Source organism: Rhinolophus ferrumequinum, chromosome 14 (genome assembly GCF_004115265.2).
Source record: "Rhinolophus ferrumequinum isolate MPI-CBG mRhiFer1 chromosome 14, mRhiFer1_v1.p, whole genome shotgun sequence".
NCBI classification, from domain to species: Eukaryota; Metazoa; Chordata; class Mammalia; order Chiroptera; family Rhinolophidae; genus Rhinolophus; species Rhinolophus ferrumequinum.
This window is the reverse complement of record NC_046297.1, coordinates 67,365,564-67,508,758: the sequence shown is the minus strand read 5'-3', so window position 1 is coordinate 67,508,758 and position 143,195 is coordinate 67,365,564. Positions and strand designations below refer to the sequence as shown.

The following is a 143,195-nucleotide window of genomic DNA, read 5'->3' as shown; positions in this document are numbered from 1 at the left end:
TATCAAGAAGAGATACTTTTTAAAAAGGTTTTTATTAAAAATATAGGTAACATACGATATTATATGAGTTTCGGGGTACACCATAGTTATTCAACTTTTTATACCTAAAGAAGTGATCACCACAATAAGCCCAGCAATCATGTGACACTGTACCAGCTATCACAATATTATTGACTGTGTGCCACATGCTGTATGTTAGTCCCCGTGACTTGTTTGCTTTATACCTGGACATTTGGACCTCTTATTGCCCTTCGCCTCCCCTCCCTTTTTAATTTTTCAATTACAATTGACATTCAGTATTATTTTATATTAATTTTAGGCGTGCAGCCTAGTGGTTAGACATTTATATAATTCAAGAAGTGATCCCCCTGAGTAGTCTAGTACTGTTACTATACGTAGTTATTGATGTATCATTGACTATATTCCCTATGCTTTAAGTTACATCCCCATGACTATTCTGTAACTACCAATTTGTACTTCTTAACTCCTTCACTCTTTTCACCTGGCACCCCAGCCCCCTCTCCTCTATCACCTTGATAAATCTAGTACCCATCTGACGCCACACATAGTTATTACAGTATTATTGACTGTATGCCTTATGCTGTACCCTACATCCCCATGACTTCTGTGTAACAACTTCTTAGTCCCTTCTCATTTTTCACCCATACTCCCAACCCCCCTTCCATCTGCCAACCATCAGAAATATTCTCTGTATCTATGAGTTTATTTCTGATTGTATATTGTGTTCTTTAGATTCCACATATAAGCAAAATCACATTGCATCTGTCTTTCTCTGTCTGGCATACTCCACTCAGCACAGTACCCTCTGGTCCATCCATGCTGCCACAGAGGGCAAGAACTCGTTCCCTTCCGTAGCTGAGAAATATTCCGTTGTATATAGGTACCACCTCCTCTTTACCCATTCTTCCATCGACAGATACCCAGGCTGCCTCCACATCTTAGCCATTGTAAACAATGCTGCAATGACCATATAGACGCACACATCCCCTTCAAGTATCGTTTTGGGTTTCTTGGGATAAATACCCAGAAGTGGGATTACGGGGTCCTTCTTTGTTTCTTGTTATAGTCTTTGTTTTAAAGTCTCTTTTGTCGGTATAAGTATAACTACAACAGGTTTTTGTTTGGTTTTGTTTTCATCTTTGTGAAATATCTTTTTCCATCTCTTTGCTTTTCATCTCTGTGTGTCTTTCCATCTGAAGTGAGTCTCTAGTAGGCAGCATATGTAAGGGTTTTGTTTTCTTATCCATTCAGCCCTCCTTTGTCTTTTGATTAGAACATATAATCTATTTACATTGAAAGTAATTGTTGATAGATATGTAGCTATTGCCATTTTATTATTCATAATTTTGACCTTTTTTTATGTCTTAAAGAAATCTCTAGCATTCTTTGTAATACTGGTTTAGTGGTGATGAACTCCTTTAGCTTTTTCTTGTTTGGGAAGCACTTTATCTGTCCTTTTGATTTTAAGTGATAGCCTTGCTGGGTAGAGTAGTCTTGGTTGTAGGTCCTGGCTTTTCATCACATTTAATATTTTGTGCCAATCCCTTCTGGCCTGCAAAGTTTCTGTTGAGAAATCATCTGACGAGCTTATGGGAGCTCCTTCATAAGCTACTAATTGCCTTTCTCTTGCTGCTTTTAGGATTCTCTCTTTGTCTTTAACCTTTGCCATTTTAATTATGTGTCTTGGTGTGGGCCTGGTGTGGGTTCATCTTATTTGTGTCTCTCTGCACTTCCTGGGCTTGTATGTTTATTTCCTTCACCAGGTTAGGAAAGTTTTCAGTCATTATTTCTTCAAATAGGTTCCCAATCTCTTCTTGCTTTCTCTCTTATCCTTCCGGTGCCCCTGTGATGCAAACGTTGTTGTGCTTGATGTTGTCCCAGAGGTCTCTTAAATTATCCTCATTTTTTTGGATTCTTTTTTCTTTTTGCTGCTACTTTGTCTCCCAGATTGCTGATTTGATCCTCTGTTTCATTTAGTCTGCTAGTGATTCCTTCTAGTGCATTTTTTCATTTCACTTATTGTATTCTTTACTTCTGACTGCTTCTTTTTTATGGTTTCTATGTTCTTTTTAATGCTTGCTATCTCTTTGTTGAAGTTCTCACTAAGTTCCTTGAACCTCCTTATAATCATTGTTTTGAACTCTCTCTCTGGTAGATTGCTTACCTTCATTTTGTCTAGTTCTTTTTCTGGAGTTTTCTCCTTTTATTTCCTCATTTTGGCTTCCTCTCTGTGTTTGTTTCTATGTATAAGGTAGATCTGCAATGTCTCTCAGTCTTGGCCGGATGGCCTTATGTAGTAGGTGTCCTGTGGAGCCCTGGCACAGTACCCCTGGTCATCTGCTCCAGGAATATCCCTTGTGTGGGTTGTGTGTGTCCTCCTGTTATAGTTGAGCCTTAATTGCTATTGGGACGTAAGTAGGTAGGATTGACCCTCAGGCTAACTGGCTGTGGGGTTTGGCCACATCCACAGCTGACAGGCTGCTATGTAGGGGACTAACCCCACTGATTGGGATTCACCCCAACAGGCTCTGGTGCCTGTTGAGACCACCCTTTGTGTGTGCCACTTGTGGGGCTAATTGAGCGGTGCTCTGTCATGGTCTGAAGCCAGCCTCAAGTATGTTGGTTCTGGGGCCTCTTGGGAGAGGCTCTGGTGTAGGCTCAGGTCACCCACTGCCTGTGACCAGCCAGGGACTACCTGGAAGGAGCTACAAAGTGATCCATGGTTTTTTGCTCCCTGTGCTAAACCTAGAGGCATGTGGGAGAGGCCACATTGTGAACCGAGGACAGCTGCCACCACTATCGGGCCTAGGATAGTTCTGCTAAAAGCTAGGACACCCCGAGTCCTGCTGTCACCTGCCTGCTGCCTTAAGGTTCAGTCACTGACAAAGCCTTGTACGGTATGCAAGTTGGGTGAAGCAGGGTCTCAGAGAGTCACTACAGTGGGAAGTGTGGTCACCAGTTTATCGTAGACTCCGATTTGGTGCCAGTGCTGAGCCTGGAGCTACTCAGCAAGTCTCAGAGCACAGTGAGGCCAGCCGCTGCCTGCCTGGGGCCTGTGGACTATGATTGTTTTCCAAGAAAGCGTGCAATGCTGGCGGGGCTGGCTGCTCATGGAGAAAGTGCCTCAGGTGTTGGGAGAATTGGGTGGGGCGGGGTCTCAATGAGTCAGCAAGGTGGAGCCTTAGAGCTCACCAGACCAATCAGATTCAGATTTGATCGTAAGCGTAGGGGGCGGGCTCAGCACACTAAAGATGGCGGCCGCCTGCTGGCTTCACGGGAGGAGGACCATGTCACAGGGAAAATGGGACTGTCCTCCAGTGCTGGCCTTGAAGCCACATACTTCAGTCTGCTTGCCGTATGCCTCTGATGCCCCTTGAGCCACCTTCCCTCTACTGGAGCCCAAGGTGAGTGCCTGCAAGCAAATGAGTCTGTGCTATGGGTGAGGGCCCTTTAAGAGGATGCCTGGGTTTCTTGCCGCCTTCCATCCCACCTGGATGGTCAGAATCCCCACTGTTTTTCACAGCCAGGTGTTGGGGCTCCTCTTCCCAGCACCAGTACTTCGGGCTGGGGTGCCAGCTGGGGGCTGGTGTCCCTCACCCCTCTGGGGGGAACGTCCATGGCTGAAGTTTCCCTCCCAACTTTCATCTGCCACACTGAGGTTTGGGACCAGCCCATTTTGTGTCTCTGCCACTCCTACAAGTCTCGTTGTGGCTTCTTTATATTTGTCGTTAAAAAACTTCTGTTCTGCTAGCTTTCAGATGGTTTTCCAGGTTGATTGTTTTGTAATTTAGTTGTGATTTTAATGTGTTCAGGGAAGGAAGCAGGCGCAGTGTTTATCTATTCAGCCACCTTGGGTCTCCTCCACAACTTCATACTTTGCATGTGGATATCAGGTATCCCCGGCATCTTTTTGTGGAAAAGAGTATTCTTTCCTCATCACATGGTCTTAGCACACTTGTTGAAAATCAGTTGACCGACAATGTGAGAATTTAATTGTGGATGCTTAATGCTGTTCCGTTGATTTACATGTCTTGATGACTGTGGATTTGTAGTGTTAAAGAAATTAAACAAGGAGTCCATTAGACTGGAATGGCACTAATGCACTGATAACCTATACATGCAAACCAAAACCTAAGGCAGAGTCAATGCATTCGAATTCACGAAAATGAAACTTCAGCACACCCAATCACAAACAGCTAAGTAGCCTTTCCTAAGGCACCTGCTCAAGCTGTAGCCAATGAAATAATTGTCTTCTGTTCTTCTATGTCTTCCCTATAACAGCGTCTCCCCGGCTCCTGTCCTTGGAGCACTCCTAACCACTCTCAGTTTAGCGCTGCCCAATTCGAATTGATGTTTGCTCAAATAAACTCACTGCAGCCTTAGTCTGGATTCTCAGAGAGACAGATGCTGAGATAGAAATTAGCATGCAGGAGGATTTTGGGGGGCAGCGGATGTTTTCAAGATCATAGCTTGGAAGGGAGAGGAAGGGAAGCAGGGTTTTAAGAGAGTGAAGTTGGGAGTTAAGAGCTCACAGGTGGGAAAGGGAGCTAGACAAGGATGGAGAAGGTTGCCACAGGGAGAAGAGATGCACCACCCCGCCCCAAGCCTGGGTGCCTTTGTCACCAATCTTCTCCCAGAAAGACCTCCTCTGATGATGCCCTCACCCTCAGTCTGGTTTAGGAGCCTTTCTGTGCTGCCATAGCAGTCTGTCCTACTTCTTCCATTGCCCCAACAGCACCAAGACCACAACCTGTTTACCTGCCACCTCTCCTCTTCCACAGTGTGAGCTTCTTGGCATAAAGGACCTTTTCTCCTGCCTCTTCAAAGTTCAATGCCTTGCGTGGTAAACATTTGAGAATGTTGATGGACTACATGAATGTGTGGACGCTGCATGCATGAATGCTCTGGTTTCAGGTGGGTCTCAGTGATGGGCAGAATATTACCAAGGACAGGAAGACACTAGAAAACATGCCACTGTGGGCAGCGACTTTTGTCTCTTTGTCCATCTTCTGTCCCCAGGGCCTAGAATAGCAACTAGAACAAATTGTGCACTCAGTAGGTATTCACTGAATGAATGGCAGCAGGCTACCTTCTCCCTCTCTGCTAGATGACTTCCTAAATGAGAATTTCAGCAGTGCTCCCGTCACTGGGTAGTCTTCCTTCCTTGCATGTGTGAAAAGCTCCCAACCACTTCCAGGAAAGAGCTTGGAACCGCAGCCTTTTCTGAAGCCTTTTCAGGGCTTCATCCAGACCAGAATCTGGTTCTCACAGTATCAATCATATTTGTAACACTTCTAGATTCTGTCTGCAATTCCCACGGAAATGGACCTCGAAATGGAATTCCTGTTGAAGCGCCTCCCCCTTTATCTGAGTTTGACAAATGCAGGCTGACTTGAGCCCATTCCCAAGGCATAGGTCCTGGGAACCACTGGTACTGGGGGTGGTGTGTGGGGGCAACAGACATGAGACGTGGTGGGAAGAGGGAATGGAGTGAGTGACTGACCATCCATGAACGCAATGTAGTGGGTACTAGTGTAAAAGATTAAACTCCCGAATTCTTAATTAATCTAGCTCAAACTTTTTGTAAGCCAAAGCAAGCTCTATGCCTGGACTTTTCAGTTATTTGAGCCAATATACTTCTTATTTTTCAAGCCAGGTGAGAGTTGCATTTTCCATTTCTTGCAACTCCAAGAGGCTCTCTCCAAAGGCAGGAAGATGGTTCTAAATGGAATGAGACCGACTGGTGTTGTTTGTTGTCTTATTGTTGTCTTTGCCCTTGTCTTACTCTTCAAGATGCAAACCCTGGGAGATTACTCAATAGGTCTAGTTTCAGGCCCGAGTCCACCCTTTGCAGGGAGGGAGGGGTCGGCACCACAATGTACAGCCCCCCCAAATGCGAAAGTGTTTTCTAAAAAGGAATTAAGTTTGCTGTTAGCCGAAGTGGCAGTCAATAATAATAATAATAATAATAATAATAATAATAATAATAAAACACAATAAAGAGGAGTATTTGGGTTCCAATTCCTGACCCTTCCAAACTGTCCGCCGGAATAACTTGCAACTAGTCTTTGCCTCCCTCCCAGCTGGACACAGAGGTGCCTTCATTCACATATTTGCTGACTCTTCCTGTGCACCCAGGGTCTGCTTCATAGCTAAGCCCGTTTCCAGCAACATCCTCCCACCCATTCCTGCCAGGCCAAGCACATTCCTTTGTCCCAGGAATGTGCCTGTTATTGCTGCCCCATCCATCAGTCAAGGTGACAACAACCATGGCTTCAAGCAACAACCAGTCTCATGAAATCCCAGAGGAGAGGTTGATGGAGCACAGTGTGGCCTTGTGTCCATTGTTTCTAAGCTCAAGGCTCGTTGTCCCTGTAGATCCGGGTTTCTGTGGATGCTCCAGCACGTGCAAGGGTATCCCAACGCCCTGCTCTCTAACAATATCCACCTTCCACTTCCTAAGTCCCAGGCCTTGACCTGGGCCGGGTAACACTGAGAACAGTATTGAGGGTTCTTCATCTAAGTGGTGGCTCTGCCTTGTGCCCTTTGGGCTCTCAGTGTCCTGCATGCCACCTTTCTCCCTGAATCCTTATGCCCGTAGGACTCTGCAGGGAGAGACCTGAGCCTGGTGCAGACCTCAGAGTATTGTGAAGCCTCCAGACAGTCCCTTTCTCATGGGCTTCGCTTTATCTGCCCAGCTAACTCTCCAGGGCAGGGGACCCCCTCCAGGTCCCCCAACAAGCACCCGTTCTGCCCTGCTGGCACACTCCCAGGGACAAGGGGACTCGTTCACGGGCAGCCTGTTCTGCCCCTCATCAGAGACCTCTAAGGCCTCAGCCTCCACAGGTGGGGACTGAGCAGAGCTCAGCACAGTGCTGTTCCTATTTCCCTGATGACCGCCCACTCACGAACGCTCCGAGGATCTGGGTAACACCGCCACATGGCAGGCAAATCCTCTGATATTGCACCTATGATCTGTCTAAGCCAGGTCTCTCCCGTCTATTATAAAGGCGATGCAGTTTTCAAGCCCGAATCTGGTTTTACACTGATCCCTGTGAAATCCCAGGGAGATTTTTGTTCAGGGAATTTATTGGTTTGTTTTCTTTTCTTTGGGGCTGTATATCGATGCGAGAGAAATGACTTGGGATCTCTAAAGGAAAGGTCCACTTCACATCCATCGTGTTCCATATTGCAGGAGTAGAAGGGAGGACGCTGGAGTCAGATCCGTATCTACCTCTGGGTTTCAGTTTACTAGCTGTGTGACCTTGGGAAGGTTTCTTACACATTCTGAGCCACAGTTCCTTCCACTCAAAATGGGGATGGTAAAAAATCCACTTGCTTTGTGAATGCTCCAAGGATTCAGTAAGTGAAAACATGGGGTGTAAAGGACTTCACACGTTACCTGGCTCTGCGCAAGTACCAGGCAGAAGGCTGTTATTACCCCACGAGCAAATTCCTGGAGAGGATTTTAGGTGCTTTGCACTTCCGGGTGCCACTGCCCTGGTCACCACACTAGCATGGTTTCCCTAAGGAAACTGAGCAGGATAAAGGCTATTCCAAGGATAAAAGCAGGATAAAGGATATTCCAAGAAGCTTGGACCCTGGATCTTCCAAGACTGAGTCCAAAAGCGTGTTGAGAGGATTACCTGGTTTCATGTTTGGGGAAAGAATGGTCTGGTCATGGGGTGTAGACACACCTAAAGATGAAGAGGTTTGGGACTTGAAGTGTGAGCTGTCTGGACTGTATCTTGCACCAAGTGGAATAGCACCCCCATTTCAGCATGGCCTCTTGCTCTGGAGGCGGTGTGGCCGTGAGGAGAGAGGTTGGCCTTTGGACCCGAATCTCAGCTCTGCCGCCACACTCAGGTTCTTCTCCCGCCTGGAGCAGTGGCTGCTACTCCTCAACCTGACTCTTCCTAGATGAGCTCTGTTTTTCTCTCTTTTTATTTTTCTTATTATTGTTTATTATTAATTTCAGGTGTACAAAGCAACGTAATGATTAGACATTTACACCCCTCACAAAGTGATAACCCCACCAAGTCTACCACCCATCTGACACTGTACTAATACCATCGGTTTACTAATGGTATTACCATTACTAATACTAATACCATTAGCTATTCTAATACCATCGGTTTATTCCCTATGCTGAGCTTTACATCTTGTGACCATATATACCGGGGGTGCCAAAAAATGTATCTAAGTGGACACGTTGGCCAGCATTGCTCCAGCAATTGTTCGCCATCATCAGAAGTTTCTGGACGCTGATGGCAACCACTCTAAGCACCTCTTGTCATTGCAGAAGTCAAATGGGACTTGTATTCCTCTTTTGTAATTGGTATATATTGAGTTATTATAGTTTTAATAGTTGTTTTTTTTTTCCTTTCTTAAAATGTGTATACATGTTTTTGGCCATATATATATACACACACACAATATTGACATTCAGTATCATTATAGGTGTACTCCACAGTGGTGAGGCATTTATATAACCTATGAAGTGACCCCCCCTGATAAGTCCAGTACCCATGTGACACCCTACATAGTCTTTACAATATTATTAGTTATAGTCCCTATACTATAGTTCACGTTCCCCGACCAATTTGTACTTTCTAATCCCTTCTCCTTCTCCCCCATCCTCGAACCCCCTCTCCTCTGGCAACTGTCAGTTTTTTCTTTGTAGCTAGGAGTCTATTTCCGTTTTGTTTGCTTGTTTATTCTGGTCTTTAGATTTCACATATAAGTGAGATTTTATGGTATTTGTCTTTCTCCATCTGACTTATTTTACGTAATATAATATCTTCTAGGTCTATCCATTTTGTTGCAAATGGTAAGATTTTATTCTTTTTTATGGCAGAATAGTACTCCATTGTGTAAATGTACCACGTTTCTTTATCCAATCATCTATTGGTGGGCATTTTGGTTGTTTCTGTATCTTGGCTATTGTGAATACGGCTGCAGTAAACATAGGGGTGCATTTTTTTTTCAAATTAGTGTTTTAGATTTCTTGGATAAATACCCAGGAGTGGAATTGCTGGTAGTTCTATTGGTAGTTCTATTTTTAACTAATAAAACTAATATGGTAGTTCTATTTTTAACTTTTTGAAGAACCTTCGTACTGTTTTCCATAGTGGCTGCACCAATTTGCAATCCCACCGACAGTGCACAAGGGTTCCCTTTTCTCCACATCCGTGCCAGCACTTGTTGTTTGTTGATTTACTGATGATAGCCATTCTGACAGGTGTGAGTTGATAACTTACTGTAGTTTTTATTTACATTTCTCTGATGATTAGTGACATTGAGCATCTTGTCATACGTCTATTAGCCATCTGTATGTCCTCTTTGGAGAAATGCCAATTCAGGCCCTCTGTCCTTTTTTTAATTGGATTTTGTTTTGTTTTGTTTTTGTTTTTTCGGTCTTAATTTGTAAGAGTTTTTTTAAATAAATTTTGGATATTAACCACTTCTCAGATATATCATTGACAAATATCTCCTCCCATTCAGTGGACGGTCATTTTGTTTTGGTTATGGTTTCCTTGGCTGTGAAAAAAAGTTTTCCTCTCTTTTTAAAATTCAGTTCTCCCAGAAACTCGCGGCGGCCCCCCACGCAGGCTTAGGGGTTGTTTTTTTCTGCTGTCCCCAAACTACCTGTGTGCTGCCACCAGCCTCACGGAACTGAAAGGGCCTATTCAGTGTCCTTCTCGCCGACCACCTGTGAGCACCTGGAGGGAAGGCACAGAAGCTCATTCATCTTTGTCTCCAGTGCCCGGAAGGATGCCTGGCACCGTGATGGGAACCATAAATACTTGCTGAATTAATTAATGAAAAATAAAAACCAAGGGGCGAGGTGCTAGGGACAACTGTAGTCTAGAGAAATAAGACGGGGAGCCTGGTGGGCCAGGACAAAACTTGGAAGGTGCAAGAGGCCCACCCACTGCATGCTTTGGCCTTGAGAGGGGTCAGCGCCACTGTGTGGGTCGGATCACCTCTAGCTCCCTTCCATTTCTGGCAAACTCTGTGGACGGGGCCGTTGACTAAGAGCCGGCTCTAAACCTCCCATTGTCCCTCCCAGGTCAGGGCCAGGCCCGTTCACAGCAAAGCATGTTACCTTCCCAGACAAGCCTCTAACTACCACACAGTTTAAGATAAACACGAGAGCAGTTTTTGAAACCTGTATGTGCTTCCCGACCCAGCCTGATTGCTGGCGGGTTTTCCGTCTCATTTGTTTGCCCCTGAGTGACTTGAGACGTTCATTCTGTGTCAGCAACACTTACAAGAAGTATGAAAGGAAATAAATTTGCCACAGACATTATACACCATGCCGCAGTAATTACAAACCGCTGTCCTGAAAGCAGCCTGAGGTGGTTGAAATATATGAATGCATAATGCTTAGGAGGAGGAAAAGGTAAAAAGAGGGAAAGAAGAAAGGAAGGAAGCGGGGAGAGTGGGGCAAGGTGGAAGGGGATGGAAGTAGACACATTTCTCATCCACTATCCGTGTGCCAAGCCCTGTGCCAGGCTCCGTACCAGCTTCACCTCATTTACTTCTTCTAAGATTCCTAAAAATAAAATAAAATTAAAAAAAAAGATTCCTAAGATTATCGTTAACTTCAGGTAACAGAGGAGAAAATGAGATCCAAAGCAGAGAACAGATATGCCAGATGGGAAACGTGTCGAACGGTCCTGCAGAACCTCTGAAAGGTGCCACATGCAGAGCAGGGGTTCTTAGGAAGGAAGAGTGAGGCTGGGGATGAGGATTGGCCGGGAGCCTGGAGACAGAATTAGGTCCCACCCCCCAGTGCCCTGCCTGCCCCTGAGCTGCCACAGGTGCACAGGAAGCCTCTCTTTCTGTGGAATAGTCTCTCGGGAGCACTGCTCAGAGAATTTCAGCCACCTGACCTCCACCAAGTATCGATTCTGTCTCCAAACTCAGGGGGATCGCTGGACGGGGTTTGGGCTCCTTCTCCCTGGACCACAGCCTGGAAACTTTCCCAGGCGACATGCAGGAGTATTCCTAGCGCTTACTTCATTCGTTCCCCTTCCCTCGGGGTTTGCTGTCCTATACTGCCCCTTTCCCAATGTCTGAAAATGATTTCATATATTTTGTCCAGTTGGTTTTTTGTTTGTTTGTTTGTTTGTTTGCTTTTTGTTTTTTTTTTGTTTTTTTAAGTGAGAGGATCAGTCTGGTCTCTGTTACTCCATCGTGGCTGGAAGGGGGAAAATTCTTTCCCTTAAAACTTTCAGTAGCTTCCAATGCCTTCAGAAAAAAACCTCCAACAACTTGGAATGACATGTAGGCAGCTAGGTGGTCTGGTCTCTGATTATCCTCCCAGACTCATCCCCTCTTCCCTTTCACTCCCACACATAATCATTTAAAGCTCCCAATTCGCCGTGACAATTTGCACCTTTGTGCATTGCCTGTGCCGCTCCCTCTGTTTCGAAGGAACTGTCCTCTCCACTAGTGAGCTTGAATGTCATCCTTCAAGAAGCAGCTCACGTGCCGCCTCTTCCAAGCTCCACCTACACCCCTTCCCATGTGAAGGAGGAAAGGCTTCTAAGCATACTGGTCAGACATGGGTGTTCACTGGTCAGCTGAGTAATTGGCAGGGACCCTGGGCAACATGAATGGTCCTGCATAACGCTGTTTTGGGCTTCGTCCCTCTGTGGCTGAAGAACCTGGTCTCCAAGTGTTGGGACCTGGGGTTACAGCCCTACTCTAAGTGTCCTACTCTAGGCAGACCTGCCATGTAAACTGAGCCAGGCTCTACCACCCATGTCTCAACTGCCCAGGGGCTGAAGCACATCCCGTTAATCTCATCTGTTGTCCTGTTTGCTTGGTGAGAAGGTCACATTCCATTTCATTTCTTGGCTTGACCTCTAGCCTATAAAGATAAGCCAGTGGAGAGAAGGAAATTCAATGCTTTGATGTCCCCTTGCAAAAAAAAACAAATTTATTAGCAACCCCGTGATTTGGAAGGCAGGGGGAGAAGGCTGGTTACCGAGGGAGGTTCCTTCCTGGCTCTCAGAGACTTCCTCTTCCCCAAGGACACATTTTCATTTGAAAGTTCAAAGGAGAGAAAGGAACTCAGGAAGATCACAGCTCATTCCTCACTGCAGAGTGAACTTTAGAGTGGCTGGACCGTCATCGTCAGACAAGGAATGTCCCCAAATCAGTAGGCTTCCAGGATGGAGGAGATGGGGGAATCAGGCACTCACGCTCGAACCACTCCTTGCTAGGAGTGACCGTGCGGCCCTTTGGCAGGTCCCTTCACGCATGTGTTGTTTTTCCACCCAAACAGTGGTGACTCAGACCCGATGCTCTTGGAGGCCCCATCGAGACGTAGTGTTTGCTAGGGGTTTTGTGCCCTTCCACATTCTCTGCTTACGTTTCTGTTACTCCTGGTATATGTGGGAACGGAAAATGCCTCTTCCCATTCTTCCCACAAGGAAAAGGGAATTTTTCTGACAACCTCCCAAATCACTGGGAAGAGTTAAGCCTCGGCTGACAGGGCCACGGCCTCAAGCCCTGCAGGCCCCACGTCCGGGGCTGGCTCTCTTTCCCTTTCTTCCCCCATGCAATAAGCATTATGGACAGGCCTTGTCCCATGGGGTCTTGTTTGACCTTCTTCCACTCTGGGGGCGATGTTAGGGTCTCAGGGCCTCTCTTGAGGCCTGGCCAAAGCAGATGGGTCCTAGTGGAGGGTCCTGAGGAAAGTCAGAGCATCCACGAGGGACCCAAGGCTTCACCCCTTTCTCCAACTCAGCTTTCACAGCTATTCTGGCAGTAAAGCACACAAGTTGCCTGCCCAGCTAGTCTCTGAATTGAATGGAGTCATTTCCCATTTGGCTGTTATTCTCGCGTGTGCGGTTCTCTTGGTTTGGATCTCCAGCGGGCAGGAGAAGTGTGTCCCCACCTTAACGTCCTACTAAGACAAAGGAACTCACTGTATCATCCAAAAGAAAGACGTTGAAGTGAATGCAGTAGTGAGCTTCATGCCTGTTCTCCATGGGTGCTTCTTACATTGAATGAAATAAAAACACAAACAAATGTCCAAAGCTCTTAAGGAACCCAGGGAAAAGCCGATCACCCTGCTGGCCTCAGGGTGCCTGGGAGGCATTGCGAGGGCCTGACCCTTTCCCTGACATTCACCCTGAAATGTCATTTTCCTAATGACCTTCCAAGAACAGTGACTCAGCTGAACAGCACAAGCCCGTTAGAAACATTTTGACAGCATCCTGCTTTGGAGAGCTTTGCAGTTACTAAGATGGACAAAGCCAGCCAGCGGCCCTGTCAAGTGGCCAGGGAGTTCCCACGGAGGCCATCATACAAGGGAACAGTGGAGGAGAGCTTTGGAAAAGCTGAGGACCCCAGACTGGGGCTCCCCACGCCTTTGATTAGGACGGGCCAAGTTTGTCCTCACCGCTCTCGAAAACGTGCCTTCTGCGAATCCAGGGCCTGGCGTTCCAAACAAGGAGGCTGTTCAAAGATAGATTAAAGGGTATAAAAATAGTACGAGATGTCACGGCACAGTGAGACCTGTCAGGTCCGGCCTCACAGAGGGAATCGCTGTAAGGCGATGATCAAAATGAGTCACCAGTGTCTCTGCCTGGATTGTGCTGGTGCCTCTTGAAAAAGCAAAAGTTGGAACTATTGTTTGTGTCAAAAATACTTCTGAAGAGGCTGCAGAAGTCAAAGGGTGCTGATGTGCCAAAGTCTGCAAGGAGAGGAAGGGCAGAGAAAGACAAGGGTCTGGAGCCTCGTCGTGCGGGGACAGTGGGTGAGCCAGAACAAGCATTCAGAGCAGGACGGAGTAGGGGTGATGGAGCAGGGGGATGAGTCCCGGCTCTGTCTCCAGGAGGCCCTCACTTCTGTAAATACCATAGTAGGCACTTTAAGTGTGACCCTCAGTGTACACCACAGTTCCTTGAGGGAGCTTTGTGGGCTTGAAGATGTCACTGCCCTCTCAGAACCTGTGTCCTCTTGGAAAATGCCTCCCAAAGTGGTTGAGGAGTATATTAGCTCCCTCGGCCGCCCCAACAAAGTGCCACAGAGTGGACGGCTTAGACAACAGAAACGTATTTCCTCACAGTTACAGAGGTTAGAAGTCTGACATCACGGTGTGGGCAGGATTGGTTTCTTCTGAGGGCTCCTCGGCTCGTACAAGGCCGTCTTCTCCCTGTGACCTCACGCGGTCTTCCCTCTGGGTGTGTCTGCGTCCTCATCGCCTCTTCTTACAAGGACACTGGTCATTCTGGATTAGGTTTCACCTCGTATATGACTTCATTTTACCTTCATTGTCTCTTTAAGGCCTTATCTCCAGTCACATTCTGATGCCCTGGAGGTTAGCACTTCAACCCAGCACTTTTTTGGGGTGCAGTTCAGCCCGTATCAGGAGTTTAAGTGAAACATCATGGGTAAAAACACCAAGCTCCTAAGAAGGGCTCAATGTGTAATGATTGAATGTAGAGCAAAGTCACTGGATAATCATAGTCACGATAACATTTATTGAGACCATGTGACACGGCCACTGTGATAAGCACTTTCCCTCTAAGCATTATGTCACAAAAACACTCATGACAACCCTACAGGTGAGGTAATATTCTAATCTCCGTTTGGTGAACACGGAGACTGAGGTACATACAGACCAGCACAGGGAGCCGGCCAGTGCCACACAGTAAATAGTAAAGCCAGAATCCAGAACTCCATCTGTCTGGGTCCAACACCCGGTGATCCTTGCCATTCCACTGGCTGGTTTTCTAGAATGATGAAGGGCCAACGTTAGACTCTGAAAGGTACCAGTATCAAGACCACCACCTCTCCCCAAATCTCTTTGTCGTGCTTGAGCCCCTCTGAAACATCTTGCGCACCGACCAACCTGGTCCCCTTTGCATTCTCCAGTGGCGGGGTGCTCCCTCCCTGAGGGGGCGGCCTGTCCAATTTCTGGACAACTCTATGGTTTGAAGTACTTCCTCCTCCAGGCAAATGGATTGATTTCAGATTCAAAATCAGTCCTGAGGAGACTCATCCTCGATTGTCACTTCCAGGGAAGGAATCTTTGACAAGTTCCCATTGCTTTTAGAGGTAAAATAGTCATAACTTGTTCTTCTTCAGAACTGCCAACAGCGTGAAGAGAATCAAGACTGAAGGCTGAAATTGCTTTTCTTCCTCTCGCTAACGCGGTCAGCAGGGAACAGGCCGACTGTGCAAGATCTTCAATCGGGGCTAAATTTATATTCATTCAGGTGTCACCGGACTGTGCTTTCTGCGCTTCTTTCTGATCAATGTGCTCATTAAAGGACCCAGGCTCGGCAATAGATTCACCTTAACGCTTGTCACCCTCGGGTTTCAATAACACAGGCTCTGAGATTCTAACAAGCTGCAGAAAAATGAAAAGGAAAAGAAGCTCTTTCTCTCCCTCCTTCCACAGAGTCCTGAAATTGTTTCTCTTCATCCTTTAAAAATGGTTGGGTTGACTGTATTAATTTTATTTAGGAGCTTGGAGGGGGCACATAAGGGCAGAAGGAGGTTGAAAAAAATATTTACGGACAGCAGAAGGTGTTCATGAGGGCCTTGTGTTTTGTTTCGAGCATTGGGAAATTTGAACAACATTCATGTCTATTTTTGTAACTTTTTGAGTTTGGACAATTTGTTTGAACACTTACCATAAAAGAGTGTTTGGTTAACTTTTACCTAATTATTTTCTTTTTCTCTTAAAAGAAGCATGTTTTCACTTTTGCACATCGTCTTCTAGAATCTGTCCACACGCCCCCAAATTTTCACAGTTCCAAGCATGATGTGTATGTCATTCCTTACTACCGTGTTTCTCTGAAAATAAGACCTAGCCAGACCATCAGCTTTAGTGCGTCTTTTGGAGCAAAAATTAATGTAAGACTCGGTCTTATTTTAATATAAGACTGGGTCTTATAATAATATAATATAATATAATATAATATAATATAATATATAATATAATATAATATAATACCGGGTCTTATTTTAATATAAGATTGGATCTAATCTAAATCTAATAAAATATAATACCAGGTCGTATATTAATTTTTGCTCTAAAAGACACATTAGAGCTGATGGTCCGGCTCGGCCTTATTTTCGGGGACGCACGGCATTATTTGCACTAAACAATCACAGGTTCTTCATATGTTGTTTCATTTCTAGTAGTTAGCATTGTGTTGCAGAAGAATTTCTGGAATAGAAGTTCTTAACTACTATTATATATAAGGTAACATGATTATATATAAGGTAACAAGAAATATCCCCGTGCGTGATGCTGTTCTTTTCTTCAGTTAAGCTATTTCTTTAGGTTTGAGGCCCATAGGTGCATTCACTGGATGAAAATACATAACAGTCCTACGACGTGCGAGCTACACTATGCATGCATTTCTGTCTAAACAGAGTTTAGCCATCGGCATGTCAAACTGTACCAGTTTTACCAACACCAAATGCCTAATGGATTCTACATCACAAACTTTACCCAATGGTCCACACATTTGTACATTTACTTAGGCTTTTAAGGCAAAGGCTAATCACCCTTCAAAGGCTTGATTGTCTATTTAAAGAATAGACACCGACCATATTACCTGAAATCAAACTACTGCCGTGATCTCAACTACTCACTTTGGATGTCGTGATACTTTATGCCTTTTACGAGTTCATGGCTGTGAACCCACCTATTCTTCTGCAATTAGCAGTCTGTGATGGTTAAGCCAGCTACTTAACTCAGAAATTGAATGTTTGCCAAGTGGTGGTCACTGTGCCAGTGGCTGCACTGGTCATGCTTGTTTAACAAATAGGGAAACTGAGGCACCAACTGACATATCGTCTTCTACTCAGTGGAAAAACTGATCCAGAGCTATTTCTCACCTGACATTCAATGCAGACTCTATCTTCTTCACCAGAATTGTGATTGTGCACAACTCAGTGATTAGGCTGGACAGGTGTGCAATGTTTTCACGCTACTACTCTTGGTACTGTGTTTCAACAAAGCTGGAAAAGGACCTGAAATCGTTCTTCCAGCACATAGGTAGGGAAATAATTCTATGAATTCTTTTGATTCCATTCTCAATATCACTAGCATCCCATTTTGGAGACAAGACAGCTGAAGCTTATGGGGTTTAAAAAACTAACCTAAGGCCATTGACAGCTTGTGGTGGGAGCTGCTTCGTCATCTTCCTAATTGCAAAGTCCATCGCCCTAACTTACAGTCTCAGCACTGGGCATTCAAGCCGGGCAAGCTATGGGGCACGGCTTATATAGACTCTCATATTATACCAGGAAAACCGAGGCTGAGACAGTGTGAATCTCTGGCCCTAAACTGTGCAAGTGACCCATCTCCCATTACAGCCAGGCTCCCCAAATCTTCACTCCAGATCACCAAATAATATATCATGTCCCCCCACTAGGAGGTGGGGCTTCATTCTTTTCCTCTTGGTTGTGGCCTACCCTTAGTGGCTTATTTCCAAAGAATATGGTATAGAAAGGGAAAAATAATACCTTGATATCAGAAACCCGACAGATGCGCCCTCAACCGCATGGTCAGTTCCCCCACCTGCGATAACTTAGGGGGGCATCACATACTCCCTAATATCATGCAACCAGAAGGACACTTCACCTCTGTGATACCTTCTCAAAAATCTGTAACCCCAATCTAATGAGACAAATCTAAACGGAAGGACACTCTACAAAATGCATGACCCAGTATTCTTCAAAATAGTCCAGGGCATGAAAGAAAAGGCTTAAGAAACTGTTGCAGATCAGAAGAGACTCAAAAGATGTGACAACTAAGTGTGATGTGGGATTCTGGGTTGGATCCCGAGCAGGAAAAGGACATAAGTGGAAAAATAAGGAACAACTGAATGAAGCCTGTTAAGAGTACTGGACCAATATTAACTTCTTAGTTTCGATCATATATAACTATAGTTATATAAACCTTAATTACATACGAGTATACCATAGTATATATGTCTGTTGGGAAGCTGGATGAAGAGTGCAAAGGAACGCACCATGTTATGTTTAAAATAGAATAAAAATAAACAGGTTTCCTAAGCTCAAGCTGCCTATTTCATGGGCCATCCCTTATAGCTTATGATCACTCCAAAAAGAGGGGTCCAGAAGAAAATTTGGGGACAATTTTCATTCTGAGCAATGCATAGTTATTATTCCTGCAAATATGCCATACACACACACACACACACTCACACACACACACACACACACACACTGCAAGCTGCTAAAAGTGGTTACAAACATACGATATTTTCTCTTCAGGCTGAAAGCCTGGGGTTTCATGTGGCCACTTGTTAGGGGAAAATTGTCCAGGTTTTTTGTTTTATTTTTAATTTTCTTAATAGGGACAACAATGCTGCAGCTGAACTTCTGTAGAAGGAGAATGACATTCTTTCCATTTAGGAAAAAAAAGGGAACAGTTAAAAATATACATTGGTGCATACTGTAATTATCATTCAGAAAAAACACCGGGACGGTGACATTAGCTAATGGGAGTGCAGCAGCTGCCTGCTAAGTGAAAGCCGTCCTCGACAGTGCGGAGGTGTCCGATGGTAATTACTAATTTAGTCTGTCTGATGTCAAAAGGGAATCCACTGGGCTGGGTGGGGACCTGAGGAAGCTTTTTCCTTCAGCACAGCACAGAGTCAGTCAACCCTCGAGAGTCAGTAAAGCATTTGCCGGAAAGGGGGCCATGTTATAACATGATTGTGATTTCATTCATGTAGCGTTTGCCTTTGACTCACTGAGATTTTTCCAAGGAAGAAAGCTCAATGGAAACTGAGAAGAAAATGGTCACGAAAGAGGAGACTAACCACAATCCAGACATTGCTCGGCACTCACATGTCTTCAATCCTCCAACTCCCTGGGAAGCACAGTGAGACATCTTTCATATAGGGGCCCAGAGCTGTGAAATAACACGTCAAGTTTATACCCTGAGAGTGGCAGGCACAGACTGCTTTGTCCAGCCCAGCCTTTCCCTGCACGAGAGCCCTTCTTGGGTCAGGTATCATGTTTGGCACCCTGGATGCCAAGAAGAGTGTTGAAATCATTTGTTAATTTCTGTAAGGAATTGAGATGCCTTATGGAGACTGGATAAAACTGGGTAGAAAACCAGTTGCATTTCACAAGCATCTGGTACGGAGTGAGTGGGTGCTGGAGATGTCTTGGAGCAAAGTTGCATGAAGTCCATAAGGAAAACCAAGCAGGAGATAGGATGGGGGAGGGGACAGCAGGCTGGAGGGGCAGCGCAGGCAGGATGCTTGGGAGGCAGCCAAGAGCCGGGGCAGGGATGGTCTCAGAGAGCACGCTGAGAAGCTAGGCTCTCTTGAGAGAAATTGCAAGTCGCCGATGTCTCTTGTAAGGATGTTTTGTTCAGGAAGGTCCTCTAACGGCAGGCTAGGGGTGTGATTGGATGAGGCCCATCTGCACTACCATGAGAAATGTCTTTTACTTAAAGTCAACTGATTGGAGATGTGAACCACTTCCACAAAAGACCTTGACAGCAACAACTAGATGAGGTTCAATTAAATAACTGGGTCCTATCGCCTAGCCAAGCAGACCCATAAAAACGAACAGCACAAGGATATTGATGTAAGAAACACTGAAACACGCAGAGCATTTTTATAAGTGTATATTTGAGCCAAACCGCGACACGATGGAAAGCAAGCCCTCAGATGCGCAGGTAGAATGACAGTTTGTAGTTTCCTCTGATATATCTGGATTCAGGGAGGGGACTGAGGAAGATTACATGAAGGAGGGAGAAAGCGAGGAGGAAAGTCCTATGATTGATTACAGGGTAGTTAACAAGATAATGTGCTCTCTTGAGGGTGGTTATGCCTCTGAAGGGTCTGGAAAAGAGGATTACTCTGGTATTTCAAAGGCATGTTGACCTAGATGCACAGAAACAACTGACAGGGCTGGATAAGGCAAAGATAAAACTTGTTACTAAAGAAGATATATACCTGGGGTTGACTACCCCCGGACCTGCCCGTTAGGAATTCATGATCAGATCCCCCTGTTAGGTTAGTTTTGGTCCGGGACTTGTCAGATTTATTACAGAAACCCCTTTTTCCATCCACAGAGGTCACCTTCAAAATCTATCTTACTCCATTTTGTGAGCAGTTGTATCATACAAATAACCCCATGGGTCCTGGTACTACGACTGTTTGTGCCACAAGTCCCCATTTCAATATGTATGCCTAGTGTTATAGCTGTTTTGTCCAAGACCCAAAAACAGAAGACACAAGACACACAAAACAGAAGACTAGTATCTGCAAAAAAGCATAATGAGCCGTTTCAAATTAGAATAGACTAGTTATTTAACAATGCAAAATCTCAGAGGCTTAAAACACAGAGGTTTACCTCTGTCTCATACTAGGTACCCCTCAAGGGTGGGCCAGGGAGTCCGCTCCACACTGGCTTCACTCCAGGGTGAGGCAAATGGAACAGCCCCTGTCTGATTCATATCCAGTGATTGACAGTAGGAGGAAGCATAGCAAACTGCTCACTGGCGTGTAAAACTCCCACGCAGATGTAACATTGTCACTTCTGCTCACATGTCATTGACCAAAGCCAGTCACATGGACACATTTAAAGAGGTTAGAAGTGCAATCTTACCAGAGGGCGGAGAGCTGGAAATAATTTAAAGAATATTAATTCTTACAAAACACGTTTGCAAACCTCTCCTCTAGGCCTCAGAAGAGAAAGCTCTGGAACTGTTTCCAGAGCACAAGGGGTTGTTAAAGGAACTCAAAAAGTGTCTGGAGGCTTTGTTAGTAATAAATGATAGAGATTCCTTTATTCAAGGGTCTTTGAGCTCTCAAACTGGGAGCACAGCTCCGCAAAAATTCAGAAGTGTTCTGAAGAAGAAAGCAAAGTTAGGAGTTCTTCTATTAGAAAGCACATTCTTGAGAATGGTCAGTCCTGCGTTCTTAGCCCTCGGGTTGGTCCAAGATGGTTATCAGTCAGATCCCAGGAGATGAGGATAGTGGATGTCAGGTGACCTGAATACCTGAGTCCTTCCAGGGGTCACCAGAGGGTTATCTGGAGGTCTGATGTATATCCAGGCATTGACGCAAGAGTGGAAAGTTCAAAAAGTTTAAGTTCCCACACTGGTTAGAATAAGAATAGAGTCTTTTCTTATGCCTCAATCTTCGTAATGTTAATAATTTTAGCAGCTTGGTTAAGTGACTCCATTTTATATATTCCCTACCTTCATTCTTTCCTCAGGGTGTTAAATGACCATAAATTGTATGATATATTTTTGGTGTTTTCAGGCGTAATGAATATCATTGACATTTTGGTGACTTGTGGTCTGGTCTTTACTATCTTGTTAACATTTTATTAATACAGATATATGCCTTTTAAATAGTAATGTTTTAGCCATAGAAATGTATGTCTATATATATATATATATATATATATATATATATATATATATATATATATAAATTTTCATTTATTTAATTTAATTAATATATTTAATTTAATTAATACATTAATATATTTGGTTTTGCCACACCAAAATACGCTTTTTTGGGATGTTGGTTATTTTAAGCTGGTTATTTTTTAAGAAACAAAAGACTCAGAGAGAATCATTGACCTTCCCCCTTACCTGTCTAACGGAATTTAGATAGAAAAACCTGCTTCAAGGGAGCTATCATCTTAACATAATATGAACTAAGTGTGACAGAGAGGGAGAAACCAAGCAACGTGTGTTTGTTGGATTCCCCTCTGTGTCCCATTGTTTCTGGGTGGACGGCAAGAATTTGTTTGCCGCACGTTCGCTTTTCCTCATCTACCTGTGCATTGTCTCCTTTCTCTTCTTTCTCCAGAACAGCATAACCCTCAACTGCCCAATGTGTCTTTGGTGCCATATTCTTATGGAACCCCCGTAGGTACATATGTAATAAATTTGGTCATTTTCTCTTATTAATCTGTCTCATGTCCATTTGCTTATTAGTTCAGCCAGAAAACTTAGAAGAGTAGAAGTAAAAGTGTTTTTCCTTTCCCATGCATCAAAGCACTCATCTTTTAACTCAAGGACTTCAGTATTCTAGTTGGTTTTCTTTTTCCCCCTTTAAAGCCCTATCATCTATAATCATGTATTTGCCACTTTTGAGTAAATGTATGACACATTCTTTGGTGTTGGAAAAGACTGTTGCATTTTCCATCACAGAAATTCCAGGGGCCAGTAAGTCTCTGGGAAGCATCACGGGGTGGAGATGTCCTCCTCGCGGGCAGGACCGTGGAATTGAATTTCACAGAAAATAGCAAAAAGTCACTCGTACAATTAATATCCCTGGAAACAGTTCGGGAGCTTCCTCTTCTGAGGCCTGAACGAAGGGTCCGATGGTGGAGCCTCCCTTCTGAAGGGCAAAGTGAAGACTGGAAAAGAGAGGGGGAGGATCAGAAATAATAGCCAAGTGGCTCAGCATCCAAACCAGGGGAGGGACTGATAAGAAGCTCTTCCAACGCCCCTCATGCAGCAGGAGAGGGAGCTTGAAGAGCGAGGCAGACTTGTGGGGCCATGAGGCTCCACAGTTGTCACTGGAGAAGCAGAGCTGTTCTGTGGAGCAGCTCATCCTCTGTGCTGTTAATAGGAAAGTGGCATGAGGGCTCCGGCAGGTACCTTCTGCACCCACTGACACCGGGGCCACAATGGCCGTGGGATGGTTGTGGGGGCACAAGGGCAGAATCCTGGGTGCTGCCTGGGGGGAGGGGACCTCAGCCCCAGGGTGTCACCCTGGAGTCCACCCTCACTGGAGTCATTCAGAATCATCTCCCCATCTTCTTACCTTTCCCTGAGGCCACGTCTCTAGGAAGGAGTGGAGCAGGCCTTACATCTGGCAGCCTGTGCCCTTTACCCTGGGGCTGCACCAGCCATCCTTGTTTCCTACTTATTTATCCACCGACCACACTTTCCAGAAGGTTCCCTCTGCTCATGCCTCTTCCCTTCTCCTAAAGGCCAGCCACTGTTTCTCTTCTCAGGACTATCCAGCGTATCTATTACAAGACAGCTGCTATCTTTAAACAACTATATTCTTCCATTATCCCTCAAAACAAAAGGGGGTAGGAAAATATGTAACCTTCTTAATATGTGTGTGGGCGGTGGCAGTGTCAGAGGCCCGAGGAAACCAACAACTCTGCCCATAGTGATGACTGGAGTTGGGGTCCCCTTCATGCCCCCTTCCTCGTCTTCACCCACTAAACCCTGGCAACCACCAAGCAGCAGGCCTGCTCCACTGCAAGCAATTATATTCTACCTCAGCAGACATTTTCTTGTTTCACCTTCTTGAAGTTTTCATTTCAGCAATAAATCTTTTCAAATGCCTATTGCTCCAGAAGCATTTTCAAAGAAATGAAAACCGTGATCACCAGGGTGAAGAAACAAAGGCATTTTTTTTTTTTTGGTTACAGAAATGAGGACAGTCACATCATTGCCACCCAGAAGATACACTCAGGTTGGCTCCTGACCCAGCCTTCTGTGTGTCCCTGACTTGTAGACTAAGGCACTCTCGCCACGTCTTGTGTTTGCCCACCCTCCTCTTGGGCAGAGCTCCGTCCCGTGTGCAGAACTTTTCAACTGAGCTCCATTTCCTGCTTTTTCAGATGATGGCAATAGCATCTGACCCACGGGTGGTCATGGCCATTAAAGCCACGTGGCATGCAAAGTCTTACCAGGAGGGGTCTATGCGTGATAGCGAATTCGAATCGAAATGGAACTGGAGAATGGGTGTGTTTACTTAATGAGAAGGGATGGGACAAATTCTGGGCTCCATGTGGTTCGATGCAGCCAGGGAGAGAAATCCATCCCTGCACTCAGAGTTTGCAGGAGACAGGAAGATAAACATGCCTATAACTAGTTCTAACTCACACCCAGGCAGATTTGTCTTGTCACTCCAGACACAACCAGAGCAGCTCTTGCGATGACGATAGGGTACCTTGGGAGACCCCAACGGAAGTGGTAAGGACTGTCCTAAAGGGTCCTGTTGTTGTAGCAGCTCAGACAAACAGCAGAACATGAAATGCCCTCGAGACCAACGTGCACAATTATGCAACAATAATTCCTGTTTATAGAACTGCTTCTGTGTGCCCGTGACTAGGTTCATATTCACTCTATTCAACCCGAATATGCTTTTCATTGCAGAGAAGGAGAAACTAAGCTCCTTTGCCCAACAATTGGGAAAGTGGTTGGATCCAGTGTCCCTGAAGTTCACTCCAGGTGTGGCTCATTAGCACCTTTCCCAGGTGAAGGAGTTAAAATGACTTGTCCAGAGTCATACCAGAGCTAGTTGAGTCAGGCCTACATATCAGATCATGCTGCCTCAAAAGCCTACTGATTACTTCTCACCAGCAAACCCAAGCCCGTGATGTAGTACCAGGACCCTAACACCTGGGCCAGGTACACTTCCCACAACCCAGCAGCTTGATAGTAGAAAACTGCCACCAGAAGTCAGCAAAGATGCTGGTAGCTATGCTGGAGCTCTCTTTGTGTATCAGTGGTTGGGAGTCCTGGTGTGGCTGCAGGAAGACACATGTAAGAGGTGTCTACATACTCGTAGAGAAAGGAGCCAGGACTAAAGAGACCAACTGGAGGGAGGCAGAGATCAAATCGTGGTTGACTTTGAATGCATGCCCAGGAATGCAGACTCTATTGCACCTTCGATGGGTGGGCCCGATGTTGTTCCAAGATCCTTCTAAGAGGGACGCAGGAGGCTCGCATTCAGAGAAGGTGATTTGACAAGGGAAGCAGAGGTCAGAGTGGTGTGGCCACAAACCAAGAAATGTGGGCTGCCTCTGGAAGCTAGAAAAGGAAGGAAATGGAGTCTCCCCTGGAGCCTCCAGGAGGATGCGCAGCGAGTCTCTGAGTTCCCATGAGACACTCCCTACACTACACTATAGTGAGCGGGCTGGGGGCTGGGTCTGTACTGTTGGGGAGGAAAATTTTTCATCTACTCGTCAAGGTTCTTTTGGCCGGTCTAACAATCAAATCGACATGGGACAGATTAGCAGGAGAAAAACAAGTTACAGTTTAGTATGTACACTCTCCTTCCATGGGAGAGACCCAGGAAAGCTGATTAACTTGCCAAAATGGCAGAAGCCATTACCTTAAATACTACCTTCAGCTAAAGACAAAAGAAGATGTCAGGGGCGGAGGGCCAATTATGGGGGTTACCAGGAAAAGCACATAAGCAAGGACAAGAGGGTTATGCAGCTTTAAGTCTGTGTCTTCCACATTGATCGTGACGGCAGGCCTGGTACAGTGAGGAAACTCTCTTATGAATGGAGATGTAGGGCTAATAAAAATATTTTTCCTCCCACCTTCCTGAAACACATTGGGTAGTTGGGGTTTATATGCCCTTATGGACAAAGGAGAAAGGAGGCAGAGGCCTGAGATTTCGAAGGAAGTAGGGAATTTACAGGTAGCTGAGGAAGAGTGGAACACACGTGGCAGGCAAACTCCTACTAGACAACCCAGAAACAATGGGGCATAGGGGGGTATCTAGCTACCAGCCCCGGCCTGGATCCTTCCTATCTAATGTTACGGTGAATATGTTAAGATTGCTTTCCTAGAATAGACCTTTCCATCTGAATCTCTTAGGGAAGGGGGATGGTCAGAAGTTCTTTCTAAGTCTTTTGTTTCTTAATAACCAGTTTCAAATCAATATCCCAAAAGGCACAGTTTTAGGGGTGGCAAAACTTTGGTCCCCTTCAGAGATTTCCTTTATAAATATAAATGTCCTTTTAGAAAGAGTAACTTCTACTGGGTTTTCAGAGCTTCTTGCATGTCTTCTGTTTCTTAAAAATATCAGCCCAAAATAATCAATACCCCAAAGAGATATACTTTGGGGTGGCAAACTCTGTTTCTCTTCAGTCCCCAGGCTCTCCACACTGAGCCCTCCAGCAGTGTCTTCCAGGGAGGAGTCCCGTACTCTGAGCTTGGTTCTCCAGTGGGTTAGAAATGCCCCTGAGATAAGATCACCTGCCCTTTCAAACTTCCAGCCTTCCTTCTCCCCTGTCACCAAGACAGAGCACCTACCCTCTCTTCTGAGCTTCATTCCTGACCTTTGGCCTTGTCTGAAGGGCAGGTTTGATGATCCCAACTGGGGGTTTCTACTTGCAGCTAGAAGGTGGAGGTCGGGAAAGCTGCTAGATGTCTGACTGTGTCCCAAACAGCTCTGCACCCAACAAAGAATTCACTGGCCCAAAATGTCAATCGTGTGAAGGTTGAGAAACTCTGTTCCCGAGTGTATGTATTGCTTGAGGGTGGAAATCTCAATGTATTCACTTTTAAATCCCCAGTGCGAGCTCAGGACCTGGCACAGAGTCCGAATCCAACATACTCTGCTGGTGGTGAATAACATATATGAGTGAGTGAATTCTTCCTTCCTAAAACATGGGTGACGCACAATCACCTTTATGCAGGCACCCCCTCAGGCCCACTAGTATCTCTGTAAACATATTTGCACACACATGCATGGACGCACAGCTGAGCACACACACGTCCATCTGATGCCAGAGTCCAGGGATTTGCCTGCCTCCCAACTTAGTCACCCAGTCAGCCCTTGTTCATCTGAGGATCAGAAGCCTCTTTTCTCTCTGCATTCAGAACGACCTGGGCGCAGACTCGGTGGCAAGAGGCACTAAACGCTCTCCATCGTAATTTCACTGACTAGATGCATTTTCCCCTTGTGGCTCCATTATCAAATAAGCAGTGGACCCAAAAGGAAAAAGGTTTGCAATTATACACGCAGAAGGCAACTCAACAACTAGAAAAGTGAAATGTCAATGTCGACAATGGCATGATGGCTTAGATGCATGGCAGGCAGGCCTGACCTCATTAAACAGAGTGCTGTTAGTGGGCGTTGGAAAGGGAGTAGGTGGGCTGGCAGACGTGGAGAGGGAGCGTGCCAGGCAGCCCTGCGGGCGGCATGAGCTGCAATAGGCACAGCAGGGCAGCGGGGCGAGGTGGCCATGAAGCAAAGGCACTAACTCCTTCCGTGACACTTCCTCTTCTGGGAAGCAGAGGAAGCTGAAGAAATGGGAAATGGGAAAAGGGAAGAGGAGGAGAGGGCCACAGTGGAGGTGGTACCAAGTTTTAGGTGCCAACTTCCTGGAAATTTGGAACAGAAAGAGCATGACCTGTAGTAGCCTTTGGCAGCGTGAGCCAAGTCAGGTTACAGATGGCCTCTCCCACGTCTGCCCTGGGAAATTCCACAAGGTCTTTAAGATGCTGTGCCTTGGTGGGTACCTGAGGCATCTCTTTAACATGGCATTTACTACCCTATTGATGTTTCCTGATTACTCATTTTCCTCCCTGATAGGCTGTGTACTACCCCCAAGCAAAAAGGAGGTGTCTTACTCATTTTTCTGTCTCCAGTGCCTACCTCAGTAAATGTGTAATGAATGACTAAGTAAATAAATGAGCCAATGAACAAACTTTACTCAGATGAATCTGCCTAGGGTTTGAGATGGAAGCAGCACAAAAGGTCAAGGGCCAGTTGACAGAAGAATGCGGCCAGTCGCATTCCTGAGTCAAAGAGTTTGGGTTTTATTCGAGAGGTGACAAATATTTAACTGGGGGAGACGGGAGTTCACAAATTGTTTAGTGTGTGGAAGAGAGCCCTTTGTACAAGCATATGCATTGCAACTTTAAACTTCGTAACCAACACCCTGCATTTTGTTTCAATTGGAAAAACTAGTGACCCCCCCACCCCCCCATGTTGAATATCACCTGATAGTAAATCCCTCTTCATATCCTCTTCCACCTAAGACCTAGAATTTGTCTCTGTTAACTCTGCTTTGACTTAGTATATGTGCTATGGTTCAACCACGTAATGGAACATGCATTCAGAAAATACAATTAAGAAATATACTAGGATATTCCAGTTGGTTGCCTCTGGGAGGCAGGGTCCTTTGTGTTCCCCACTTGTGTTCTTCTAGTTTTTCATTTTGTGCAGACATTCTCTAGTGCACATAGGTATTGAAGCTTTGTGGAATGCTGCCCTGCCTCCAACAATTTCTACTGGAAACTTCCACCTCATCAACCCAATAACACTGCCATGGGTGTGCAACAGGACCACAACCGCAGGCTACTGCCGATTGCTTACACGTGGACATTCGATTACAATGCGTTAGACTCAAAGCCTTTCCCATGGTTTTTTGGAAATGAAACTCAGCTGTTTCTCTCCAGGTGGCTGAAACATAAGGCATGGGAGCTTGAGAGTTGATGGCAGCTAGACAAGGCTGGAACACAGAAGAAAGAGCTGTTTTCCAAAGAGAAGCAGAGCCACGAGCAGGCAAGAAAGAGTCTTGCTGTAGTTCAGGCTCTAGCTTCCACCATTCTTGAGGGCCCAGCCTCTCCCTGTCTCCTGGTCTGGCAAACATCCCAGTCTCCCCCAGAAATCCCCCTTCTTACATCAGCTACTTCCAGTGGGTTGCTTCTGCTTGCCGGCCAACTAATTCTAATTAATAGGTTTTGTTTTACTTTTCAATCAGAAAAAGAAAAAAAAAAATCTTGAGAATATGAGTATGTAGAATTTAAATTTCCGTACACTCCTATTTCACCTCTACTTTCAGCTCTATACCTTGGCAGCTGTGACACACCCACCCAACCTTTCTTCGAGCGGTTTCCCTCAGAATGCAAGGTGGGGAGACCAGTGCTTTCTGGGCTGCTAACAGTGATTTACTCTGATGAATCTTGCCTCTATCACCTCCCTCCCCACACGGTCAGGCCAGGAGCTACCTGCAGGTACCCTGGCCAGGAATCCACCCTTAGGACGTAGAGTGGGCGGATGCTGGAGTGAGAGGGACCCGGGTCTGAATTACAGCTCCACTGTGCGCGGCCTATGGGAGTGTGTGAGTTACTGACTTCCCCACCATCAATCTTTAACATGTTGCTTGTAATGGGTATCTGCCTTCTAGAGCCTGGGGGAAGATTCAGTGACATGGTACGTGTAATCTCACTCAGCAGGGCTAATGACACACAGGAAGCCCTAGATAAATGATGGTTCACAGAGTCAACGGCGTATCTCGTCTTCTTGGTGTCTCCCTTAGGATAATGTCCCCTTTAACAAGAAGATGCTGTCTCTTAGCATGTTCTGCTCTTATATCCCCACAACCGCCATGTGTCCTTGAACGGCATAATTCAAATGCTTTATTAAGATTTTCCTGATCTTCAGCTTTCAGATCTGCTCAGGGTATAATGTGTCTATCTTTCATGACTCGACAGGAGTGTATCAGTCAGCTCAGGCTTATGCTGCAGGAACAAATGACACGCCCCCCCCCACACACACACACACACGCACAACATCTTGGTGGATTTGAACAACAAAGGTTCATTTCTCGCTCACAATGATACTCTTCTTAAGCTACAGTACGGTGCATCTCTGCTCCTTACCTGTTCATTCCAGGACCAAGGAGCAGCCTCTATCCAGGACAAATGGACTCGTGACAGAGGGAAAGGAGAGGTAGGGAAACACCTTCAAATATTCAGTCAAATTAGTACATACCAGTTCCCCTTATGTTTTATTGGCCAAAGCAAATCACATGATCAAACCTTCTGTCAATGAGAAGTATAATTTCCTTGCCTGGAGAAATTCAAGAAACTATTTTGAACAAATACCAATATTTCACTGGAGAGTACTTCACCTGGTTTCCACTCTCTGGCTGGACATGCAGGCAAACATTTGACTTTAATGTTGTAGCCTGATTCCCTCTGGCAGAGGGAGGTGGAGAGGACAGTTTGGCGTCCGCATTTGGGTTTCCTCTGGTGCTGTGTCTCTCTGGGCTCCAGCGGTCCTCACAGCCTCGTAACAACTGTATTGCATTCAGCTATCGCCAAGATGTTCACAGCAGATAAAGGGGTAGGAATCATCCAAAATCTAATTTTGTTTTTTCTCTGTGGTGATTTTTAAACACCGTTCAACTTTTCTAGAATGAGTATGTATCGGTTGAATAAGAAACTAAAACAAAAACAAAAAAACCTCTTTTTTAAAAATCCAAAGGTTAATCTGGCAGCAAAATGGAGGACTGATTCCAGTGGAGAGGTGTTGGAGGCAGGATCAGGGAGGAGGCAGGGGAGGCGGAAGCAGGGCCGTGGCCATGGGGACTGAGACGACGAGTCATGTCAAGTTGGGTTTGATAGGCCTGGTGACTCCCAGAGGTGGGAAGTGAGGCTCCTGTGAGCACCTACCTTGGGCCAGCGCCAAGAGAAGTGGAGAACTTGTGTCCTTTGTAACATTACAAGAAGAAAAGGACACCTCCCAATGAGAAGGCTAAAGGTGCCGTCCTTGGACGCAGAAAAGTCAGAAGGAGTCACCGCCTTGAACCTTCACTACCAACGCCAGTACCTTACCCAGGTTCTGCCCTGGTACATAGGCCAACGGCTAATCTTCAGGCATTGCTTTATTATTTGAAAACTGCCATTGCTTTTAGAAAACAAAGGCTTGATGGACAACTGATGGAGTCATCCCATTCATCCTTCTGTCATTATGGGAGAAAAGTGCATATTCAGACCCTCCTGACGTTACAAAGAACGCACGTTCTCAGGGCAGACAGGGTTGTCTTAAAATGGTGTGACCTTCAGCAAGTCTGTCAGTGTCTCTGAGATTTAGGCTACTTATTATATAAACAGAAACTAAAATACCTCCTTCATAGAGTTTGTAAGGATAGAAAGCAATCGTTTTTAAAAACGTATCACACGACAATGCCCAGCACATAATTAGTAATTATTATAATGATAGAGCTATACGAGTGCCACAACATCATGGCACAAACCATTTTGCAAGGCTCGGGCAAACCTCTATAATCACAATCAAAATAATAAGTGACAGCCGTCTATAATTTGTCCATCCATTCCACCATTTAATGATCAGGAATTTCTTTCTTGTCTCCAACCTAAATTTCTCCACTGCAGCTACACCCATAAACTAACACCCTGCCACGTAACAATGGCCCCGGTCTGGAATCGGTCCAGGGTCTCGGGAAGAGCATTTGTTATGGAGTCAGGCAGGTCTGCTGTACAGCAGCTTGACCCTGGGCACGCTACTAAAAATCTCTTGAGCTTCCACTTCCCTCTGCTTAAGATGTGAGCAATATTATCCACCTTAGAATCCTGTTTTGAACATTATTTTGAGAGTGATGTATGTAAAGCCTCTGGCTGGTAAGAGGTACGCTTTGAATGTGCGCTCGCTTCCATTTATTTCTAATAGATTTTACCATTTAAGGAAAATCGTGTATATATTTTTTTAAACTCAAGGGTTTTTGTTTTTTCTTTTCAGCTCATTATTTTTATCCAGAACCATTATAGTTATTAAGTGTTTTGAGCTTTTCTCTCTCAAGAGACATTTTATGGTGCCAATTAGAAGTACGAGTCTACTGAGATTAAGAAGTAATGACTAGCAAAGTGAACACTGGATTTCCCCCTCTTGACACCCAGCTTGCTGTTCCTGCAGTTTATTTCCAAATATCTAACTCTCTATGGGGAAAAATAAACAAACAAACAAAAAACAACAACAAAACCCCCCACATTTCTGGGGTAAAGGGAAGATCGTTACGATTTTCAATTTGGGGGCATCTGAAGGTCAGCGTGGGAAGGGTGATCTGTGTCAGCAGGGGAACACATTACATTAAGATCGTACAGGCCACGGAGCTACTCTTTATTAGGATAGAAATCTGATAAGATGAAACTAATAGTCACATCTTAGGGACTTGGGAAGGTGGAGCCACCGATTGGAATAACCAAAGACGGGGTCCAGTTTCACATGCATGGTTTGCCTCCATTTCATTATTACACACATAGAAGGTCCTCAGTAAATGTGTGGATTCACTGATGATTCCATGCTCAAGTGGATGAGATTGTATTTAGTTTTCCTTTCAGTTCTATTCTTTCCCACCTCTCTGGTCCCTTTTCTCTACTACCTCTTTTCCAAAGACCACAGGAATAGGAGTGAAATGACCTAATTTAATTTTTAGACCACACATACGTTTCCTATTCTCTCTGAAAACCACTTTTCTCCTCTGCAAATGGGGTAAGACATGCCTGCTCCTGAACCTCATCTGTTTCATGTTCATTACCACCTCCTTAGCTTAGGTCCATTTTCCTTTCTGGAGGAATGCAGCTGCTGCCGATCTTGTTTCCCAACCTCTGGAATTAGCATCATGGCTGTCCTCCCCCGCCCAGCCATCCATTCTCCAAGCTGTTGCTCCTGTGTTTCCAGCAATGCCATCAGACTATGCCAATCACCTTCTTATTTCTGCCTATAACAGAAGAGATTAACCTACATCCACGAGAAGGGAACCTGGGGCAAGACCTAAGGGAAGACGTGGCATCGACACACAGCTCATCATTCCTGCCGCTTCTTACTGCTTTCCCCTTACAGTTCCCATTCCAGACACGTGGCATGGTTCTCCCACACGTCTGTGGCTTTGGCACCTCTAGGTCTATGCATGCACTCTACTCTTTTCCCAGATAATTCCTACCTGTTGAAGAAGAATCAGCTTAGAAATCTACTTTTTCAAGACACCTCCCCTGCCCACCCTAGGTTTGGTTCAGGACCTGTCTTCTGTGACTCCGAAGCACTCTGCCCTTACAGGTGTCCAGGTGCTCCTGCCATTGTTGGGATTGTGAGTCTCCCACGCTGGCCTGAGCTCACTGGGACAGACCTTCCCTTTCACCTCACGGTCCCCAGTGCCTGACACAGCACATAGCAACAGTGGACATTGTTGTTCAGGAAGCAGTGGAAAAGACCTCCCTTGAAAATGATGCACGTTGTAATAGAAACACACTAGAAGATTGAATATCCCAGAATCTAAACCTGGAAGCAGACAAACTGTACAATCACTCTGGGAGGATGCTTTTAGGGTCCTTTTTTTTTTTTTTTTTTTTTTTTTTTAGTAATTACTTACTGAACGGCTAAATTTGGTAAGGTACAATTACAAAATAGCCTGACTCAGACACCGTCTGTCGTTTCTCCCTTCCCCACCCCTGAAGGACAGCTCAGGTAGAACCATAACTCTAAGGTCACTTTCAGGAATAATAATTAGAGTCCCAGAGTAATAGTTAAGCTTCCACCTCTCACCAATCAGTCAGGCTGCAGCAGGAAGAACTAGTGAGTTCTTGCACACTCCGAGCCATGCCCCCCACTCTGTCTGCTGTTTCTGGACCCTGCAGGGCTGGCCATGAAGCAGAGGGGGGATGAAAGACACAGAGGCTCAGTCTTCACACTTCACTAGCCAGCCTGTGTCTCTCTGCTCCCCAGGCACCCAAATGCTGACTCTTGTACGGGTGCCTTAAAGGTCCTCATGAGCACCCCTGCACCAAACCATGTCCTGACATTTGAGGACCCACATTCGGCTTCTGTCCTGGACAGTCCCTTGCAGCCTCTGTCTTCTGGGTTCCACGTGCTCACCAGGCGGCTCCCCGAGTGAGGTGTCACACCCTCCCACAGGGACGCTGTCTGTCCATGCCTCCTGCATCTCACCCAACGCCTCCCCCGCCCCCCTTACCCTTTCAGTCTGTCTTCCGCCCTTTAGCTCTTCCAGGTGAGAGGCTACATTGGCCTCTGTCTCCTATTTTCCCCTACGCCTGGGTCATGGAAATCCCTGGGCTCGGGAGTGGGACACCTGTGTGAGAAGCTCCTCTAAGTGGGATATTGGGGATCTAGGCCAAGATCCAGGGGTTGCTGTCACCAAGAAGCATTGTCAGATGATGCGAATGCCAGAAAACTTCAGCAACTTTATAAAAATCATCCCTGTGGCCCTAAATCTCCAACCCCCCGAATCATATTTCCTCAGCTCTGAGAGAGTCCTGAGGTGAAGAGTTTCTCAGGAGAAAGCCCTGCTGGTTTTTGCTGGGGCCTCCCCGCCCTTCCAGCTAGGTCAAAGTCAAGGTGAGAAGGCCCAGCAGGAAGGGGAAGGCACCAGGCCCAGCGCCCTTCAGCATATGTTGGGTTGGCATCCATTCTGTGGCCAGCTCTCTCCTGACAGTAAAGATGCAGGGGAATGAGATCCAGATCCCGTCCTCAAGGGACCACTGTCAAGGACGAGAGATAGACTTGCAAAAAATGGGTCTCCTTCGCTGTCTTGCAGTAGAAGATTCACTTAGACATCCAATGATGCTAAGTTGTTCATGAAAAACAAACCAACAAACACGCTTTTGTACTGTCCCACTGCCTAGAATATGTCTAACAATGCACTGTGATTGATCTATCCGAAGGCTTCCGTCTATGTTGGCTTTCCTCATCTCAAAGAAGCAGGACGTGATAATAATAACAACAGTGGTGACTCTTTATTGAGATGGCACTCGGGGCCAAATGTCACGGTAATTACATGGCATATGTCATCGTATTTCATCCTAACAGCCACCCCGTGATCTGGCTACTGGGACCATCATCCCTGTGTGTCAGATGGTGAAACCAATGGTTAGGCAAAGAGCAGTTGTCCCAGAGGAGGCCCGTGGTGGAGCCAAGACACCAGGACACCAACACACCCTGCCTGGCTCCCCCACTCTCTTCAATCAGGAGCCTGCGCAGGCTACCAAGGGGCCCTTCTGTGACACTCAGCAGAGCTCAGACTCCCCAGGAGAGCTCACGGATGCCCTGGGCTGGCAGCAGTTCCTCCAGAGGCAGAGGGAGATTTCTGTCTCCTGGATGGACATCTCACAGAGCTGTCACTCCAGAGCCGGCTCTCCAGAGCCTCCCCACCCCCAAACACACAGGGCCCACCAAAGCCAGAAGGCCCCAGGATCAGCTGTGTGCCCATCAGAACCACCCAACCCCGCATGGCGAGTCCTTCTCAGGGGCCACCTTTAGACACTTGCCGAAGTCAGACGTGTCGCCCCCCCGGAGCAAGGCCCACTATTTGTCCTTGTAAAATAAAGAGTGAAGGTCACTGCTATTCACAGCAGCATTATTTATAATAACCAAAAGGTGGAAGCAACCCAAGTCTCCAACACTGATGAAAGGATAAGCAAGGTGAGGGATACACGTACAATGGGTGGTTATTCAGCCTTAAAAAGAAAGAAATTCTGGCATGTGTTACAACCCGGATGAACCTTGAGGACATGATGCTAAGAGAAATAAGCCAGACACAAAAGGACAAATACCATGTGGTTCCACGTACAGGAGGTGACAAAGTAGTTCAATTCATAGAGACAAGAAAGTAGAATGGTGGCTGCCAGGGGCTATGGGGACTGGGGCACAAGGGGAGTTGTTGTGTAATGGGGACGGAGTTTCAGTTTGGGAAGATGAAGAAGTTCTGGAGATGATGGTGGTGAACGGACTTACTGGCACTGGACCGTACACGTAAAATGGTGAAGATGGTGAACTTTCTGTTATGTGTATTTCACCACGATGAACGTCGTTTACAAATGGAAAAAGTAGTGAAGCAGGAAGTCTCAGGGCGTCATCGGATGTATGTCCTGCAGCCCCTTTATTTTCTCTGCAAACCGCATTCAAATGTCCCTCCCCAGGTTCCAGCCCTCTTTCCACTCAAGGAAGTTCTTTGGTTTCAAAAGTCCCAGTAAATCTAAAACCATCAGTACCTCTGCTTTAAGGACAAAAGAGAGACCCAGAGGGTTTTGCCTGTCGTTGGGGATTTGCCTCTAAGTGGCTCCTAAGAAGCTCAGTGTCACCCCCTCCCCTTCACTGAGGGGCAGCAGGTGGTCACTTCCGTGTCCTCTCCACCAGACATGAGCTGCAAGTTGGCACAGGATTTCACAGAAAACCTCACAGAACCTTCACCCGCTTTGCATGGCCCCTTTGTTGAAATCATGATTTTTTTTTCCTTTTTGAGAAAAGGTATCCACAGATCTTGAGAACAATAGACGACAATTACAGTTCATTATTTCCAACTTTACTCATGAGAAGGAAAAAAATATGATATATGTGAATCAGGGCCTCAGGCCTCTGTGGGGAATCTGATAGAACCTTCTAGATGGAGGGGCCCTGTCATTGTACCACTGACTCCTCAATTCCTCAGAGACTGAAAGAAGGCAGAGACTTCAACTTTTGCCTCCCAGCAGGTCCCCGGGTGCTTTTCTTCCATAATCCTTTGGGTATGTACACCAAAAAGAGCCAACTAACAGCTTGTTCCCTGAACAAGATGGCAACTTGACTCCTTCAAAATAGCTAGTGAGTTTTCAGGGTCAATTTTATCACTAAAAGAAGAAAATCTTAATTGAAGTCCTAGGGGACATTCTTCCACAAATACAAGAGCCATGGGACCAGTTTGGAGGTTGGAATGAAGAGGGCAATAGGGACTCACTCAGGTTGTGGACACTAGAGCAATTTTCACAGGTGGGCTCTGGCTGAGTTTCAAAGGATGAATAGGCATATGGTCAAGGAAAGGGTTGGCATGGGGATAGGGCACACATCCTGAGGAAAGGTGTCCCGTAAACCAAGGCATGAGGTTTCGCTTGGAGAGTTTTGTGCAGAAAGCTCAGCAAGGGCAGTTAGTGGCTGGAGATCCAGGTGCCAGGAAAGGGGGCCTTTGTTTCTGTACACTTTTCCATGCTTGCTCAGCTTCTTAAGCACCAGCATCTCAAGCCTTCCTTTACTATCACCTGCAATTCAAAACAAACCATTCTCCCCACAGGGAGGTGAATACTCTTTCTAAACCTAAATCTATGATGATATTTTCTTGCTTAAAACCCTTCAGCAGCTCCCAGGGGCTCTCAACTATGAACCCGCTGGGGAGAACGTATCTCTTGCGTAGAACCTCTGCTGGGGGGTCCAAGGAGTCTCATAATATTAACAGTCCTTGATATTTTACCTGGGCTCCATGTGCAGAAGAGGCCCAGGGAGGGCCTTCTGCACAACCCACATTGCAACGTGCTTCAAGCAACAGCCAGGCCCGCAAGGATAAAGCCAGCTTGTGACCCGGACAGTTGTAAGGAGTTTTCTGCCTCCTCCTATTTTCTTTTTGTTTTGTTTTGTTTTTGTTTTTGTTTTTTGAGATATTCAGGATGCTTTATTTATGAAAAGATCAAGTTTATTTCTCTGGTCACTAAGGGACTCATTTTCAAATGTTGGTCCCTGAGATTGGTTAGCATCTTTTCATTAGAATGACCCTCTTTATGTGGGAGGAGCTGATCTCGTCTCCTTCTATTTTCTAGCACACATCAGAAACTGGTCATGAAAGTAGAAAGACAAAGACAGGCCCGGCCGAGAAACGGCAGAAGCCATCCACACTCCCATTTGCCCCACCCGCAGGCTGCATCCCGAAGCCCACCGGAGGTGTGGGATGGGAGAAGATTTAACCCTAAGGCAGGTGAGAGTTTGAATAATTAGATGGGATTGAGATTACATGGGATTTTTAAATCAGGCCTTAAAGTGATGCCGAAATGTCTGTTATTTTCTGTGAGCAGAAAAATTGTGAGCCTGGGAGAGTTTGCAACCAGAGTCTGAAGACAATAACCTCAACAGCCTAACATTTGAACGTTGTACTTTGATCATCATTCACACATCTTGCTTAGTCAATAGACATACACACACACACTGAACTCAACTAGGAAGATAGAAATAAATAAGACCTGAACTCCACACAGAAGACACTCACTTTCTTGGAGGAGTCCAACACACCTTTACAATACATTACGCCAATGGCCAGGAAAGACCTATGTGCTAAGTGCTGTGGGGCAAATACGGCTCCCTGTGTCAGAGATTTTCTGTCATGAAATGTTCTGAAAAACCCTGAAGCCAAATATTTCTATTTCAGTGTAAAGAGTGTAGAAAGGCCATGTGTCTTAGAGAACAAAGGAGCCTGCATTCACACACTTCTCAAGTCTCAGGACCACGCGAAATTAAAATGTCTGATCGTGGGCTAATGAACTTGCTCCCTCCTGGGGTCATTTATGTTTTCCCCAGGGTTTTAGAGACACAGTTTCCAGGAACAAAGTCAGGAAACTCAGAAGCTCCAGTTTGGAATTCTTCCAAATTCAACACCACCACCGCTCCCCAGCTGAAATGGCAGAATTCTCTTGCCGGGGGGTCCTTCAGCCTCCATTGACAACTCCTGGGGCTGCTCCTTTAGCTCTGGACAGTTCTACAGGGGAGTTGGGGGAGTTCCTCAAGAAGACATGACTGCTGGTTGACCTATGAGCTGGACCCAGACAGTCCAAGGCTCCCTACCCTTGGAATGTACTCTCTGCATCCCCACCCCACCCCCCAGTTCCAAGGACGTGGTCTTGAGAGAGTAAGGTGCTGATGTGGCCGTCTGGATGTGGTGTACATGCCTGAACCCACTTACTGCCTCTATATAAACTTTAAAGATTCTGGCAGGCCGTCGATCTACTCATCTTGCGGCCGCCGAGACAAGCCTTGTGAGGAAGTCCCCTACCTGACTGGAATTGCCACCTACCAATCTGGACTGGCTCGCCTCTTTCTTCAGTGCCCTCTTTCTCCCTGCCGTCTGTGTACGCGGCCCGTTTACAAACCCACAGAGGGAATGTTCTTCCCGAGACAAAACTGGAAGGTGTGTCTCCCTGTGGTTTCCAGTCCTTCATCCCGGTTTCCCAGGTAGCCTCATGAAGTAAATCTGCTCTTTTTCCATGGGACAGCCCCTAAGAGATTTGAGGATTCCAGCTTCAACCCTTTTCCCGCATCCCCAGCTGCCTGTTCCCTGGGTTAAATTGTGCCCGCTTTTCAACTATTATTTCAAAGCATGGTTTTGAATCTCTTTCACGCTGTTTCCTCTTGTGGACACTTCAGTTTGCCTCTCTGATGAAGTAAGCTTCCAACTGAGAGTTGAAAGAACCAACTGAGGAAGGTTCCAGGAGGAAGGGAGGCAGGTACACAGGCCCTGAGACAGTGAGATGCTCCTGTGTTCTTGGATCAGCTGCGATCATAGGTTACTGCAACACGAGAACCCAGGGGAATGTAGTTAGAAACGCAGCGGGAGAGATACGCCGAGGTAAATCTTAACTGATTTCACAATAATCCACAGCCTTTGGACCAACTGTCAGTGGTAAATCTTGATAGCTCTTACCGGTAGATAAGATACAATTCCAAGTAATTCCAAGCGACCTTGCTAGGCTTGTGTTGGAAACACATCTTTTTAAACACATCGCTATGGCTGCCGGGTGAGGGTGGATTCTAGAAGAGGTGAGAGGTGACCTGGGAAAACTACTGAGACGCTGACCACTGTGGTCTGGGAACTTTGCCCGGATGTGTGGATGCAGGGTATGGTCCCTGCAGGAGGCAGAGGTGGAGATTCTCTTTTTGTTTGTTTGTTTGCTTTGTTTGTGTCTGCTATGCCAACCTACTGGCAACATTTTTTTTTAACATTTTTTATTAGTTTCAGGTGCACAAAACAATGTAACAGTTAGACATTTATCATTTATATCCCTCACACGGTGACAACCCCCGTCCCCCATCCACTACACATTAACGGGTAACTACTTTTGTCTTGCATGTTTGCGAAATGCCAAATACTCTTCTAAGTGTTTTATGGCTTTTTGTTCTCATGACCAGCCATGAGACAACAAGGTTGTAAGGATTACCTGTACCCCTGTTACAGCTAAGGGAAGTGAGGTACATAGAAGTAACGACAGACTCCACTGGAAAAATCTGGGGGACAGCTGGGAGGAGATTTCTGGTTTCCCTCGAAGTCCCCAGGGGCACGAAACCCCTGGTACGCCCATCTGAGTTCAGTGCAGTAGGTCAACTAGGAGACTGTGGCAAAGTCATACACAGGTGGGGTGTCCGTGGCCCCAGAACTAACCCCATTCTGTCCGAGTTGAATGTTGGGAAGCCAACTTGTCAGACGAGATCGGCCAGGTGATGGGAGCCACGGATGATTCTGCAGTCCCCTGCGGCCATTGGTGTGACCCTAATCATGGAGACGATGAGACGTGTGTCCTTGGTCTCCGAGGCCAGGGAGCGCCAAAGCTCGTCCCCGGGTTCTAAACTGCCAAACAAGCCCCTGGGAGAGTTTGCGGGGCTCGTTCATTTTAGGGATGGGTGTGGAGAACGAGTTTACATGCACATGTTCTCGGAACATTCCCGTTGGACTCATCCTTGCTTACGAATATTAATTAGAGCTTCTATATGGCAGCTTGGAATTGAGTTGGGAACAAGTCGACATAGGTTAATTCAGTGGGCCAAAGAGACCATCCTTCCTTGAAGTCTCATTTGCTTCCAGGTTGGGACAGCTGGACGAGGTTGGGGGCAGCACCTAGAGATCTCAGGGTCCATTCTCCGGGGTGGGGGGGATACCCCCACAGTCTCTCTCCAGTTAGCGATGCTGGAGTCCCCCTCTCAGCTCCCAGATCTCTTTCGTTAATTGAAGGGCAGGGAGGTGAGGTAGAGTCTGAAAAGTCAGTCCTAAGGTTTCTGTTGTGGCCTTGGCTAGCTCTGAGACGTCAGGGAAGGTACCCAGCCTCTCTGAGTGTCGGGGTTCCATGTGGAAATGGGAATGAGGAGAGCAAGGTGAGGACCCCAGCAGGGAGCATGAGCCAAGGACCTTGCGTGGACTGGTCCTCGGGAAAGTCCTGTCTCAATGTGCGTAGCTCTCCAGTATGGCTCCGTCGCTGTTGCCGGGGCACACCTGCTTTGGAAATGTGCTCCCTCCTGGTTCTAATCCACAGCAGAAGGCGCAGGTGTGTCTCCAGTGCCCTGCAGCAGGGGCTCTGTGCTGTGGGGGAAAGAGGCGTTCCATCCGGTTTACAGGGAGCCTCTCCAGGAAGGAAGTGCCAGATGCCAAGGGGGGAGCCAGCGGGACACAGGGGCTGAGTGTACCTTGCCCTTTGATTTAATCCAGCAAAGGCCCAGGTGAGGAATAAAGCCGGATTCTAACCTGTGCCAGGATCTTTCACAAATGATCACATATTAGGATTCTGTGGCAGCCGCTCTCAGGGCTCCACTCACAACCCCCGGGGAAACTTTACCATTTCAAGGCACCTGGTTCCTAGTGTGCTCGCACTCGCTACAGCTCCCAACAGCGCCTGCGCGGCTTTAGCATTCCCTCGGAGGGCTGCCATGAGGCAGCGGGAGCCCATCTGGCTGGTCTGTGCAGAGAACCTGGAAACAGTCTTGAGTGGACGGATGCAGGAGTATCAGTACTCCAGCCCCCTGGGCAGGACAGCTCTGAAATAGGGCTTGCATGGTCCCCCAGACTCCCCTGCAGGGTTGAGATGAAGTCACCTTCTGTGGGACCGCACTTGACATCATAGCCTTGCTTGGCCTCCGCCAGTCCCCAGACCCACTTCCCCACAAACACAACAATGATTGTACACACTTTCACGTGAATTAGTCCAGGGTAAGCTTCTGGTGTACCCAACCTAAGACACAACCAAATTCACATCACAGCTATTTAGCACATACTCTGTTCCAGGTACTGAGTCCAGAGGGTTTTTGTTTGTTTGTTTGTTTGTTTCTTTTAAATTACATTATCCATTTAATTCTCACAATTAACTTTTTGGAGGTATTAGAGGTTAGGAAACGGGGGCTTAGAGACTTAAGCCACGTACCCCAAATCACATAGCTGGCAAGTGACAAGCTTTTCAGCCTGGGAGTCTAGGACCCTTGTATCTTCCTCTCTCACATGGGGGTGGGGAGTTGGGGTGGTACTGTGGGAGGTGGGAAGGCCGAGAAGTTTGCCAGGTCTGCTGCAACCACATAGCCAAACTTTCATCTCTTCGGTATATTGGAGTTTCCATAGAATGTTTTATTTATTTTTTATACAAAAGGCTCTGTTTGACATGAGCAAGTGAAAGACCACTGCATTGTATCTGCTCCGTGGGATAGCTATGAAAATGCAACGATGTAATGAATGTAAGTGCTTAGCACGGAGCTTGGCACACAGCATACAGCTGACAAACGTTAGCAGCCCAGATTATATATTTATAACATGCACTCACAATTTACAAGTGCTCGTTATAAATATGCCATCTATAATTTAAGGAAACAAATAATTCATATATTTTCAGTAGATGGAAATACTCTCAATGTCTCATTGTTAGACATAAATTATAGAAACATGCATATATGCATTATTTCTATGTGTATATTTAGTGTGTGCGGATACAAATGATTTGACTCTCAGCAGTGTGCCTGTGTGGTTTCTGGAATACATCTCCTTAAGAAAGGTGAAAACTAGCCTGATGCCCCCAGTCTATCCCTGCCTGAACCCTCCCCCCACTTTCACCTTCGCTGTCTGCGATCTAAGTATTTGTCAAGAAGTGCAAGGAATTTGGTTTACCATCACCAACTCATTCCAGCCCTTTGCCAGAGGTTTTCATTTTTTTGGTTTTTTTTTTTTTTTAATCAAAAGGAATTTCTAATTCACTACAGGGCTCAGTTTGCTGAAATTAATCTGTTTGAAATGCCAACCTCTCTAAATGACATGGGTTGATATCTGGTAGAGAATAAAGCAGCTACATTATCTGACTCTGGGCTTGCTCTTCAAGAAGTCACACACGCTTGGAAAGATGTCAGTATTAGAGGAGTCTGCAGAGGCCCAAGGAACGTCTGCCAAGAAAGGTGTTTGGGTCAGATATGTTTGAAAATAGAGGACCATCTCCCTGAAACTTACCCAAGGGCTTGGAATGAGCTCATTGCATTCATTCCACTGTTTCTTCAACAAATATTTAGGTAGCTGACTTTCTTTTAGGATGGAATGTCAAAAGTTGACTCCTGTATCATCCTGCCCTCAAGGAATGCCCAGACGGGTGGGGGATCAGCTAGCCCAATAATACATGGCAACATGATGACGAAAGCCATCAAGGAGACATACACAATGTGCAGGGGAAGAGAGGAGAAGGGAGAATAGGAGAGGCCCCTGGAGAGACAGCGTTCTAACTGAAACTGGTCATGACTCTGTTGCAAGGGGCTTAATCTCAATTCGCTTTGGTTTAAACAAAAGAGAGATTTCATTGGTCCAAGTAAACGTAGGTCAGAGGTAGATTCAAGTATTCGTGGACCTAGGAGTGTTAGTAGATATAAAAGCCAGTTCAAAGGACCTGAGGCAAGTTTCTCTCTACCTCTTGGCTTTGCTTTCCTCTCACCAGTGTCCCCCTTGGCCGCATTTCCCTAAGGAATGGTAAAACGGTCTCCCACAGCCAGGAGCCCACATCTTATCTGGCTCAACAATTAGCTCCTGGGCTAACTGTCATTGCTGTGGCCTGGGTCTTGGCCAATCCCTGCTTCCAACAGGGTAGAAAATGCTGCCCGGGGCAGGCTTGGGACACAAGCCCAACCCTGGCCTCAGGGCCCTTCCCAAACTACAGCCAGTGCAGAATACTCATTGTGGACCATTGTGAGCCAAGCATGGCTCTGAGAGATGAGGCTGCATCAGGACAGAAAGGGCACAACCCCCTTCCCTGGTGAGCTTGCAAATGAGGAAAACACACATGCGGCACAGGCAGTAAGTGCAAATGCAAGGGAGCAAAATGAACCAAGGAATAGGGGTGCCTGAGGAAGGGGGCATAGGTCGCTACATTAAAAAGGGTTGTTGGGAAAAGTCCCCCAGAAAAGGAGACAACACTTTGCGGAAGCTAAAGATGCTGAGGGCTGAGACAAATGAGTCGTCCCTGGGCTTTGAGGGACTGTAGCAGGGGAGGAGCCATCCCGTGGCCCTGAGGCAGGAAAGGGCTTGACAGCTTCGAGGGGCAGCAGATGTCCCCTAGCTTGACCATAGTGAGTGATTGGGGGGAAGAGCACGTCAGAGGAGGATGGGGCGTGGACAGCATGCCACACCTGAGAAGACAAAGTAAGGACTGGGGCTTTTATGTTGAGGGCAGCAGGGACCCCGCCTACGGGGAAGGTAGTGCCCGGAGGCAAATCAAGATGCTCTGATTAGAGAACTGAGGGAGGATCCCGGGGAGAGAAGACAAGAGACGCCCTGCTCCAAGCTCAGGACGGAGCGTGGATGGACGTGTGAGAAAGACTCCCTGAAGAGGGGATGGCACGGAATAAAAACAGATATCATGGCACACTCCAGGAACCAGCATCGGAGCAGACTGGGATGCTTAGAGAAAGAGACTGTCTGGGTCACAGCCACCACAAACAAGGAGGGCACAGGAGAAGGACCAAGTGTGGCCCATGCTGTGCCCCACGACTGTAGACGCACTTGACGTTCAAGAACATCTCCAGGGAGGCAGGAGAAGGCTCGCAGAACCCGTCTCTCTGCTCTTCCTTCCCAGGAAACCTGCCAATATTAAAAAGGCCACTCAGGGGGAGCGTGACACGATTTCAGGTTTAACTGAAGGACATTGTGCAAATGTGGACATTGAGAGTGAGTGGGGGGAAAAATGTCCTGGAGATGATTTAATTTCCGTCTCTGGGAAAACATGGCAAGCTACACATTATTAATGCTAGATGAAGAGTATTGCGAACAGATAACCATTTCTTTTCCGTCCCAGCAAAGGGTAGATGGCATTTCAGATTGCCTCGGCAGATGACAGTATCAGCGAACACTGGTGAAGCCCTGACGTCACCAAAGCTCTGTCCACATGTGCGTGTCGTTAGCACAAGTAGCAGAAGCTCACACGTAATAGTTTCCCTTCTCACCGAGTGTGGTCGGGGGAGGGCAGGGCATCAACGTGCCACGCACTAAGCCAAGCTCGGGTGGGGAATTGGCTTCTCCTGGATGCCAGGATGGTCTTAGAAGCCAGAAGGCACGGATCCAGCCCTCCAGGATAGAACACACATGACAATACCTTTATATTTGGGAGCATTTTGCAGATGACAAAGCACAGCACAGGGATTAAGCCACATCTGTATGACTTTGGTGTTTTGACTTTGGACTTGGTTCTTGGCTGAGTATTTTGCACTTTTTCCCTACCAGCTCTCTTGGCTTCTGCTCTTGGACTAAGAGCTGTGTTTTGCATGGACTTAACTCTCAGAATAACCAATGAAGTAGGTGTTGTCACCGTCCCTACCTTCAGATGTGGACGTTGCACTAGATCAGTTGCTTCCAGGTCGCTGCCTCAGAAAGCCATGCCTGTAACCGCACAGCTCCATGCCTGCCTCTGGAGTCAAGTGGAGTGCGCATGTGGCTTCCAGCAGAGGCATTATTTTGAATCCTCAGCACAGTGCCGGGAAGCTTTTGTCAGGAGCCCCATTCTCGGATGTGGAGTGGAGACTTGGAGGCACTCGGCCACCACTGTCATCGGAGGCCACTCACTTAGCAGGGGCCCGAAGTGGCTTCTAACCCAGGTTGGCCCCACTCAACCTGCTGAACCTTTGTGTCCCCCCGGGACTTGGCACCTGCTAAAAGCTCATCACAATACATCCTGATTCATCTTGAGTTCTCTCCCCTCCAAGAGAACCCAGCGGGTATACCCCTGAAGCTTCAGATGGGGGGCAGGGGGAATTTCGGCCCCCAAGTGGCATTGCCCTTCTTGCAGCTGAAGGGTCTTGGGAGAAACGAGGTCATGAGTATTTTCACGTCTGCTCAGGCACAGCAGCCTGACCACAATTTTAACGGGTCCGGTGTCAATCAAGGAAGTGACTTCAGGACTTTCCTGTTGGAGTAAAATCAAAAAACAAGGCTTGAACAACCAGTCAGTTCTGTGGCGACAGGGGAGTGTTCTGTGGTGCAAGGGACACAAAGCCGAAGCTCCCGGCTTCCCATCCTGGCCATGCCACCTGCTTGCTCAGCTCTGAAACTCTGCTTTCTCAACTCCAAAGTGGCACGGAGGCGGGGGACCTCAGTGAGGACAAATGGGGGCAAACGCCTAGCACTCCATCTACTCAGAGGAGGTGCTCACGAAACACGAGTGAAATGAGCTGGCTGGATCCTGAAGTCTGTTATCCATCCAGGGAACATTTTTTTCACTGTCTAGTGATAAAGGTCACTATTATCACTGTGGATAAGACAAGCAATAAACCTACTTTTTTGCTTTTATTGATTGGCCCTATTTGGAGAAGCACCTCATAAAACCAAACTCTGCACTAGCCGCATCCACCTCTTGGTCACGCCAGGTGTGTTTGTTATTGGCTTGTATCTATTGCCCTGAAATCCCACAAAGAAACCCAATTACCAAAATCCCGGAAACCACCTGAGGATTTTCCACTTCTCAATGCGCTGCTTTGGAGCCTTCAGACCCTCATCACCTGGGAGAAGGGGACGGCTGCTGCGAAGGAGGCCCAAAGAGGCCCCAAGTTGAGTGGTGGGAGCTCTGGATTGGGAGCAGGACGACCGAAGCCTGAACCCTCCCCCTTCCACTACGTGGCTATTAGACTTGGCAAAGCCAGTGTTTTCCCTCTGCGTTTCCGCAGAGGGGACAAGAGATGAGTTACAAGTGTAACACCCTCCACAGTGATTCATTAGAAGAAGAAACGCTTTCTGAACTCAGAGGAACTGACCGCGGTCTTCCAATGTTGCATCTACCATCTCATCTGATGTGTACAGCCAACCTGCGGCTGGGGGAGCCTTCTTGTCTGACAGATGATAAGAGGGGGGGAGATCAAATAGCGAGCCCAGTCACAGGGAATGAAGTAGCAGAGACAACGTGGGGGCTGGTCTGACAGGGTCCAGGGTCTTAACACTTGAACACCCTCTTGGTTCTTTCCTTCGGATGGTTTTGAAGGTCGACTTTGACAGGTTAGGAGCTGATATTTCTAAGCAAAGCTAGAATCACCAGCCCTGCAACATTAAATGCAACACATTCTGCCCTCCAAAGACAGTAAGTGTCTAGCCAGCTTAATGTCTCTGTTTCCGTCCAAGTTAAGAGGGTCTCAGGAGGCCCAGCAGGACACACCACCCTGCGCCGGCCCCACCTTCTCTCTCTCAGAGAAACGGCCCCACCTTTCTCCCAGCTACTCAGTCAGAGACCTGAGGGCCTGTCCCAAGCCTCCCTCATGCCACCCAAATCCAGTGAATGCCCTGCTGTTGCCCAACCCCATGGCTCCATTTCCACCGCCCCTGGGAGGCCCAGCTCCCTCTCTGTACTCTCATGGGCTCCGCTCACAGCAACTGCCCTGCTCCTGGCTTGCCCCTGTAGGCACATGCTCCATTATATCCATGGTATTCATTCCAAAACGTATGTCAGGTATTATCACACACCTGCTAACAGCCACCAGCAGCTCCCAAAAGCTGCAGAGTGAAGGGCCAGCTCTCAACAGAGCTTCCAAGACCTGCCATGATTTGGCCCTCCTCTCCATCTCCGACCCCATGTCAACACGCCCCCCCCCCCCCACATACACACACAGAGCAGTGCGGAGCTGCCAGTCTCTGCAGGTTTGGGGGCTTCCTGCCTCCACCCCATTCTTCCTCTTCCCTGAGGAAGAATGTGCCCACTCTCATCACACAACATGCTCCCACCTTGCCACTTGCCAGCTCCTCCTTGACCTTCAAGACTCACCTTGACGTCACCTCACAGAAGACTTCCCTGGGCCCTGGGTTGGGAGGTGCGTCCTTGTAGACTGGCAAGGATCCAGGATCGCTGCAGGCAAGGCACCTACCTCGGTGACACCGCTGCCCGTTTTTGTCTCACCCACCAGCGGTGACTTCAAATTCAGCACTGCTTTTCTAAGTGTCCTCAGGCCTTGTTACAAAGGTTTCTGGGAAGGGGCACCAGAATCTGCATTTTTAGCAGGTGACCCCTGTTTTCTTTGGAAAGCATTGCTCGAATCTAGCCCTGATTCCCCAATGAGACCAGGGTTTGGCTCAGAGTACGTTCTCAGCGGTGGGTTGTGAATACGGCAAAACTAAACCTAATTGAGTGACTTTTGAGTCACTGAAACTTTCCACTCTTGCTGTTATCAGTTCTTTGCCATCAAAAAAGATGTGTATTGTTCTCCGAGGTGTGTTTTGCTTCCAGGACACAGTCCCAGCTGGAGGGGCAATGGGGTTTATTGTGTGACTTTCTGTTGCTTGTTCCTGGTCCTTCTGGTTATTCTTGCTGTTCGAGGTTGTTCTGAGCCCACAAACATTCTCCTTATACAATCAACAGGCTGGAGGGAAGGACGGCTGCCACAGGGCCATTTTGGTCTATTTGAAAGGGCAACGCTTTCTAAAGAGTTGATTTGAGAAAGGAGAGAGCTGCTGTGTGGCCACACAGACGCCTGTGACTAATTGCTATTTGACAAGTCTGAAACTGCACGTCAAGTGGAAAATAGCTTTAATAAATGTTTGGTCCAACAAGGAAGAAGGAAACGAGCATTTATCAAGGGCCCATCTCATCAAAGACCCTCTCTGTACCAGCTTTCGGTTCTGTTCTCGACATATCGTTTCACTGAGTCCTCTTAATGTGCTCCCATTGTACAGATGAGGAAACGGAGTCTCCAAGAGGCAAATATATTGCCAAGATGATATGGTTATTACATAACATGAGCAGGTGAAAGGCTTGTTGCTCAGCTCCCCGTGCTTGCGAGCTTTCCATCGATTGTATCTGAGCTAGAGCGGGGGTCAGGGAGCCCCCCTGTGTCTAGAGCAGGGCTGCCATCCTAATTGAGGGGTGGAGGGGCCTCAGTGGACCTCTTGGGACCATGATTTCTTCCCTTGCCTGGTTGTGAGGCTGGATCTCCTGGGTGCTTTCATGAGAAGCGTCTTGTTTGGGAGACAGAAGGTGGGGTTTTCTGCTCAGCTGCTGGACTAGTCATTTGTCCCCTTTGCACTTTCCTTCCTACTTTCCAGTTGAAGTTCTCCAACTACGTTCCTTTAAAGTTCTGAATCATCACAGTGGCAGCACCCTGAGCAATGAAGTTTTATTATTCAATAGTTACACTGTTCACCTCAATCAGGGGCATTGATAAAGCTCTTTCTGTGTGCCTGCGTGAGGTTTGTGTCTTCATACCACATTCACACACGCACACACACACACACACCACATTCACACCATGTTCACACCACACAGACACACTCACACACCATTTGGCACAGGACAAAGATCATGTCACATCAAGAAAATAAAACAGATCTGTCTTCTCCTTTTCTTAGTGCGTCCCTGGGGACCACAGAGGCAGCGAGGGGCAGGAGTGGGGGGAGGGTGTTGGCGGGCAGCTTAACAGACCTGGAGGCTGCCCAGTCACCTGTTAGCTGCGTGAATTTAGGGATATCACTCCAGTTCTCTGAGCCTTAGTCTCCTCGTAGGAACAAAATAGAAAGCCATGTTCTACCCACTTGCCTTCACTGATAGTTTTGTGCAGAAAAGTGAAGCCCAGAGCCAAGATCTTAAAAGCAGGCAAGGAGATTCAGAAGGAAAAGGGTGCTCCAGACGAAGAAGGGAGAAGTCGAGATCCAACCTGGGGTGGCAGGGGCCTAGGAGTCAGGCATTCCTTAGTCAAATCCAGTTCTGTCTCCTGCTAGCTGTGTGGCCTTAGGCAAATCACTTCAACTTTGTAGGCCTCACTTTCTTCATCTGTAAAATGGGAATATTAATGTTCCATCTGACCTCAGGATCTGTAACTGTCGGTCAGCCCCCTTCCTGCCTCTGCTTCCTGCCTCACCTGCCTGGTTTCTGGTCTGCAAGGGCTTGTGAACTTGTGGTTTCCAGTCCAATAAGAGTGTCAATGCTGAGCTCAAAAAATGGTGCAACACGCTCTAGAAAATGCTAAGATGCAAAAGATAAAGTTACCAAGTATTGGGGAAGCATGGAGCAGCTGGACCTCTTTGTCACTGCAGGTAGAATCACAACAACTTTCTGTAACCAGCTGACAACATCTACAAAGATGAATGCAAATGTGCACTTTGATCCAAGAAGGGCACTCCTAGATATGTGCTAGAATATCCATAGGGACACTGTTGGTCACTGTAAATCTCCCATATCCGATCCGCTACAGACTGAAAAAGTAAATTAATTATGGAATCATTACACCGTAGGATATCACACACCATTGCGAACACAGCCTGCTCGCTACACAGAACAGTATAGATGAACCTCACAGGCGTAATGTAGGGCACAGGAAGCCAGCCACAAGAGGACATACTGCATGATCCCGTTGACGTCAAGTCCAAAAGCAGCAAAAAATGAATCTACGGTGATGGAGTTGGAAGTGGGTGTTGGAACCACGTTAGGGACAGTTAATGGAAGTGATGTGACAGGGAAACTTATGAGGGGGTTGGCCATGATGTGTTTCTCTGCCTGTTTGCTGATTCTGTGGGTGTGTGACCATGCATTCCATTCGTGAAAGTTTATTCGGTTGAATGTTACACTTATGCTGTGTGTGTTTTCTATATGTTTATACCTTATTTATTATTTAAAGAAAGAAAGAAGGGGAGAAAAAAGTGAGAAAGAGAGAGAGAGAAACATGGGGGAGGCCGGGAAGGAGGAAAAAAAACCAGAATTCATTCAAAGGAACAACAGAAGGCTGATAGCTTACCTTTCAACAGAAACAATGTGAGTCAGAAGGCAATGGAATGACATCCTCAAATTGCAGACAGAAAATAACTGCCAACTAGAATTGAATATAGGCAAGAAAAATATTTTTTCAAAAATGAAAATGACACTTTTTCAGGCAAATCAGAACAGAAAAAGGCACTAGATACCAAGTATTCTTCTGACAAGAAGAAGACAAACCCAGGAAAAACTTCAAACGTTAAAGTGAAAGAGGAACACGAGAGGGTAACTATAAATAAACGTGGACGGCACGAGCAATAATTGCAATGTTTTGTGGGTTTTAAAATATATGTCAAGTCAAAATTCAGAACACAAAAATGAAACAAATGGACAAACATGGCGCTAAGGTGGCAGCGCTGTCACCTTAGGAGAGCAGCACGTGTCCTCAGTGCGACCATGATAAGCAGCAACTGTCTCGGCTAAGAGTCATGTAGTTCCAACAACTGCTGTCTAACGGCTCTGTGCTAGGGCCTGACGGGGAGTTTGCATTTTGACTCATCTCAACCCAAGCAGGAAATCCACAGTTGAGGAAACTCTGGGTCAGAGATGGGGAGGCCCTGGACCCAGATCACACAGCTGGGACTCGAACCTGTGCCAAAGACTCTGCCTCTTGCCACTTTACTGGAAATGTTTATAACCATGCTGAGCAGTTCTGATATGTTTGGATTGGAAGATGCCATCTATACTTATCGATGGCTTTGGAGTATTGTCCCTGGGGGAGTAAATGGAATGGTTACGCTGACAATGGCAGCCTGTTAACTGGCTGAGCAAGCTGAGGCACAGAGAAGTTAAGTCATTTGCCCAAAGGCACAGAGCTAACACGTGGTAGGATGGCATCGGAATCAGGCAGTCTGGCTCCCTCTCTTGCGCCGCACCAGAGCAAAAGCACCAAAAAGCCTGTGTTCTCACCCTGCTCATGGGGACACTAGAAAGTGTCTTCTCTTCCTCATCTATCAAGTGGGATGAGGGAATGGATTACCTCTAATTGTCACCCCCAAATGCCATCAGTGGCTGTGCCACATGTGCACACACACACACACACCAACAGTGGAGTTTGTGTCCAAGTAATTATAAGAATGTAACACGATGATATCTGAAAAATGCTTAACATAGAACAAGTGCCCCAAAATATAACATCGGCAAATCGCTAACTCTGCAAATAGAATCCCTAAGAGTTACTCCTTGTCTTCCTGGGTTCATCCCATCAGCAACTACTTAGAACTCAGATTCGACACGCTTTTATTTGTGTGCCTAGAGTCGTGTGTGTTACGGCATTTCATCCTCACCTCCAATGTAGACATGAGTGCACTGACACTCAGAGAGACCAAGGCATTGCCACAGGGTCACACAGCAGAAAGAGGTGGGGTGGAAGCCCCCCCAGGTCCACCGGTGTCCGTACCCCAATTCCTCTACAGGCTCTGCCTCCCCCACTGGGGCAGCTCTCATGCCCCACTGATGCTTCCATCAGCTTTCTGATTCTGACACCTGTGGGGGAAGAAAGTTAATATAGTTCTTAATAAATCTTGCACGTTTTCCTTCCAGCAATGGAGACATGCCCGACCTGCTGTTTTCTCTTTCAACCTGCTCTTCTCATTTTCTTGTGTCATGCGGTCTTTCTGCAAGACTCTGTTTGGGCCTCCATTTAAAATTTGGTCCCTTATTGGGTAGAAATCATCACAGAATTTTCTCCAAAACTGTAGAAAGAGAGGATGCTGTTCTCTCTTTTTCAGTCTTACCAGGAAAGGGGAGACAGTGGTCTGGAAAGCCAGTACCCTGACTCTCTCACAGATTGTACTTATAGCTCAGTGTCACTTCCTCCTGTGGACACAGCTGTGTGGCTCCTGTGGGAGGCAGGGTTTCAGGTTCAGTGCAGGGTCCCTGGAGCTGGGCTGCACCAGGTGGCGTCCTGGAGCCTCTGCACCTCCATTTTTAATTCTGTAAGATGAGGGGGATAGTGTCTGATTTGTGGGATCGGTGGGACAGTTTGATGAGGTTAGCTATTCAGTTGGTGCAAAAGTAATTGCGGTTTAAAAGGTTAAAAATAATTGCAAAAACCGCAATAACTTTTGCACCAACCTAAGAGCTACCGCAGGAAGCAAGGTGTCCAGCAGAGAAAAATACTAGATGTTGTTGTTATGACTACTTTCCAGGTAATGCTTTAGGCCCTGTACGTGCATGTTGTCATTGCAGCCGATGAAATCTGAACTATCAACTTCATCCTACAAACAAGGAAACTCAAGGCTCATTTCCCGAGACCCAGGTCAGAGAGCTAGCCTAGTGTTCTCAAAGTCTAGTAGCCTGGAGGGCTTGTTAAAACACCGATTGCTGAGCCCCATGACCCAAGTTTCTGGTTCAGTAGCCCTGGGGTGGGGCCCAAGGATGTGCATTTGTAACCAATTCCCAGGTGGGGGAGGCGAAGGCAGACAGTGAAAGAGCTGGGATTTGAAGCAATTGAGCCAAGACCTTGTCAAGGAGAAGCCGTGCCTCCGTCCCTCTTGTGTCCCCCACAGCTAGCACGATGCCCGCCTTCAGCGAGCAGGGCCTGTGGGACGGCCCTGTACCTGCCATGAGGGCACCAACCTCCCACCTGCTCCACCTTAACTCCACCTCCCATCCACCGCCACTGCTGTGTTTCCTAGCGGCTTCGACGCGGCTACACCCGCCCGCAGAGGCGAGCTGGGAGGCAGATAAGCATCAGAGCTTGATCCAGGCAGACCTCCAAGATGAGAAGAAACCCTGCCGTTGGAAGGTCGCTGTGCGTCAACTGATTCTCCAAGTCCCTCGGCACCGCAGACACACACGGAGGCGACAAAATGCTGATACGCGACCCTTGGGCTGAACCGGTCCAGCGCGGGGCCTAGGCATCCTTACTTTTTAAAGCTCTCCACATGGCTTTAATGGAGAGACTGTTCGGAGGGCCACTGACTGAATCATATGCAGAAGTGAACCTTCCAAGTCCAGTGTCCTGCGCAGTGTAGACAGAGTAGAACGTGACTAACATGGAGTTGGCATAGTCAGCCATCACGCGATGGCACACAACCCCACGAGTTGGCACTCACTGGCTCTCTCTGTTTTCCGTCGCTTTTGATTTAAAAAACTGTGTTTATACCGTTGCTGGACGAATAGGAGCCTGGGCAGAATCACGGTGTGTTTGGAAATGCGCGAGGCTGGCTTCCTCATGCTCCACGCTTTGTGCTGGACCTCGACCCCCTCCAGCCCCTTCCTGGGAAGGCTAGGAGTACTCGGGGACATGGACACCTTTATGACTTAGGAGATGCAATGCCTGCCTTGGGCCAAGCCCTCTCCAGCTGATATCTGGATCTCCTCCCGCCCCTCGTCTTCTGACAGCCCATATGCCACATTCTTTCTTCTGCTCAAATTCCTCTGTGCTGTCCACTGTCACCAAATGTTTCCAACTGCAGAGGCTGCATCTCAGCCAAAACATCCATGAACTGAGCAGGGGTTGCACCTGTCGCCTTGCCCTACCCCCTCGGCTGGAGCAGAGGGCAGCCTCTGATGAGCTAAGGAAGCCGGGCAGCTGAGGACGGGAACATGGAAGCCCCCCTCCTGCCGCAAAGGATCTACTTTTTAACTCCCCACATTCCGTCCCTTCCCCCAACCCACCCGCCCCGACGTAATCACAGACCTGTGCCCACTCAGTCTCAAAGGGCTACCGCACACCAAGCAGGCTTTTTGGACGTAGGACCATCTGAATCTTCCCAGCCGTGTAGGGTGGAAAGTCCCCTCGCCCCCTGAGCCCAGCTGCCTCAAGCTGTCATCTCAAGTTGTAATTCCTGTCGCCTGGGATTATCGTGGAGCTTGTGTGTGATGGTGGATGTAATGTGCCCAGTGTGTGGCAGGTGCTCAGGAAATGCCAGTGTCCCCCTCTTGTCCACGCTCATTTATAATAATACAAGCACCAGCCCTTCACTCTGGGCCCCCTGGCCTGAGGCCTGGGGAGGGACAGGTGGTTTGGAGAAATGTGAAACCAGCTAGATCGGCTGGAGGGATGCAAATCGCCCCCCCCTACCCCTGTGCCTTCACCTTGACATTGCATCAACAAGGCAGAACAGAAGACGAGACAATTAGGAAAAAAGAATTACAGATGTCGGGCCTTTTCTTTTTTTTCCCCTTGACTTGGTAGGATTGTGTCCAAATCTTTAATCACTGCGTAACCAGCACTCCTGCTTCAGTTTCAAGTACTGATCTGATGGTGGGAAAGTGTCTCTCTCATTCATCCCTTCCTTCCTATTGATTGATTTAAGTGAGCAATTGATGGAACGTGTACAGTGTACGAGGGTAGAGGTGGGCGAACTATTTCTGTAAAGGGCCAGCCAGTGAATATTTCAGGCTTTACAGAGGGACTTTAGGGGGCTGTCACAAGGACTCAACTCTGCCACTGTAGCAGGGAAGCAGCTGTCAACTCTACGTAAACAAATGGGTGTAGCTCTGTGCCAATGAAACGTTATGTGTAAAAGCAGGTACAAGGCCGGATTTGGCCCACAGGTCACACCTGTGCTGGGACCCACGTTAGGTGCTAGGAGAACAGAGACGATCACTTTCCCCTGGAGATGCTCACAGAGAATGAAATAGGCAAATGCTGCGATCAGGCCCCTAATGCAGAGGTTTCTTTCACCAAAATAAAGGAAGATAGACGCTTTCGGGGAGGCTGAGAGAAGGCTCGACGTGGGAGATGACTTTGACCAGGTCTTGAGAAGTATAAATTCACCAGACAAAGGGCGAAGCATGTTCCATGTGGAAGGAACAGGGTAAGCAAAAGCGTGGAGGCGGGACGGAGTGCTGCAGACTCAGCTGGAGGGACCCCATCTCGGCGCCATGTTCCTGCACCCCCTACCTGTGAGCGTATTCTCTGATTGTTCTATCTGACCTACTCGTCCATGGGCGGGCTCCCATGGAATGTAAGTTCTGTGACGGCGGGAATGACCCGCAGAGTGGAGCGAGGGGTCCTCTCCCATGCTTTCCAGCCCCCCATGCCTGCTCTGACCATGGAAGCCAACATGTTGGGGGCAATTGTCTGTGCACACATCTGCCTCTTCCCCTGCCAGGAGCCACTCCAGGACAAGACCCGGGACTTCTTAATCCATGTGTCTCCCTTGTACCCAGATCCGTGCTTGGGGCTCAGTAGATATGTGCTGTTGGGTGACTCAGTGGAAGTCCTGGGGTGTAGTAAAGAAGAGGAGAGTGGGGACTAAGGCTGGAGACGTGGCGCCGTGTGTTAAAGGGAAGGTGCTGAGCTGTTGGTCTGGATGTGCCGCTGAAAACAGGACTGGGCAGAGGACGGCGATGCCGTTACCACCAAGGTCTCGGCTGATCCCTCGGGGTTGGGTGGCCCTGCAGCACTGAGCTGCACTGGGCTTGGCTTTGTGTCCCCACACAGACCAGTCATTGGATGCGGGCAGTCTGGAACTGGGAGCGTGACCTGGGGGGCGGCGGATCCCTTCGACCAAGGACCATTCCTGGGGAGGGTCTCAGCTGTGAGCGTTTATTGGTATCCTTTCGTTCATCTGATGCTTTTTTCCCCATTGAGATGAAAGTCACAGAATATAAAATTAACCAGTTGAAAGTATACAATTCAGCAGCATTTAGTACATACCATGTCCTAAAACTACCACCCCCTTCTGGTTCCAAAACATCTTCGTCACCTCAGAACGAAACCTCTTGCCCATGAAGCAGTTATTTCCTGTTCCTCCCTCCCCAGGTCCTGGCAACCACCAATCTGTGTTCTGTCTCTGTGGAGTTACCCATTCTAAATAGTTCAGACAATACGTGTCCTTTTGCATCTGGCTTCCTTCACTAAGCTTACTGCGTTCAAGGGACCTGTGGTAGCGTGTGTATCAGAGCTTCATCTCTTTTTTTTTTTTTAATTGAGGAAGGGGTACAGGACTTTATTGGTACAGGACTTTATTGGTACAGGACTTTATTGGGGAACAGTGTGTACTTCCAGGCCTTTTTTCCAAGTCAAGTTGTTGTCCTTTCAGTCTTAGTTGTGGAGGGCGCAGCTCAGCTCCAGGTCCAGCCGCCATTAGTTGCAGGGGGCGGAGCCCACCATCCCTTGTGGGAGTCGAACTGGCAACCTTGTGGTTGAGCAGATGTGCTCCAACCAACTGAGCCATCCGGGTGCTCAGCAGCAGCTCAGCTCAAGGTGCCGTGTTCGATCTTAGTTGCAGGGGGCGCTGCCCACCATCCCTTGCGGGACTCGAGGAACCGAACTGGCAACCTTGTGGTTGAGAGCCCACTGGCCCATGTGGGAATCGAACCGGCAGCCTTCGGAGTTAGGAGCACGGAGCTCCAACCGCCTGAGCCCCCGGGCCGGCCCCAGAGCTTCATCTCTTTTTATTGCTGAATAATATTCCATTGGATATTAGTGTGTTTGTTTATCCATTTACCCATTGAGGGACATTTGAGTTGTTCCCACCTTTTGGCTATTGTGAATAATGAATGCTACTATAAGCACTCATGTAAAATAATGTGTTTCAATTCTTGCTGTTAACGTTTCTGAGTAGATACCTAAGAGTAGAATGGGTGGGTCATATGCTAATCCCATGTTTAACTCTTTGAGGAACCCCCAACATGTTTTCTACAGTAGCTAAACCGTTTTACATTCCCACCAGCAATGGACAGGGTTCCAATTTCTCTATGCCCACACCAACTCTTGTGATTTTCCTTTTTAAAAATTGTTATATTCATCCTGATTGGGTGTGAAGTGGTGTCTCGTTGTGATTTTTGATGTGCGTTTCCATAATGCCTGTGGGCAGTGAGCATCTTTTCCTGTGCCTCTTCACCACTTGTTTACCTTCTTTGGAGAAATACGTATTCAAATTCCTTGCTTATTTTCTTTTTTTTTTTTTAATTAAAGTTTATTGGGGTGACAATTGTTAGTAAAGTTACACAGATTTCAGGTGTACAATTCTGTATTACGTCATCTATTGTTTGTCTTTTTCTGTGTTACACTTAAAAGTCCTTTCTATATTTTGGATTCTAGGCCTTATTAGATATCAGGTTTGCAAATATATCCCCCCATTCTGGAGGTTGTCTTCTTATTTCCTTGATAATGTCTTTTGAAGCACAGAAGTTTTTCATTTTGATGAGGTCCAGGTGCTCTGTTATCTCTTGTTGCTTGTACTTTGGAGTCATCAGGGATGATACTTAAATGCCTGTCCTCCGGCAGCAAATCGAAGTCCCCACTGTACAACACAGCAGCCTTTGCGGGGACTGGTAAACGGAGCTTGCACTGGCCATGAAATGAGCCAGGTCATGAGCGGGTAGGGGGCTGCCAGTGAAAGAAGCTGTGTAAAGAGAGTTCAAGGTCAGGGGTGGGGGCCCCTGTAGCAGTTTCTTCCCTTTGCTGGGCTCAGTGTGGGGAGGGGACCCCAGTTGTAGCTGCTGGGGGCAGGGCTGTGCAGCAGCAAAGGCTTCGAACGGGTCTGCCCTGACAGTCCAGCAACCTCTAAACAGAACCTTGGGGCCAGGAAAGTAGGGGTGATTACGTGGGGAGTCAGTGACAGCTTGTGAGAGGAGGGGAAGGACAAAGAGAGGGAGAAGGAGAGAGGGGAGCATCAGGGCTGAGGAAGAGACAAGAACAGATGATGGAAAAGAAGCTGCTTTTCCAAACTCTCAAGCACTGATTTACACACACACACACACACACACCCGCCCCCGGAGAAGTCATGAAAAACGTGATACACGGGCTCCAAGAGGGACCTTGGAGTGAGGAGTTGCCTTTGAGAATAATTTCAGACTTAGATACACCTATACACGTTATCTCATTGAATCCTCCCAGCAGCTCTATGGGATGAGTATTTGTTTTTCTCTACAAGTGAGAATACTGAGGTGCTCAGAGCCGAAATAATCTGCTGGAGGCCCCATTACAGACAAGGGACAGCCAGAGATTGGGGCTCTTGGCTCCTGATGCTTAGCCTCGGGCTCTTTCTGCTCTAGGTCACCTATAGACAAACACAAAGTGACCCTGTGTGACTCTTAGAGGTCACTGGAAGGCAGGGCCAACTGGGCATCGGACGTGGTGCGGAGAGCCTCGCTACTCAAGGTGTGGTCCCTGGACCAGCAGCATCTGCCTCCCCTGCGAGCTGGTCGCAAGCGCAGCGTCCCGGCCTCATCTGGACGTGCTGAGTCACCTTCTGTGTTTATCCACGACCCCTGGGAGACCTGTACACCCAGATCTGTTTGGGGAACATTTGTCTATGCGGTATCATTTCAGCCTCTCCAGGAGAATTTTTACTATTGGGACCAAAGACAGTAATTGCAATAGTCATCATTATTAAACATAGTATTGACCATAGGCAGCTGCAAACGTTTCAAAATATTATCTTATCATGAAAGCCTATAAACTGTTTTGCTTATCAGCCAGAATCTTTGGCAAGGCAAAACATTCTGCTCGCATGGTAAGATCAATAGCACATTTACGTGTGATAACTGGTGTGTTTATCCAGTTATCATTTACTCGTGTGACACGTATCGGACTGCCACTGTTCCTTCTACTATTCCTCGTTTATTTGTATCTCTGATTTACCTTGACCCGAGAGCACATTGAAGCTTATACAGCAACACAGCTGTTTCTCCCCGTACCCCACGGTGGCCTTGACTCTTCATCCACAGATAAGAGAACTGTGTGCCACCTCCAAGTGTCCAGGCAACTTTGGGACCCAGCACTGGCTGCGGCAGTACTGGGATGGCAGTCCTTACTGCCTTCCATTCTTGGAGGATTTTCTGGTTTTGACTAAGTAAGGTCCTTTTTAGATCTTCTTTCCCAACTTTGCCGAGCTTAGAGACTGCCAGGAGAAAAGAGGTACCTGGCTCGGAATATGTACCCGTAATACCAAACAGAACTTCCTCCTCTCCATGATGGGGGCGGGTCAGGACCCAGGAGGGGACCCAATGGGTCAGCTGTGGAAGGTACAGGTCAGGAGGGAACAGTGCCGAAAACCCAGGGCCCTAGAATCGGACAGAACTGACACCTGACCCGGCTCTGCCTCTCATTTGCTGGGTGATATTGGGTAAATGACTTACCTACTCTCAACCTCCCTGGCCTCATCTATAAAATGGGAGGATGACACTGATCTCAGGGGTTAAATTAGGTAATATAAGTGAAATCCTGGATGCCAGGCCTGTCCCGTACAGACACTCAGTGAGAGAGGGCTTGTATTGGAATTATAGAATTGTATTTTGGTTATAGAGTAAAGGCATGGAGAGATAGAGGTCACAGATGCCATGCATCTTCTAATTCCTGAAACACACACACATACACACACACACACACACACACACACACACACACACACACACACACGCTTGCATAAAATTCCGTAAAGAATAACTCGCAATCTTGAAAGGTAAATGACTGCTTCAGATACATAGAACAATAGTTAGAGCCCCGCGGATCAAATTCACCCATGGCAGATTTTTTTTTTAATGACCCACAGACTAAGAATAAATGTTACGTTTTTAAAGAAAATCGGAGAAAACGTTTGCTGACCTGAACTGTACATCAGTCCTAGGAACGGCCTCCATCTCCAGCGTACATTCTGGGTCGAGTCCCCTTCACAGACAGCCTTGTTTAGTCTTCCCAATAAACCAGGAATCTACCATCATTGCCCCATCTTACAGACGAGGAAACTGAGGCTTGAAAAGCGTAAATAATTTCACCGGGGCCACAAAACTAATGAGTGGCCGAGACTGAACTGAGTACCGCTGATCTAAACAAATTACTTTATTGTGGGCCTTCTCAATTGATTTGACAGAGTCAAAACCAAGTAAGAAAACCCCACAAATGCCCAGGGTTCACTCACCAGCCTGAAGGAGTGGGCAAAGCTACTGGAGAAATGTCCGCCCAAGGCCTCATCAGGGAGGCTAGAGTTAGCTGAGTCTGGAGAGGAAAAGGCCTGAGTGGATGCAGGAGCAAAGATGGGAGAGGCCAGGGAGCCGGCCGTCCCAGCCAGGCCAGGCCTGTGTGCGGGGACGTGAGAAGACAAACGGGCCTTGAAGTGGGCTTTGTCGACTCCTCCTTCAATTCCATTTGTCAGCAGTGGAGCACTGCTAGTTACGGTGCCAGTTGCCTTGAGAATGGAAAGGTGAGGAAGACCTATAACTTGCCCTGCAAGTCACCCTAGTGGGTGGAGGAGAACAGACTGCTGAGAGAGCGCATGTGCTCTCTGAGTTTCGGTGCATTAGAGGAAGCACAGGTGAAGACCTGCTGAGCTCGGAGCAGGGCTGAGGAACCCATAGACTTAGTCACCGGCTCGCCCTTCCTCCCTCCTTCCATCTCTCCTTCCCTTCCTTCCTTCCTTTCATCCTTCCTTCCTTCCTTCCATCCATCCTTCTTTCCCTCCTTCCCTCCCTTCTTCCCTCCCTTCCTCCCATTCTCCTTTCTTTCCTTCCTTCCTTCTCTCCTTTCCTGCCTTCCTTTCTTCCTTCTTTCCTTCCTTCCTTTCCTTCCTCTCACCGATATTTTCCAAGCACGACCCAGAACCCAGTGCCGTGCCAGGTGCAGTGGGAAACATAAGGAAGCGCAGGCCCTTTCTCTCCCTCCTGAGCTCATGACACCCTCAGGAGAAGGCCTGGAGCCTGAGTCCACAGCAGTGTGGTGAGCAGGCACAGGGCAGGTGGGAGGAGCCGGCCCAAAGGGAGGTCTCTACCAGAGCTGTCAGGCAGTCAGAAAGACGACCCACAAGGTGCCACTTGATCTGTATCTTAAAATAACACAGTCAGTGCAAGGACTCATCAAATGCACCTGTGATGAGGGACCCACAGACTCTGCAGGATGCACACTGCATATAGGGTACAAGGAAGGGATGGAATCCAGCCCGCCCACTTCCGGCCAGACTGTGTGCTCAGCTGCAGGATAACAGCTTGCCAAAGCAAGCGTGGTTTTCCTTCTCACAGGGGGGCCACCCGCTCCCCGTGCTGTGGGGCTGCACCCCCCAGTAGGTACACCTTTTTCAAACTGCGTAGACTCCATGTAAGCTAGCAATGTCCGTCCCAACTGTGAGGATGTGGAGCGAGCCAGGCCTGAGTGGTCTTGGGGACTGACGCATTTTGCCTTTAAAGGACAGGGAAAGACAAAGCCAATATCACCCCCAAGGTTTCACAGAGTGGGAGTCCCAGGCTCCAGGAGGCAGGCCAACTTGCCCAGAGCCACGTGACTTGTTAGTGGCACGATCTGGAGTAGAACGGACCCTCACATTTGGCAGCCGCCCTTCTAAACCCTGCAGCCTCCAAGGGTGTCTCTTGAGTGCAGGAATTAAGACAAGAAGAGCTGGGGTCTGGGCTGCAGGATGGTGCCCCGTCTTCATGGCTTCTTGGTAACTCACTCCCCATGGTAGGGAGTGTCTCAAAGTCTTCATACGTGGCTGTCATAGTATTGACCATGTTCAACACATGCTCGGTGGGAGAAAAATAACAACAAGAGCAGCAATAAATTGGGGCAATTTTCCAGCCAGCTTTTATTTTCCCATCGAGTGCTTGCTACCTTTCAAAGGTCTTTCTTAAACCCATAAGTTAGGCGCAACGGGTAATGTAGGTTGGGTAGAGGGGAATAAAAAAGAGAGAGATTACCTTAAGAATCCCTAGAATGGCGTGTGCCGGGAATGTCATACCATCTGATGGGGGTGGCATTTCTATATACAGGTGCATGTGCAGGTAAGAAACCACTGCGCCTTGCCCTGAAGATCCCGTCATTCTAAGTCATACCACATACAGAGAGCCGCCGTCCCATCCAGGTGTCTCCCCACGGTGGGTTGTTTACATGCCGCCTTGTCTGGTTTCCATCTCGCTGTACTCCGGCGGACAGGGGTTGATGGGTTTACAGTGGAGGGAGCTCGGCTCTGCCACTTGTCCGTAGAAGCTCAGACAGTCCCCTAGAACTGCCACTTCTTTCCCCAAAAGTGGTTCATGTTCAATTTGATTCCCTGGGATGCTCTGTAAACCACTGGTGACCACAGAAGTGGGCGCAGCAGCGTCCGGCCTGCCTCCCAGCCTCGCTCTGCATCGCTCACTGAGGTGGAGCCCATGTGCGCTGTGGACTGCACGCTGGGGTGGCTGTTGCACCAGGAGGGTGGACCCCATGTGGACAGCACCCACGCCCCACTTTTCCCCGCGCTTGTGGCCGCCTCAGCCCCAAAGCAACATGACCTTGTAGGGCACACTCATTACCGCACTCGTGTTATGAACCAGAAAATATTGTATTCAGTTGTTCACTTGTCTATTCACGGGCATTTGTCTATAAGTGCCTGCATTTATCAGAAATTATCAAGGCATGTCCCTCCTGGTTGTATGAAATGTTCCACTGCAAACCTTGATTAAGCAGTCACAGAACTATTTAAAAGTCCCAGCTGGAGGGTGGGGACAGACCCACTATTTCCATGCTGCTTGAAATGAGACTGCTTTCTTTTAAACCTGGAAAATATAACGTGTGTATGTGTGTGTGTGTGTGTGTGTTAGAGAGAGAGAGAATATGGAAGGCAAGCACCCCAAATTTCTTTTTTATTTTGGAGCCTGTTCGCTTCCTTTTTCTGCCAAGTTGTTCTTCTGGGCAAAGGATGTGGACAAATGTGGCTTCATTAAGAATGCTTCTCAAGGGACTCATTTGTGCAGGGGTTTGGAAGAACTGGCGCGATGTTTTCAGAAATGAGGGCCGGGCTGTGCATTCTTCGTGAGCTTCAGACCTTGCCTTTCCCCACTCCAGGCTCATTGCTGATGTTAATGAAATGTTGGTTGAATTGAACTGAGCAGGGAAAAGCTACAAAGCTAACCCGTCTCAACTGGGTTCCCCTGGAGATCAACCCAGCAAGCACAGATCGCCACTTGTCAAACTCCAAGTCACCAAGTCATTACCACGCTCCTGTTATGAACCAGAAAATATTCTATTCAGTTGTTCACTTGTTTATTCACTGGCATTATTCTATAAGTGCCTGCATTTATCAGAAATCGTGCTGGACTCTGGGACAGTTACAAAATAGTAAACCCAGGAGCTTCATCCTCAAGTAACTCAGGAAGAGGACAGACAGTGATAAATATAACAGTATGTTCAATCCCAAGGCACGTGCACAGTGGGAGAGGGGCATTTGGCAATGGGCACTTGGGAAGTGTCCAGATAACTTGCAAACTAATCTTCATTGAAGTTCAGAAGTTCAGAAGAGGAAAGGGAAGACAAAGCACGTGGACTAAATTCTGCTGCGTCCCTAGCATTGATATATTTCCCAGACAATGTTTGGTTGCTCTTCACAAGACCCTCATTTTGCTGTGCAAGGACACAGAGGCTCACAGACATAAAGAAGACTCAGCCAAGGCCATAGAACTAGAATGGAAACGGTCAAGGTTTGAAGAGTAACGTTCCTGGCACCAGCAAGGGGCATAAGATGCAAAGGGGTGGGTGGGGTTGGGGGCGTCCTGCCAGGAGTTCAAAGTTTATCCTACAGGCTAGATTGCAACTTGGCTGCCCAGGGGCTAAATAAGGGTCATGGTGAGTCTTAAACACAAACGAGAAGAAAATGTAGAGCATGAACTCCGGAGCCAGGTGCCTGATCCGTCATCTCAATTCTCCCTCACACCAGCTGTGCAATATGGGGCCAGTTACTCGACTTCTCTGAGCCTCATTTCTTCAATTGTAAAATAGAGATAGTCACAGCAGTTCTTCGTTGCCAGGGCTGCTGGGAGGCATGAATAAGTTCATGTGGTAGTGCACTAAGTAGTGCCTGGACCATCAGAAGCACATAATATATTTTGACAATTCTAATGGATGTACAGCACCTAACACAGTCTCTAGTACCTGAGGTACTTAATAAATGGTAATTATTCTTACCTTTTATTTGATCAAAATCACCAAATACCTCCCATGACGAATTGGCCTTTGTCACAGTGAGGTAAAGAGGAGAGTATTTGTCAGCTCCCGGAACACCATTTATACATTGGGAATAAACCTATTTTTGACTCAGAAGCTAGGGAACAAGGAGAACTCACTTTCCTGACTAGTCATGAGTTTATGTTTCCAGCTGTGTGGTCATGACAGGAGGGCTGCATAGCCATTTACAGACCACTTTTCCACCCCAGCTGTGCACATGACAACCCTCCTGGGGTCTCTGGGCCCAGGTAGTCTTGGTAGTATAGACTGAATGCCCCTGGGTCACACTTCTGACCCCTGGGAAGTAGGAGCCAGTGGACATGTTTTCCCTCCCTCCCTCCTCCCTACCCGCCCTCCAATGTGTCCCCCTCCTTCTCTGCCTGCCTCCCCTGTCACCCACCCCAGAATCTTTGCAATTCTCTCTAGTAAAGTAATAACGCAAGATTTTCCTAGCCTTTGCTCAGTGGGATTCTAAAGAAAGTAATTTCACTCTCATTAGTATTAATTAGGATAGCTAAAAGGAGGAGGAAGTGAGGAAGGAAGAGGAGGGAGTGACAGACTGGGGTGGGAGAGAGAGAGAGAGAGAGAGAGAGAGAGAGAGAGAGAGAGAGAGAGAGAGAGAGAGAGAGAGAGAATTGGCTATAGATGAATATGAAGGAAGCGTGGTGAGTATTACAGGAGTGGAGTGGAGACCAGTACAGGGTTCAGTGCACAGCCTTTATGGCCTGTGCATTTTCTGTGTTCACGAAATGTACAAATCAACAAATGACTCCCCCTGGAATTTGTATGCAGGACTCTGCGGAAGTCAGTGAGTTTCTCTGGTCCCCCACTTCGTTAGCTATAAAAGGAAAGGTCTGAATGAACCACCAAGTCTCTGAGCAGCTCTGACCCTGATACTCTAAGGGGAACCAGGCACTAACGTGAGTCCAGCACTGCTGTGGGTCAGGTGGTCTTAAGACCTTATATAGATAGTCTAAAGATTTATGTAAATTATGCCATAATGAATTCTCCCAAGAACTCTGTGGGGTTCTGGGACTCCCCTGGATTTTACAGATGAGAAAGAGAAGGCTCAGAGAGGTTAAGGAACTCATGCGTGGTTATACAGTGAGCTGTAGAGGGAAGACACAAACTTGGGTCTGCAAGACTTATGAGGCCAGACAGTCCTGCTTGAGGTCCCCTGACTAAGTATGACTGGAGAGACCTGAGCTTGGATGCTCAAGAAGGGATGAGTGGGTTGGTTGCATTCTTCGCAATATATAGATTATTTAATGGGTATCCTTCTGCATACTTGGTGGGTCATAGTAGAAAGGGTGACAATTGCCCAGTGCCCTTGAGCAGGAGTGTGAGCTGGCACGGAATGAAATGTGTGCTGTGATAGGAGAGTCTGGATAAGGAGGAAGCACACGCTCTGGGGAGAAATTACCCACTGGATGAGAATTCACTTATTTGTTTCTCTGTCTGCCAGATCATATGTTGAATCTGGCACAGGGTGGATGCCCAGCTCAGCTTGCCATGCGGCTACTTCAGCTTCCCCAACAATTTTAGATAGATGATTTTTTTGGTTTGGGGTTTTTTTGCTTGGTTGGTTGTATTTTATTTTATTTTATTTTATTTTACTATTTTATATTTTATTTTATTTTATTATTTTATTTTATTTTATATTATTTTATTTTAAGATGTTGTCTTGTGTGTTACCATAAAACTCTTCACATTTTGTTAAAGAAACTGTTGCATAAAATAAACCGGATATGATTTCTTTTCTCACTTCCATAGGAGAATAGCAATGGGAGAAATTCAGAGCCTTTGATTTCCTCTGTAGGTTTGAAAAGGGACAAGGCTGAGAGGTCGTGGGGGTGGGGGAGGGGATGGGGGCAGTGAGGCAAAAAGCCAGGCACCCACCATGTCATCTTCCTGCCTGTGTCTCATGTCTGCAGAAGTGCAAATAGTTTCCTGCAGTCCAAGCTAACAGCGTCTGCCGGGGGGGTTGCTTTGACATTGTCACACTGTCTCCAGAGAGTGGCACCGGCAGGCTTTGTTTTCACTGTGGTATCTGTCACAGGACCACATTCATTGCGCATGGTCAGAATCATTTCATCTTGATACCAAACCCTGATGTCCAAGTAATGTGCTTCTGCTTCACGTGGAAACTCAGATTAGCCCCTGGTATGGGGGCGAACCGAACCGACAGTCCATCTGTTTGGTGGAGATCACCTTATTTAAGGCATGGTACGCTTGGACTCAGCTACACAGATAGTAAGTAGAGGGGTTCATTACTCTCCTTAATGCATGATTATTTGCGTACCTCCTTAAGCTTCTCACGTTAGGCATTAAAGACCCAGCAGGGAACAAGGAAGACGGTCTCTTCTCTCTTAGAGCATCATTTAAGAGGAGATACAGAAATGGAACCAGTCCTTCCCCCAACAGCCCTTTCCCAGCTAGGATAATGTGCTAACAGCTGGGTACCAGGAGGGAAGGATGGGGTGGTCCAGGAAAGACCACATTCAGTAAATACTCAGGATCACCAGCTCTGGCTCAGGGACTAGGCTAGCAGTAGACACAAAATGATGGAGAGACATACACCCTGCCCGCAACAAGGTTACATCTGATGAGTGCAAAATGGGGCTCTGTATAAGATATGGTGGGTGGTCGGGGAAGCGATTCAACCACGTGTCTGGGGAAGTCAGGAACTGTCTCAGGAAGCACATGGTGTGAGCTGAGGCTTGAGGCAGAGCAGCCAGTGCCAGTTGGAGAAGATGACAAGAAGGGAAGGAAATGCACAAAAATATGGAGGCATGAGAGAGCATGGGCTAAATTGGATGTAGCCAGAGTCCAGTCCTTAGGAAATATAAAATATGGTGAGAAGAGGAGAGAAGAAGGAGCAGGACTTGGGACGGAGAAGCGGCCAAAAGCAGTCCAGGAAAGTCTGCATGCCACGCTGAGGAGTTGTCGCTTTCATCCCCACAGATGAGAGGGGACCACAAAGAGCACAATAAAAGGTCTCGGCCGTCCTGCGCAAGTAGCGGTAGTGTCCTTCTCTTCCTCCTTAAATGGACTCTTATTGAAAATATAGTAAAATGATGAGTTTTTCCTCTGTCTTAACAAGAAGAGACTCTTGTCAACAACACAGACCATCCTTGGATATTTGACCAGAGCTTGAGGCTGCTGTCCGGCCCGTGCTCCTGAGGGCCAGGAGGACCACAGGTGTAACTAGAGGAGGACATCAGAGCACCAAGCGGGAGGGGCCCTTAACACACTTGCATCCATTGGGTTTTCAGCTGCATCTTTGGTGGCCCATGAGCCACAGAGGTGAGCTTCAGCTGCTGTAGCAGATAAAGGGGATCCAAGGGGTCCCTTCCCTCTGCACTGAGGATATCCTTTCTTTTCTTTTTTTAATATTGGGGTTGTTTCTGCCAGCAAACAGCTCTTGCAAAGAATAGAAATACTGTAGTCCATAGTTAAATGGTATGGAGGATGAAAGAAATTCTATGAGAAAATGTGGGTTCATTCACATAATTGAAAGGAAAACCCAGCAACCGGGTAACAATAAACATATATGGAGGCCCTACTCCATTTCAGTTGCTACTCAAGAGCTTTACCTGTATTAACTTAATGTTTACAACAATACTAAAAAGGACACAATTATGATGGTGATTTTATAGATCAGGAAAGTGAGACTCAGAGAGGTTAAATAACGAACCCAAAGTCACACAGCTAGTAAGCATCAGAGCTGTGATTGGAACATACAAAATCTGGTTTCTGAATCAGTGCTTTTAACAAGTATGCTAAAAAACTGGAAGCAGGAAAGTAAAGTCTCATGCTCCAGGTAGAAGGAAATAAAGAATGCTCTCTTCGGAGAAGTGGCATCTCTTCGGAGATGGGCCTAGCTTGGGATGCCTTCCACCTTGAACCAAGGGAAACGAGGGTCCCGTGACTAATGGGCCCCCCAAACTATTTGGAATGGGGGAGAGTCATTTGCAGGAATTATCCCCAGAACCCTCTTATTTTGTATACGAATAAATAAAAATAGAAAAAAGTAATAGCTGTCAGTGTGAATTTTTATAGTTGTAATTACTATTCGGTAGCTTTTACACATAGAAAAATATTTAAGGTTGATATTTTTAAATGTACACTATAAAATTACTTAAAAATCCGTTTTTCCTTAAGTCTTTGAGTTCAACTTATAAATCTCTACAAACATGGACTGTATTTTAACAGTTGCTTTCAAGGAGCCTCTTCTTCAATGTTTAACGGAACCCAAATAACTTGAAAAGATGGGCACAGATAGCAATTCGTTAAATCCCCTCCCATGTTTAAACTGGGAGTTAACTGATATGATAAGCAACTGCCTTCCTCAGTATTCAAAACATCTAGTGATGCAATAGTTAAATTTATAACGAAGTTTAAAGGCTCTCAGGTTTTTCTAAATAGTCAAGCATGGTAAATACTCTAATATTTTCTTTAAATTTTCCAACAAAAATTTAGAGATCTAAATGAAACTACTACTCAGTTTCATTTTAAATTGGTGTTATCAGGCTAATCTGTCTCTAATATGTCAAAACCTTTTTTTATTATTATACCACGTACTTCAAATACCAGACATACGCTGATTTTCCCAATGTGATTAATTTTCCATCACTGTATAATGCTAAACTTTCCCTGGGTGGAAAAGAGTTTAGAACTAGGAGAATAAGCAAGTTTTTTTTTTTTTTTTTTTTTTGTTTTGTATTGTTTTAACATACAAGCAAGTACTGTCCTAAACTTATAAGCTTATCAACCAGAGATTTCTGGCCAGAACACAGGGTGTGAGGTGCAAGGACAATTTTTTTTTTCTTCATGACAGCTGACATGTTCAGTCTTTTTTCTAGTTACTATGGCAACAAGCAATTTCAAGTCCACACTTTGCATGTGGGATTAGTTTCTGCACTCTTACCCCTGATCTAAGTTGAATGATCTAACCCTAACCCCCTTTAACCCTGTAGTACAGACTGCTAATTGTCCCCAGATACCCATGTCCCCTTAACACACGTTCCCAGGATAAAGACTACATTTACCAGTGTCCTTTACAGCTAGGCAGCTGGGAGTGGCCTGGGGAATGAGATGCAAGCAGAAGTGGTATGGGCAATCTATAGGAGAAGTCCTTAAAGGTAAAGGGCATACTCTCCCTCCATCTGAATGCCTGGAATAAAGATGTGATGGCTGGAGCTGGAGCAGCCAAATTGGACTAGGAAGTAAAGTTAGTGATGGATAGTGTGCGTGATTGTGGAACAGCAAGGTGGATGAAGCCTGGGTTACTGGCACTGTAGAATGCCACACCAGCCTAGTCTACCAGGATTAGGGAGAAATTAATTTCTACCTGATTACTGTTATTGTGGGTTTTCAGCAGCCAGACCTAATCCTAACTGGAACAGATACTATTACCTGGCTTGCATAGATGAAATTCTGAATCCTTCCCAGTCAGCTATTTTACTGCCTGATGGAATTCCACCTTCTGCCATGTCTGGCTATAGACCAGTGTTCCAAGGAACCCTAATAACTTCAATGATTTTACCAAATTGACACCCCAAATTAGTAGCAGATGTCACATCTCTTAAAACTGAAGCCATAGCTCCCATTACGACCTCAAGGTAGATTTAGCTGCCTCCAGAATCATTAAACGCGGATCTAAATGCAAGATGTTAACATTAATTTATATTTTATGAGTTTGCAGTTCAAAATATATATGTCAACACCAAAATATTTAGTAAATCAATACGTATAAAAACAGTAATAGCTAACTTAATGTGCGCTCATTGTGCACATACCCATTTAATAATCACCTTATTTAACCTCCCCCACCTGGAGGGTTGATTTTTATCATTATCCCACTTTAGACATAAGTAAGCTGAAGCTAAATGTTGTGCCAGAGTTCATACCTGCATCTCCACAAACCACTAAGTGATAAGGGTATTCACGCACACACGCATTCTCTGTATTGTTTTAACTCTCAAAAGAGAAAAAGAAAAAAAAAGATGTTTGCAGGTTTAGTCTCAGGGAAAGTTAACCTATTAAACTACAAAAAAATGCAAAGACATTATTTCAGAGCCTCTTTTTCTTTCTCAACAACATGTCATCTTCATTCCTTTTAAACATGGAACACATATCCCAAATTTAGATATTTACACTTGGTTTCAACTGGGGGAAAAAAATAATCTGCTCTCCTTTGTGGGGAGAGGGAAATGAAACTCAAAATTTTAAGGTGACCACCATGGGCCTGCCGTTTAAAAATGAGAGAGTTACAAGACTTCCTTCCTCAGAGAGATGCCGCTGGTTTCAGAGTCCTGATACTTGGCAACTCCCAAACTGGGTAATTTTCCATTCTCACTTATAAAACATTTGCAGGAATGTTGGCAAGTATAATACACATAAGAAAGATACTTAAATTAATAATGGTCATCATTTATTGACTATTTACTGAGTATCTGACCCTGAGCTAGTAATTTTTTATATGTTAATCTTTCTCTTTAAAACGACTCTGAGAGGCAGGTACCGTGTGCCCATTCTGCAGATGAAAACTGGAAGACTCAGGAAGTGTCAGTCATCTGACAGCTGTTCCAGCACCCACATCCCAGAGTCCAGAGCACTACCCCCCGCCCCTGCACACACACCTCTGTGCTGGGCTGCCTCGTCCCACAAGCAGGACTGCAGTTCAGCTCCCTCTGTCTGTTCTTTCACTCAGTCTCCCAGGTTAAGGTGTTGGTTTTTAAACGTCATAAAACCATGATAGAAGACATTTTCCATCCCTAAAAAGGCCCACAATTTCTTTTCAAGAATGAAAGTGTGAACCTTGGGGTCTTGGACAGATTTCAAGTCCAGTAATTGCATTCTGCCTGTTTTGACTTACTCAGAGGTAAAATCATAGAAAAACATCATAGAACAAAAGGTTTCTGGTTGCCTGGACCCTTAGGAATCACCTAAGTCAGTGGTTTCAATCCCGGGAACAGTTTAGCCAAATGGCAGCCACACACAACAGTTTAAGCCATTTGTCAACACCCTCTCTTGTCCCTTCTCATGTTTCTCTTTTGAAGTAACTTTTGTAATGATAATTAATCACTGATTCTGTAATCCTGCCCAGGGCCCATCATAAAGCAAACATTCAATGAATATTTATTAACTGGATTCACGCAAATGGGTACCCAATGTGGAACCCCCGGGGCCCCATAGCACACAGTTTGAAAACATTGCTGTAATTCAACCTCCTAATTGTACAGACAAGAAAATTGATGTCAAAAGAAAAGAACTGTCAGATGTCAGGTGGCTACAATGTAGTAGAGTCAGGACTGGGGGCCAGGCCATGCTATCACAAAGACTGTCCAAGGGCCCACTGGGTTTTGTCACTGAGTGGCTGTCTGCCATACTGTCCACCCAAGCCCTGTAGCTGTATTACAGGAGGAAGTTGTCTAAAAAGGCAGATTTCTGGATCCCATCACATGTCTACTGAATTCCGATCTCTGGGCATGGCACCCAGGAGTCTATATTTAGAATAAGCCTCCTGGAATTATCCTTGTGTACACTGAAGTTTGAGAAGCAGACTCTAAATTTTCCTTGAGGTCACCAAAGGCTCAGCCAACTGTGATCATTCTCATGCTTGGGGCCAGACTGAAGAACTGCTGACCTCTGACCTGGGGCTTATCTACAGAGAGTCAAGTTCTTGAATGAATTATTCATTCCATAAGCATGACCCACAGTCCCATGTCCTCGGGGCTCTAGCCTTGTCCCTTTTTGTTTTCCACAACATCCTCAGGTAATCTATCCACACCTGGTTTCCATCACCACCTGGTGCCCGGGGATCTCCTCAGGCAACCGGATCACAGATCACGAAAACTACAACTGCCCCTGCTGTGTGGCTTTCCAAAGCAGGGCTGCAAAGTCTTTGCCACTCCACCCATCAAGAGGTGACATCCAGGTCCCCTCCCTAATGTCTGCACAGGCTTGTGACACCTCCAACAATAGAGCACAACGGATTTTGGAAGCTAGGTCATCAAAGGCATGCACTTCTATGGGTTCTCCAGGGATGCTCTCTCTCAGCCTACCCTCCCTGCCTCAGGAAGCGCAAGCCACGTGACTGTGCTCTGGTGAAAGCAACTTCAAGTCGTCAAGTCAACTCATCCCCGATCCCAGACATAGGAGTGAGAAAGCCTCATATGACTTGTTCTCAGCCACTCCAGGTACCCTCAGCTCCGGGTTTCCAGACATCGGGACACACAGACAAGCCCTCCCCATTGGGTTCCATCCAAATCCTGATCCACAGAACCCACGGTCATAATACAATGTCTATTGTTTCATGCCTCTGATTCAGAGCAATGTTGTGTTATGCAGGGTTAGTAACCAGAACCAGCTGCAACTGAATGTTCCCCAAAAAACTGAAATTTGACTTATCTCCTTTCCCCTTCCTGAGATGTGCCATATTTTGGAGATAGTAGCCATCCACTTAATGTTGTTTAGGGTTGCATTTGGATTGCAAGTACCAAAAAAACTCACTATGGTGTCTTAAAGAAATAGGGCCAAGTATTGTTGCATATTTTCTCTCACAAAGCAAAAAACCCAGGTAAGGTGCTGCTGGCCTGATTCCATTGCCTGGCAATGTCTTCAAGGATCAAAGACTTTTCTATCTTTTCACCCCCTCACTCTCATGCTGATCTTGACATCAAAGATGGCTGCTGCCTCTCCAGGTTGTGTGTGTGTGTGTGTGTGTGTGTGTGTGAGCGCACATGTGTTTTCTAGAAGGGTTGATGATGTGTACAGCACACAAGCATGGCAGGCATGGCAGGACACTCTATTTAAATATTACTTTGTGTTTTTGTCCTATATGTTCCCATGCGCCTCATTTTTGCTGTTTTTGTGTTTGGTAATTTATGACCACGGCAATAGTAAGCTACCATATCTAAGGAGACTCGACCCTGTGACAAGGATGTTTACAAGCCATGGTCCTTTATGGGTCCTGTAGCCTAGAACAGCGGAAATTTCTGAGATGTTGATTTCAAGGACATGACAATCTGTAATTTAACCAGAGCTGTGGGCTGCATCAATTCCACTGCTGGGTATTTAGCTGAAGAAAACAAAAACACTAATTTGAAAAGAATGATACACCCCTATGTTCACTGCAGCGTTATTTGCACTAGCCGAGATATGGAAGCAACCGAGGTGTCCCCTGATAGACGAATGGATAAAAAAAGGTGGTACCTAGATACAATGGCATAGTATTCCACAATAAAGAAGAATGAATCTTGCTGTTTGCGACGACATGGATGGACTTAGAGGGTATCATGCTACGTTCAATACGTCAGACTGAGAAAGACAAATAGCATATGATTTCCCTTATACAGAGAATCTAAAAACAATGAATAAACAAAACAGAAACAGACCCATAGAAAACAAGCTGATGGTTGTCAAAGGTGGGTAGGGAGGGAACAAAACATTTAAATAAATAAATAGAACTTTCTGGGTCATGTGCAGTTGGAAATAAAGAGAAGCTCCCCGGGCCTCACTTTTAAGAACTTCTTTCTAGGAGACCCAAGTATATCTCTCTGTATCTTGTTGATCCAAATGAGGATTCAATCCACTCATTCCTGAGCCAAATTCTGGCAAAGATTAGGATGGTCATGATTGACCAAGATTGCTCAGCTGGCTGGTCCGGCTGTTGGTCTAATATTTGTGAGTAGTGTGGATGGAGGGTATGGTTCTGCTGAGTGGTTCTTCTGAGGCAAAAGATCCCAAGATTCTCAGGGTTGGAAGGGGTTCAGGCATCATGTCCTACATCCTCTGTAATGCAAAATCTCCCCTATGGCTCTCCTTCCACACGTTTACACTCCAGGTGGCTCAGGCTGCCTGGGCATCCCATCACAGCTGGGTTGCTGGCCCCTGACCCTCTGAGGCCTGCGCATCAGATTCCTCTCCTAGAAAAACAAAAACCCACAGTGGATGCACAGCAGGAAGTGAAGCTGAAAGGATTGCCACCTGTGTAGAGGGGCTGGGGCCACAGACATGCAGACAACTTTGAAGGCTGGCTCCAGGACTTAACAGAGAGAGCCTATAGGCAGGGAGAGAAGAGAGCAGAGAGGGGAGGGAGGGAGGGAAAGAGAGAGCCAGGAAGACAGGCTGTCTTTCTCTTTCCAGCTTCCCACTTTCAGCTTCAGTTTGTACATCCTCACATTACCTCTTTTTATATAAGGAAAGTTGGACCAGTTCCTCACAGCCCCAAGAGCCCAAAGTAAAACACTGTCCAAAACACAAAACACCACGTGCTCAGCAGCTCTGAACTCACCTTTGACGAGCAAGGCAGCCCTCTGCTTTTCTGCACAATCACCCAGATGGCATCAGAACCCATTAGGCTCTTTCCACTCTGATGTGCCAAGAAGGGGTGGGGGCAGGGTGAAATCAATTTCCTTAATCATTATTACTGAGAGCTTTGCTGTAGCTCTGAAAACATGGCGGGAGGGGGGAGCATCAAATCAAAGTCGGGGCTCCCCAGGGTGTTCACTGTGCAGTCACCCTCAGTAATTACTATTACCAGTTGTCCTCCTGCAGCACTTGTGGGGAGACCCAGTCAGGGTGACAAGAAGGAATGCTTGGACACATGTCCCCGACACATAGCCTGCATCTAGGCTCCTCCAAAAGGTCCAGGGCCATCAGAAGTGCTGCTTTCATGGAATGTCACAATTCCAGAGAAAAAGGGAGAGGGGAAGAGGCCCTCTCTGCTACCTTGTAAGATATACATTGGAACAGAAAGGAAGTGGGTGAGGAAAATCCCCTCAGACATCTGGGAAAAGATGTGTCTGGTGTACACTTTTTCATGTAGACGAGGTGATGACTTATGCATGCGTCACCACCAGTCACTTAATAAGGAATTTCCATCTCGCTGTGGAGTCATCTGGGGGAACTGCCAAGAACCCAGGGCTGAAGCTGGGAGCGGACTTTGGCTGCAAAGCAAAACAGCTGGATGGTCTGGGGCCACTTACTTGTGCCATCTGATCCTCTCTCCAGACTCTACTAGGAAAGGAGTATAGTCTTATATTATTATAGTATTTGCTACCGTGCTTCCCCGAAAATAAGACCTAGCCGGACCATCAGCTCTAATGCGTCTTCTGGAGCAAAAATTAATATAAGACTGGGTCTTATATAACACCAGGTATAATATAAAATATAATATAATATAATATAATATAATATAATATAATATAATATAATATATAATATAATATAATATAATATAACACCGGGTCTTACAATAATTTTTGCTCCAGAAGACACATTAGAGCTGATGGTCCGGCTAGGTCTTATTTTCGGGGAAGCACGGTATTTTTTCAAAGTGCTTTCCTGTAGATTATATTATTTGATCCTTGCAATAAACAACATTTCTTTATTAATCCATCCATGGACTCTTCATTGAGCATCTACCACTAAGAGGTGTGAGAGGGGCGTTGCCGTCAGCAGGGAACAAAACTCCATGCATTCCTTGTCCACAGCAAGCTGAGTTAAATCAGAGGGCAACAGCCACCAGCTGTATAATCATGCAGATCAACAGGGTGCTGCAGGCAGCTGTCCCACTGAGGGCAGCAGACAGACCGCTCTTGTATTTCAGATGATGACTCGATGACTAGTTGCTGGATGATGTGCCCCGAGCCCCAGGTCCAGGTGCTGAGTCTGAGAGGTCCAAGCTAGAAGAGGTTGGAAGATGCTGCCTCTGGAGAGAACAGTAGTTAATGCTTCTAGAAAACGTCTCTGAGCCCCTCCTTCCATCCAGTCTCTGAGCCCCTCCTTCCATCCACAAAAGCATTTTGGGGAATGCCACGTGCCTCACATTTCAGAAGGAGCAAAGCCCACAAGGTGCTTCCAGATAGACCCCCTCTCTGGAATCAAAACACAAACCAGCAAGGTCATAAAACACCCCAAAATTTTCTCTCAGACTCATGGAGGGCAGCAAACTCACCCAGATCCTGAGCCCAAAATGCAGCTTGGCAGGACTCTTTGAAGAATGCTCATAGATCCATATGCTTTTTGTTTTATTGTTTTGTTTTGGCTTAAACTTTCCCCCTGACTGCTGTCCTCCCCTCCCCACCCCTTTTAAAATCCGTTTTTCTTCCACCTCTCTCTTCTCTGAATATCTCTCCTTGTCTCCCGCAAGTCCCAGAAGTGTTCCCCAAGACCTCTACCCCATCCTCAAGGATGGACCATCTCTGTGCTGTAGGCAGGGACCAGTACTAGCAAAGTCCACTATGGACATAGCTCACGTTTATTGAGCATTTACTCTATGCTAGGTACAGATGTCTGAATTCACTTGATCATCATGACCTTATGGGATGACCAGTTATTAGGCCGTTTCCACAGATGAGGAAATTCAACAACAGAGCTAAGTAAGCTTAGAGATTCCCTAACTAATCTAAGATCTTACATCCTTGGAGTGGCAGGGCAGTATGTCAACCAAGAAGTCTGATCCATTCACCCTGGCCTGAAGCCTTATACTGCAGTATCTCTCTGATGAAAGATGGGTTAGAGAGCTCTCTTCTCTTCCACTGCAAAAGGCTGACCACTCCACTGGAGCAATGGAAGTTGGAAGAATTAACTGACGCTTAGGCCAAAGGGCACCTCCTTTTCTCTTAGCATTCCTCAGAAAAGTTGCAAAAGAGGTAAAGTCCAGTAAGGGCATAAAACCTGTACAACCAGAATTTTTAATGCCTCTTAAATCTTGTGTCCAGCATTTAGCCACTAAGGCTGGCATTCTGCCATTGGGCAAGATATTTACAACTTCCTCACTCTCCTATAAGGAAAGGCAAAAAACCCAGAAACCTGATCTCCCAAGGGGGTCCGGTCCCAGAAGCCCCAGCACCAGGCCGCCTTGGAGCCAAACACTACCTGGGGTCCCCCCGCCTGGTGCTCACCCTGCTCCGGACCGCGCTACAACCTCCGCATCTGGAAGAAACGGTGACCGGCAGGCGGCCCGGGGTTGGAGCCTGGCCGTGGTGGCCGTTCGGTGGCTCCAAACTGGGTCGGGCTGGGCCTCACCCCGCCGCGCTTCTTCCCTCCCCCTCCTTAAATCCCACCTCGAGTCCCGCGCCCTTCATCACGTCGGCGACTCTGCACCGTCGCCAGCAGGGGGATCAGCCCCTCGCTACCTTGCACCCGACTGAGGCTCTTCAGGACGCCCCCACGTCCTCTAGGTGGGCACCCGTTGCCTCCTCCTCGGAGCTGACCCCACGAAGCCCTGGGCCACCTGAACGCTCTCCCCCAGCCTTGTCAGCTTGAAGGCGGGGGGCCTTGGAGAGAGGTATCTCGGAGCTGTTCCTGCAGCGCCCCTCTCTGGGCCGCGATCCGGTCTCGGAGCAGCCTCAGGAGTCTCCCCCGCCGGGCCTCCGCCGACCCCGCTGCGATACACGTGGCTCTGGAGCTCTATATTCGTCCTGCAGGAAGCCCCGAGCGAGCGGAAAGCCGAGCGGAGCCCGGGTGGGAGGGGGGCCGGCGGGGGGAAAGGGAGCGCGGGCCCGAGGGGCGGGCGCTGGGCGGAGGAAGGGGAGGGCCGCGCGGCCCAGGCGCCCGCCCTGCTCTGGCGTCCGGGCTCCGGCCCCGGCCGCCCGGCCTGCCCCTCCCGTTACACCCCGGGGAAGGTGTTCCCGAGACCGCTCCCAGCCTCACCCCGCCTCCCCGCTTCCCCGGCTCCAGCCTCCGCCGGCGGAGCTCCACTATGCCAGACAGTTTCGACACTTTGCAAAGACAAAGACCAGAGGGAGGAGGAAGAGGAGAGCGAGGAGGAAGAGGAGGAGGTGAGAGAAGGAAGGGGCGATGTGAGCTGGGAAGGAGGCGAGCGTTCGGGACACTCTCCGAACCTCCTCATCCCCAAAGCCCCCGAAACTCCAGCGTGTCCCCAGCCGCGGTGAGTGAGCGCGCCTAGCCGACCGCTGCCGGGGTGCGCGGGGGCTGCGACCGCGGAGTTGGGACTCAGGCAGTTTCGTGTGTGTTCTCCGAGTGGAGGGGTGATTGCCAGGACCCAGGAACAGAAGTGGTGGCGAGGGCTCGAGGAGGCTGTGACAGTGGACGTGGGACCCAAGACCCCAGGCGCTGGGAGGAAGACACACGTAGGGCGACCCCTTCCCTCGCCCCGGAGTCACCCAGGTCTTTGGGAGAGGAAGGAGGTCGAGGAGGAGGCTCCGGTTCCGCTGTCTTCAACCCTTACTGGACCAACTGCTGGGAGCCTACGCCGGGTCTCGTGCAGCGGTCCCTGGGGTGGCCCTAGTGACACTGCACCCCAGAGCCCGGCTGGAATCTCCCGTGTCTGGGCCGCGGGAGGGCGGAGCGGCCAGCGGGGCCGCGGGTGGGAGGAGCACCACTAGCGGCGGGGCTCCGGCGCTTTTGAGCCCAGCCGGGGTCGCGGAGGCCGCGGGTGATCCGGTTCAGCGGCCGCGGGGCAGTATCCGGATCCAGCCTCCAAATCCGCTGCGAGCAGGCACAGATCCGAGAGGTGGCCATCGCCTCCAGGGACGCCAGCAGCCCGCGTTTCTCGGGATACCGTGGAGAAGTTGGCACCCGTGTCGGGGCAGCTGGATGTGGCGTGGTGGGCAGTGAGGGACTGGCGTGGGCGAAGCGGAACATGGCGGGGGTGGCGCTGGTGGCAACTCGAAACTCTGAGTTCGCCCTAACCCCAAGAAGCGCCGCAGCTGCTGCAAAAGTTAGCAACTCCCGGTGTGTGACCTGCGCGGGGCAGAGGCCGCTCCTTTGGAGAGCTCAAGAGGGTAGTGAGCGGTGGTTGTGGGGCAGAGCGCCCGGCTGGGGGTACAGTTAGATTCGGAACTGGGACGGTGGCGCAACTTTCATCTCCTTTCACTAAGCTTGAGTGTGCTTGAGCGTGACCTTGAGCCAGGAATCGCTGCTGAATTTGAGTTGGGAGCTGAGGGGGCGCCCCGGCTTGGCACAAACTCCCCAGCGCGCCTTCGCCTAACCCGGTGGCTTGTCTGCAGCCCCGAGTTTCTCTTCCCTCCTACCCTAAGGTCCCTGCCAGTGCCTACCACGCACCGGGTTTGTTGGGGGCGCTCGGCGAGCGGACACGTGCGCGTCCAGAAATGTGTGAGTGAATGGGGGCTGGGCGAGTCACGGGCTTTGCGTGTCCCTCAGAGGGAGACAGCCTTGACCCTGAGGGCAGTGACCTCCTCACCGGATCGCCGCATCAGGCATTCGCCTGCCTTTCACGTGGCCACCTCCAGGGACCCCTAGCCTCTTCTGGCTTATCCCCCTCGCGGTTCCCCACGCCCCGCGGATTTGTGCGGAGTTGGTTCCCCTGGGAGACAGCGAGCGCCCACCCTCGTTCTGCAGCTGTGTGCCAGTGTGCGGACGGACTGTCGGGAGGCCGATACCTCCGGCGGGGTAAACGAAATAAGCGGGGATCGTGGTGGCCCAGTCATTTCCACCGCTCCTGGCACTTAGTAGGTTCAAAAGGTGTTGGGAATGGCCTCTGTGATGGAAGGTACTGGCAGGGGCCGAGACGTCTCCTTTTCCGCCCTATTTCAGCTATTGAATACATATTAATCTACCTAGTCGAGACCTTTCAGCTTCTAGGCGTGCCTTGAGCACCTACTACGTGCTGGGCTCAAAGCTGGGCGGTTCCTAGAAGCTGCTGGCGGAGCCGCGTGGTATTCTTTTCCCGGAGCTGCGGGAGAGCGCCCCAGAGGTTCGTAAAAGGCAAGGTGCACTGCCCCCTGCCGGTTGTTGTGGAAACTGGCGCTTGGCTTCGCGGTAGGGAAAAGGCGCCAGCTGCAGGGTGCCTAGGGTCATTCATGGCGCCTCCCTGCACCCAAACACCGTGGCGCATCAATTTTCTGAAATCCGTGGTTGGCTGAAAAGACCGACCGGAGTTCACCATTTCATGACCCCTGCCCAGATATGGGTGTGAGTTGGGAGTCCTCTAGTCTCCCATTCTCTCTCTCTGTCTCTCCCCCCTTTCTCTCTCTCCCTGACTTTGGGCATGAGATTTAACTTCTCAGAGTCTCAGTTTCCATATCTGTAAAATGGGATCATTACTATCTATACCTTACAGCTATAAGAATAAATATTATATAATTGTGCGAATGTATGTGTATATATGTATATTGGGGAAAGGAATTCCATCATGCATGTTTTTGCTGAATACACAAATGACAGAATGAGTAGGGGGTCTTCTTCCCCAGCCTGAACAATCCCACAAGCCTGGAAATGGCTGTCCCTGCATTTTGCTAGACCCGCATTTCCTCTCTAGGTTTTACTGCTGGGGCAAGGCCAGGGCCTGGTGGAGCAGGGTCTTCTCCTCCCCTCACTCTGCTGGCAGGCCTCAGCACCCAGGTCAAGTATGGGGCTCCCAGAAAAACAGGAAGAGTTGCCCAGAAGTGAGGGCAGAGGGTTTCTTTAAGGGCTGTGGGTTCTGCTCCTGGAAGCCCTGCACCAGCAAGCCAAAACTAACTTCTAAGCAGCTACTTGCTAACCTCAGGGCTCTGTGGCTGTGTTCTCACTTGGAGGTGCAGGCTGGGCACTCCCCTGGCTGGGGTCACCAGCACCCCTGCACATTGGGGACCTGCACAGATTTGGCCTTTGGGAACCTTTGGCTCCCTATGTATGGTGAGATGGGATCCTGGATCCTCAGGGTTGTATGGGGCTTTGTGCCAAATAGGTCTCTGTCTCCCCTCTCCACCAAGCAGCGGCCCTCCCCCCCACCAGGCCAGGACTTCACTTGGAAGCAGGCTGTTGGCAGCCCCCCCGGAAGGGGCTTCTCTGAGTCTCCTGGTCAGTTAACCTTATTGAGTCTTTTGCCAGGTAGCAACTGCTGACTCAAAAGAATTATATTTGGACAGGGCTTTGCCTTGTGAGATCTAAACCTCTCCCCAGCTCCCTGCCCCCCTTCCATCCCACACATACCACAAAAGCAACCAAGAAAATGAAAAATGAAATCCACCAATCATCTTAACCTTACATTACTTCCCAGTGAGGCCTATATGCATATATGCACACACACGGGACTGGGAGAAGCTGGTGGATTGGCTGGCCTGGGCACAATAAGGTTTATATACCGTGTTTCCCCGAGAATAAGACCCAGCCGGACAATCAGCTCTAATGCGTCTTTTGGAGCAAAAATTAACATAAGACCCAGTCTTATTTCACTATAATATAAGACCAGGTCTCATATTAATTTTTGCTCCAAAAGTCGCATTAGAGCTGATTGTCCGGCTGGGTCTTATTTTCAGGGAAACAGGGTTTGCATCTACTTTGTTCAGTTGTGTGACCCTGTGGACCTTCAGCACCCTCCCCTCCCCTTCCCCCACTCTTCACCTCCCCCTCCCCTGAGGATCTGAGAGCTCTCCCCTGCTCTGATTTAGGCAAAGGAGCCCAACCTTGGGCCTCAGCGAGCCCCTCAGTTCTATTGCCAGGGCTAGCACTTTGAAAATGGTCTCAGCTCCGCTTTGCTTTGCGGAATGAGAGGCTCAGAGTTCTACTGAAGAAGGACATTAAAGCCTTTCTTTCTGAAGACAGCCCCCACCTCATTTGCCTTTGCCTCCAGCTCCACCCTGCGGTGTCACCCACAGCCCTAGCCCACCCTGTGCCAATGCACCTCCCCTGTCACTCATGGAGCTTCCGCCTCCTGGAGCTCAGTCATTCTCCAGCAGTGCTCCGCACTGGATATTGAGAGCTGGCCCAGAAGTTTCAGACTCTGGGGCCTGAGACATGACAGCTAAGGTGACATTTGTGGGACTCTCAAATGATGCCTATTGTACATCAAACCATAGTGACCTCACCAGGACCTATTTTGTTCCCACTCCAAGACCTCAAAATGTCCTTAGAAATCATTTTATTCAACTCTCGTTTGAATGCAAAAATGCTGAGGCCCAGCTGGGAAATCACAGGACCTATGGTGATGAAGAGTGATCTAGAACAGTGGCTGGTTTCAAAAACTCCAAAGCCCTCTGTCCTGCCCCTTCCCCAAACCCACACTCTGTTCCACATACTTAGAAGGAAACACTCTGTTTCCTCATTGAAAGTAACATATCCTTGGGAAGCCTGGGGTTTTTGTTGTTTCTGTGGGTTTTATTGTTGGTTAAATTGTTTTGATTTCAGTTGAACCAACATTTATTAGGAACTTATTAGGTTCCAGGCACCATGCAGGGTGCTGGAAATAGAGAGCTGGAAGAACGTGCAGTCTGTCCTGTCCCTTGTCCTTCAGAGGTCACAGTGGTGCGTGCCCTGCTTGAGCAAGAGTAACAGCTTAGCTAGCATTGGTCTGTTCTGCATGGTTCTGCAGAGGTGAGGGAACTGGGGATTCCCGGGGTGAAGGGCTTTGGCCCCCGTTTCCTGCACTATGTCTTGATCTCTGGTTTGCTTCCATGGGATCCATTCTTGCTGCTCAGCCAGAGCACATGTCCCTGAACTATGAGTTCTTCTGAAGGTGGTGGGCTTCAGAGTGAGGGCGTGTACGATAGAGAATGGCTGCTTTTGCTTTAAGAAACTAAAATCCAGGGCTTTATCTTTAACGCTTGTCCTTATAGCTGATCTCAGATTTAAATAGCTGATTTGGGAGGGTGAGGTTAAAAAGCATGGCCGCCAGCGTGTGGGGAAAGGGCCCCGGTTTCAGGGGCACACGCCGCACGCTAGCTGTGTGAGCAGGGCAAGCCCTGCACCTCCGCGGGCCGGAGCTGACGTGCACGTGGGTAGTTACCCCCTGTGACTGGGGTGCTGTGAGGATTAACCGAGATCATGCATGGGAGAATTCCACTCCTGGGGCCGGGTTTCCAGAGCCTTCTGATAGTCCAGTTAAGAGTCTGTGTGCAAAAGGTAGTAAGAGGAAGTGCGGCGTGCTGGACAGACCATGCGGAAAATAGAAGAGTTGACTGAAGGTGGAAAGTTCTGGAAAGGTCATGGAAAAACACTTGAAATACAGGTTGGTTTTAGGGCTAGCAGTTTGTTAATAACCCCTCCTGGAACGAGCAAGGCCGAATGACTGGGTTGGAGTGGCAACGTGCTTTCCTCATTCCTGTGAGTTATGTACAACTTGTGAAGATTTTGTTTTTTTCCTTGGAGGACACAGAATTACCAGAGGCAAAGACACGTGGGTGGAGTACACTGGTGGAGGAGGGTGCTCAGTGCCCTGAGCCCTTTCTGTGTGACACAGGTATAACGTGTCAAAGCTGGAGGCCCCTGGAGGGGACTCAGTCTGTGGTGGTGAACCCTGGGATAAGGGTGAGACAGAGTCAGGCGGACCCAGGTAGGGAAGGCACTGGCTTAGGACTCAAAATTCCTCGGTCCCGGTCCCCATCCATTTCCACCTGCTCCCGGCTGGGGACCGTGGGCGTGTGGCTTACCTTGTTGACTCTCCATTTCCTAACTAGTAGATGGCAGTGTAAATCCCCACTCTGCCTGGAGCAGGGGAGAGTTGGGAGGAGCCTACAGGATAAAGCATTGAGTACGGTTAGTAGCCTCGACTATTTTATTAAGCGTTTAGTGTGTGGCAAGTATTTTAGACATCAACTCATTCTGGGTTCCAGTTGGAACCTTGCACACTCAAGCAGAGGGGAGAGTTTAACATAGGGAGCGTTTACAGAAATGGGAGCAGCACTTAGGGAACTCAACAAGGGGTGCTGCCATACCTGGGCCTACCCACCACCACCCAGAAGAGGCAGAAGGGGGATGGGTAAGGGGAAGGAGCAGAGCTAGAGCCTGTCAGTAGGAGCTGATAGAAGCCTCTGGAAGAGAGACACAGCCTCACTCTTCAACCTGGCAGGGAGGAAGCAGGAGGATAAACTCTACCACCTGGCTCTGTCCCGCTTGCTCTCCACGATCCCTGTGCCACCATGAGCTGAGCCCACCTGGGGTGTGGGGTAGTGGGGGGCACAAGAACCCCAAAACGCAGCAAGAAGCCAGAAGCTGGACAAGAACTCTGTTGCCCAAAGCCACACAGCTGGTGGAGGCTCCAGGTTTCACTCATTGTGTTCTGTCACCCCTAAAAAAAGTAAATGCCTCAAGAGTAAGATATTATTATTAAGACGCTTAAATTTTGTTCAACACCTTCTTAATGAGAAGCAGAATAGACTAAGTATTCAGGTTTCAGTCCGAGGTTTATCACTTATGACTCAGTGATGAAATTATTTACCTTGCTGTGTCTTGATTTCCTTATTTGTCATGGCGATGATATAATTGATATGAAAATAAACCAGCGTCACTCAACAAATGTTCTGCGAGCGTTGGTGGAAGGGTGGCTTGTGCTTCCTCACACCCCGTTTAGCCTGCTCAATGCCCAAATAATACTATTTGAGTATTATTAGCTTAAAAACATTTTTTTTCTTTCTAAAAACACCTGAGGATGTTTGGACCATTTCTTCTCTCTCTCTCTCTCTCTCTCTCTCTCTCTCTCTCTCTCTCTCTCTCTCTCTCTCTCCTTTTTTCCTCTAAAATACACAAAAGCTATCTAACCAGGTCTGTTTCTGGAGCCCTTAAGAGAATATGGCATACAAGTTAAAGATCACTTACAATAATTCAGAGAAGTTGAAAAGAAGAGAATATCAATTCCAAATTATTTGGCAGAATTAAAAAGGGGGTTGGAAAGGACTTTGGATGGTCTGCATTTTAGTGTGCAAGAAAATACTTTCTTTGAATTTCACCAGATGCCTTTTACAAATTCAAACCCAAATGGGTATCATTTCAATAGGTTTTGCTACATTAAAAAAGAAATCCATTTGAATCCACATTGAGCTAACAGTCAGGACTGGCTTAAAAACTCCCTTCAAGCATATTTATTTAGCGGAGGGCTCTTGAGAAACATACAACCAGAAAAACACAACCAAAGCAAACCTGGCTACTTCTCTAACTGAGAAAGTGGAATGACTCCAAAATTTTGTTTCATGCTCAAAAAGCCTAAAACAACTCCACATGAAAGGCGAAAATCCATCAAATTGGGCATTTACCTTTTCAGAAATAAAAGGCTCCGTGGAAAGGAAAGAAAAGAAAACACACGTACACACCACACACACACACACACACACACACACACATGACCCCTTTTCTTGGAAGACTCCACCAGAACCCAAAATAAATCCCCTGAATTTTCTTGGCGGCGTTACAGCGGCCTGCGTTCTCTCTCCCTCCCTGTAAGGTGCTGTGGCCACAATGACCTCTGAGAACTCCCAGTGGTCTGACGGCTAAGACAGCTTCTGAAACACTGACCTCTGCGTTCACAGCCATTGGCATTTGCAGTGCTGACTGTTTGGCCCTCAGGTCACTGCTCTCTGTGCTCCCCTGGGATTACTGTCCTGCCCGTTGTGCCACGAAGTGGCTGACCCAAGGTCACACTGCCTCTCTCTACCCAGATTGTCCTGGTGCCTGAAATTACCTTCGTGCGAAGTAGGTCATCCTAGGGAAAGAATAAGCCCACACTCTCACCGGCCTGGCAGCCCCTCACAAGTCTTTCTCAGCTCGTCCCTCAGAGCTCCACCACCTGCCCTTCTCACCTTGACCTGTACAGATGAGGAAGTTGAAACTCAGTGAGATGACCTGGTCAACCCCAGGACAGGTGCCTGGGAAAGGGCAGGTCTAGGCCGCTGACCCTGGGGGAGCCACCTCCCTTCACCCGGCCCACAGGGCCTCCCTGCTTGCACCCCACCCCGTCCCATGCTCCCTCTAGCTGCTGGGCTGAGTCTTAGGACAGTGACCAAGGGCATACAGCTCAGTCTCGGCATCCTAATTAGGTCCTAGAGTCAACTTAATGAGCCAAACCTTTATCATCTTAACAATGTAATGTAACAACACAATATTACAGAACACAACGCAAGGTAAGGCAAGAGCACATCACACCACACATCACATAACAACACAACATAACACCACACGGAATAAAGGGAACACATCATTATGCAACACAACAGAACATAACCACCACAGCTCGTGTAAACCAGGTACGGACGAGCCAGCCCTTTGGTTCAGTGTTAATATCAGGAGTCCAGATATAGGGGAGGGGCCAAGGTGAGACCAGGTAGGCAGCTCAAGAAAGGAGCTGTCAACAAATAACTCATTTAGTTAGGTAATTTCCTGCTTTTTAGTTTATTTTGCATGTAAATTTTCTCACAGGTGTGGGAGTCCAGGTGGGAATCTACTAGTACAGGGAGTCAAAGTCAAGGAGCAAAGGCATGAACAGGATTCATAAGAGGAAGGAGACGGAAGAGAAGCCCTACTGATTGCAGGCAGTCTGGGAACGGCAAATCTTACACATTTTTGGAGGGAATAATAAACTGATTAACTGTCAGCCAGCAAAGAGGTTGCTGTGTGCCTTCTGTCCTGCTGTAGGGTTCAAAGTAAATAATTTTCGTGGATGGATTTTCTAGAAAACCCCAAGAGTTGAACCGTGGAGCCTATGAGATGGGCTGTCTCTGGGTTCCCGTGTACCCGGCCCTACCATCCGCTCTTCCATCGTGGCTGGGCCAGGACGCACACTTCTCTTCATCATAGTTTTCTATTACTCTAATTAACATTAAATCCCCAGTCTCTACAACAGCCCTGTAAAATCACTGTTTGAACTTTTTTTCTAGCACCATTTTACAGATGTGGGAACGCAGGCCCAGAGAAGTTAAGCCACTTGCCCAAGGTCACCTGAGCCGGAAAGTGGCAGAGCCAGAATTCATAACTGCTCCTTGCCTGCCCAAAGGCTGAGAGCTCAGGCACCAGGCTGTGTCACTCCCAGGACCATCCTTTATCTCTAGATTGGGGAACCTTGGAAGGGTGGGACAACCTCCCCAGGCGGTGCAGATAAGAAACTGGTCACAACCAGTATGTGCCCCCAAGCCCAGATCCTGCTGTGTGCAGTCCCACCCAGTGGACGTGGCCAATGGACCCAAGTTCTGGAACAGCCTCTTTGGAAAGAGGTCCTTCTTTCTCTCCACATGCTGTGTCCTAAGTTGGTCCCCAGCAGCCTTGTCCTCCGGAACGCTGGGGCTCCGAGCCCGTTCCCTGATTCATCATTTGGGGCAAGTTGGATGGGTTAATGTAGCCCATGGTCATCTAGCTGGAGTTTTGGATCTTCTCATCGCGCCCTGCAATGCTGATTGCAAGAACTCATCCTTTGGCTTATTGGCATAAATGGAATTGGGAGAGCCCGAGAGTGCCTGGGGACTGAGGAAGAACTGTGAGCCTCCCAGGGGCTCAGACAGGACTGAGCAGGAAGGTGGTCATCAGGCATTTAAATCACCCGACTTCCTAGACAGGTACCTCTTGGGCACCTGCTTCAAGTAAACCGACTAGGAAGTCGCTGTTGCAACACTGGATAATTCCCTGTTAAGCACATCTTTACGATGGAGAGAAAGGTGTGTTGTGCTTCTCCTTACTCGAAAACGCTGCTGATCCTACCACCTGGTGGAGAGTTTGATGAATAAAGACCATTGCTTGGGAAATAGATTAGCTGCCGCCAACAAGAATGGCTTTGTGGGGAGTATTCCAGGTTGTCTCCAAAGCAGTCTTAATATTCAACTTCAGTCTTTAGGCAGAAAAGGAAATTAAAACGAAAGAGGGAGATTAGGAGACAGCGACGTTGTGTGCCACCTCCTAACAGAAATTTCAAATGAAAGCCATGCCTTTCGCAATGGTTTCAAGAATTGGGTCCACCATAATGCCTGCCGCTGCTTTTCTGTCTCTGCCTACGACAGGGAGCAAACTGGGCTAAGGCAAAATAATCTGGGCGCTATAGGACCTTAACAATTCAACTGATGTCCGTTGACAAACAGGGAGAGAAAAGCACTGGCCCTGGAAACAGTTTGGCATTTCGGAATACCTCTGCATGGTCGGGAAGCTGCCCCTGGGATGGAGTAAAGGAAGGTTTCTCTCTTTCTCGGAACATGAGCTCTGGTGTCATAAGCTGTAACCGTTTCTAGAAGGGGCGGGAAGGAGGTGTGTGTGTGAGTCCCCTGAAAGATAACAAAGTCACAGACGGTGCACATTTAGGGAGTCTGAAACAAGAAAGAGTTGTGCCGTCCTAGTGTTTGCAAGGAGCCTTAGCCTACTCCAAAACTTCAGTTATTCATCTCCTGATTCACTCAATAAAAACACTGGCTCTGCCCCTTCCTTGCTGTGTGACCTTGAGCCTGTGGATTAACCTCTCTGTGCCTCCATGTCCTCATCTATGAAATATGAATAATAGTACTTACTTCCTGGTAGGTACTAAAGGAGTTAATACTTGGAAAGTGTTTAGAACAGTGAGTGCCCTGCAGAGTACTGTGTGCCTTCTGTTCTGCTGTAGGGTTTCAAAGTAAATCATTTTAGTTCATGGATTTTCTAGAAAACCCCAAGAGTTGACTCCTAAGCTCCTATAAGTGGTTGCTAAGTACGTGCCACGATGATGATGATCATTCAGGTTTAGACACAAACCCTCATGCTCAGCCTCCCTTGAATTAAGTTTTCTCATTTCAACGCCACCACCTGTTTATCCTGCATCTGCCCGAATGCTGCGAGGGATGGCGAGACCTGTCCGACACAGTGGTCTTTGACCTCCAGGCACCTCTGTGGATCAGTAACCTCTTCTTCACATACAACTTCCAACCAGGGAAGGCTTCCTGGAAGAGGTGGTAGGGTGGGGCTCTGTGGAACTGTCTGAATGTAAGGCTGGGGAAGTTGTCTGGGCTTACAAAGCTAGGGTGTGACGCCTGGGGCCTAGAGACAGGTGAGACGCACCTAAGACCGAATGTCACATTTTAGACATTCCCCGTCCCTTATTTCACTGCTAAGAAGACAGCTCAGAGAGAGGCCTGATTGATACGGTTCTTTAGCCTATTAGTGGGCAAAGCCAAGCGAGAAGCCAGCCCCACATTTATCGCTGCCGCGCCAGCTTTCACTGATGGGTTTTCTGCCCGACTCGGGCAGCCCAGGTTGTCCATAGGCGAGCCTGCCATGTCCTGGGTGCCAGGTCTCCTGTATAACCTGCTGCGTCAAACCTTCTCCACTCCCACTGTGTTTCCATGGTCTCCTGGACATAGTCTCCTTTAATCCTCCCTCTGAGCAAATCCGTGTTGGGTTTTGTGAATTCTGGCGTCTTTCTGTCCTTCCTGAGTTCCTGCCCAGGAAATACCAGGGGATGGGCATTCTGGGTTCATTTAAACTTCTCAGCAGAGCTTTGTGGTCATTATTCTTATAGGTGTTTTGACAGTTGAGAACACTGAGACTCACTGAAGCTGGCCACCTGACCTAAGGTCCCCAGGCTAGGAGTGGTCGAGTGGGGGCCTGTTACACACCCCCTCTCACCCCATGACCACGTCTCTCTCTAACGCAACCCCGTGATGGAACGTTCCTGGGCCCAGCGTATCTGGTCTCGCTGCCAGCATTAGCCAGACCACTGCCCACCTCCCTCCCACCTCCTTTCCCTTTGTTCTGAGAATCAGATAAGGGGCCAAAAGAACAAAGTCCCCCTTTCACTGAACCATATTTCAAAGGGCTATAAATAGGACAGTTAATGGTGGCACTTGGGTCCCATTCACCAATGACAGACAGGCTTTACCTGACGCCAGCTGTGTCCTTAGGGCCTACGTTTCCCTGGTCAATAGGTTTCCTTCTTCCTTCTTTCTTCCCCCTGATCCACAAGTACATATTTATGCCTCCTTAATTATGTGGTTGCCTAGAAAACAAACACATTTCACAATTCCTCCCAAATCTGAGAGAGAACACTTCTAGGCAGACGCAGAGAACAATGCTCGCCAGGCCCCAAGGAAGCCGCTCAGCCAGCCAGCGTCTCCCTCCTCTGAAGGTTAATCCACTTTACCCAACAGGAAGCCCAAGGGGGCACCTCCTAGCTGGGAGGGCCCTGGGGGACAGAGGGGGACAGTGAGGGCCAGAGTGACAGCACAGGCCCACGGTTGATTCGCTGAGGGTTCTGAAGCAATTACTTCCGTGTCTGAGCCTCAGTTTCCCCACTTATGCTCGGCGTGGGGGTTGAGATAAATAAAACAGGAGAGGGTGGAGAAAAGCCCCAGGGAACAGTAGGTCTTCGAGCTGGAAGATGGTTGGGACCTACCAACAGCAGCAGTGAGGGTGGAGGGAGCTGGTTGGTGCCCAGGGGTGGACCCCATGAAGGAACCCACAGACCGAGCAGGGGTACCTCCCTAGTCGTGTGATCAGAGGAAGGAGTAAGACAGGAAAACATCCTACAGGACCTGCATTCTTTCAGTGATTAAGGTTTTTTTCTTGCTTGCAAAAAGAGACTTCGGCCCACGTTTTAGAAAAACCAGTTGGTAGTCCATGTGGGAGCTCTTGGGAGCCGTGTTTGAAGTATCCACTCCAGTGTGACAAGAACTGGTAACTTCATCCCCATGGGATTAGAGAACTGATGGCACTTGAGGGCTGAGAAACTATAAATTGAAAGCCCCTTGGAGATGTCTAAGCCTGGTCACTGAGAGAACCGGGGAGCCATTGATGACTACAGGGAGCCCAGCTTCAGAGGTACAGACCAGCAAACCATGCTGTCCCTTAAGGGCGGACCTGTGGGGTGTGAGGTAGAGAGGACCACCTTCTAGAGCCCAGCGAGGCTGGTTGGTGAAAAGAAAGGCTTGTGTACAGGATGTCCATGGCTTTGAATCACACCTCTGCCAGTTTCTACCTGTGTGGCCTTGGGCAAATAACATTACTCTTTAGAGCCTCTGTTTCCACATCTGTGTAATGGGGCTATGACGGCCACCATCTGAGGACTGCTGTAAAGATTGAGTGAAATCATGCTCCTGAAATGCTTAGTACAGTGCAGGCCTTATTGTCTGTACTCATTCCATTACAGCTAGCCAGACTTCAGCGGTTAGCCTCTGAATTCAGAAATCCACTCATTCTCAGGACTCCAGTGTTGAACCCCTTTCAGAGAGGGAGGGTGCACACATTCTTAGCCTAACAGGAACATGTGCTTCCTGCCTTTCATTTTTACACCCACTGGCTGGCTTCCTCAGGCCCTGGACCACAACGGAGGAGGCAAAACCACACCCAGAAGGGGACCATCCCAGCTGCTCCACTCAACTTCCTTCCACCCTCAGCATTAGTCCTGTGGTCCCTGGTTCCCGCACCCAGAATTTCTGTCCCTACACCCTGCCCGTGTCAGGAAGCCAGCAGCGTTCTAGCATTTACACAAATAGCTGGAGTCACCTCACCACCTGATCTGCCCTTGTAGTTCCCTACTCCTGGGTCATGTGTCCCCTTTGCAGACAGAGCTGGCCAGGCCGTCTCAGTGTTGACGTCATGCTCCATGATCATTTTGTTCTGGACAGGAATTCAGACGGAGAGGGAGAGACCACCCACTTGTTCATGTATCATCTGGCACTAGGTACAGAGTGGGGTGGTTCCTTGTCCCGTGTCCCCACCCCACACAGTGGGTTCCTATGGACAGAGCCCAAGAGTGTACTGTTGACCCCACCAGGTCAGAGCACTGTGCTGGCACAGCGTGGGAAAGCCTTGGCAAACGCTGGCATGCAGTGAACTCTGTTAGTCCTGGCCTGACAGTAGGGTCCAGTTAGGAATTAGTTTATCATTCAGGCTCCACTCTTTACTGTGACCTTGACCAAGACCTTACACTTCTGCAAAATGATGCAAAAAACAGTGCACATATCACAGAACTACTGTGAGCACTAACTGGAGTTTAGAGCCCAAAAACACTTAAAAATGATATCTGCTACGATACCATTACATTATTATTATTATTATTAATTATTATTATTGTGATTTCATGTTGTCTTTTTTTATTCACTGAGGTTTCAGTACAACCCTGCAAAGTATTGAAGCAGCTATGGTTTCTGTTTCACCAAGGAAAAAGCCTATTGTTTTTGTTTTGTTTTTTCTAAAATCACACAGCTGGACGTGACCGGCCTCCCTCGGTTGACACACCTACCACAGCATCAGGCCCCATTGTTTGGGCACATGCCATGACCACAGGCCTCTGAGAAAAGCCTCCTGTAAGTTAAAAGTGCAGCGGTATTATTCAGCCAGGCCCATTGTGGACAGTCGTTCAGATGGTTATTTTTCGCTTGGAGGGGAAAAGCTATGATTTCTTAAGCAAACTCCAGGAGTGAGGAAGGGCTTTACTTCCAGTCCCCTGCTTGACCAGAGAAGAAACAAAAGTGGAGAACGAAATCTCTTGTTAGATTTATTGTGTGATATTGCACAGTAGAAACAAACATAAAATGGCACAAGGGGGCTGCACGTGGTAGATGCTCTGACAGGACAAAGAAGGAATAATTTTTGATTCAGAAAAGGGGACAGGAGAACAGTATCATGATTTTTGTTTTTTGTTTGTTTTTTTTTTCCCCTCAAATTTGCCCTAATCTGTGTGCCAACTAGAGTTGGACGTTTTCCTTGCCGCCAAGTCTCCTGATTTAAGCCCAGGAGATCGCTGCTGAGGGCCCGGTTGGTACCTAGGGGTTGCCAGTTCGATGGGTAGATACGAAGGGGCTGGGTGGGCTGGGGCAGGATGAGGGGAAGCCAGTGTGACAGTGGGAAGAACGCCGAGCACACAGCAAAGCCCCCGGCCCTGCTCTCCTCTCTGGTCTCGATTTCCTCCTTTGTGATCTCCGAGAGTGACCTTCTCTTGGCCTCCCTGAAAATGGGGATGATGTCTGATTTGTCTTCCTCCTATGGCCCAGGTGTATAAAACACACGTCACCCATTTTTAAGACTTTGGTTGCTGTGCTGAATTGGAAGCGATCGTGGAAAGGATGGGGAAATGGGAATATAGGAAGACACAGGAGGACAGGCTGTGGGGAGAAGAACCCTGGCATACATTTCAGAAAAGGTTTCCAGAGCCTGTGTTACAAAGCAAAGAGCCGGGAGAGTCCAAGGAGCTAATTAGGCTGCTCCCGGGACCAGCAGGTAAGGCAGTGGGGTACTGGCCTCCTCTGTGTGTTCAGCGCCCCCGTGCCCTGTTAGAGGAGCTGAGAAACAGGCCGTAGAAGGTGGGCGACACTTGGGGTACAGTCTAGTTTTTAAAAGCCCTGTGGTTGCGAGCTCATCGGATGGGGCTGGGAATTGGACACAGTTGCCAGCTGTATCTTTAAAGGTCAGTGACAGAATTGCTTCAGGATGATGCTTTGCTCGAAGGTGAGTGTTAGGCTCTAACCAAAAGTCACAGGTGGCCACAGCTGCTAGGCTGTGGAGTCAAACAGCTGAGGCAGAGTTGGGAGCAGGGCTCCATGTGTAATTTAGTTCACAGATTTCCCGCTTACATCTTATGGCATAGAACAATTACCATATGTGTTCCTATATGTGCACATGTACATGTAGGATTTCATGTTATCATGATTATCAATTGTTTAGTAAGATGTGACATGTGTAAAACTCAGCGACAGGCTCCTGCTAAATCAGCCACATCCCAATGATACTCAGAGATTCATCTGCTTCATTCATTCATTCATTCATTCATTCATTCATTCAACAGTCATTACTGAGCGCCTCCTATACCCGTACACTGTCCAATGGGAGTTGGGATGGGGGAATCTAGTGATAAGTAAAATCCTGCCCCGTCCCCGCAACCTCTCAGGGCCTCAGTCTAGTGAGAGCTCCAGATAATAGGATTGAGGTAATGCCTGATGCCTAATAAATTCTTGGTAAATGAAAGAATGAAAGAATAGACAAATGAATGAAGATAAGCAAATGAATAAAGGAAGCTGTATTTGCCCCAGCGTAAGTTCCCTAACCTAGCTTGCAGTGTGGACGTTCGTGTGTCAGAGAAAACATATTGGAGGTGTGGCACATGAATAGTTGTGTTCATTCTCTCGTTCAGGAAACGGTAATTGACATTCTCCCATGTGGCAAGCGGTGTGCTGGGTGGCGGTGAGTAGGACGGGCACACTCTTGCCCCCAGGGAGATATCAAGCTAGTGAGCGCAGGGAGTTCTGCGAACGTTTAGTGGCCATGGATAGCCTTGTCTGGGTGGTCAACAAAGATGTCCCTGGGAAGGGCCACTGATGCTGAAATTCAAAGAGTGAGTCAAAAGTACAGTGGGGAAGGGGTTGGTGTGAGCCGGGGATAGTGTGAGCTGGGAATAGTGTGAGCTGGGGATGGTGTGAGTTAGGGATGGTGTGAGCCGTGGATGGTGTGAGCTGGGGATAGTGTGAGCCGGGGATAGTGTGAGCTGTGGATGGTGTGAGCCGTGGATGGTGTGAGCCGGGGATAGTGTGAGCCGGGGATGGTGTGAGCTGGGTATGGTGTGAGCTGGGGATAGTGTGAGCCAGGGATGGTGTGAGTTAGGGATGGTGTGAGCCAGGGATGGGAGCGGAGGAGGTCTGGGTTATGGTTTACAAAGATCCTTCTGGCTGCTGCTAAGAGTGGGGCTGGCACTGGAGGAGGTGGCAATGGTAAGCCAGGCTAGGAGGCTGGGACCATGAGCACCCCACTTTAATTCTTCTGAAAAGAAAGTCTCATTCCCACAACTTTCTTCCCTGAGACACTGAGCCCTAACTGCTCAGCTTCTGACCACTTTGTGTATCTCCATGTCAACATCCTCCCCGCCCCTATCAGTGAGCTCCGAATAGAATCTGTTTATAGTCAACACCAGACGCTTTAGACAAATCCGGGGTCAGTCTGGCACGAAATCCTGTTGATTTTACATTTTAAAAGCTCTCGCATCTCTCACTCCTCCCTTTGCCCACAGCCCTGCCTTAGTTCTGGTCATTCTCATCTCTTGACCGTCACCAACATGCTTTCTTTCCAACACGCAAGTTTATCATGTTGCATCATTGTCAGCAGCTTAAGGATAACAGTGATTGTATTTGTTAGCTTTCTCTGCATAACAAACAGCTCCAAACAACAAACATTTGTTATTTTTACCGATTCTGTGGGTGGACTGGGCATTTCTTTTGGTCTAGGCAGCTTGGCTGGGGCTTCCCAGACAAGCATGAGGGTTCAGCTGGGGTGGCCGTAATGCCTGGGGACACTCTTTGTGTAATTTCTCTTCCTCCAGGGGGCTGGCTCAGGTGTGTAAATGTAGCTGCAAAAATGATTCAATCCCAGAAGCGAGAGAGAGGAAGTTCTGTGTATTAGCACTTTGTAAGCCTTTATTTGTGTCACATTTGTTATTGGCCCATTGGCCAAAGCAAGTCATGTGGCCAGGTTCAGATTCCAGGGGTGGAGAGAAATCAACTCCATTGTACGAGGGTGTGCATGGAAGGTGGCCTGAGCAAATTGGGGCCTTACTGCAATTTTCAATGCCAGTGGCTACGATAAAGACATGGAACCAGACAGAATGGGGGTATTCTGCTGTGGTCTGTTCTCCACCACTTACTGCCTTTGTCATCTGGGGCAAGTTGACTCACGTAAACTCTCTAGGCCTCAGCTGCCCATCCATAATGTGGGAATAATCAGTGTGACCTCCTTGGAGATTTTGTGAGAGGATCAGATGGGAAAACATGTGGTCTGCACCCGTGTCAGTGTTTGGGATACAATAAGAGCTCAGCAGGGAGTCGGTTATTATTCCCAGATAAGGTCTTCAAAAGCCATTTCCTGTCCGGCTTCAGCCTGATTTATCCTAACCCTGATCTCACACTTTCACATCTCACATCTTTCTTTATCCTCGTCCTTAGAGACACTTTCCCGGAACCTTTTCTTTTTGCCAAATAGCATTTCACTGGTACCTTGATGAAGAAGCAGTTAAAAATATCATCTCCTAATCAAATTCTTCTTTCAGACCCAGTCGGTCATTTTTCCCCTCAGTTCTCCCAAGTATCACTCACGCCCCCGTGTCACACCTACCCTGAAGGATTTATCTCTTTGTCTGTTTTCTTCACCAGACGGAGCGTCTTGAGGGCACGAATTATGATTTACTCAACTTTCTGTCTTTGGCACTTGGCTCTATGTATGGGACAGAATAGGTGTTTATTTTAAAAAATATTGAAGTATAAATCATTGGGTGAGTAAGTGAAGAAATGGGTGAATACCTTTTTAAATTATCTTGAGTCATCTTCAAAAGACAGTGGATGTACTAAACATCAAAACTAACGCAAACTTTTTTCCTGTTTCTTTCCAGCTGGTACCATTTTCAGACTCAACCTTTGTGACCTGGAAATGCCAATAGAAGCCATCACCAGGGGTTGTGGGGAACCGACACTTTGAGCTTTGGGGACAGAATCAGAGATGGACAGTCCTTCAGCCGACTGAGGTACATGACTAACCTTCCCGCACGAGTGAGAGGTGTTGTCTTTTCTGGTTTCTTCCATGGGCTGTGTTGGGTGGAGGTGAGAACATGTTCCCCTGTTTCTTGGTCTCTCTCTGTAACTTGGCCTGCTTTTCCATACAGAGGGAATTCTTTCTCCCTCAGGGAGAAAAGGCGGCCCTCTTAGAGTATCAAGCAACCCCTCTTTTTCTTAAAATGAAAGCCTTCTGAGCTCTCGTGAACACTGGTGAGTAAAAACCTGGATTGGGGACATCTTTATATGACAAGTGGCTGCCATCCCAAAAGGCCAGGAATGACTCTGGTGTGCCTTGGAGTAAGCGTCAGCAGACAACCATGACCCACAGGACAAATCCGGCCTGGCCGTTTTGTGTGAAGTTGTTTGACACCCAGCCACACCCATTCGTTCAGGCGTGTCTATGGCGCTGTCGCACACAACGGCCAGCAGTTTTGACAGACTGTTGTGTGGCCGCAAAGCCGAAAATATTTACAGTCTGAGTTCTAACGGAAAATGTGTGCCAGCCCCTGGTCTTGAACTGAGCTCCATATGTGGCTGTTTCAATTTTAATTAGTGAAAATGAAATAAAATGAAACGTGTAGCCCTCAGTCGCATTCCCCACTTTTCAAGTGCAAACAGCCACATGTGGCTCGTGGCTGCCATTGTGGACAGTGCCAGCTGAGCACGTTTCCATCATTGCTGGGAAAGCTGGCTTGGGAAAACAGTGATCACCCTGGGATTTCTGTCTTCACTCTGCCAATCTCTAATCAGCTTGGGTGTAATTACAACCATCCTGGAAGAAGGAAGGTTGGTGTGAGCGTGTGTGTGTGTGTGTGTGTGTGTATCTATTCTATATGATTAATTGGTGAGGATCTCTCTCTCTCTCTCTCTCTCTCTCTCTCTCTCTCTCTCTCTTTCTCTCTCTCTCTCTCTCTCTCTCTCTCTTTCTCTCTCTCTCTCTCTCTCTCTCTCTCTCTCTCTTTCTCTCTCTCTTTCTCTCCCTCCCTCTTTCCCTCTTTCTCTGTCTCTCTGTGTGTCCCTCTCCCTACCTACCTGCCTACCTATCTATAAAAATGGAATTACTTTTAAAATTTCTTTGGACTGCTGACCTGTGGTCTCTGTGTGTGAGTCTGTGTAGAAACTAAGCCACTTGGGCCTTGGGGTTTATTAGTTTGATATATGCAAACAGTTAGATAAGATACGAGCTTCAGTCCTTCCATAGTGACAGGCAGACAGATGCAAATGGGGTCTCCCCTTAAGGGGAAGACACAATGGCCGCCATGTCTCCCATGGGCTGAAGTTAGGGGCAAAGGAGATAAAAACAAGGAGAGGAAGAAAATGAGCTAAAGATAGGACATCTGTGACTTTTGGAAAAATGTGGAATGGTGGAGATGAAAGATGGAGGGAAGGGATCGTGGGTTTGCTTTCAAAGGACCTGCTGAATAAAGTAATGATGATTGGGATATTATTGTTGTCAAACAGAAAGTTCTTCCACCAGGTGCTAGCAGACCCAAGCACTAAACACCGAGAACTGCAATGGAGAAATACTGGCTATTTTATTTTAAATGGCAGCACGCAGGAGAACGGGAAGCTCATACGCAAAAGCCCGGACTCCCCGATGGCCTGTATGTTACAGACTCTGGGGGGCAAAATCACAAGACACCATGGGTTAAGGGTTCAGGGTCGTGCAGGGAGCCAATCGGTCGAAGGTGAGGTGAGGATAGTGAATTGTTTCTTCAGGTCCTGAGGACAGTTCTGAGGTCTGTTCCAGCGTCCCTCTGTCTGGTCTCATGGCAGAGTCAACAGGGGGTCGTTCCACCTTAGGGCTCAGGAGCTGAACCGTAACTTAGGTCAAGATGTATCTTTATCCCGCAGAGGTCCCGACCCTGCGACCGTCTTCTGCTTCCTGGGGGGTTGCTGATTATGTGGGGGAAGCCTGGGTCTCTGAGAGGTAGAGAGAGAGGGAGAGAGAGAGAGATGGGGATATGGTTTCTAGAGCTGGGATTGAAAACTAAATTTAAGCTAAGTCCTAAGGACCCTTGGTTTCATGATCACATCTCAGAACTGGGCTGACCACGGCCCGTTCTGTCCAGGAGAGGCCTACACGTGAATACCTTTGTAGCCCCAGCTCCTAGAAGGATATATGCAGAATATGTACTTGATGATGCTAGTTTCGTTCGTGCATGCACAAATATTTCTGAGCTTTGTGTGCCAGGCACTGTTCTGGGCAGACAAACACTCAGGGAGTTCACATCCTACCAAGAAGTGGGGAAGGGGATGAGATGGAAGGTAAGCAGGGAAAAAAAATATATGAGTGGTAATGACTGGAGCAGGCAGAGGGTCGGGGGAGGGCAGCCTGGATGTTTATGGAACCCAATCACAGTGCTGATAAGAGACGACAAACAGTGAGGGGGGAAGGAGAACAGGGGTTGCTGATCAAAGGACAGCCAGGGGTCGTATTTACTCTCCCCAAGGGCGCTGTGGCCTCCTCCTGGAGAGCCAGGACTGTATTTCCCCCCTTGTTAGAGGAGTCATAGGTTTGAGTACTCTCCCTTAAAACTCAGGCATTTCCTCCCCCCAAAATAAATGTTATCAGCTGGCTCAGAGGCAGACTGGAGGCCACGGCATTCCGACTAGATAAGAGGACATCTTAGCAATCATTAGATATAGAAAATGGGCCCCAGTTCAAGCTGGTGGAATTTCCGTTGCTGATAACCTTTAAGAAAAGCTGCTAGAACAGGGCTTGTTTCCCTGGGAGAAAGGAAACTTGGGAGAGCCATCTTTGAATGTCTGAAAGGCTGTCAGGTGGAAAAGAATTAACGTGTACTGGGTGATTTTAAGGAGGGAATCCAAGCAGAATGAGTGAAATTAACAGAGACAGAGATTTCAGTTCTGCCTGGTTTTCCTTCCTTGTCTTCCATCCATCCGTCCGTCCATCCATCCATTTATTTATTCAGCAAACACTCCTAGGTCCCTGGCACTGGGCCAAGCACTGGAGGTAAAACAGGATAAGAGCTCTGTCCTCAAGGTGTTAATTTAATGGGAGAAACAGAGAAATGAACAAATCGATGGTATGCACAGGTACAGGTCTACGTTTGGTGAGGCCTGCAGCTAATACAATTTGGCAGTTGTCTTTAAGAAAAAATTAATCAAAGTTATGAATTGAAAATAAAATACAAGCCCTAGACAAGTGGGGTGCCCTGGCGTTTAAGCTTCCTTGCCCTGGGCCTGGCCTCCTCTGGGTTTGCTGTAAGGTAGGTGAAAATGCCCTCTCTCCACGGTACCTGGAGCTGCAGGGGCTGGCTGGGTACCAGGGGCCTTTACCTGGGAGGCTGGACAAACACTTGACAGAAAGGCTGGCAGTGGGGATTCTGGTGTCCGTACTGGGTGGACTTACCTTTTGAGTCCTGGGAGACCTTGTTCTTGGGCTAATGAATTAGGGCTTACGGCCTTTTTCTTCTTGTGCTGCTGGGAGTATTAAAGGCACTGTCCCTACAATTCTACAGGCTGACTTTATGATTCTACCCGCGGGACTGCAGTGTAAGAAATCACCTGAATTTCAGGACTGTAAGTGCTGGTGGAGTGTTTGCCAGTACTTATAAAAGGCTAACTGTGGGTCATAGACTCTTTTAGCCCCAAACATTGACAGATTTAACCCTGGGAATGAGCTGCTGTCATTCTCCCTGTTTCACTGGTGATGATGGACCCATGGTACAGAGTGGTTAAGTAACTTTCCTGCAGATGCACAGCTACTCGTAAGCAGAGAAGCTGGGCTTTCACAGCGGCATGTAGCCTGCCTCCAGAGCCTGGTCCGCTTGCCGTATGGCCTCTACATGATCCTTACTACGTAGCAATATACTGGAAACATCTTGAGTGGCTACGATTGGAGAATGGATAAAGTACATCCATAGAATGGAATAATGTGTGTTGGATCCATACCAAGAGTTCCTACGTTCAAATGCTTTAGTTATTAGGCATGAAGGTAGAGTAATACCTAGAAAATTAGACTCGTGTTAACTGAAACTGTGTGTTAACAGTGCTTGCACGTCTTTTCAGCCTTTTTCCCTGACCTGGATGGTTAGGACAGGCTCATTCATTCACGGATCCATTCAGCAGGTTTTTACTGAGTGCTGGTTACACTCCTGATACTGGGGAGACAGTGGTAAGGAGCATAGGGTTTCTGCCCTTGTATAGCTTACAACCTGGCCTTCTCCCTGCTCGCTGCGCCTGCACATCCTCCCTCCACATTGCACTAGATGGACCTACCTTTCAGCAGGACCTGCACTTCTTCCCTCCACATTGCACTAGACCTATCTTTCAGCAGAGCCCATTGGTCCCCGATGCCCTCAGATCCAATCCCTCCCTGCACCTGTTGCCTCTTTTGTAAAACAGACCAGGGGACCCACAGACCATGTGGACTTCAGAGTGAAGGCTCTTCACAGTTGTCAGCAGGTGGCTTTGCAGGCTTTACTAGCATCATTACCATTTTCTAGAAAGGTCAGGCTCCTGACAGCTGAAACGATGGCAGCTAGCAGCAGCGAGTACCTTCCTGATGCTCAAAGACCCAGCCCTAGTCCACAGCCGGCTTGCAGGGGAGCAAGTCCAGGCCCTGGAGTCCTCAGGACAAGCTTCTAGATGGCTCTGTGCTTGCAGCTGTGTGTGCTTGCCTGTTGAGCTTTGTTCTCTGGATGAAATGGGCCCAGTCCCCTCACCACCCCTCAAGGATGTGCAAGTTGTAGAGGGTTCAAGAGAATGAACCCTGGAGTGAGTGAGATGAGCCTGGCGGCCACCTCCGTGTGCCTCGCTCCAGCTCTTGGTATTCCGCGTCTCTGTGACTCGGTTCCCCATCTGTAAGAAAGGCAATAACCATAGTACCCACCTGTCAGGGTTTGTCAGGATGAAATGAGACAATGACTCAAAAAGCTGGGCACAGTGCCTGGCCAGTAGTAAATGCTGACTAAATTACAGACATGATATGAATATTATTTATAGCCGAGCCACCCTGTGGTGGGCTTCTAGGACCCGGGCAGGGCTCCCCTTCCTCCAGCTCAGGGACAGTGTCTGCCTATAGCAAAACGTTTCTTCCATGAAAGGATGGATATTCCAGGGATCACTGTGGTGGCCAGGCCCACAGGCCTTGGCAATACTAGTGCCACAGAGAGAGAGGGCCACCAGAAGCAGGGATATTACCTGTGTGCTTCTAGAAGCCGACCTCACAGATTGAGTCATCCTCAAAACCCTGATTTTTATTTTAGTCATGCCTGGCTGATAAGCATTGGGGTTTTTCCCAGTAAGCTTTGTATCCGAAGGGCGTCTAGTTATGTCCGTCTTCTTGTTAGTGCCATGTCCCTTATGGCCCTGGGACAGAGTCCACATTCCATAATTGGTTGGACAGGGCTCACCATGCCCCAGGCCCACCAAGGGCCCCGGGCTCACCACTGTTCTCCCAGCCCCACCTAGGAGTATGGTCTCTGAAGACAGATGGCTGAGTCCCAATCACACTTCTTGCCCAAGCCTGGGTGGCCTTGGGCAAGCCACCTGACCTCTCATGATCTGCAAAATGGGCACAATAGATGGCAGTTGCACAGACCTCATAGGATTGTTGTTAAATCCGTTGGACTGTGTAAAAAAGCTTAGAACCCTGCTAGACACAAAGCAATCCCTGACCGCTAGTGTTATGTATACCGTGCAGTCCAGCCTCTGCTAGGAAGGCCTGGGGTACTTACCTGGGCCCAGAACGTTCCCCAGGCCAGAGTCAGTGATGGGCCTGGACCAGCCCTCGTAATTCATACTACGATTGCAAGATGCACCTCAGTAACACCATCAGGGGAGTTTGAAAAAAACAACAACACATCCTGGAAGGCACGTGGCACACCTGGGGTCACACAGTGAAGTCACAGATTCAGAGAGAGAGGAAAGAAAAACCATACTGGGATTCTGCCTTTATTGGGGCCAAGGTTGGTGGGGGGTGCCTAGGGTTTCCACAGGTTCACTCCTTCTTGGTGAATTTAAAGCATAAGAGCGGGCATTAGGGCACAGGCAGGGAAAAGCAGGGCGTCTTTCAACTTGTTGGTTATCTAGGTTAACCAGGGCCTTCTAAAGGGGGAACTTCATGGGCAGGGAGGCCTGGCTGTTTGTCTGGTTGTATAGCCAGCAATGTGCTTATTCCACATGGATGCCTTTGAAATGGGCGAGCAAAAGCTTAGTGTCGGGCACGTTACAATAAAAATGGCTGATTGTCAGGTACTTGCACAACAAATGCATAGATACACAGATGTGGCTCTGCCTGTAACCATAGCTATAGATACAAATAACAGTCACTTTAAATGAAGTACCTTTCGTGTCTCCAGGACTTGGGCTAGGTGGTTTCCATGTGCTCCTCCCGACCCTAGCACACCTTTCTCTTCTTACCTTCCTGTGGGAATCATCCCTCTTTAAAACTTAAGTCAAAAAAAAAAACAAAACAAAACAAAACAAAACAAAACAAAAAAACAAAAAAAAAACAACAAAAAAAAACTTAAGTCAAGTGTCACCTCCTCTGGGAAGTCTTTGCCCGCACTTGCTCTCCATTCTCCCACTGCTCCCCCGAAACACCCCACGGTGTGTCTTGACCATACCATGTGTCTTGTGTGGCTGGAGTGGTGTCTCTTCCCTGTTAGACTGGGAGCTCCTTGGGGAACAGGAACATGTGATTCCTTCTTCATGGGGGCATATTGAAAACCCACCTGTGCCAGGTACTTCTGTGCATGTCCAGGGCCAAGGATGGATGGATATATGAAGGCCGGCACTGTTGGTCCACTTGTCTCGGCCACACAGAGCCAGCCCTGGCTGCTGGGTTGATAAACATGACGGACAGCTAGCTAGCTGACCACTCTGCTGGGTGGACACAGGCCTGGGTCCCCTTAGAGATTATTTCTCTCTTCTTCAGTCCTCTCAGGCATCAAGCAGCCTTCCACCCTTCTTGTGATGTCTGCCTTCAGCTTTTGGAGAACTGGAAATGAGGGGATTCCAGGTCGGGCTCCTTTAACTTGGGGACAGACCACCTTCTCGGTATGGCTGGCAGCCAGCCTGTGTGCTTGCTGGAACGCCTGTTGTTTATAGGCCTGTGTGGCCCAGGTTAAGTTGAGCAAACTCACCCTGCCAAAATAGCTGACTGCCCTTTCTGACCTGGAGCGTGGGGAGAGAGGGTGGAAGAACGTGGAAGAACCAAAGTCAGCATATGACATCCATTTGGCAATCACTGTCCTGTGTACAATGTCCAAAGGCCGTGCAGGGAAGAGACATGTCGCCGTGTTGTTCAGTGGTCTTCGTGTAAACACTTTTGTCACAAGCACTACAAATATCTTCTGTGCTGGGGGATTGGCCATCAGGTAAAGAGGAGGAAGGGAAGGCTTTCGGGGTGGGAGAGATGGATTGGCTTCTTCTGTTGGTTGAGGAGAAGGGAGTTGGCTCCTGTGCTGAAACCATAGCACGTGGACCGTCACTTAACGGGAACCTCCTTGAAGGCAGGGGCCATGCATGTCCTTCCCCATCGAACACACAGCCCTGGGTCAAGTTGGGACCACTCTGTAGTGTGCTGTGAGGGGAAAGGAGGAGCTCTAGCAGCTGTGTGTAGGCTGCCCTGGAGTCTGAAGCTTCCCTCAAGTCCGTTTATAAATCCTCACGAGGTCAAAACACACTGAGGGGACATCCACCTTGGCACTCAGGGAGTGTCTTATGGAGCATAACCGAGATGAATGCGTGATCCCAGATGGGAGAGCAACTGTGGAGGCTCCAGGGGGCCCATAGCCCTCTGCTCCCCCTCTTGCTTCCCTGGAGCCCCCTCGAGGGCTTGATGACAGCTCCTGACTGGGCACCTCATTTTCTCTTCTTCTGTTTGCTGGCAAAGCGACTGTCTTCGTGTAACCTTCTGATTGAAAACATCTGGGCTCCAGGCAGAACTCAAAAAAGGGAACCCGCAGTGCGGTCCCCAGGGATTGTGGGGAACCCCAGGCCTCTCCTGAAGGCTGGTGTGCGCTCTGTCAGGGGCACGTGTCACACTGGGAGTGGTTTCCTGAAAAGCTTTTTGTCAGGAAGCTGTCAGTGTGTGCTTTCCAAAGCCATTTCCATGCCTTTAGCCTTTGAAAATACACTTAGGTTCCAAATAAGATAAAAGGTGGGCTTGTGTGATGTCGCCACCGTATTGGAGCGTGTGCCAATGAGTCAGGGAAGCAGGAGGTCTCTTACCAAAGGGTTGGCTCCTTCTCCACGGTGGGACCCTCACCTGGAAGACCTTCAGAATAGTTTGCATCACGGTGCCACTCCTCACGCTGGCTCATTCGTTAATTCAGTGAACAGATCCCGACTGGGTGCCTCCTAGCGCCTGGCAGGGTTGGGAAAGCTGGAGGAGCGTCCCTCAGTTACAAACAGCAACCCCTCGTGAAACCTACATTCTGGCGGGGGGACTTCTGATAAAGTACAGAGTTAACAAGTAGATGCGAGGATTTGTAGGAAGACGGAACGTGCTGAGAGAGAGGGGATTTGAGGGTGCTGCCAGGAGACAGAGACTGGGGCTGGCCACACAGAGAAGAGAAATGTGAGCAGAGACTTGGAGGTCGTGAGGGCATCATCCACATGGGTGCCTGGGGGGCAGCCATCGCCAAGCCCTCAGGTGGGAGCAGTGTGCCTGTGGACTCTGAGCAGCCGACCACTCGGGGTACCCCTGCAGAGTGAGTGAGGGGCGAGCAGAGGGTCAGGGAGAAGGGGGAGGGCGATTGTAGGGTCTCCCTGGCTTTTGAGGACACTGGCTCCATAACTTCCTATGGCTAATTCCCTGAGTTCCTCAAATTCCTCAGCCTCGTCTTTTCTGGGAAACCACCCTTGCACCCATCGCTGGGCCTGGGCGCCCATGCTATCCCATGGTGACCTCTGGGCACCCCTTCCCAGCTTCAGATGGAAGTTAAGCCACCTGCCGCATGAAGACCTGTTAGCTGGGTCTTTCCATTCTGTCTGCCAAGTAGGGCAGCTGGCTAGTCCTGGCTTTCATGGCTGCCTAGCCTTATTCAGGAGCACCGCCTTCTTGCGGAAGGGCGCTCGTGCAGGACGCAGGACACTTTTCGTCCTGTCCCCAAGTGGACAGTTCTCTCCATCAGAACCGGCTCACGTCCTCTCTGCCCCTCCCCAGGCACTCAGCACATCCGCTGCCATTTGCCTGTCAGGTTCCCGCACTGGCTGCCCAGTTCCACGGGGCGAGGACAGCCTGCACTCCATGTGCATCGCCTCCTGCACCGCAGCTCCCAAGCTGCCTGAAGGTGCCCCTGGACCTGCACTGGGCCACCAGCACACAACGTGCAGGGTCCATGCGTCCTTGCGCGGGTTGTCCCTCTGCCAGGAGTGCCGTCCCCTGTACCCTGTACCGTCACCCAGCCAGGTGTCTGCTGGCCCTTAACGAACTCAGCTCCAGGGCCATCTCCATGGGAGACTGTCCCTGAGGCCTCATCTCCTTCAGCACCTGTCCTTGTCCCTGTCTTGGTGGCATGTGGTCCTGCCCTCAGAGACCTCACAGCCTAGAGCAGGGGCAGCAGGCTTTTTCTGTAAAGGGCCAGAGAGTTAATATTTTGGGGCTTGCGGGCCAGATCATCTCTGGAGTGCTGCTCAGTTCTGCCATTGTGGAGCCAAAGCAGCCACTGACAGGACCTCAACGAACGGGCGTAATCATGTTCCAATAAGTACCGGCAGCACGCCTGATACACAGTATACAGGCAGCCAGCATACAGGGACGAGTCAGTGAGCCTCTGAGCCTAGTGATCTGAGGAGACCCTGCCCCGTCCCTCCCAGGGCCAATGCTGGGGGCAGGCTGGGTGGGGTCTCTGGGGCCCCTGGGTAATAAGCCCCATCTCCCCTCCATTTCTGGGCAGGGTCAGGATTTGAACGCAGCAATCTGACAGCAGCAGGGCCTTGCTCATAACCCCTGTGTCAAGCTGACATGCAATAGACAGGATTCAGAGCTGGAGGGAACCACAGTGGATCAACCTCACCCACCCCACCCCGTTTCCCCAGTTGACAATGTTGCACAGAGAAGTGAGGTAATTTGCCCACGATCACACAGCATTTATTAGTAGAGGCAAGATTTGAAGCTGAGTGATTCGATTCCTAATCCACAGGTGGTTTATCCACCAGCTTAAATCCCTCCTTTGGTTGGACCTGTAGAAAACAGAGGTGAGGCCCCTCCCCCCAGCCCGAGTAAACAGCCTCTCATGTTGTCCTTTGTTAAAAAGTAGCCCCTTCTCCAGGAGGTGATAATACATAAATGGGTGTCCTAGGCCTGGGATCAGCCAGATCTGGGTTCAAGAGTCAGTACACGGGAGGGCCTGGGCAGATCTCCTCACCTCTTGGAGCCTCTGGTTTCTCTTCTGGCAACTGGGGAACAAGGCCCTGCCTGGCTGACTTGTTCTGAGAACTAAGTGCACACAGGATGCATCTGAGGGCCAGCCCTTGGCACTCAGCAAATGTGGCTTTTTGTCCCCGCTTCCCCGTTCACCCTGCCCCAGAGAGCCACCACGCACCCCACCCACGGCACGAAGCTGCAAAACTTCATCCAGTGGTTCCTCTTGTAAACGGCCACTCTGACCTCATCATGTGTACTTTTGCAAGGCCAGGAAACCACGCTGAGCTATTTCCACCCCAGGGGCCGTGGCAGCTCCCTTTTTTATTCCTGCCCTATAATTGCAGGGTTTGACAGTGGTTTCTCTGTTGCCTGGAAGTCCCAGGACTCTCTCCGATATGTAATCGTTCTCAGGAACCCACAGCAGTTAGGCCCCTGGCCCCTTTGCGGTTGCCTTTTTCTGTGGAGACAGATGTCTGGATGGAAAGGAAGACGCTAGCTAGCTGGTCGAAGCAAAGTGTACGATTAGCCAAACGGACTCCACATGGATTTGGCAGCTCTGGATGGTTGGGGCTCCTTACAAGTCTTCATCAACTCTTTTTATCTTTCTTCCTCTTGATCTAGAACAATCTGCAAGAGCCTAGATCTTGGATGCTGGCTGGGGAATAAGTGATTGGAGAGTAAACAGAAAGGGAGGTCTGGGGTTTCCAGAAGACTCCAAGGCTGGGAGAGTTGTCATGTCTGCAAAGGCGGGTGGCAGGGTGGTGGAGGGAATCTCAGCTCAAGAACCGGCCAAAACGCAGGCTGCCCGGAGCCCAGGCCAACATCTGACTCAAGGCCACCTTTGGGAGAACTGAAAGGAGTGGTGGGATCCAATCATTTGCAAAGTGGTGATATTAGCTGGAGGTGGTAGTGGTATCTGTTGGCTAAGAGCTCTGTCCCGGAGGAGACCATCCGTCTGGGTTTGTGTCCTGGCTCTACCACTTACAGGCTGGGTGACCTCGGACAAGTTCTTAACCTCTGTGTTTCAGATTTTTATCTGAAAAACTGGGATGATAATAACTCATCAATCCTCATTACAAAGAACTTATTTTTTGAGCGGTCATAAATCTATTGCTTGGAGAGAGGGCTGACCCCACTGCAGGCCTTTAAACAGGTCCTAGGAATCCCGCGAGAGTTGTCTGTATGTGACATGAAGTGGGAGAGGTGTCTGGCCATGCTGATCTCTGTGACATGACTCTCTAAGTGCTTTACATAAACTCCTGATCCATCCTTACAGTTCCCCTTTGAGGTCAGTGCTAGTTTTAGCTCTGCCATCCCTGCTTTACAGAGGAGGAGGGAAAGGCACAGAGAGGTTAAGAAACATGCCCAAGGGTGCCCAGCAATGCTTGGGCAGAACAGGATTCAGACTTGGGCAACTTCGCCCTGAGTCCACGTGCTTAACCACTGGGCTTACTTACTGTCTCTTGGTGTGGAGGGAACAGTGTCTGCATGGTTGTCACAATGTGCCCACATGCTGTGACAGAGACGTGCGCCAGGGTAGGGTCCAGTTTGCCTGTTTCTTGGCTGATGCAGGCCTGCACCTCCCAGTCTGGGCCTCTGTGGTGCCTGGGGGACTGAGCAACCCCCCAGGAGGTCTTTCTGCCTGGTCAGAAGGTGGGAGGCCCTTCACTGCTCTCTGAGGCCCCTGGAGCTGGGTGGGGGCAGGGCACAGGCCCATCTGTTTGGAATTAGACACGAACTGAGCACAGTTGGCCAGAAACCAGCTCCACAAAGCCAGAAAGCAGAACTTGGAAACACTCCGCCAAATGTCTAAGCAGAGCTGACTCTCTCCTTGAGATTTCATCCTGGTCTCTTTCCTCTAGTTCTCTTTTTCCCCCGCACTTTCTCCACGCCGGGCTGGGGACAGACACGAGGAGACCCTGTCCTTGCCCTGTGAAGGTGAGAGGAAGGAGACCGTGTATTGGGGTCACATCCAGAGCCCAGAGAAGGACTTTACTCCAGAGAAGACAAAGGGGACCACTACCAACAATAAAATTATTTGTTATGAGCTAACAGGGTGCCAGGGCTTAACATTTTACTCCTTAGGGTTGTCTCCAGTTTACTGATAAAACCTGGGCTCCTAGTGCTTAGCTAGCAAGACCCCACAACCATGGAGTGACTGCTGGGATTTGAACCCAGGCTTCCTGGGACGCCTGCACTGGGCTCATAGGCCAGCTGTGTGTGGCGGTTGAGAGTGGTACAGTCCTCTGGGGTTCAGACGAGGAGGCCTGAGTGCCATTTCCCGCTCTGTCCCTTACCAGCTATGTGGCCTCCGGCATGTTGGTTAACCTCTCTGAGCCTCAGACCTTCAGCTATGACATACAATACATACGACATTGGGACACATGCCAACAGGGACAGTATATGGAGATCCAGCCACACTGAGCTTGTGACAGCACTTTGAAAGGCAAGCAAGGACCTACTCTGAACTGCTGGGTGAAAGTGCCACCATCAGACAGGCTTTTCAGTTGGGGTTTAGAGAAGGAAATAGAGGCCCCGGGGGGGGGGGGGGCGGGGGGGGCCCTAGGGAGCCTCAGAATCCAGGGACAGTGTTCCCAAGCCTCATTCCTGGGAAGCCGTTGCATTTTTCTTTTTAATTTTTAAAAATGTTTCTGGGTCTGCCTTCTCACACATCCCCTACCTTCTCTCCATTGTGGATGTCCCCTATTGCTTCCCATTGTCCATCTCTGCTTTGGGCCTACGCCTCTGCAAGTGAAATCCCAAATCCTGAGAGACTGTCATTAAACACAATCCTTGGGGGGTCCCTCGGTCAGGGTCCTGGGCAGGTCCCAGCTCACCAGTGGGGTGCTGGAGAAGATTTTAAAAGTGCCACAATTTTTCAGGTTTTTTGTTTTGTTTTGTTTTTTGGGTTTTTTTTTTGTAGTTTTATTTTCTTATCATAAAAGTAGCCATGATGACTAAGGATATCCTGAAAAGAAAGAAAAGTGGAAAGGCCCAGAGCGAAAAAAATCCCACATAACTACCCCTTCCAGAAAGTACCTAATTTAGCGTTTCAGAGTATCTCCTTTCACTGTATTTTGGTCTCTATATTGCTAAACCTATGATTCTGATTCTGATATTGTCTCCTTTGTTTTTTTTTCCCCCATTTAACGGTATAGCACGTATTCCCCCGTGTTCTTTTTCTTGAGCCTTATTAACGATGCAGATTTTTCTGTCCCATAAGAGATATTTGAACGCACCACGAAGCACCTAATAATTTCTACATGGTGGAGCGTGTTGGAGCTCTCTGGCATTTTGCTATTAAAAATAACATGATGGTAAAACTCTCTGGGCACCAAACTCTGTCTGCATGTTGACCCACTTCCTGGAATAGATTCCTAGAAGGGGAATTACAGGGTGAAAGCAGACCACTTCTTGAGTCTTTGGATGGCCACAGGAATGGCCTTTTGTCATAGACTGAAGGCTGTGGTGCGGCCCAGCTGGCAGGAGCAGTGCCTCCTCTGCGGGGGGCCCATGTTCCTGCCCAAAGGGGATCCGCCTCAGAAGTAGGGTACCAAATGGGATGGGCCAGACTCAACATCTTTTCTCGATGCCCTGGAAGAAGCTCTAAGAGTCCTGATGGTCTAAGTTACGTTTCACTTGAAGCTAGGACCACTAGCCAGACTTGGAAGCCACAGGTGTCAGGACACAGAAGGCTTTGTGACGCTGGCATAGGGGCCACTTTCGACAAGACTGAATTCACCGTAGAATATATCCAAAGTGCTGCACGTGCACACCCACTGGCCACACCTTCCACTGTCCCCTACTTCTCATTCTTCATCGCTGCTCTCTGGACATTTGAGCTAGTATACACATTTACTTCTTTGTTGGTCCTTTCTGGTGCCTAGGATTTTAGCTGCCTTCATCCATTGTGCACCCAGCTGTAGCCCTTCCACCTGGAACGTGACCTGAGCCATAGCAGGTGTTCAGTACCTAGGTACTGAAGGAATGAATGGTGAGGGCGAAATGTAAAGACCCACTCAGAGGCCTCAGAGCACGATTATTAGAAGTGATAGTGCCTGACCACATTGATCCATCGAGTTCTTAAGGTGTGCCTGGCATGTGATCCCGGGCACCTCCCAGGTCACCCCACGAGGTGGCTCTGTTATCATCCCGTGGGCTTCCTAACTCCCGTCACTTTGTCATTATAACTGAAACCCCTCCCCGTGTTTAAAAACAAAATTCCTTGTGACCCAGAATTTTCCTTCCTTTGACATATGTATAGAAGAACATTCTGGAATGTGCGTGATACTCACCTTGGCATTTTGGAGAGCTCTGGTGTTCACTGGGGAGTGGAACTGCTGGCGCCTGGAGCACGCCTCTGTGTAACGCGTCCCTCTACTGCCAGGTGGTTCCCTAGAGTAATTCCCGAATCCACTTTCCCATTAGCAGGGTATGAACTTCCCTGTCTGCAAAGCCCGCCAACACCTGGCATCACAGTGCCTGCTAATTTTGCCAGGCCAAGAGGTGTCTAGGGATGTCTCATCCTGTTTACATTTGCATTTCTCTGATTGCTAGTGAGGCCCCGGGCCTCTGTGCATGCCCTGCCCTCAGACTGGCCACTCACCCACCTGGGCTCCTCTGTTTTTTGTTTGTCTTTCTCTGCTCCCCAGTGGCTCATCTAGACTATCGGGCTAAAGTCATGTTTGCAACCCCAGCAATGTGGAATCTCACATTGCAGGGATCAAAGCCTGCTCCAGCCCCTATGGGCTGTGCAACTTCCAGCAGGGGCCTGAACCTCTCTGAGCCTCAGAGTTCTGACCTGCAAACCGGGGATTAAAAATAGCACCTCCGTGGGAGAGTTTTCTTGAGAGTTAGGTGAGATTATTTTACGAGTGTTTGGCACACGGTATGACTAAGCAGTGGTAGCTGTCGGGTATTCTGGCCCTTGTAGTTCTGCACTGTCGTTATCTGTTTATCTGAGTGGCCTCCACAGCCTGGGCAGACTCCAGGACTCCGGTCCTGGGAGGACTGCATGCACTGCTTCTTTCTATTTTCAGCTCTCGGCCATGCTGGGCAAACAGTAAGACCTTGAACAACTCATGTCAGGCTTGCTGGAAGAGAGGTAAGCATCAAATGATGGGTTGGCCTATTTGCCTTTGTAAAGTCACTTCCAACCCTGAAATTCTATGATCAGGAAATTACCCAGGAAAAAGTTCTCCTTGCTGGGTCCTTTCTAAGGTTTCTAAATGGGACTTTATTACACACTGCAGGTAATTATAGGAGGCTATCATCTTTCCGCTGATCAGGGGATCAGAATCCTGACAGAGGCAGGGCCTCTCCCTTCAGCTGAGCGGTGGGAGGCAGCCCTGGAAGACTGAGCATCAAGCTGGCAGCCCTCGGCTCTCTACCCCAGGGGATGGCTGGGCAGCCTCTAGTGGCATGTGAGTAGCATTAGGAAAGTCATGACACCTTTAGACGTCCAGTCCATGGGGCACAGTCTCCTATGTCTACAGGGGCCATGTGGGTAATAATGATGGATAAACAGATCTGGATAAAGCAATAGAGAATGGTGCGGCCTGCGGCAAACTGGAAAACTGACCAGCTTCTGACCAAAGGAGATAACTGCTGCTCGGCCCCAGGGGATTGTCGCTATGGGGAATGTGAGCCTAGGGTTCCTGGACTTTCCCTTCCTTTATTAAAGGAAGCCAGAGTCCAGACTCTTTTGTGAAGTTTTCTGATTTTTAAAAGTTGCAACTAATTCAAAGTTTTGTCAATTGTTATATGATGCAGACAAACATGCCCATGAGGCGACAGTTTTTATATCCTCTGATTTATCACAACCTTGGACAGATTGGGGAACTGAGGCCTGAAATTTGGGGAAGCTGCCAAAAATCCCCAGGGAGGTAGTGACCCTAAGGGATGTGAGGATGGTCCTTTGTGGCTTAGTCTGAAGGAATGAATGGTGAGGGCGAAATGTAAAGACCCACTCAGAGGCCTCAGAGCACGATTATTAGAAGTGATAGTGCCTGACCACAGAGTGTTGTCCACCACTCTGATGGGCTCCTCACCACCACCTTTTTCCAAGGCAGGAACTGAAGCCCAGAGAAGGAAAGGGACTTACTCAAAGTCACACAGCTTGTAATGGCAGAGTCCGGAGTTGGGCCGGGGCTTTTGAGCCCTCTGCCATGGGACTGTCCACCCACTGTGCTGCCAAAAAAGACCCTGAAATAGCTTCAGTAAAAGCCTGATCTAGAGCTTGGCACAGGGCCAGTTCTGACTGGCTGACAATCTGCAGAAAATGGCTCACACACCAGTGGGCAGGAAGCTGCCAAGTGTTACTGCTGCCCAGGAAGAGCCATTTGTGGGTTTGCTGAGCTAACATTTTCGGCTCTGATGGTTACAACCTGGATTCAGGTACTGACTCTGCCATCTACTCACTGTGTGACCTTGGATAAGCGACTTAACCTCTCTGTGCTCACCTGAATATGGGGTAATGATAGGGCCCCTAATACTAGGTTGTTTGGAAGATTGCATGGCTTAACCCACAAAAGTGTTTGAAACAGTGCACATATAAATAGCAAGTGAACGTTAGCTATTGTATGTAGACTGCCAGGCACATAGTAGGTGTTCAGTGAGGGCAGTTGCCCTTCTGTGTTATTAAATGTGTCAGAACCAGTCCATTATATTAATCTGGCTCCTTTCACGAGGACTGCACATTTCACACACATCTACCTCCCCACACACCATTAATGAAAGCTAACCTTGCTTTTCCATCTTTAGTAAGCTTTGGCTTGATGAGAATTTGCCAAATGTGTTTGTCGATCTTTTAAAACCCCAGAGATGAGTATTTACTGCCAAAATGTGCAAGTCTATCAAAGGGATTAAATTCAGGTGCTGGATAACGATGCTAGAGATTTGAAGAGGGAAAGTGACAAGGTTTTCCTTTCTTCCCCTTCTGTCCTCTGTGGCTACGAGCACGTCTGTTCATCACTTAAAATCCTATTTAAAAAGGTCACCGGTTATTTGTGTGAGTCACACAGTGTGAGCACTTAGGAAGAAAGAACTGGAGAGTGGTCTCCTTAGACTCCTACTCCATCCCGTCCTTCCTCTGATGGATTCTGTCCTGCGTCCCCATGCTGCTCCCAGCTATGGTGGCTGCCCCTGAGCAGAGGACCACTTAGCCCAGGCACATGCCCCTGTCCGTGATGAGAAGACCAGACACCTGCTCCCAGAGTGTGCCGAGTTTGCGAGCCGCCTTCCGTCCACTCTTTGACAGACACTAGTGTTCCCATGTTCCAGAGGAGCAGACAGACTCCAAATGCTTTCAGCACTGGTTTCAAGTTGCCCAGCAAGGGAGCAGCAGAACCTGCCGCTGCCTCTGGATAGCAGGGAGCGTCCTCTGACAGCCCACACCCTACCTCAGCTAACCTCAGGCAGGTGCTCCCCATGCCTCCCGCAGCCCAAGCTTCATTTCATGGTATGAAGGGCGATGAAATCTTTACTGGCCCGTGTCTGCTAGGCGCCTTCCTGTGAAAGCCCAAAAAACATTTTGGAGAGTGGAGCTGATGTTCAAAAGGCCACTGATTAGTTTATACCCGAGGCTTAACCTCTGATATTGAAACATCCAATGTGGTAGAAGGTCTTGGCCTGGGAGCTCCAGTGGGAACAGGAGTGCAGCCTAGTTCCCCAAGGGCACAGCCCAGAGGACGTGACTAGAAAGGGAAGTTGTGAGGAGCCTCTCACCTTGGCTGAATGGTTGGGTGACAAGTCACTGTCCTCCTGGGGTGACACGATCCGGCTGTGCTTCCCTCTCTGACCTCATCCTGTAAAATGATCCCCTTGGCTCTGCACGCTCCCACTACACTGGCCTGCCGTATACAAACTCAGGTCTGCCTGTGATCTCGCACTGACTGCCCCTCTGCCTGAACTCTGCTCCCCTCACGCCTGTCTTTGCATGGCTGTCTCCCACAGAAGCTCAGCTGCGATCCCTCCCGGTGCCACCTTCCCGCTCATCCATTGTCATGCCACCTCCTTGCATTTTCTGCAGAAGTGTCCACCGCTCTGTTTGATTTGATGGGTGAGTTTCTAGAAGAGGGGGCTTTGCCTTGTTTGCTGTTGTGTCACCAGCATCCAAGCAGGGCCCGGCACATTCTGGGCCCCAGACAGTCTTTGCTAAATAACCGAAGGCTTCTGTTGCTCGTTCTAAAGCTGAGAGTTTGGACCAGGTAGTTGAAGAGCCTCCTTGCTCTAAAAAAAGTTCTCTGAGCTTGAGAGCACTCACTCCTGAGGCTTTCCCGTCCTGCGGGTCCCAGCTCAGAACGGCCTCATTTCCCTCCCAGCAGGCGTCTCAGTTCCCTCCCAGCAGAACCTGAGGCAGCGATTCAGCTATGGATGGAGTATCAAGGAGGTGCTCCAGGAGAAGGGGGCTGAGGAGGGCAGGGGGAGGACAGAGGCTGAGTGAGGACATGCCCCCAGCTGGAGTCGACCTTCAGCCTGACCCCACCGGGACCCTGGAGCACAAAGTGCACCCACCACAAACAACATGTGTCGGGGGCCTCGTGCAATCCAGGTCTCAGTCATTACCTGGGGGCCGCCCAGGGTGGTGGGGTGCCAGGAGGTGGTCACCTCCCAGGTGAGGCGTCGCCTGTCTGACAGAGGCAACCCTCTGGAGCAGGGAGCAGCTGTGAGCGGCTAGCAGCCAACGGCCATGGTGGCTGAGGGGCGGTGGCCCAGTCTAGAAAAGCCCATCCGGGCTGCATGCCCACAGCCTCCCCTCTACAGAGACCCGGCGCCTTCCAGGTAGCCTGACCCCAGCTGAGGAAAGGAAAACCTGAAACCAGCCTTTCCAGGGGAATTGACTTCCAGGGTCACTGGGAGTAAGTGATCTGCTACCTAAGGAAAGTCCAGCAGCTCCTGGTTACCAGCCGCTGCCCCTTCTTGAAACAGTAGGGTAAGCGACGCGGTGAAGGATGCTTAGCCATGAGTGACAGGCTGTTGATTTCCCAGGCGCTGTATATGTGGCCGTGGGGCTTGCCTGCCGTTAGCTCTGCCGGACGGTTACCACCAAAGCTTCCACGATGGGAGAAAGTGAGCAAATGGCACACGTTGCTGGTTTTAGAAAGGAATTACTTTTAATTAAATTCTATCATGAGTTTTCGAAATCCCCCTTTTCATGTTTGTGGAAAGTCTGAGGCAGGCCCAGCCCGTCCTGGGCACTGACTCCCGCCTGCTGCCCGGGGCGGCCACTATGTAATATTAACGTCCACGGGCCTCTGCGTCATCCATTATTCACGTGCAGAGGTCAGCGAGCTCAGGTGCTGCGTCAGCGCACTCAGGTGAGAGGGACAGAAAGAGGCCCAGGCTGTCTTGACCATTCAGGAAGTTCTTTGCATCCCCATCCCCAGGTGGGAAGGCATTTTGCACACCTTACAGGTGACAAGAGCCAACATAGCATGTGGCTGAAGCTGTTTCAAGCCCACGGGATTATTGTTAAAACCAAGGGTATTATTATCTGTTGTCAGTGTTGTTTAGGGTGGGCCCCCACTCAGTTTTTAGGAAAAAAACTAAAACAATAACACTTCCCTAATTCTCAGATTCAACTACTCTCTCCCTTTATAAAATGTGCAGCTGTTTTCTGCCAATTAGAATATTCCAGAGTCAGGCCCAACCCCACCCCATGTGATCTGGGACTTGCCACCTGCACAGGCCTCTGGCGTGGGGTGGGGGGGAGACAGACAGCCTTCCAGCCCCTCTGCCCCCTCACCAGCCCTGGGTCCCTGCCAAGCTCTGCCGTTCGAACCTCAGTTCCCGCTGTCAGACAGGAAGCTGGGGCTACCTTGGGGACTGCTGCAAGGTTCCACAGGGTGTGTGAAGTGACCTAACCCAATGCCTGGTGCAGGAGAGATCTCAGAATTAGAGCATGCCCTCTGATCTTCCGTCTAGAACAGGAAACGGTCCTAGAGATCACGCAGTACACAGCTTTCATTAACAGTTTGCAACTAGAAGGCTGATACTCGGGTCCCCTGACTGCCACCCAGCCCTCTGCAGGTAACCTCTGTCCTCTCCTCACTGGTAAATGGCTTGTTAGGGTTCTGCCACTTCACATTAGCCCTTAATATTTATTTACTCTCTGTGCCTGAGCTGAGCATGTTTCAGATACTCTCTCTGTGGTAAGTCTGACCATTTCTTTTTTTTTTTTTCTGTGTTTCAGATGAAGAAACTGAGGCTCAGAGACGTTAAGAACTCCCCTGAGGTCACACAGCTGGTAAGTGGCAGAGCTGGGATTTGAACCCAGCTCTCTTTGGCTCCAGAACCTGTGCTCTTAATGGTCTTGCTTTCTCTGCCTTCAACTGTGTGGAAATGATTGTCCCCCTTCCACCCACGTGGGGGAGACCTGTGCTTTGTGCCGTTCCCTGTGCTTCCTACAGTACCCAGGACACGGTAGGCTGTCCATACCCATGGGATGTTTAGAAGGCAGTCCTTTCTAACCCCGGGTGGTGGGGCAGTGTGTTCAGGGAACGACATGTTCATCAAATCATTAGAAAGTTCTGGTTACCTGAGTGTTTCCCTGTTTGCTGCATTCATATACACCGAGTCACCAACACAGACAGCAGGAGAACTGCATTCTGCTCCCCATTATAATGAGGGCACACCCCATGTGTAGACTCTATCTGTAGACTGTTTCGCAGATGGGTACTTTTTTCTTTGTGATTCAGAAAGTAGGACCCTGACATGGTCGGAAGGCAGCCGGTGAGGCGGGCAGTGGAGGTGGAGCCAGCATGGGGCCCCCGGGGCCCTCACCTCACATCCAGTTAGGTGCCCATCAGGGGCTGACTGTCTGTCCCCACCAGCCTTTGTTCTGCCCCCCGCGTGGCTCTGAGTATGTCCGTTTTATCCTGGTCCTGCTGTCTCTCATGTCCCCAATCTCCTGTCACCGGAGATACCCGAGCCCTCTTCCCCATCTTTGAAACCCACTCTCTTGCTGTGAGAAGATTTCTTAGAACCCGTTTCTGAGAAAACTTGGAGAATGTATTAGCCCCACTTAGTAACGTGACCGCAGATTAACTGCCTGATTTGGTCTCTGAAATCTCCAGAGGTCTCGTGGGGTGGGGGTTGGGAGCGGATGTGACATTCTGGGGTCACCAGCATGGACAGAGGGTGTGGTCTGTGAGGAACTTTGGTTTGCAAATCACCTTGACGGTGGTGAGAAGGCCCCGCAGCTGGGCTAGGGGTCCCCATCCCCACCTGAACCTGAAAAGCTGTTTCAGTCTCTGGTTTCTGCCTGGGCATAAGATAACAGTTTAAAGAAAATTTGAAAACCACTGTCTAATGGCAAATGTCCTTGTCCAGAAGTCCAGAAATCTGGTTCTAGGTCTGGCTCTGCTCTGTCACGCTGTGCGGTCTTAGCCAAGCCCCTTCGCTGGGCCTCAGGTTGCCTATCTGTACAGTGGGCCATGGACCAAACACAGCTAAGGCTGACCCTCGGCTGTTGTTTCCCTGCTGGGGTTGATAATGCTCGTGCTGATTCTTTAGTTGACAAGGCAGAACCATGAAGCAGAGAACGGAGGCAGGCGTGGGTGGTATTTGATAAAAACACCCCCATCCTCCATGGGTGCCCTGGTCACACCGACCTGGGTTCAGGAACGAGCCACCGTGGCTGGCGGAGGTCGTTTCCAAGGAAGTCTGTCCAAGGCTCCAGGTTATCTGGGAACTAGACACATGGGCCCCACAGCAGGGCCAGGTACCTCAACGTGCTGTGTACCCCACATCCTGCCCAGGCACAGAGGAACCAGCAGGCAGGACTCACACTTCCTTGCCATAGCTCTGGACGGCAGTACAGACGCACAGTGTGGTTTTGTAGTAGTTTTGGTTTTGTTGTTTTTGCAAAAGTTAGAGGAAGTGTGTAGGCCGAACTCTGCCCTCCCCTCCATGAGAACAGCCAATCTGCTCAGTGGGGGACAAGCAGAGCTCAGCTAGGAGAGGAAACCTCCAAACACAACGTGCAAAGATCAGAGCATCCCTGCACTAAGCTGGACACTGTCCCAGGCCGTTCCCTGGCAAGGCTGATTTGAGATTGTCATCGTAAGCATCCTCTTATCTGCAGGAGGAGATGAAGGCCCAGAAGTGACCGCGACCCCCACCTTTCACTATGCACAAACTGGAATGACCTCTGCTCCCTGAGTTTGGAGCACTTTTCACTGTGCCCTCAGTCTATACATATCTGTTGAGGGCCTTCCGCTGTTCTCAGCAGGCGGGGGACAAAGCAGTACGTGACACAGAAGTCCCTGCCCTCCTGGTGGAGGGGAGACAGAGAAACTAACAAGGAATTCAATACACAGCAGAGTGTCCTTTTGTGATGAAGGCTGTGAGGGAAAAGACAGTCCAGCGAGGGGATGGTGACAATGGTGATATTTTAGGAAGGCTTCTCTAAAAAGCAGAACCATGACAGCAGCAAGGGAGCAAGCGGCCATGTGGATTCTAGGGGAAGGGCATGCGAGGTGGTGGGAACAGCATGTGCAAAGGCCCTGGGGCAGGGAGTGTGTTTATTGTACCATCACCCTCTTTGATTCTGATTCTCTGTGTGTTTGCCTCCCCACGCTCCCACCAAACACAGCTACTACTCTCTATTGTCCTTTCTATCTGTCACTTGCAAGTGTCTGCAGGGGTATGGCAGGGATTCGTAGTTGTGTCACAAGAAAAATCGAACAGCATTGAATGGGGCAGAAAGAAGGTGTGTCTTTCATAGGAAACTACTTGTCTCATTCCGTCATCTTCTTTGTACAGTTCACTCTTGGGTGACACTAGAAATGGTTTCCTATTCTTGCTTAGTATTTTTTTGTCAAAACATGTTTGAACCAGGACCGTGAGTTTCTAGTGTACTGTAATCCACTATTGCAGGCCCATCTTTCTCGGCAAGGCCGAGAACCTGGATCCCAAAACCACAGAAACTGAGCAAGCAATGGTACTGGGGCTCACTGCAGACCTCGAGCTGACCACAGGAGAGGGGGCTCCTCCAAGCAGAGCCTGGGGTGTGAGCAGGGGCAGGGACAGAGGCAGGCAGACCTCTGTGCGTGCGTGGCCATTAGCGATCTGTGGCCTTGGGCAGGCCCATCCTGCCATCTGTGTCTGACTCCTGCTACAGCAACTCACAGGCTGGGTGTGCTGTACGGGACATGTTTGGGGAGTTAGGGTCCCCAGGTTTTAGTCTCGGTACCATCAAAGTCTCGTTTACCACCTTGGGCAAGTCACATCCCCTCCCTGAGCCTTGGTTTCCTTACCTGGCGAAGGAAGCAGAAAAGTGTGGTCCTCCCTGTGTTCCTCTGGGATCCTGAAATGCCACAAGCCTTTGCCTCCAAGGCAGGCAGCAGCCAGGCCTGGGGACAGAGCGTCCTGACAGCTTCCCTTTGACTTTGTAGAACTGACTCTCAGCAGAAGGGGGCACGGCCTTGGTGGTCCTGCCTTGGGCGTTCAGGTAAGAGCTTCAAGCAGTCCCTGCCTCTCCCTGGTCTGGGACCTGTGGCGACACAGCCAGACAGACACTCCTGTCTGTGAGCAGAAGAATGTCTTTTCTTTCCTCGGGGCCCAGATCCTTAAGTCTTCCACTAACTGGGTCTTATTCAGCTGGAAAAATAATAATCAGAAAGCATTTCTGCCTGGTTACTGGCCTGTGAGCTTCTTGAAAGTTTCCCACAAGGAACACTCAAAGGGCTTCTGTGCTCTGAGACTCAGAGCCCAGCCCTGGCTGTCTCCTCCCCAAGGAACAGGTCGACCAGCCAGCCCATCGTCCATCAGCATCAATGGGTTATCCATCTGTCCAACTGCCCGTTAAACAGTGCCCCTGAGGGACCACGGCCAAGAGTACACTACCGGAGATAACAAAACTAAATAGAATGTAGTCTGTACCCTCAATGGCAGTTCAGGCTCAACCTGACCACGTTCTCCATTTGGTTGAATTCCAGAGAGTTCACGGCTCAGCTCGCTCTCAAGGGCATAAAAAATGCAAACATTCAGAAACTGTCACATCTCTATGTTATGTGTTTTCCAAAATTCATTGACTTAGTAGGTTCTGTGGTTACTAACTAAGACTAGTATCTCTCTCTCCTTTAGTCAAATCAAATTTTCTTCTGGTCCGTTCCATCGAACACATCCGAGGCGCATATGAATTCCCGTTCAGAACATTCTGGGCAAAACGAATAGCTTGTATCAAGGTCCTGTGCTTGTCATGGGAAAAGGGATGGAGAGGGACTCAGGGAGGGAAGTGTTCCTAGAGAAGGTGGTACTCGAGATGTGACGGTCACCAGGTGGGATGGAGGCATTGCTCCATCAACAGGGGCATTTTACTGATAGTAAAATACTGTGTGGAACGTAGAACAGCATAGGTGTTAAGTCTGGGATTTGATTTGATTTCACTTACAAGCTAATAAGTTCGCCTATTAGTGTTTCATTGATGCCGGCAGAAGACACGAGACTCCTGAGTCAGAGACCAGGGGCTTTGTCACTCAGGGTGCAGCTAGCAGCATGAGCTTCGAGTTTGTGTCAGCTCCCCTTGACCTTACATCCACGGGGACCAGCCAGAGGGCCCTGACAGATGCCGGCACATGTGATGGGTTGCAGTGTAGACCAGGGACACTGAGTGTGGGGAGTCCACTGTGTGTAGCACACAGGAAGCAAGCTGCCCCCTCAGGTTTCATGATTGCGTGCTGCAAACACAACCCTGAAAACTGATCCACATAAAAGCAGTCAGGGTCTTTTGTTCTTAACCTACACAGAAAACGCACATGAATGTGAGGCCTGCAGAACTGCGTCTCCTGACACTAAGCTGGCATCGAAGAAGACTGGATTTGAATCCTGGGTCTAACACCTACTGACTGTGAGATTAGGTAGATGGTAATCTCTGGACTTCCTTTGGCCTTGGTTTCCTCATCTGTAAAATGGGGATAATACCTACCTTTCAGGTGATGATTAAAGATTATGTATGATCACTGTTCTAGGAACACAGTGGGGAATGAAAGAAAGTCTCTGAGCTCCTGGAACCTAGTTGCATGGAGAATATTTTCAGCTATACGAAAGTACATAGTGTCAGAAAACAAAGGCAGGGGAAAAGCAAAGGGTGATAAACATTATAATTCGGGGATAACAAAAGATTCAGGGAAAGTCTCTCCAAAGGGTGGACATTTGACCCTGTATCCTGAGCTAAGTAAACAGTAATTAAGCATTCTGTTGGGAAAAGCACTCTGGGCAAAGCTAATCGCCTGTGCAAAGGTCCTGTGGTTGTCACGCTTGAGGTCGGTGTGGCCTGAGCAGAGTACGAAAGAAAAGGTGTAGAAAGTGGAGTCAGACCACAGGCAAGGGCCAGGTCTTGTAGGCTCTTGCAGACCGTGATAAGAACTTTGCATTTCATTCTAGGCGTGGAGAGAATCCACTGGAAGCTTGAGCAGGTGAGAGGCGTGAGCGGAGAACAGCGAGGAGAGGGCATGAAAGGGTGTTAAGGTCAGGATGTGATTTTGTCCTCCTGTTCCCAAGAGGCTAGACTTAGTTTTTCATGGATCTAAGGCACTGTCGAAAAGATGCCACTCCTTTCACGCCTGGAGTCTGAGCTCAGAGTGAACGCTTTAGATTCTAGGGAAGATGGTAGCTGAGTCACTACTTTCAGAGGCTAAGGTCAGGAAACGAAAGGGAGTGAAGGTTCTGGGGAGCAACCCCAGGTCCTGGCTGATCAGGAGGCGCTTGCCCGCTAAGCCTGCCTATCTACCTGTAAAAGAGGGAGAACATCAGCATCTGGGCACACTGGGGACTGAGTGGACATAAGTTGGGTCTGAAGACCACATGCTTTGTCTGCGTTAGTAAGAGGAAGCAAACTCATCCTAATCATTCAGGCGTCTGGGTCTTGGATTATTCCTTTTCTTTGCGGAGAATCAAAATGTTTGGTGTGTAGCTCTAAGTCCACAAGACACACACAGATACCTGCCAGCAAAATTCAGCCGCCGGTGTCTTCCTGATACAGGGTGGTGTTGGTCATTCATTGGAGAGGGAAGGAGAAGGCCAAAGGGTCAGGACCCCAGAGGGCGTAAGTATGGAGGAAAGAAAACCCTGAGAAAGAAAACCTCTTCAGATCCCAGCCCCCACTCCCACCCCACCCTGTTCACCTGGAGAGAACCTCTGTGTCCCTCACAGACTCCTGTGGTGTCTGCATCAGCCCAGGGCACTCGCAGATAACAATTTGCAGTGCCCCGTTTACAGGTGAGGAAGGCTTCCAGAGATCACCCAGCTGGCGAAACAGAAGGGCTGGAACCCTCAGAGGGAGAGCCCTGCCTCGTGTGGTGTTTGTCTTGCCCTGCCCTGCCTGGAAACATGCCTGCACTTGCCACCAGGTCCAGCCTTGGTCTCTCTGAGACCCCAGGGGAGCAGCCAGCCTTTTCAAAGCCCGCCTCTCACCACTGCATTTTAGCAGGACATAAAAGGGCACCTGTGTGGTTTGAAGCAAAATGGGCAGAACAAGAGGTTTGGAAAGTGCTGTGTTCTCCAAGTGGGAGGCCTTTTTTGATGGCAGCTGGGGACAAGATGTGCAGTCTCCTGCCCCCAGCCCTTAGGAGCTGAGGCAGAACGGCTCCCTCCCTGGGGCATTCCTGGCCAGGAGGCTGAAGGTATGCACCGTCCTGGGGTTGTGCACCATCCTGGGGCAGGGTGGGGGGTCAGCTTCCCTCCCTCCTGCCCGACTTGCCTCCTTCATTGACTAGAGGGTGAGTGGCAGTTGTGAGTGCTTTGCGGAGAGGGGGCTGTGGGACTAGGGCTGAGTCCCATCGCCTGTGTGGACGCACCTGTAGGGGAGGTGAGGGGCTCCATCCAGGGCCGCGGCTGTGAGACCAGCTCAGACTAACACTGAGAAGTAGCTACTGAGCATGAAGAGACAGGGCTCTGTGGCTGCGCTGCTCAGACCACCTTTAGCTTCACTCTTATGCAACACAACCCTGGGCCAAGCGGCTTAACCTCCCTGGGCCTCCATTTGCTCCTCTGTAAAATGGGTGTATTAGTATTCAGTGAGTTAACAGGAATAAAGCTCTCAGAGCAGCAATTAGAGCACCTGAAAATGTCCATTCTTAATGGGATTAACATAGAGATGGGAGCAGATAGGCTACAGGCCCCCCCCCCCCCCGCTGGGGCCAAAGCTCTTCACTCACATTCCATCCTCTCAGCAGTCCTAGGAAACACATCTTGGTTTCTGTTTTGCACAGAAGGGCAGGGTGTGGTTTGGTGTGGTCAGGTGACTTCTCCAAGGTCACACAGTTAATGAGGCTTTGGAGTTGCAGCTCCCATCGTCGTCTTCCCATTGTACATCTGGACCTGAGTTCTCTGCCTCCATCCACTGCTGACCAGGTGAATGACCCTGAAGGGTGGGTCCTTTAACTTGGCTGAGTCCCCTCTGGCCAGTAAGTGCTGGATGATGAGGCGTCTCGGTAACCGCTAATGACACAAGGCGGGAAGCGCGGCGGGGACCCGTGAAGCCTCAGCGAGGGAGAGAACCTTCTGGGTGTTCCCATTCCTACCTGGTGTAAAATACTGACACCACAGGGGTGGGCATCACTGCAGGCACAGCCAGTGCCGTGCAGGCTTGGACTCTGGGTTGAATCTCGGGTCCCTCACTCTCCATGGCTCTTGAACAAGGGCCCTCCGCCTCCATATTCAAGAGGAAGCAGCACCGCTGGCACTGCTGTTCTGAGGATGCAATGAGCACCTGGGGGAGGTGCCCGGCTCGATGCCTGGCACACCATGGTGGACATTAGGGATGGGCCCCAAACCTCCTTTGCCGACATGCATTTGCATGGGTTTCTCCAGGACTCAGCAGCGGTGGGTGCAGATGGGGAGATGTCAGTGCTCATAGCTCACGCTCTCTCTGGCTCCAGCCTCCTACCCCGTTGTCCAGGCTCTGGGGACTGACGCCTCCCGTGGTGTGCCAGGTCTCTGCTGGCCTCTGCGCTCTTGCCCTGCTCGCTGAGCCGCTGCCCAGGCTGCCCTGTGCTCTCCTGTCTCCTGCCCCGCGCCTCTCCAGGGCTGCCTGCTCCCAGCTGCTCTGAGAGCTCCCTGGCCCCGTGATGTGACCCCTGCCCATGTGCTCCAGGCGCCCAGGCTCCCAGCCTTCTCGGTGGACCTCCCAGCAGTGCCATGTCCATGGGGCACGGTCTTTCCTGAGTCCAGGGCTCAGGAAGGGGATTGGCTTGGCCCAGCGTGCTGCGGTGCCTCCTTCTAGGGAGCTGCCCTTCCTCTTCCCCACTTAGGGCTCCGGGGGGCTGGTCCAGGGCAGTTTTACCCCAGCGACCCCAGGAGACGCCATGAAACCCTCCAACCCTTGGTGTCTGGGATGGTTCATGCCGGATACGTGTTTGTTGTCTGGGGCTCCCGTCTATCTTAGAACCGCACGGGGACCGGGCTCCTCACCCAGTTGAGGCTGGGTTTATCCTGAGGTCTGAATCCCACTTTGGGCGTCACCGGAAATTGTCTCCCAAACCTTTCAGGAGCCCTCTGGATGCCTCTGTGAATCCAGAAGGTTTAAAATCTTCCCATGGACATCAGGGGGCCTGGGAGGAAAGTTATCTCTTTAAGTCTCATGTCAACTGTCTAAACTCCTGCTCCAGACCCCTGGGCCCCAGCATCTCACTCATTCATAAGCTCCTTAGAACCAGGGACAGACCCCTGATGTGGGAGTGGAGTGCAGTTCATAGTTCTGAATGTCTTTCCAGTGTCATGACTTCTGTCCCATCCAAATCAGGAAAACCTTTCTCTTTTTTTCCCACCCCCTGGGGACACCTGTCAGCCTGGATGTGCGTGCTATGCGACTCCCTAAATTTCTGACCACATTTCACGCTTCGGATGTTATGTGGATGTCTTAGGACTCTGACTGAGCACCCCTCACTCCACACACATAAGGAGATTTGTGGATTTAAATTCCTTTTGTGCAGCTCCAAGTAGGAAAATGTATCCAGCTCTTTGTCATATGGCCCTGATCCTGGTTAATCGTGTTTCTTGCGGGCGCTTCTCCAAACCCCCCGTTCTGAACCTCCAGTCGTGCTGCAGGGAACCTTTGCTTTCTTTTCCAGCTCCCCACAAAGGAGCACATGAGAGGTACTAGGGTGAGTCCAGGGGGATTTGCACGTGCAAGGAAGGGCTCTCCTAGCCTGCCAGCTCTTTTTGGGTGGGGGGCACCTGGGCAAATGGTCAACTCAGTGCAGGAAGGAGTGGGGAAACTGAGGCCCCCAAGGAGACGGGCTTCCCAAGACACCAAGATGGAGACGAGACTACTGTGTAGACTCTAGGGGCGTCCTGCATACCCCCGGCCGTCCAGCCTCCATATGCTGCTCACAGACTATCAGTGGGTCCCCGTCGCCTTCATCCCAAAGTCCACATTCCTAAAGACTTCCATGACCTGGCCCCGCCCACCACCACCCACTGAAGGGCACCCCCTTTTCCTTAACTGTGCCAGGTGCCCCCATCACCACCGCCACCATCCTGTGCTTTGGGGAGCTCCTGGTGTACCCCATCCCCTCCGCTCTCCTCCGTCAGTGTCAGCGCCCCCATCTCTAAGGTCCGTCTCCATGGCCACCTCCCCCTTCCCTCACCCTTCAGTTGTCACTAATCCGCCACTGCCAAATCACTGTTGTTCCCTCCTTGGAGGTGCAGAGAGTTACATGGACGAACCGCTGTGTCCTCTTCTCAGGCCTCCCCTCATGGAGGCTGGATTTCTCCCGGATGATGTTTCTGGAAGAACTGGCTTGGCTGCTGCTGTGGCCCTTCCTCCCTGACCCGGGGAAGAAGGAGCCAACAAGCGGGTCCAGATCTGGGCTGGACTGCAGGAGCACAGCTGCCAACTTCCTGGGTGACTCAGCGGGCGGAGCTGAGCTGGAGCGAGATGACCAGGGAGAAAACAAAACAAGGAAAGGAGAGCTCCTGCTCGGCCCCGAGCTGGGCCACACGCAAACCCCGTGTTGTGGCAGTGGTCACCGTCCCTCTCCTACAGCTTAGACACCAGGCTCAGGGCAGGGAACACCCCCCACCCAGACACCGCTTGCTGGGCTCTGCCTTGGCTGGAATGCCAGCTCCTTAGGCAGGTCACTGGACTAGGGTGGGCCTCTGTCCCCGCCTCTGGAGGATGGGGATAGCACTTAGCACAGGCTCCATGAGGCCTTGGGCTCAGGCAGTTTGATCCCCTGTTGTGCTTAGGGCGGTGACTAACAAAGGGAAAGCCCTCCACAAACCGTGTCTGTCCTTCCGGTTCATAGATGAATTAGTGCTCTGTGCGGCCACCTGAGAGGTAGGGACAGTTTTTCTCCTCGTTTTACAGATGAGGGACTTGAAGCTCAGACAGCCCATGTAACGTCCCTGGGGTCATCGGCAAAGGGCTCGGTGTGTTTCGGATTTCCTCTGCAGGGCCCCACCCCTGGCTGCGGCATCCAGACCAACCCCCAGGCCTCTGCCTGCTTTTTCTTCAGTCATTTTCAATCCGTGACGCCTTCTGAGCTTCCCCTGAGACGTGCCATGCCAAGGGAGCCGCGTACATCTTGTAGTTTGGGGCCTGGCTCTTCTCTGAGCTCTGTCAAACTTGTACTGTGTGGGGCAGAGATGGAAGAGGGTAAGGGTGTTAGATGGTACTCCGTGTAGGAAGATAGAAACCACTGGAGGGGTTTTAGTAATGAAACCCAACAGGCAGGAGCACTCACGACAGGCCAGGCGCCACTCAGAGCGCGTCACCTGCACTGCCTCGTGTCCTCCGCACAGCCCTGTGAGGTCGGTACCAAGCGTATGGAGGAAGAAACTGAGGCAAAGCTTCAGGCAGAAGGATTCGATTCGGGGATGCTTACAGAGGTGTTGGAACGGTGACCAGAGGCAGACCAGACTGCAGCTGCAACCCGCCGACCTGTTCATTTGTCCCTTTCCCTCCCACGATCTGCTCACTCTGCTGGTGTGAGGAGATTTTCCCAGGCACCTCTGGCGCCTCTCTGGGCCCCTCCCTCTTCACCAGATGTGCCAAGCCCCTGACATGTGCAGGATGCCATACCAGGCTCCAGGCACATAGGGTGAGAGAGGAAAGGCACCGTGGGTTTCACGTCCAGCTAGGGCAGAAGCTTGTGTCAGAAGAATTCTTTCCCCGAGGATAATAACAAGTGGGAAAGATAGCAGCCCAACTCGGAAGGCCTTGGAGAGCAACCAAGGCAGACAGGGCTTGCGGGGCGAAGATCCCAGACAGAAGGGAAGTGAGTGGGGGTGAGCCTGATACTCCCTGCCACCTTCCTGCACCTAGGATATTCTGGCTCACAGAAGGGTCCAGAGCACAGGCTGAGAGCAACAGCTCAGTGGGGGGGGGGGGGGGCTGTCATACAAGGCTGGGGAGTAAAACAAAATAAAAAGTACAGTTCAGGACTCAGCCAAAACCTAAGGAACCAAGAACCTGGAGCAAAGGGAACCACAAAGAAGAGTCATTATTTCTGCATCGCTTTTTCCTCTGAAGGCATTTGCCAGTATTTAAGGTGCGTGGGACCAGAGCCGACAAAACCAAGCCAAAAAGAGCAGCCAAGCCTAAAAGGCTAGACTGAGCTTTTGGCAATCTGCCAGTGCAGGGCAGACAGAAATTGGAGATGCCATCCTGCAAAGAAGAGGTGCTTTGGTAGGCATCCCAGCTATGCTTTGGGAAGGGCTACACCCTATCCGCAAGGGGAAACCAGAAATGACCAGTCGTCATAGGTGACTAAGGTACAGCTCCTGGCATCCCGTCACCAGCTGGAACAAGATAATGTGCCCCTTCTCTACCTGCCCACCAGGAGAAAACAACTTCCTCTCTGAATAAGGACAGCCTCATCCAGAGACTCTGCGTTTTTGTCACACACAGTATTCACAGTTACCATGCCACGGGACAGCACCAAATGACCAAAGAAAGAGAAAGAGAGAAGACAGACCACAGAAATAGACCCAAGATGGGGAACTTCTCCAGAAAACTGGAACTTACACAAAAATTACTCAGGTCGAATTTCTAGAACTGAAAAATACGGGGATGGAAATGAAGAACGTAACATACCATTCAAACAGATTAGACACAGCAGAAGAGGACAAAGTAGCATCCAGCTAAGACGTCGGAAAGAGAACAGAATTCAATCCCAGAGAAATGTCAAGAAAGGAAATCATGAAGACGAGAGCAGGCATTGATTAAGTAGAAGGATGCGCCGTGGCTATGTCGAAAGATCCAGGCAGGGGCAGAAGCTTGTGTCATCATGCTGGCTCTGCCTCCGTCTCGCTGTGTGACCTTGGACACGTCACTTGTCTTCTCTGCACTTCAGTTTCCCTTTTCGGGGGAATAGGCATGATTACCGAACCGCCCCAGTTGGTGTGAAGATCACCGGGAGGCAACTGTGGCAGCTCTTTAGGAGAAGTGCTAATATCACCGCCAACCTGCAGTCATTTCACCAAGGACCACACTGGGGGCGCTATGTGAGGAGCTGGGAGCCACCCCAGCCTTGGGATAACGACTGCACAGTTCAGCAGGCATTTGTTACACGTCCAGAAACCCACACAGTCCATTCTTTGGGCTTCCCAAGCATTTGAGACAATTCTCCTCTCAGTGACTGGTAATTGCCACCGTGACCGTATTGCCAGGGGCGCTTGTCTTTATTCGGGATCCTCCTTCTTAGGGAAATCCGTGTGGAGTCCTTGAAAGGGCTCTGACATTTGTCAACATTGTGCCTCTGGTGACCTGTCACGTACACGTTCTCTGTGCCTCCTACAGCACTTTGTTTTGTGGCCCTGAAATGGCCGTAGTGCTGCAGACAGCTGGCGAGCTGTGTTCTCTCCCCATCCCTCTTCTCTTCCTCTTTGTTTTGGGGAGGTGTGGCCGGCCTCTCCCCACACGCTTGGCACAGAGATCCTTGGCCCGTGGCGTCTTGGCCTGGGTTCCATTTCGGGAGCCAGGGCTGGCGTCCCCCATGGTTGCCGGCGGCCTCACGTAATAGGGTACAGAGAAGTCACGCATTCCTCCTTTCTTCCCTGGGGCCAGGGAAGGGGTGGAGGGGTGTTCTTGATTTTCCACTGCAGTTTTCCCCCGTGCTTTTGAAAGTGCTAATTGATACCAGCTCAGCTGGTAGGTGTTATCCAACAAGCACCCTGCCTTGGTGATGTGGCTTCCAGAGTGACGGGAGGAGGGTGTCACTGTCCCCCTGATTCTGCTGTCCCAACTCTCATCCCACCCATAGCATCAGCTGACAGCGTTCCTAGGTCTCCCGGGGAGCCTACCCTCTCACCCAGAATCTTACAGTCAGTCATCTGTTTCAGTGAACTTACCTCTGCCCTTGGCATTGGGAGACACAGGGAGAGCTTCATGGGCCCTGCTCCTCACAAAGACAGATGTGGTGAGACCGTGTCACTCCCTTAGCGGAGACCCTCCCATGGGCTCCGTGTCACTCAGACAAGACTTAGCCTTGATAATGCCTTCCACAATGGCACCCCCCACACCCACACACAGGCCTGTTCCTCTCTGGTCCCACCACCTGCTTCTCTCTTCCATGCTGATCCAGGCACATCAGTCCCCTTTCTCCCAGAGGCCCTGGGACCTTAGACGCTTAGGATGCTCCCACCTGGATTCTTGCATCATGTATCCCAACCATCTAGCCCAGTGCCTGGCACAACACAGGGCCCAGCAAATACGACGTGAGCGAATTGGATGAATGGCTAGATCTTGCTTGATTGACAGCGCTGAGAAGTAAGCAGAATCTCTCTTATCAGCCCCCTTTTCCAGTTGCAGGAATGGTTCAGAGAGATTTGATAACTTGTTCACGGTCACGCAGCAAACGGTACGGTCTGGTGAAAATCAGTCTTCTGAGTCTTGGTATGCACTTGCTTGCTTAGATTCTCTCCTCTGAATTGGCGGCCCTTGCCTGCCTTTCATTCACTTCTGTATTCTTTCATGCCGTGTGTGTGCCAGGTGTCGTGCTCATGCCAGGGATGGGCGGCCTCTCTCTGGGAGTCGGTGCCAGCTGAGCCCTAAAGAACGACTAAGAGCCAAGCAGGGTAGGGTGGCTTTTCTAGACAGTGGGGATAGCCTGGGCAGGAGCCCAGAGGCAGGAGCACCTGTGACCTGGGGGTCAGTCATGCTGCTTCAAGTTACAAGTACTCTGCTTTACACAATAAAGGGGATTTATTCTCTCATGTTACTGAAAGGTCAAAATGTAGTGTAGGGTGCAGGTACGGCTAGATCAGGGGTTTCACACTGTTTGCCTGGCCCTGTTCAACAATCACCTCTTCCACATGAGCTAGCAAAATGGCTAGCACAACTCTGACTTCCACATTCAAACGTCAGAGTGGCCAGAGCAAAAGAAAGGTTCTGCCCTCCCTACAAATGTCGGGGGTTTTACTCTGATTGGATGGAATTAGGACATATTCCCATCCCTGGAGCAATTGCCATGGTAAGAGGGGTTGGGAACAACATCCTGGCCAAGTTAAGTCAGAGCCTACCCTTGAAGGTTAATTTAACTCAAATGGCAGAGTTGCTACTTGACGGAGGGGCCGGGGGTAGCTGGAAGGGACAACTACGGACGCCGTTGGGTTCTAAATACAAGCCAGTTGTTGTGAAAAGTGGAAAATGGAGCCGTAGGCCAATCAAAATGACCTGAGGAATTCCAAAATGCTGAGGCATTGAGGGAGCTATAGGAGGTTGCAATAGTCTTTGTGTCTCTAGGAAGGCACGGTGGATTTCATTTGGTTTCTAAGCAGCCCCTCTTTCTACCAAAAGGTAATTAATCTCCCTTCAACTGTCACTTTCTTGGAAAAAATATATCCTGCTCATCAGTGAGCAACAGGTTGAAGACAGGGAGGAATTGATCAGACATAGAGCAATGGGGACATAGTCCAAGCAAAGAACAAAGGAGTCGTGATCAAGTGCAGAGTTGTGAGCACGGTTGTTCCCTGTAGAAGGTGGAAGACGTCGGTGAAGTCTGGGGACTTGGTTACGGGCATCTGAGGGGTTTCTGTTTGCTTTCTTTGATTAAATATACTCCCCTTTCTCTATATCCCTCCAACTAAGGTCATCTGAAGACCAGTTCGCAGACGGGGTTCCTCCAGAGCAGAGCCCCCCATTCCTGGTGTCCCAACCCCTCCAGGTTCATGGAATCAGGGCTGTGGGTCTGGATTCAGCTATGGGTCTGCTTCCTCCTTTCCCCGTGACCTTAGGCAAGTCACATATCTCTCTGAATCTCACTTTCTTCCAAGGACAAACCGGGAAACCCCTATCATCTAGCTGGTGGTATGCATTGAGGAATATCTGCGGAAATAGCTCTGTATGAATGTGCCATAATGTCCAGCTCCTAGTGGATCATCCAAGAATATCCATTCTTTGAAAATGGAAAATTAAAGGTTAGCAATTGCCTAATAGGAACCAGAAGCTCAGCATCTATCATTTTATGTTACCTTCATAGTCATTCTGTAAGTGGAGGTATTACTATCCCATTTTACAGAAAAGGAAACTGAGGGCCGGGAAGGTTGAATACCTTTCCCAAGGACACACAGCTGGTAAACCAGAACTTGAACCTGGGTCATGTAAGGCCCATATTGTGGGACTGAGACTAAGTGGCAGAGTTTGGATGCTGGGCGAGGCGGAAGCTAGGACACCCCCTAAGCATATACCCTTTTTGTTGTTGAAGTCAGAATCCAAAAAGAGTGAAAGAGAGAGAAAGTAGTGTGTACTTAGCAACCTCTCATTGTGTACACGTGTCGTTGACTCAGTTCCCAAACTTTGATTGAATGCTTAAATGTACTAGGTTCTGGTTGCAGGAAAGATGGGTGGGACACGTTCTGTGTCCCTTAGGAGCCTTGCAGAATAGGTGTTGACATCCCATTGTATGCGTGCACACACCCAGGCTCAAGAGGGTAAATAAGTCGTCCCTAGCCATCTGCCACGTGGGCTTGACAACAGAGCAGAAGATAATGGAATTCATCCCAGAGCAGGTGGGGACAGAGAAATGTGTACATATATTTTTATAATAAGGTAATAGAATTTCATCCTGTTTTCTTCTCCCTTTTCTGTGCAGATGACAGACAACCCTCAGTGCCTTCATTAAGCTGCCGAACCGCCACGTCTCTGGTGACAGCATGGACAGACTGAGTTCTAATTAAGGATCATTGCACACCATCCTTTCCAGAGGACGGTGAAAAGAGAGCTTCTCTCTGTCCTGCACCGTGAACCTTCTTTCCAGGTCCTCACCCCTCGGGGACCCAGGACTGTCACAAAGATTAATTAGCCCTCAGCCCCTTTGGATGGGAAAGGAAGTCACCTGTATTAAGTTTGATTAACATTTCGTCAAGAGACGTTATCGGCTATTCAAGGAATGCTGACGAAGCTGGCTACTTGATTTCCGGAAGAGACACATTTTATGCAAAAAGAGCCATCTCACTCAGAGTGGTCCACTTAGCCTCTGAGTATCACAGGGTGATGTCCGGTGCACCGGGGTGGCTATCACCCAGCGGAAGTAAAATCGGCCATCGCAGGCCTTGAGGGCCCCTGGGAATCCCTGCCTTGCCTTGTGACCCAGCCTCCATCTCTGGGGTTTTTCTTTCAAGTTCCTCCTCCGTTAGGCGTGATTTCCTGCAGCCCATCACAGGAAAGCAGAAACTGGCAGCCATGAAGAGAAGGACCGTCAAACTGCTCACCTTCTTCGTCCTCTTCATCTTCCTCACCTCCTTCCTCCTGAACTACTCCCACACCGTGGTGACCCCCACCTGGTTCCCCAAGCAGATGGTCATCGAGTTCTCGGAGAACCTGAAGAAGCTTATCACCTACTCGCACAGGCCCTGCACCTGCGCCCGCTGCATCGGAGAGCGAAAGGTCTCGTCCTGGTTCGATGAGAGGTTCAACTGGTCTGTGCAGCCGCTGCTGACGGCGCAGAACGCGCTCTTGGAGGAAGACACCTACAGCTGGTGGCTGGTGAGAGCTGGCGCTGAGTGCGGGGCGGGCGGTGAGCGCATTGTGGGATTCACAACATCGGGCCTTCGTTCACTCAAAAATGGTTTGTTGAGGGTCTACCATGAATAAAGCAGAACATCCTGTGAGGACGTTCTGGTCCTGAGCACCCCGAGTGGTGGGGCACCAAGGGCCCCTTCCTGGTGGGGCTCCCCGAGGAGGTTCCCGCCGGGGAGCTTGGCTGTGGCCACGCCCCCAGGAGTTCGCAGGCTCCTAGCCTGGGAGCCTGTTGGAAACGCAGGTTCCGGGGCGCAGCCCAGCCTGATTGAGTCCGGATCTACTTGGGGCTGCCCCCGGAGAGCTCACCAGAAGCAGGTTTGATCCTGGGTTATTGTTTCCTTTGTATGGTGGTTAAATAATATTCATCATCTTACCGTTTATATGTGTACATTTCAGTGGCGTTACATACATGCGGGGTTACCTCCGCGTCACCACTGTCTGTACCCAGCTCTTGTTCATCATCCCCCCAAACGCTCTGTGTGTAACTCCCCTCCCCTCCCCTTCCAGCCCTGGCATCCACCCCTCTAATTTCTGTCTCTGAATTTGATTTCTCTGGGTACCTCATACAAAGGGAATCATACAGTATCTGTCCTTCTGTGTCTGGCTTATTTCACTCAGCATAATGTTTTCACGGTCCATCCATGCTGTAGCAGATATCAAATTTTTCCTTTTTTTTTTATGGCAGAATGCTATTCCATTGTGTATATACTCCACATTTTGTAAGTCCATCCATCTCTCACATTTGGGGCCCAACAGCGGGGTGGCAGAGCCCCCCCAGCCAGAGGCAGCACAGCCAGGCTAACCTGTGTCCTTCTGTTCTCTGCCCACAGAGGCTGCAGCGGGAGAAGCAGCCCAGTAACTTGAATGACACCATCAAGGAGCTGTTCCAAGTGGTCCCTGGGAACATGGACCCCCTGCTGGAGAAGAAGTCCGTGGGCTGTCGGCGCTGTGCCGTGGTGGGCAACTCAGGCAACCTGAAGGAGTCCTGGTACGGGCCTCAGATTGACAGCCATGACTTTGTGCTAAGGTGAGTGCCCGGACTCTCCTCCCAGGCCCACACTGCGGAACCCAGGGACCGTGTACAGCTGAAGGTGGCATCTTAGCTCAGGGGCAGGATGTCACGTTTCCAGCCCTATTACTTACAGACGTACCTGGAGACCCCAGGCCTCTCACTGCACCCTCTGGCCTGTTTCTCCACCGGTGCTGTGCAGGATGGAGGTGGACGTTAAGTGCCTGCCTCTCTGGATACAGAAAGGAAACTGTACATGGAATGACCCCGGTAGGCAGGGAGCTTGGCACCGAGAAGCCTGGCGAGACGGCAAGATTAATTTGAAGATTCTCGTTTAGTCTTTAAAATCCATCCCATTTTGCAATCTAGGCCATAATATAACTAAATGCTTTTAACGTAAAACATATTTTCCTATCACCACATAAAACAGATATTCCAGGAAGATGTCCCGTGTCCCCCCTGGGTTTCTGGTAATCTCCACCGTACCGTTCACTCGACCCAGAGTCACAAGTGCCCCAGAGTGGGGCTAGTGATCCCCAGGCACCTTCTAAAATCTTCTGCTGCTTCTGTGACCTCTGACTTTGTTCTAAGAGCACTCAGCTGGCCTCTTGGAGCCTCAGCCTCCCTGGAGTTCAATGAATAGGAACATCCATGGTGAGGGGAAAGAGTCAGGTTCTGGGTCAGCAGACTTGACCTCCAAGCTGCCACGTGGCAGCACTCTGTCCTGGGACGTATTCTTTGACACTCAGATTTCTCCGGCCATGAAATAGGACCACAAAGTACCTCCTGGTCACGGATCCCATTAACCTTCAATGAGCTACGTCACTTGGCCACGGCAGTGCCTCACCCATAGTAGGTCATCAGGGGCAACGAGGGTTAGGCTCGCTTGAGATAATAGAAGAGGACAAAATAGCAAAAGCCTTTGAGCTGCATCTTCACTGTCTCCGTTTTACAGATGAGGAAACTAGAGGAAGGAGGGCGTTGGTCTGAGGTCACACCGCAGGCTGGCGGAGCTAAATCTGACTCCCAGAATCGGGGGCCATGGATACGATGTGTGTTCTTCTCTTCCCTCTCCTCCCAGGATGAACAAGGCCCCCACCGTGGGCTTTGAGGCCGACGTGGGAAGTAAGACCACCCACCATCTCGTGTACCCTGAGAGCTTCAGGGACCTGGCAGAGAACGTCAGCATGATTCTGGTGCCCTTCAAGACCCTGGACCTGCAGTGGGTGATCAGTGCCGTCACCACGGGCACCATCACTCAGTAAGTCCCCTCGGGGTGTCTGGATGGAGTGTCCTTAGCCTGGCCCCTCACTGCCTCTCCTTGCTGCGTGGGTGCCTCCCGGCCCCCCACCATGCTGTTCCCTGCACCACAGCCTTCCTCCCCGACAGTGCACCCCTCCTCATACGTTGTCCTGGAACGCACAAGCGAGCCCCACAGCTGACTGTCCGCTCTCCCTGGCCCCTCACCTCCCATCACTTTTAACACACCCGGGGCCCCAGCCTTCCTCCTCCTCAAGACCCCCAAATGGACCACTGCGGTGTGCTTCCCCGGGCACCCTGGAAATTCCTGGGAGGGGGCCCCACCGGAGAGGACTGAGCACGTCAGTTCCGACCCCTTCTTCGCTCTGCATTGCTCCTAATGACGACAGCCCCCTGCTTCTCAAACTACAAATGGCCCTGGTTGGGGTGGGGGCAGGTGGGGAGACGCGGTGGTGAGCACATCAGCTCTGCTTGAGTCACCAATCATGTGGGACTGGGAAAGCTCACACCTCCCGCGCGTCTGTTTTGTTCTGGGCACCGCACTTGGCTCTGAGCACATGTCGTCCGACAGTTCTCACCGTAGTCGTTATTATACCTCCGTCCTCCCAGGGAGGACCCTGAGGCTTTGCCTGGCATCGCACCCAAGGCTAGACTGTACACAGAGCCGTGCTTGCACCTGGGTCCGATTCCTCAGTCCCTACTCTTCCTGAAGAGAAGTGGCTTCAATCCAGACCGCCCTGAGTCTCCTTGTCTGAGGCCCCGTTAGGATTGGGGTGCAGGAAACTGGGAGCTGCACTCTCAGGAGAAGGGCAGTGAGGGAAGCTGGCTTGGGCAGGGAGGATCCCGGCGGCCTGCGCTCAGCTGCCCTCTCCTTCCACCTGGTCCCACGGGCTCTGGAGCATGAGTTGCACCAGGTGACCATTTATCTCGGGGGCACATAGAGCCTTGCAGATGAATAGGGAACAAGTGTGGACCTCATCAGCCAGCACCCCGTCAGTGGAGGTGGATGCTCTGGCCCCCACTGTGCTCCTTCAGGATGTGTGGAGGGCTTGGAGCAAGTCCCTCTTCTTAATGTCCCCGGGAGAAGGCACAAAAACAGCAGGTCCTCAAATTAGCCAAGATCGCCCTCTGGTGTCTAGAACAGGCCACTGCAGCAGGAGGCGGTTCCCCTGAGAAGGCGTGTGCCTCCCCTGCCTCACCCTCCCTCCCTCTGCAGTGCTGCTCCCAGAGCTGCCTGTAGGCAGCCCCGTCCCCTCCCCACATTAACCACCTGCTCTCTCCTCCCGCAGCACCTACGTTCCTGTCCCCAAGAAGATCAAAGTGCAAAAGAATAAGGTGAGTGGAGGCTCAGGGTGCTTGTCCCCCGAACTCCAGTTCATTTATGAGGCTCTGCAAGGCGGTAGAGAGAGCCTCGAGTCCTGCTGTGCCAGCATGTGGGGCCGAGAGTCTCTGGGCCCCCGGGCTGGTGGAGGCCGTAGCCCCCACTGGGTGTCCCTGCTGGACAGACCAACACTGGGAAGGTTTCTCCAAGGGGGTCCCCAGATCACAGCGTCACCTGGGAGACTGTCACGGATCCAGCCCTTCCCCACTGAATCAGAGACCCTGGGTTCTTAGAAGGCCTCCAGGGCTGCTGATGTGGCTGCAGCTTGAGAACCAACCACGTGAGCATCTCAAAGCCAGAGCTCACCTGCGTCTCCATAGTTCCATCTTCCCAGTGGGCCCTGGTATGGGGACCCACAGCTAGTTTCTGATGATACTGGAAATGAGTCCTCCTCGTGCTTCCAGCACCTGCCTTTTGTGGGGGGGCCACACTGCCCAGAGGAGAAGCCACATGTGACCCCGCAGGGCTGAGCCAGTGGAAGGGACAGCCGCTCAGAGAGCCAGTCTTGAAACCAGGCTGAGAGCTGAAGAGTTCACCTGCATCGTGTATCATCCCCCTCCAGTCCTTTCCCAGGGGCTGGGTTAGGCTCCCTGCACGTGCCCAATCTCTGCTGCCTGAGCAGTCCCCTTGCTGTCCTCGAGGCAGCTGTGGGTGGTAGGACCAAGTCCACCCCTGATACCAGGACACCCCCAGCTCTGCCACTGCTGGCTGTGTGACATGGAGCACGTTGCTAAGCCTCTCTGAGCCTCGGTTTCCTCACCTGTAACATGAGGAGAGGGAAAGCTACACACGGATTCACTTCATGGACTGGAGATCATTCCGGCCCACACCAGGTGGAGCGGGTGGCTCAGTACCTGCGTCCCCTGCAGTGACAGCGGTGTCCTTGTCCCCACCTCATGCTGTTCCCTGCAACCTCCTCCTAAAGCCTCACATCTCACTCCCTGGCCGTATTTGATTGTTATCCAGGTGTCACCCTCTCAGGGAGCCGTCTCACAGCAGGGCTTGATCACCTTTCTCAGCTCCATTTCTCTCCATAGGCCCGTAGTTCCTTTTCTAGCATCTCCTGTCTCTTGATGATTTAGGTCACTGTCCGTCTTTTCCCACGAGAGCATAAGCCGCACGAGTGCAGGGGTATTAGGTCCGTTCGCCGGTATAGCCCCCAAGAGGTAGGAGTGTGGTCTCCTTCACCCGCCGCCTCCCACGTGTTCCCCTCCCGCAGATCCTGATATATCACCCGGCCTTCATCAAGTACGTCTTCGACAGCTGGCTGAAGGGCCATGGGCGGTACCCGTCCACCGGCATCCTCTCGGTCATCTTCTCCCTGCACATCTGTGATGAGGTATGCCACCCTCCGCTGTGCCCACGCCGCCTCCCTGGGGACCAGGGCTTCTCCCTCCATGTTCCCAAGGGAGGCGGGGAGAGCATCTGGGGTCAGGCTGGCCTCCATCCTGACCCCAGGCCCCCGCGTAGCCCACCCCGCTGGAAGCTCCGATTCCTTATCTCCACGGTGGGTCTCTTCCACACGGTGCTTTAAGGAGCCATAGTGGTGTTCTGCCAGAAAGTTCTCAGGGTTCTGTGTAAGGCCGAGCCAGGACCAATGGGTAGAAGCTCAGACTTAGGGGCAAAATAAAGGAGCAGATCACAATAGGAGTCTTGTACAAGGCTGTCGTTTCTCTCTCGGTGGCTCCTTAGAATCCTCATAAATCTCAGCATCCAGGCCACACCCCGGGCCTACTTTCACTAGAATTTCTGAGAGAGAGAACCAGGCACCAGGGGTTCCACTGTCCACCCAAACTGAGAACCAGTGACCTTGGGAGGTGTGTGTTGCCCCTCGTGGACTGGCCTCGCCTTCTGCCAGGCGGGGCCAGGTTTCCATCCGTGCCCTGGAGTGTCCACTGCCGCCCTGGGCAGAGGAGCAGGAGACGGGCCGCAGGGCCCTTCACGCCCTCCCTGGCCCCGGGTTCAGGCAGGGCACCGAGCTGTCTTTGCTTCTCACGTGCAGCCCATCCCCACCCCCACCCGGCCGGACTCATGGTTAGAAATCTCAGGGAGGGGTCGAGGTTGCCAGGCATGTCCACCATCCCAGCCTCGCTTGTTCTGTCACCATCCCTGTCTCTTAGCCAGAAACCTGGGTTTTCCCTCCCAGAATCCATCTCTCCCTCTCCTCCTACCCCTCCCCCTGACCCCTCCAGCCAACTGGTCACGGACCCCATGGGGCGGTTCCGCCTCAGATAGGCTGCTCCACCTCCTCCCTCCTGCTCTGGGGCAGCCCATGTCCACGCCGGCACTGACTGAACGAGCTGCACTTGCCACAGAGCCGTCCCCTGCCCCTAGTCTGTCCCCACACCTCACATAGGTCCTGCACTCTGCAGCCCAGAAAGCATTTCTCTCCCTGGAAGCCCCTCCCTGTGTCCCTTCTTAACCATCTTCGACTCATTTTCCAAGACTCCAATGTCGTCTGCTCGGCCTAGCTCTCTCTGACCTCTCGGTCATTAGTCCCTCCCTCCTCTGGGCCCTGATATTAGCCCTGTCCCTCATGGGCCACTCAGCTGGTGCTTGACATGAATTATAAGTGCCGAGGGCCGAGGCCTGACTCCTGTGTCCCCAATTTGCCCAGCACCCACCCAGGTGGCCCTGAAAAAGGCGTCTGTCTGGACTCTGATGTATTTAGTGCAGTGCTTGGCTCCGAATAAACGCTCAGTAAATGTGTGTCACATGTAAGAAAGGCCCCCACTAACTGCCCAACGAGGGCCCCTGGACCAGATAAATATCAGCCTAAGGGAAGAAAAGAATCAGCTCCTATCATCTGCCTCGCTGGAGACATTACTCTTGGCCCCATTTTCCAGATGAGGAAAGTGAGGCCCAGAGAAGGGATCTGCCTCTTGCAGGATCTGCCGGCCAGTGGCAGAGCTGGGGTGTGCGGCAGCCTGCTGGGCGTCAGAGCACCACTCTCCACTCCATTCCATGCTCTCCCTCCCTAGCTCCTCAAGCCTTAGAGAGGAGGCTATACCTGCCCCAGAGGTGAGATCCAGCACCTTCGCAGCCACTCACGTGCCGTAGCTTCCCACTGTGCCATCAACATTAGACTTTTACTTAACTCAGTTTCGGCCTCACCAAGCCTTTGAGAGTTCCAGAAACCTAGAGAAGGGTTTCTGGGAGTCCTTGGAAATGGTGTTCACAGATTCTGGGAATGCCTGCAGGCTCCCTTTCTTCAAGGTCCTACCTGTTGCCCTGATGTCTGGTCTCACCTTTGCTTCACCCCCGTAGGTGGACTTGTATGGCTTCGGGGCAGACAGCAAAGGGAACTGGCACCACTACTGGGAGAACAACCCATCAGCGGGGGCTTTCCGCAAGACTGGGGTGCACGATGGAGACTTTGAGTCCAATGTGACAGCCACCTTGGAGTCCATCAACAAAATCCGGATATTCAAGGGGAGATGACGCTGCAAAGGGTTCAGGACGGCTGTACCGGAGCACACCTCTCGTGTCAGCCCCAGCTTCTCGTCGGAGCTGTCACCTTCCGCGAGCTTCCAGGGCCAGCCTCAGGGGTGTGCCCAGGTGCCCCTCTCAGCCTCTTGCATCCCAACATTTGACAACATCTACTCAGCAAGGTCACCAAGCCTTGCCAGGGTTTTAGAGCAAATCACAGAACTGGCGTGGGTGGGAAGACACGCTCAGTGCCGTCCCAGGGCTGAGGGAAGGTGGGGAGATGCGGGAAAGGTCCATTCTCCAAGCACATAGGTCATCTGGACTTTGGAGGCCGTGGGGCAGCAGATACTGAAGACTCCCAATGTTGTAAAGGAAAGGACAGTTTCCCAGGGAAAATGGGCAGAGACGTCCTTCTGCCGAGGAGCCCGGGGCTAACTCCCAACCCGGTTCTCGCTGGGACGTTTCTGAGTGAGGAGGGCCTCCAGGGCAGGGCCACGTGGCCCATGCCAGCCCTGGGGACGAGGTGACGCCTTTCTTTGCACGACACCTGGCCTGTCACGTGGTGTGACACGCCCATCTCTCCGTTTCTTCCCAAAGCTCGTGTGTGGTAGCCAGGAGAAGCTCCCCACCCTAAGGTCGTCATGCTGGCAAGGTTTCTGACTCCAGCAGACGTCTTCTTCCCAAGCTGATATGCTCTTGAGTCATCAATCCTTGTGGTGAAAATTATGGCTGAGAGCAGATCTGACTACTTCCATGTGCCTTCGTATTGGGGGAGAAATGCATGCATTGGCTGAAAGGAGGCAAAAGGCCCGGTTTGGGAAAAGGGACCCCTGGCAACGGCCCTCCTTGCTTCAAAGCTGGGGACATCTTTTGTAGTTTCCTGAGCCAGCTCCTGACTTGGAACAAAGCTCGGATGACACTCAACGCCTCTCAGAGGCTCATGAGCCATGGAACGTCACTCTTATTGTCACAGACTATTGGATTTGGTGCCTGTAACCTTCCAAGCCCATGCTCTGGGCCCCGTCCCTGCCACTGGCCACCTGCATGGTGTCCGGAGGGTTTGGGGACCATCCGAGGAATGTGACTGTCAGAGCGGGAGAAGTCATACCTCATCCTCTCACTCTTCCTCGTTCACCTTTCTGATTATTTATTGATTTTTCTGTTGTTGAATTCAGCTGACATCGTGTGCACTTTCTCACTCTATTGCTGGTTCCGGGATGCTAATTAAGTTAGCTCCTGCCCCACCTGGCAGCTGGGGAGTGGGGAGCTTAACACAAGCCTTATAGGAATCCTCAGACTCGGGGGTTGGCAGTACCTAGGGCTCGGGGGCTCATTGAAGGGCAGATCCTGGGGTGGCAGGTGGGTGGGTTTGTGGAACGCCCTGTACCTCCTTTCAGCCCCTCCTTCCTTTGTTTACCTTGTGAACTTGGATTCAGTCTCAGGCTACGACTCTCCGAAAACCTTAGGGCCAGGTGGGGAGTGGAGTCACAGGCAAAGGAGGACGTGGATGGTTGGCTCCAGTTACTGACATTTAATCAGAAAAAACCACTTTTCCTGTTGACAGCTTTTCCCAAAAGGCCGCTGCTGCTTTGAGGAGTTGTGACAGGCTCCTGGTGGGGTGTGAAGGCTGCCAGGGTCTGCGACCTCTGCTCCCTGTAGTGCTCTGGTCAGCCCTGCTCTCTCTGGCCTCAGTTTCTCCATATGCAAATGGGGGGCAGATGGAATTGTGGGTGCTCAGGGGCCACAGGTGGTGTCTGGCAGCTCATAAGAGTCCCGGGAAATTGCATGCCATGTTTAATTTTTCCTTGTCTGTACATATGAGCATTTTCCTGGGGAAAGGTTCCATAGCTTTTATTAGATTCTCAAAGATTCAGAATCCAGAAAGTGTTAAAAAAAATCCTGTTCCAGCTTTAAAATCCTCCCAAACCTAAGACCCTGTTCACTGATAAAGTCTTGTAAATTGTTGTGAAGTCAAATCCTAGAAGGACAGAGCTCATGGCAGAACTTGAGTTGAGGAACTCAACAAGCATCTGGTGGCTGGCTGATTAATCCAGGGGCAGACCTTGAGAAAAATGGGCACGGAGACAGGAAGCAATGTGGACTGACTCATGCACACTCTAATTTTCTTGCAAGCTGAGTCTGTTCAGGCAGGTCAGGTTCAGAGCGAGCAATCAGAGCTTCTGGGCTTTGCTGAGTCAGAGCAGGTCTTCACAGGGAGGAAGTGTCCCCAGCTGAGCTGCACGCTGCCTCGGTTGGCCATCTGGGCCCTCTCCCATCTCTTTCTCCCTCCCACTAGGCTGTTCAAGCTGTGGGATGTCTTTCAGCCCTCAGAATATCCAACTCTCCCATTTTACAGATGAGAAAAGCAAGGCCCAGAGAAGGGAAGTAATTTGCAAAAGTGAACCAGTTGTGACAGCACAAGTCCAACATTTTGAGCAAAAA

General features: G+C 49.4%; 1 protein-coding gene across 11 annotated transcripts; it reads left to right on the top strand.

Moving 5' to 3' along the window:
* Nucleotides 1-77,790: 77,790 nt before the first annotated feature.
* On the top strand, nt 77,791-142,650 carry ST3GAL1 (ST3 beta-galactoside alpha-2,3-sialyltransferase 1). Of its 11 annotated transcripts, none has more exons than XM_033126141.1 (12): nt 77,791-78,102; nt 96,199-96,330; nt 111,959-112,129; nt 114,660-114,765; nt 116,899-116,952; nt 127,021-127,082; nt 132,746-133,638; nt 134,505-134,701; nt 135,765-135,944; nt 137,233-137,278; nt 138,544-138,663; nt 140,592-142,650. In XM_033126141.1, exons 7-12 carry the CDS (start codon nt 133,336-133,338, stop codon nt 140,763-140,765), a joined length of 1,020 nt encoding a protein of 339 aa, XP_032982032.1. In that variant the 5' UTR covers nt 77,791-78,102; nt 96,199-96,330; nt 111,959-112,129; nt 114,660-114,765; nt 116,899-116,952; nt 127,021-127,082; nt 132,746-133,335; the 3' UTR covers nt 140,766-142,650. The 11 variants fall into 11 exon arrangements, with proteins under 11 accessions (XP_032982032.1, XP_032982029.1, XP_032982035.1 ...); XM_033126138.1 differs by lacking the exon at nt 127,021-127,082 and adding an exon at nt 111,746-111,810; XM_033126144.1 differs by lacking the exon at nt 127,021-127,082 and having other exon boundaries at nt 77,791-77,992.
* The last annotated feature ends 545 nt before the right edge of the window (nt 142,651-143,195 follow it).

What these genes read in the sequence shown, in the direction of transcription:
- ST3GAL1 (XM_033126144.1), top strand. Translation starts at nt 133,336, where the DNA reads ATGAAGAGAAGGACCGTCAAACTGCTCACCTTCTTCGTCCTCTTCATC. An exon ending in TCAAAGTGCAAAAGAATAAG is followed by an intron (nt 137,279 to 138,543) that starts GTGAGTGGAGGC and finishes CCCCTCCCGCAG; the next exon opens with ATCCTGATATATCACCCGGC. An exon ending in CCCTGCACATCTGTGATGAG is followed by an intron (nt 138,664 to 140,591) that starts GTATGCCACCCT and finishes TCACCCCCGTAG; the next exon opens with GTGGACTTGTATGGCTTCGG.